Source organism: Haliotis rubra, unplaced genomic scaffold, assembly GCF_003918875.1.
Source record: "Haliotis rubra isolate DU_JTF1 unplaced genomic scaffold, ASM391887v1 Scf192, whole genome shotgun sequence".
Lineage (NCBI taxonomy): Eukaryota > Metazoa > Mollusca > Gastropoda > Lepetellida > Haliotidae > Haliotis > Haliotis rubra.
In genome coordinates this window covers 345,066-457,098 of record NW_025765914.1, presented here as the reverse complement: position 1 = coordinate 457,098, position 112,033 = coordinate 345,066, and the positions used below count along the sequence as shown (strand labels likewise).

The 112,033-nt window shown below is 41.1% G+C and overlaps 4 protein-coding genes and 1 long non-coding RNA gene across 5 annotated transcripts; 3 read left to right on the top strand and 2 right to left on the bottom strand.

The window, feature by feature from the left end:
• Window positions 1–4,762: 4,762 nt before the first annotated feature.
• Window positions 4,763–17,411, top strand: LOC124274549. Its single transcript, XM_046709912.1, has 5 exons — window positions 4,763–4,824; window positions 5,203–5,371; window positions 15,463–15,584; window positions 16,727–16,802; window positions 17,258–17,411. The coding sequence occupies exons 1-5, from the start codon at window positions 4,779–4,781 to the stop codon at window positions 17,361–17,363; spliced, it is 519 nt and encodes a 172-aa protein (XP_046565868.1). The 5' UTR covers window positions 4,763–4,778; the 3' UTR covers window positions 17,364–17,411.
• A 5,945-nt stretch (window positions 17,412–23,356) lies between these two features.
• On the top strand, window positions 23,357–38,564 carry LOC124274548. Its single transcript, XM_046709911.1, has 5 exons — window positions 23,357–23,445; window positions 24,953–25,094; window positions 25,511–25,632; window positions 29,153–29,240; window positions 38,194–38,564. The coding sequence occupies exons 1-5, from the start codon at window positions 23,403–23,405 to the stop codon at window positions 38,315–38,317; spliced, it is 519 nt and encodes a 172-aa protein (XP_046565867.1). The 5' UTR covers window positions 23,357–23,402; the 3' UTR covers window positions 38,318–38,564.
• A 2,593-nt stretch (window positions 38,565–41,157) lies between these two features.
• On the top strand, window positions 41,158–83,972 carry LOC124274566 (ionotropic receptor 25a-like). The gene is made up of 15 exons (XM_046709932.1): window positions 41,158–41,420; window positions 59,368–59,511; window positions 61,494–61,757; window positions 62,132–62,307; window positions 63,769–63,822; window positions 70,037–70,165; window positions 71,738–71,899; window positions 72,796–72,915; window positions 74,688–74,786; window positions 75,565–75,762; window positions 77,804–78,146; window positions 79,040–79,289; window positions 80,223–80,407; window positions 80,943–81,075; window positions 81,669–83,972. The coding sequence occupies exons 1-15, from the start codon at window positions 41,324–41,326 to the stop codon at window positions 82,117–82,119; spliced, it is 2,805 nt and encodes a 934-aa protein (XP_046565888.1). The 5' UTR covers window positions 41,158–41,323; the 3' UTR covers window positions 82,120–83,972.
• A 2,494-nt stretch (window positions 83,973–86,466) lies between these two features.
• On the bottom strand, window positions 86,467–95,542 carry LOC124274613 (the record flags this gene model as incomplete). The annotated part of the gene is given in 8 exon segments (XM_046709978.1): window positions 86,467–86,670; window positions 88,613–88,695; window positions 89,220–89,313; window positions 91,460–91,815; window positions 92,984–93,139; window positions 93,982–94,164; window positions 95,466–95,526; window positions 95,528–95,542. Coding segments are annotated over 8 exon segments (1,017 nt in total), but the record flags the coding sequence as incomplete, so codon positions are not given.
• An 11,970-nt stretch (window positions 95,543–107,512) lies between these two features.
• On the bottom strand, window positions 107,513–110,441 carry LOC124274555. Its single transcript, XR_006897975.1, has 3 exons — window positions 110,347–110,441; window positions 109,844–109,932; window positions 107,513–107,783 (listed from the first exon to the last, which is right to left on the bottom strand). It is a non-coding gene; the product is annotated as an uncharacterized LOC124274555 (long non-coding RNA).
• Window positions 110,442–112,033: the final 1,592 nt, after the last annotated feature.

Below are 112,033 nucleotides of genomic sequence, written 5' to 3'. Positions count from 1 at the left end.
TGTACATGACACGTAGGGGGGTTCACTTACTTTGCACAACTGCATTGCTAATACCACATTGGTCTTATCGATTAAAACTGTCTGACGGTACGGGTGTCGACGCAATTCGCTGTGTGAATGAGTGAGTATGGTTTTACGCCTCTTTTAGAAATATACCGGCAATATCAGGATGGAGGACACCGGAAATGGTCTGCTCAAATTGTACCAATGCGGGGATTCGAACCCGTGTCTTCAGCGTGACGAGCGGACGCTTGAACCACTGGGCTACCCCACCGCCTCGCACTTCACTGTGCATGGCGGCATCCTTTGAGTACACTAGACACCTAGGACTGTTGGAACGACTTCACCTGATCGTGTGTCTGTGTGTGCAGAACCATGCCCGTGCTCGAGGGTGTCAGTGGAGTGTCGTTGAAGACACTTCAGGCTTTCCTCAAGAATCTGACACGCTGTGACATAACTGCAATACTTGCTCATCTATTCAGACCATGTCCAGAGGTCCAGGTTTCTGTACAGGTTGCTGTACTGACCGATCTATCAACTTGGTGGTATGTTCTTGTTCAATCATCAAATCAATTTCACTTTCGTGATTTGGATGTGGTTTCTCTATTTTCATCCTGTCATACCTTGTGTAGCATATCTCCCAAGTGTTGCGATATTTGAAAAGGAAGGAGGTCTGTGTAAATTATAGCCCTTCTTTGAACTATTTTATTGCTTTTGTATGTGAAATAAATTCATTGATATTTTCATACGTTTGGGGATGTATGTACGGTATATGGGTACGGCTGTAACAAAATAATTGACAGTCTGTTTTCATCATGCCTTTGTACAAACATCCAAAGTATAAGAAAGCTCTCGATGTGGGTGAAACTAAAGCTTGTCAGTATGTTCATTCGCACCAGCTCCAAATACTCAAGCCGCCTCTACCGACGGTAAAGTTTAAATGACACACTTAGGTCTATTTCGGTCTTGTGCCAACTGAGAATAGGTTTATTCGCATAACCATGCGATGCGAGTCTACAATACTGATGTAAATACTTACATCAATACGCTTAGGACGGTTTCATTTTCCTCCTCAGAATACTTTCAAGTAAAGTTAAGGTACATTATTCCAATAAAAACGTGTCTTGCATGTGAAAACTCATTATAGTCTTCCCTTTTCTTGTGAAGGGGAAGTAACATACCCCTGCCCTTCATCTGTAAAATAACATTTGTTTCAGGATGTCATAGCATCCTGTTTACATGAATCGAAAAAGACACGATGTACCAGTAGTGCAACAGAGTTGGGGTTTGTTTTGAAAGCCTGAAAGCGTGTATGGTAAATAACACATGAACGTGTAGCTTATGATACATACTAAACTTGAGTGAGGTATATCGTCCAACAATTATTCGTTAAAGTATGTCCACTGACGCATTCATCATTGAAATATGGTATATGAAGCATTCTACATTGAAATAAAGTATGTGAAGCCCACTACATTGAAAAGTGGTCTGTGAAGCATGCTACATTGAAATATGGTCTGTGAAGCATTCTTCATTGAAATATGGTCTGTGAAGCATTCTTCATTGAAATATGGTCTGTGAAGCATTCTTCATTGAAATATGGTCTGTGAAGCATTCTACATTGAAATATAGCCTGTGAAGTATTCTACATGGAAATATGATCTGTGAAGCATTCTACATTGAAATATGGTCTGTCAAACATTCTACATTGAAATATGGTCTGTCAAGCATTCTACATTGAAATAGGGTCTGTCAAGCATTCTACATTGAAATATGGTCTGTCAAACATTCTACATTGAAATATGGTCTGCTACACTAAAATATGGTCTATGAAGCATTCTACATTGAAGTATGGTCTGTGAAGCATTCTACATTGAAATATAGTCTGTTGAGCATTCTACATTGAAGTATGGTCTGTGAAGTTTCTACATTGAAATATGGCCTGTGAAGCACTCTACATTGAAACATCGATAAGTCATTCTATATTACAATGCCATCTTAGTAAATACATACCTACATTATATTAATCTGAGAAAACGTATAATCATTAGTATTTCCCGTATTTGATTGGTATTAATTGTGGTGATTATATCGTACATGTTTTGACTAGGATGTTCCTGTTTAACAGTAGTTAATGTCCCAGTGACAATCTACTTTTAGCTCAATAAAATAATTGTACTAAAGATTAAACCCCAAAACGAAGCAATCGCAATCTTGGTGAATAAATAAATGTGCCCTTTTCAACAGTTTAAAACTGAAATAAAAAAACATTGAATAAAAAATCCCTCCACTGAAAACCCGGAAATGATAAATTGATCTCAATCCTTTGACATTCTGGGGCCTGCTGTCGTCAAATTGGATTTTTTTCGATAAATAATACTTAAAATTGTTGAGTATTTGTGTTCTCCACATTGAGCTTCCAAAAACTGTGGAGTTGCTATATAGTTTTTATATATGCTAAATAGTTGGTTTGAAAATATAAAACAAATTGGGATAATTCTCCTTTCCTGTGAGATAACAGCTGGTGGAAGGCCAACCCAAAATAAAGCATGTAACGGAAATAGTGATTTAGGACAGTCATTTACATTGTCAGTGTTTTTAAAGTTTGCATATGTCAAATGGTGGTTGGTGTTTAATGTAACACGAGAGCTGCGTCGTATGTTAAGGAGATTCAGTTGTGTAAATGTCACATATTTGAGCTTTTGGTGTACACGAACGACAAATAGCATACATGTTTTTATCTTTTAAAACATGTCTTGCAAGTGTTCACATTATTCATATTCATGTCATCATCATCATCATCATCATCATCATCATCATCATCATCATCATCATCATGTATCACGGGGATACGACAAAAGGTGTCCCGAGTAGTTGTTGGAACGGTTTGGAAAGCAACGTACACATCGAGAATATCATCCCTGTTGCTCTCACCTGTCATCATGCCCCGGTGTAGGACTTTTAGGTTCTTTTAGCTCTTGCTTGGCTACGTTAGAATCGCAAATTCATCCCACCTGCACCTGGTAGCCCTTTGAAATGCCCTCACGCCTTGATCTACACCAAATTGACCTAGTCTGAAGCGACGTCTTCGAGGGGCTATCAGCTGTTGCACTACTCAAATATTGTTGCGCTCTCTAAAAATGATATGCTATGAGTCACCCACGACGCACAGCCTATCCCGTACCCCGTAAACACCGTACTTTATTACTGAATGCCATCATATAACTGAGGGTAATCTTTGTCTGGTAAAACTTTCAAGCAAAGAAATGCACTTTTTCTGTTAGATTGATTTATTATGACCTATTCTGGAAATAATTGTGTATCTGAGATATTTTATGTTTGTCTCACTCGACGTCTCAGAAGAGACATACGCACACACTCATCCACTCACTTATAGCCCCCCCTCTCTCTCTCTCTCACACACACACACACACAGAGTGACAGAGTGAAAGTGAGAGAGAGAAATAGAGAGAGGGAGTAACATGAATTTTATTGAGCAAATGTTTACACTGTGTTAGGTAAGTACAACAAGTAAGGTCCGTGTGACCGTTGGAAACTGGTCAATGTTGTTTATACTGGAAGTGCTTTCATCCATCGACACGCACTGTTTCAAGAACCATTCGAGGGGTAGAACATTTCTATTATTACTCAACCCACGTAATTGTTCTAACCTGAACCTGGACAATACATGTATTTTGTTTCACTCTCTGTAGAAGTGCACATACATATTATGATCTGCCTCGTATTGATCACATCCCGTCATATTAATGGGGCCAGTTCGTTATGCCCGCGAGTGACAGCTGCTGTCTTGAGCTTCCGTTCGTCCTCATTACAGCTTCATTGCCTACAGAAAACCTGCACAACGCGAGCGCGTTGTAGGGGAAAAGCTGTAAACATGCACAGTGAGTGAGTGAGTGAGTGAGTGAGTGAGTGAGTGAGTGGTGAGTTTTATACTGTATCGCCTGAGTGAGTGACGCCACGGTCAGCATAATTTTGACAATATATCAAAGGTGGTCTGTAACAATGGAATTTCGACCAGGCAAACCGGTGACTAAACCATGGCACACGATCCACACCATGCACGTGGGTGCACGGCGACAATCAATCAAACAAATCAGCGTGATCTGGTCAAATGCAGTCGCCTTTTACGACAAACAATGATATTTCAAGTTTGCTTCCACATTGAGCACGTAGAGTGAGTGAGTATGGTTTTACGCTTTCAGCAATATTCCAGCAATATCATGGCGGGGGACACCAGAAATCGGCTTCACACATAGTACCCATATAGAGTGAGTGTTATGACCTAACCTTGGTTGGTGGTGATCGTTAGCCTGTGTTTATAATGTGCCGTAGAATGATGGTATATTCTTTAGCCCTCTCAAACTAGTTTTAACAGAAATCTCTGATAGTCTAATTATTATACTGCGCTCAGCTGACAGGACTTGAAACAGCATAAATGTCCTTGCTGTAAATGTAAACATCATTATTTTCCCAATACATTAATGGCGGTCTGTATTAATGGAATCTGGACCAGGCAAACCAGTGACTATGCAGTCGCATCTTACGACCCGCAGTGATTTTGAAGTTCGTTTCAGTGCGGAGATACTGCGAAAAGCTCTAATGTTTTGCAGTTAACTCAGTTAACTGAACGAGGGGCGTGTGGCTCACTGGTAACCCTTCTGACGATTGGTTATGTAATAAATTCATATGATTAGACATCTAGCTCCTTTTATAAGGACAAGGAATATCTTGTGGTATTCACATCGACTGCTGTCAGGATGAAGTTTGTGATAATTCTTGCGGTTTTGGCTCTCCTCTCTGCTGGTATGTAAACAATTTATTGTTGTGTTTTCTGTGTATAATACGTCATTGAAAGCCGAAGTTACCCCTATTTCCATTCTCTCTTATGAACATGTTCCTATCATTCTGAATCTCTGTGTAAGATCTTTATATGAAACAGACTTCTATTTCTATTTTCTGTGGTGAATATGTGAAAGGGGATTGCTATTCGATCATTAATAAACGACATCAGGTCATCGATATATCTGAGACTAAAGTTCCGATAATGCACAATTATTGCTCTTTGGGACGTCCAGTGCCTGTTCTATTTCCACAGATCCTGCTTATCATACATTGTGCTCTGAGTAACTTTCATGGGACATGTGTGATATTTTTGTACCAATTGTCCTGAACGGTTTGAAGACAGAGTATCCGGTTTTGAGTGGCTTAAAAAGAGGGAGAGTGAACCTGTACCAGCACGAGAGTGCCTTACCCCATCGTGCAGGAACGTATTCGAGCCAGTCATGGATGTCCTGGATACACCAGCGTCGGAGCTGCTCATTGAAGATGGCCGTCTAAGTCTTGATTGCAGGTCAGGATGAGAATTGTAAGATTAAAACATATTTAAAATATGTATATAATAAGGTGTTTTGATTTGCGCTGGTTCAAACGCTCTTGTTATATTGCAATAGTACATTGCACATAATGCTTAAAAATTATTTTGGTAAGATGGGACATGTGTTGTTTGGTAATGGAATCGTTGCAAAACGTGAGTGACAAGAAAAGAGTATGCACAAGGCTGTGATAAGATGGATTACTTCTCCTAGCAGCAGTGACATGAGTGATTTTTAGTGACCCATTCCCACATACCTCACAGTTGGAATCTGTTTTGGTAGAAATTCGAGTCGGATTATTCCCTGTCGTTGACGGCTTACATTCAATGTTCACATTGTCAAAGAGTTTCCAAATTTCACAACTTTCAAACATGCTCTTTCAGCGAAGATTTCAAATATCGTCTTATACCTCTGGTATCACAGTAGTACAAGGCCTTATCAAATCTTTCAAATGTTTTGCATGGTGTAATAAATGCTCGCGTTTTCTGCATTTCCCTTCCCTAACCATCATTTCCCTTCCCTTCATCCTCCCTAATCATCATTCATCATTTCCTTCCTAATCATCATTTCCCTTCCCTAATCATCATTTCCCTTCCCTAATCATCATTTCCCTTCATTTCCCTTCCCTAACCATCATTTCCCTTCCCTAATCATCATTTCCCTTCCCTAATCATCATTTCCCTTCCCTAATCATCATTTTCCTGCTTTTGCTTTCATAATCAACTTCGGACAACGTCATGTTTTGACGTACGTACTTTCAACTTCGACACATCCGTGTTTACTCGTGAAGGTCCGGGTTAGAATACTGATCTTCAGTAACCCATGCTTGTCGTAAGAGGCCACTAACGAGATCGGGTGGTCAGGCTCCCTGACTTGGTTGACACATGTCATCGTATCCCAATTCGCAGATCGATGCTCATTCTGTTGATCACTGGATTGTCTGGTCCAGACTCGATTATTTACAGACCGCCGCTATATAGCTGGAATATTGCTGAGTGCGTCGTAAAACTAAATTCACTCACTATTGAATTACTTGGGGTTTTTAAATGAACAAACTTGTTTCCAACTCCTCAGTCATTACATCATGTAAAACTGTTTGCTGTTACATTCCACATGGACCAAGTCGCTTTTGGGGAAGTGGATGGAACGTTTGGAATAGCCATCTTTGAATTGTCATCTCAAAGTGAAAAAGCGCATCTGTAGTTAATTACTCGATACACCCATCCTTAAAACCACATATAGACACTTTTTGCTTGTCGTCAAGTAATTATGACGGTCGTGAAATTACGTTAGAAGATGATACTTGACTGCCGCTCGGATGCTGCAAACACACACACACACACACACACACACACACACACACACACACACACACACACACACACACACACACACACACACTGCCACACACACACACACACACACACACACACACATGGCTATTGAAGGGAACTTAACGATGTGAAATCAATCCAGTTTTGCCACCCACACCTACATGTCCACATCACACTGGTTGATACCGGTATTTCGAAATTGGTTGTGTCGAACTTCAGGTTGTCTCGAAGTTGATATTCGGTTTTCTGCATTTCCCTTCCCTAACCATCATTTCCCTTCCCTAATCATCATTTTCCTTCCCTAATCCCTTTTGCTTTCATAATCAACTTCGGACAACGTCATGTTTTGACGTACGTACCTTCAACTTCGACACATCCGTGTTTACTCGTGAAGGTCCGGGTTAAAATACTGATCTTCAGCAACCCATGCTTGTCGTAAGCGGCGACTAACGGGATCGGGTGGTCAGGTTCGCTGACTTGGCTGACACATGTCATCGTATCCAAATTGCGCAGATCGATGGTCATGCTGTTGATCACTGGATTGTCTGGTCCAGACTCGATTATTTACACACCGCCGCTATATAGCTGGAATATTGCTGTGTGCGGTCGAAAACTAAACTCACTCACTCACTCACATCCGTGTATTATTGTTATCTGCCGTCATGTCTACCGCATGATGTTATAATGTGACTTTCAGTTGTGACATGTGGCCTCCTCTTTTTTTATCCTACAAACCCTTTGCGCTGATTTTACGATTATATCACATTAAGAGAAAACAATTAACGTTATAAGATTTTGCAAGTATATATTTGTTATACCATTTTGTCCTTTCAGCCGACAGACACTGAATGAAGCAGACGAATGCACAAACCCTTCATCGTTCTTGTGTGATTCACCATACCAAATAACTCTGAAAGTTAACGCTGCCCTCAATATCTTCTGTAGAAACAAAGCAGGTACATGCAGTTTGGGCATTTCTACAATGAACATCATGTGAACTGTCATGTCGAGTACGACATTCAGTGTTAATAATGTAACTATGCACTAGATGGCCAACTCATCACAGGGTGTTCACAAGGTCCATCATGTCCGAAGTGATAAAGGATAAGTATGGAAGAGTGGCTTTCATATGGAATACGAGAACGGACATTGTCGCGTTGTCGCATTGTCGCGATGTCGCCCTCTCAAAAACAAGCAGAATGAGGCAAAATTAACCAAAGCGCGACAATGCGACAACGCGACATGCGGATCAATTCAATTCAGCAGAGAAGACCTGTTAAAACATCACATTGACAACACGACCCATGGAAACACTGTTTTCTCTAAATCCACGTTACAGTCCACAACCTTCATGTCGAAGTTGAATGTGTTGTAAGTACTTCGAGCTATCCCAGATTCCACAAAACCGAAAATGATGACCAGAGAAAGCATACTTTTACTTCTTGACAGTTGTAAGTTCGACATATCTAACTCAACGATATTTGATTGTATTATGACGTCGGATATTATGTGTTTCGTTTAATTATATGTTTATCAGATATCGAGAAGGAACCATCCTGCTGGACCAATAGCAATCTGCTGAGAACTACAATGGCATGTTATAATGATGACAGGTAGGACATTCTGTACGATACCATATCAATACAATAAGATTATGCTTGGCAGGAGTTCTGCTGTGTGACGTCAGGCAACGAAAACAAATTTGTAAATGGTGGGTGCTACAGGTGAGGCAGGACATCGAGAACACCGGGTGTCATCACTGCTTTTAAGGGATCTATTCATATACTTTGAAGGCTACTTTGCCCTTCACGCCAAATGAAATCTATCTGATGGCTGGATATGTTCTTGCCTTGACGTTCTATAGTGATACGGGTAGGTGATGCGCGCACTCAATCTCTCAGTTTACTGAGTTGACACACTGAGTGTTTTAACTGACAAAACACATCTGTCCACCCGTAGAGTTGCACAATTGACACGGTTTAACCTACATGTACACCTCGTAACGTGGTTGTTGGCCTTTCTAACACAAACCAAACCGAAACATTAACATAGGTACCTACTTCGTCGACCAGATATGGATAATTGTTGTCCACACATGTATAGTCTGACTACAGGGAGGTCTATGGTGCGTGTGTTGAACGACGTGTGGGCAACCTTACTGAGTGCTCTGGAATCGCAGGGGCCATCATGAGGGAGCTGATGTTGGCACTGCTTGAGTAGATGTCTGGATACAGATCGTTATGAAACAACTGGGACCGGGCTTTTCATGTAAGAAATGGTTTTATTATACAATAAATTGTTCTGCACGTGCTTTGTCGCTTCAGATATTTTTTAAATGATTGACGTTGAAATTCAGTTCTTTCGTTGCTACCATCACGGTGTTGAAAGGGGTACTATATATAATACGAATTATAGCAATACCAATTTATTGCCGATTGAGACTTACGTTGACATGTATTATATGACGCTATTGTCATTTATTCCATTTACCCATAAAAATGTGTGACCCTTTGAAGAGAGCGTCAGAGCCAGGCACGTTTTACCTGACTGTGTAGATTGTTGTGTATGTTGTTTTTGGGGGGTTGTTTTTGCTGATTGGTGACCAAAGTGATGATGTAACTCCTGCTGGGAATTATGCAGAAATAGGCAGCATGATCTCAAGTAAGGTGGTCCAACTTTGGTTGCTACTGGTCCAGTTTAAACTTCTACTAAATGCTTAGAAATGACTTCCTCGGCAATGTAGGAAGTCCCGTTCCGTCGAATGTCAGCCTTGCCACCACTCTTGCCTTGTTCAGACATTTACACATATCCACATTCACATCTTCCTTCATGTCCCCATGTCACGCACTTGTTGTATCCAATGAAGATGCGCAGATCGTCCCTGCACAACACATACTCCGCGTCTCCACTCATCAACCCATTGGGACTGAAAGTGGTGTGTTCTAGAGATCAGTAAATAGATTAAACAAACTCTCTGGTTCAATCACTCGTGAGAGTCTGTAATAGTGACAGGCGAGTTTTGTTTACAGCTTGGATCTTGGTAATTTAATTCCGTGTTTTGCTCGTGACAAATCAGTCCAGTTTGACCGTCTCTCTTCTAAGTCTATCACCTCAAGAATGTAACACAACACTGGACAAGACAATATCAGATGTGTTGTTCATCATAAAAACAACAACATGTATACGGCGCCTTAGACTCGACAACAAAGAGTTATCTTCCGCATTAATGTATACATTTGGGGAAGGTAAAGTATTCCCTGAAGTGTGTTCGGTAACTAATAAAACGAACGCTAGAATTTAATAACTTTCACAGTGAACTACCGTAAACGAAGAACATCTAGATCTCAGTGACAAAAACAATGTTGTTAGAGTGTGATTGTAGCACAACTGCCGGGGACATTTCCATCCCAGAACAATATGTCTGGTAAGTCTGTTGTTGTATAGCACACAAGTCAATGTCGCGATCCAGGCTAACAAAGTCCCATGATGGACCCTTCAGTTCAGTGGTTCAGTAGCGAGTAGACCCTCCACATGATCGGATGCGTTTTCGCCTTCGAGGCAACAGTTCTAGTTGTTGTAGGGCCGGGGCAGCTGTAGATGTCACAATTCATGATCCAAAACATCTTCCAGTTACACTGATCTGCACAGGAAACTCAAATAGAAGACACGAAAGATGACATCGTCACATCTATTAATATCTCTTAGGGTCATCGTAAGATGGCACAGTCACCTCTATTATGGTCATCGTAAGATGACACAGTCACCTCTATTATGGTCATCATAAGATGACACAGTCACCTCTATTATGGTCATCGTAAGATGGCACAGTGACATCTGTTAAGGTCATATACGGTTACAACCCTATCCCAATTGTAGTCGTATCTGTTGTTACCAGAGGTATTGAGACGGAAATCCGCCATCTTTTTTTATGACGTCATCAACACCTGGCCTATTGTTTGAGTCTATTGTTAGAAAAGGCCTCTAGTAACAGTCTATATTTAGACCATGACTATATTTAGAATAGGCCCTGATAACAGTCTATTTTTAGACTTCTCCCTAGTCTATAGTGAGACGATGACCCATGTTGTACATGGGTTTTCCCAACAACATATTTTTAGACTCAGGTCAGTAGTATAGGCCCCCAAACAGTCATCCATGTCATTCCAACTTCAGTCGTCAGAGAGAACGTCTCCTCTCCGTGAATAACTGTTCTATGCTCTTGACTCAACTGGTTCTGGTTCTGTTTACCTTGAAGACAGAAAATGGAAGCAGTTCAGCGTGATATCCTTAGGAAGAACCACTCCGATCTCGTGACAAGTATACAGCATGTAGAAGAGGTGGTCGACAAACTGGTACAGTTTGAGTGCTTACTTGCCTCATGAAAGCTGAGATTATTGACAAACCGCAAACCTCATTTGATCGAGTCAGAGAACTGCTATCCATGTTACCCAGGCGAGGACCTCAAGCTTACTCCCTCTTCTGTAAAGCTTTGGAGGAATGTGGATAGGATACAAGCCATGACATTGTTGGGTCTTGAGACAAAAAGACAGAGCTACAGGATCCTCGTTGTCATTTACATCTGGGGGACGACGTCTATGTGACAGCCAAGACATGGGATGATGTACTGAACATTCATGTGAGGAAGTACCTACCCAACCAAGAGAAGAAGTGTACCCGAGTGACATGACCTACCCAACCAAGCGAGGCATTGTGCTGAGTTTGAAACACTTGGTGGAACTCCCAGGAGCTATTCGATTTATTGAGGAGGCTGTCAAGGAAGGGAAACTTAGCTCCCAATGGCATTTGGGAGCTAATGTGTTTGTTGTCATGGATAGCACAGGCATAGAGATTCGACAGTGTTGTTGGGATAACTCTATGAAATCTATGGTTCCTCGTGCCAATCATGATAACTGATAATGATCTCTACACAGGCCAACACAGTCAACTAACTCATAATGGTCCCAACCCAGAACAACAGAATTACCTATATGGTGATGATCTTCACAAAGACTAAAGCAGTCAACTAACTCATAATGATCATCACGCAGAACAACAGAATTGATCTTCCACAGTCAACTAACTCATAACGATCGTTACACAGAACAACAGAATTGATCTTCACATAGACCAACACAGTCAACTAACTCATAACGATCGTTACACAGAACGGAATTACCTACATGATAATGATCTTTACATAGATGAACACAGTCAATTAACTCATGATGATCCACAGATCAACAGTCTCCAAACTGATAATGAGCCTGACACAGATCAGCACAGTCATCTAATTTACATGGTAATGATCCACGGCATGGATGCGTGTTGCTCACTGATAATGATCCATTATGAAATATGGCTCATTATTACATGTATAGTAATAGGCACGTTTATATCGCTTGAAACATATCTAGCAGGATATAGCGTAATCATTTCTTTAATGCATCACTAATTTATGTATTCCTTTTGGTATGGCCGGAGGTGTAAACGGAAATAATAATGAAGGTGTTTGTATAGTGCTATCTCCACATCACTGAAGGACATGTTCCAAATACATCATTATGGAATCCTGGAAGGGACATTGTCGCGTTGTCGCATTGTCGCGTTGTCGCCCTCTCAAATACAAGCAAAATTAAACAAAACGCGACACGCGACACGCGACATCGCGACATCGCGACAACGCGACATTTCGCCCATTTGTCGCATTGTCGCGATGTCGCGTGTCGCGTTTTGAATATTAAATATTTCATTCCTACAAAGGGCGACACGCGACATAGCGACAATTTTCAAGGTCAAAATATGTCGCGTTGTCGCGCGTCGCCCTATGTAAGATGTGTAAAAACAGCCTAAAATTTACTAAAACGCGACAACGCGACATTTTGATGAAATGTCGCGTTGTCGCATTGTCGCGTGTCGCGCTTTGTTAAAATATTGAGTATATATACATAGTATGTATGATAACATATGACTAGATAACGCGACACGCGACATATAATGTCGCATTGTCGCGTGTCGCGTTTTAGTGAATTTTTAGGCTTCTTTTTACACATCTTAGAAATGTCGCGTTGTCGCGATGTCACGTGTCGCGTTTTGGTTTATTTTGCCTCACTGTACTTGTTTTTGACAATGCGACATAGCGACAATGTCCCTTCTAGGATTCCATACATCATAGCATAGATAGACAGACAGGCAGACAGACAGACAGAGACATAGATAGAGAAGACAGACAATAGTTATGACAATTAGTTGTCGCGTCGGAAACTGATCAATGTTGTTTAGACTGGAAGTCCTTTCATCCAAAGACACACACTGTTTCAAGAACCATTCGAGGGGTAGAACATTTCTATAATTAATCAACCTACGTAATTGTTCTTACCTGAACTTGGACAATACATGTATTTTGTTTCACTCTCTGTAGAAGTGCACATACATAATATGATCTGCCTCGTATTGATCACATCCCTTCATATTAATGGGGCCAGTTTGTTATGCCCGCGAGTGACAGCTGCTGTCTTGGGTTTCCGTTCATTACATTACAGCTTCATTGTCGACAGAAAAACTGCACAACGTGAGAGCGATGGAAGGGAAATATTGTACAGCGACAGAATGAGTGAGTGAGTGAGTGAATAGTGTTTAAAGCAAAACATTCAAGCTGCATACGGTGAAGCAGTTGGAAATTTACTATTCTTACCTTAATACTTGGGCAAGTAATTTCATCAGTTAATTTAATACGGATGTGCTTCGTACACTATATGTTAATTTACAGTGGAATATCCCTTTTAAATGGCACGTGACTGGTGGCTAGAGCTTCCAGTACAAACACCATATTTCCGGTCATTATAGGTATCTATTTCTTTCGTTCATAAGTAAGGGTGATGACTGAACCTTAGTTGGTGGTGATCTCTAGCCTGTTTTATACTATATCGTCTGAGTAAGTGACGCCACGGTCAGCATAATTTTGACAATATATCAATGGTGGTCTGTCACAATGGAATTTCGACCAGGCAAACCGGTGACTAAACCATGGCACACGATCCACACCATGCACGTGGGTGCACGGCGACAATCAATCAAACAAATCAGCGTGATCTGGTCAAATGCAGTCGCCTTATACGACAAACAATGATATTTCAAGTTTGCTTCCACATTGAGCACGTAGACTGAATGAGTATGGTTTTACGCCGCTTTTAGCAATATTCCAACAATATCACGGCGGGGGACACCAAAAATGCTTTTCACACAAAGTACTCATGTGGGGAATCAAACCCGGGTCTTCAGCGCGACGAGCAAACGTATAATCACTAGGCTATCCCACCATGTCTCTGCGCGTAGAAGCTCCTAACAGCGCTAATGTTTTGCAGTTATCTGAACGAGGGGCGTGCGGTGAACTGGTAACCTTGACGGTTGGTTAAGCAATGGTGGACATTTACCCTCTATATGAGGACAAGGAATATCCTGTGACATTAAGTACAACGACTGTTGATGCACATCGACATCAGGATGAAGTTTGTGATAAGTCTTGCGGTTTTGGCTCTCCTCTCTGCTGGTACATTTTATTGTTGTGTTTCTCTGTGTATAACACGTCATTGAAAGCCGAAGTTACCCTTTTTTCCATTCTCTCTTGTGAACAGTTTTCTGTTATTCTGAATCTCTGTGTAAGATCTTTATATGAAAGAGATTTCTATTTCTTTGTCAGTGTGGAGATTATGGAAAAGGGAGATTGTCATTTGATCATTAGTAAAGGACATCAGGTCATCGATATGTCTGAAACTTAAGTTCAGATAAAACACAACTGTTGCTCTTTGAGACGCCTACTGGCTGTCCTAATGTCCTGTCTCTACAGGTCCTGCTTTTTACATATTGTGTTCATATAACTTCATGTTGCACACGTTATATTGTTGTACCAATTGTCCTGAACTGCTTGAAGACAGAGTGTCTGGTCGGTCCCTGCGTAATCGTTCCGTGGTTATCAGTTTGCTATTATGTCCATTTAGGTGATAAACATCATGTGTTGGCCAATTTCCGGGTGTTATTGAATATTTGAAGCACGGGAATTCATTTGAAATGTTCCCGTACTTCAAATACTCAACAACACCCGGAAGTTGGCCAACACATGATGTTTATCGACATTGTAAACACAAAAGTAAACCAAAAGGTCCACACGCGTTTTTGTTTCTGAACTCATTGACATCAAGTACGGGTACAGCAGTGAAATGTCATCAGCCGGCCGTTTCGGCAGCCTCCCATGGTAGCATTTGTAACTGCTTATTTGTAACGTCATTCTGACTTTACGTCACAATATGATTTGAATGACGTCACCACTGCTGAAGACGTCACAATACAATGGTGTGTGCGATGTTTGTACGTATTAATACGCAGCGAATGGTCTTGCAGTTTCCGGGAATCGAATACCATTCGATCATGTTTTTCAACCAATCAGATTAAAGAACACAGTGACTTTTGGTTTACAATCTCGGATAATTCGATGCGTCTGCGTAGGTCCTTCAGCTTCGACACACCGGTGTCCAACTGCTGTGTGCCCTCATGTCTGCCGCATGATGTTGATATTGTGACTTTCAGTTGTAGCATGTGGCGTCCTCTTATTTTATCTTACAAACCTTTTGCGCTGGTTGTGAGAGCAAGATTTAAGATTTTATTATCTCACATTAAGAGAAAAAAGTTAACATTATAACATTTAGTAAAAATATATCTGTTATACCGTTTTGTCCTTTCAGCCAACAGAATCTGGATCAAGCAGAAGAATGCACCAACCTTTCATTGTTCCTGTGTGATTCACCATACCAAGTAGATCTGAAAGTTAACGCTGCGCTCAATATCTTCTGTAGAAACAAAGCAGTTGTACGTGCAGTTTGGAGATTTCTACTGGGGAGAGAAGGCTCCATTTATGATGGAAATTATTTATTTTATTATTTTTTGCTGATATATGTTTTTCCACAAAGAATATTTCTTTTAGAGTTTTTATATAGAAAGTTAGATTTGGAAGCATATTTTTAATACAGCATAAGTGAATATGTCTCTTTGCAGCAATGATGATGTGATTTAGTAATCTATTTTCATGTTGAGTACCAAACCAAATCATGTTTTTGATAATTTCAATGGATGTGGATAATAATTGTTAAGCCAAATTTGTAGGTTTATCCAAAATGTTTGAGTCTCCTGACATTCCCAGTACACATGACACACACTCTCATTTACATCTTTGCAAAAACAACACAAACTGTTGTCAATTTTTTTCATTTTGAACAATTCCTTTTTTGTGTAAATAATACCTTGTAGAAATCTACATTGAAAGTCTATAAGCTTTGTATCTTGCAATCCCTTTCTATATACTGTAATAGATCACCAACCTATCACAGGGTATTCACTATTCAGAAGGTCATGTGAAGGCAATAACAACATTATACACAGGAAGCGCAAAATCCAAAACAACCCTGTAAGGTTATAACAAAAGTAGCTCCTGAGTAAAGTAATCTTAACGAGTTCACACCTAATTAACTGAAAGGGTGGGCTGTCCCTGTCTGGCACATGCCCTCCACACACTTTCCCTGTGTGGCACTTGTAATCAGTGATGTGTGACAGACGCAAGTGCCACAGAGGGAAACCATCCATGTGATGAAGGGTTGAACATAGTCATAAAGTGTGGGACAGTGGCTTTCAAGTCTTCATCACAATACGTGAAATGGATTGAAAATCATGCAGGTCAGTTCAATAGCGAATACATGTTTAAAAATCAGCACATTGACAACACGACCACTGTTTAACAATGTCAAAATTTGTTCTATGTGTCTCCAATATGTCTTTGAATATGTAGTAAATTCTTCGAGTTATCCAGGGTTTGACAATGGAAAATGATGAATAGAAAAAGCAAGGTTTTACTTCTAGACAGCCGCAAATTGACACACGCCTATGCTCGACACAGCATTGTTTTATACAATGACGTCGGATATTATGTGTTTCGTTTAATCATATGTTAAACAGATATCGAGAAGGAGCCATCCTGCTGGACCAGTAGAAACCTGGTTGGGGCTACAATGTCATGTTATAATGATGACAGGTAGGGAACTCTAACTTCTACGATGCGATATCAATACAATAAGATCATGGTAGGATATCTGCTGTGTGGCGTCAGGCAATGAAAACGTATCCTTGTAATATGCAAATTTGTAAATGGTGGACTTGCTTACCGTTTTTGCGAACACCAGGACATCATGATTTTCAGTGATCTATTCATATACACTGAGAGCCACGTTGCCCTTTACGCCAAATTGAATCTATTTGAAGGCTGGATATGTTCTTGCAATGACGTTCTATAGTGTCACGGATAGGTAATGTGTGCATTCAGTATCTGAGTTTACTGAAGTGACACACTGAGTGTTTTAACTGACAGAGCTTATCTGTCCACCAATAATAGAGTTGCTCACCTGAACACCTCTTAACATGGTCGTTGGCATTTCTAACACAAACCATACCTACAAAGTAACAGACCACACATGTATATTCTGACTACAGGGAGGTCTATGGCGCGTGTGCTGAACGACGTGTGGGCAACCTTACCGAGTGCTCTGGAATCACCGGGGCCATCATGAGGGAGCTGATTTTGGAACTGGTTGAGTAGATGTCAGTGGATACAGATCGTTATGGAACAACTGGACCTTTCATGCAACAGATACTTGTGTTATACAATAAACTGTTCTGCACGTGTGTTTTCATTGTTCGGCTATTTTTTTATATGATTGACGTTGAAATGAAGTTCTTTCTTGCTACTCGGTGTTGAAAGGGTCATTTTCTAAAATAGGAACTATCAATGATTTTGATGCAAGTTTTATATTGGCGTGTATCATATGACGCTATTTAGCTAAACTGTCTTTTATTCCATTTACCTATGAAAATGTGTGACCCTTATGAAGAGAGCGTCAAAGCCAGGCACGTGTTACTTGACAGTGCAGATTTTTGTGCAGATTGTTGTGTTTTTGTTTTGCCTTTTCGTTTGTTTTTGTTGATTGGTGACCAAAGTGATGGTGTAAATCCTGCTGGGACTTATGCAGAAATACGTAGCATGATCCCAAGTAAGGTGGTCCATGTTTGCCGATGGCGTCGAGAGAGTTTGGAGAATTGTTTTGCAGGAGCTTGTTATTACAAGAACAGAGGAAAGGGGAAATCCATTCAATACAGGTGATATTTGCTGATTACAATTGTCTCAATCATGATAGTGATCTTTACACAGGCCAACACAGTCAACTAACTCATAATGATCCTTACACAGAACGGAATTACCTGCATGATAATGATCTTCACATTGATGAACATAGTCAATTAACTCATGAAGATCCACATATCAACAGTCTCCAAACTGATAATGAGCCTCACAAGGAACACAGTCATCTACATGATAATGATCTTCACATAGATGAACATAGTCAATTACCTCATGAAGATCCACATATCAACAGTCCCCAAACTGATAATGAGCCTCACAAGGAACACAGTCATCTACATGATAATGATCCACTGCATGTGTTGGATGCGTGTGGCTTACTGATTCAGTATGAAAACTACCCACTTACCGGTCAACACATTTACCTGAGTATATGTAATAATGATCTTCACACTTACCATATCGTTGCCAAACTGATAATGAGCCTCACAAGGAACACAGTCATCTACATGATAATGATCCACTGCATGTGTTGCATGCGTGTGGCTTACTGGTTCAGTGTGAAAACTACCCACTTACCGGTCAACACATATACCTGAGTATATGTAATAATGATCTTCACACTTACCATATCGTTGCCAAACTGATAATGATCTACCACTAACAGTCCAACATACATGTACTTAGAGTCACTTAACTGATATTGATCCACGCGTCTACATGAGGGAGGGAGTTTAGTTTTACGCCGCTTTTAGCAATATTCAAGCAGTATGACGGCAGGGGACACCTGAAATGGGCTTCACACATTGCACCCATGTGGGGAATCGAACCCGGGTCTTCGGCGTGACGAGAGAACACTTTAACCACTAGGCTACCCCACCGTACTCGTCTACATGAAAAAGATCAACTCATAAGTTAAATTTATGAATGAGTGAGTTTAGCGGTCTGTAAATAATCGAGTCTGGACCAGACAATCCAGTGATCAACAGCACGAACGTCGATCTACGCAACAGGGATATGACGACATATGTTAACCAAATCAACAAACCTGACCACCCGATCCCGTTAGTCGGCTCTTACGACAAGCATGGGTTACTGAAGATCAATCCTAACCAGGATCTTAAATTTATGAATACTGAAAGAATGAACTGCGTCAACTCATTTGTCTTATGTGGGCATATTCTCATTTTAAAATATAATGTCACACTGGCACCGTGCAGTCATCCAGCTACATACCGACATGTTTGAGCTTACAAATTATGCCTAATTTTTTATTATATTCTGTTTGTATAATATGGCTTGTTAAACACTTACAGACATGCGACGTGGACCTGCAGATATAAAAGTCAACAGGATGTACTTACGCAACCTCACCAACCCGCATGTAACCTTTTCCAGATCATTCTAAACTGTTCATCGCTGATTACATTTAAATATACTGAACAGCAAAAGAAACGCAACTCTGGCTTTTTGTCAAGTTTTTGAATAGAAGACAACCCAAATTATGTCTAATCATTTATTCTATAGAAAACACTGTCAATGTAACAGCTAAAAGTTGCTGTTGACATTGAATTGCAATAAGTTCAAATTGATCACAGTCCGTCAAATGGAGATACCCCTGAACGCGAAAAGTGACAGTCTCTTTAGTAGCGCGTATAGCCACCTTGAGCTTGAGTTCACTACAGTCTGACAGAATGCCTGATGCAACTGGTTCCGCTCAAACACCAATCTCTAATCCAATTGTGCAAGTGTGAGTGGCTGTCTACCTGCAGCAATCCTCCGTCCAATTTCGTCCCAGAATGTTCAATGGGAGCCATATCCGGGAAAAGAGACGTTAATGTTGTTCTGAGCCAGATAATCCATCGACACCCTTGCTGTGTGAGGGCTGCAAACGTCGCTGGCGTTGTTGACGTGCCAAAATTGGCCCCACATATGGCCTTCGGTAGTCGATTCCAGCAGCCCGAAGACGACGCCTAATCGTATCGCTTGGCATTGCTCCCCTTGGCCCAAGAACTAAGGCTGCTGTTACTGTTGCTGCTTCAGTTCGGTACTTTAGATGAGTGACCCGGATGAACCGATCTTGCGCATGAGTTGTCACTCTTTGCCGTCCTGTACGGCGACGATCAGCAGCAACCCGCTTTGCTGATGACGTTGAGCAAGTCGTGTAATGGTGGTAAGATGACAGCCCAATTGTCTAGCTACAGCGGTTGCAGTGCTACCTCCGTGTAACTTTCCAATGGCCATTCCCCTCTGCTCAGTCGTTAGTCTAGGCATCGTTTGTGTGGCGTGTACACCTCCTAGCGTCAATACTAAACTGTTTTTGGACACAAACCTTTATAAAGGATACCTCAGAGTGAAATGCATGCTTTTCATCCATAACCGTCGATGCACGTGCTAAAATTATGGTTTTGCTGCACTGTTGGTGTGTTTGTGCGAATGTTTCGTATGGACGTCAAATTGCATGACATCATCTCATCTGGGATCATTACGTCACTTTACCATGAACGTTCCATAAACATGAACGCTTACCTTCATGAGATTTCATTTTTTCGAAACTTGCGGGTTTTTTTGCTGTTCAGTATATAATGACATGTCAGAAATATCGATTCTAGTTTGACTTGTACAGTATGTTCCAATGTTTTTTCAGGGGAACAATTGACTTAAGTGGATGCAGGATACGTTTGCTTTTTTTTGAACGCCCTGTATCATCTGCCACCCTGATTCATAAACACGTGTTCATGCTGGTTTCGGAATTGTATAAACGAGATTTCCTGCGGCTACTGAAAGGGTTTTGTCCTTATATTTTCAAATTTTCAGTCAAAAATACTGACATTGTCTCACTTAATCTGTTGTCTCACCTGTGCTACTCTGACAAGCGCTCCGAGCATACATGTGTATGGAATTATGCGCTATATAAGCAGCCTTATTATTATTATTATTATTAATTGTTTTCATATTTATGGCTTGAACAGTTATTAACACATCGTCGGTTTTATTGGGTTTTTTTTCTTATTTAAATTAAAGGTTTTATGAAAAAGAGTGAGTGAGTGAGTATGGTTTTAGCAATATTCCAGCAATACCACGGCGGGGGACACCAGAAATGGGCTTCACACATTGTGCCCATGTGGGGAATCGAACCCGGGTCTTCGGCGTGACGAGCGAACGCTTAAACCACTAGGCTACCCCATCGCCTTATGAAAAAGAACCCATACTGGATGAACAGAGGCAGTTTTGAACAGACTCACTTGCCGATTTGTCACATGTGCTTATTTGTGGGGCAGAACAACAGAAGTGCCAGAAACTCTCATAGTGAAGCTATAAACCCGTCACCCACCCAAGGACTCTCCGTGACCAACGTTGCCGAACTTCAACAAATGTGTGGCCTGGGTTCTATGCACACTACCCTCCACATACGTGGTGTAAAGACAATTAAGACAAAGGTAACTGTGAAACTTGTATCTTTATACATCTAAAGGGATCAATTCATACCCTCATGGTAACTATATTATATTACACTGCATCGATACTATTTGTTTGTCGTTGAGGCGACTGTTGGGATCGGGTTGTCAACTTCGCCGACTTGATGCATGTCAGCCTGTTCCACTTCTACAGATTGATGTTCATGATGTCACTGCTCAAACACTGGATTGTTTAGCCCAGGCTAGATCATATACAGACCGCCGTCATGAGTGAGTGGGTGAGTGTGTAGTCACATCGGCAATATTTCAGCCATGTCGTGACAGGTAACACGTTAACAATATATAATACTAGAATATAAAATCTGTCGACAAAGGACACTGAAACAACTAGAATATCACAATTTGAGATATAAAAAACGAGCATTTAGCTTAAAATTATATGACTATTTTGGGACAATACAGTATAAAACCGGGCTTTAGATCGCCAACAATTGAAGGTAAATCACCATACTAGGGCCATGGCCGCCGTCTCGAAGCTGGAAGGTAGCTGAGTGTGACGTTAATGAGTTGATTACTCGGTCAAACAACAAGGTAACTGAAAATCAGTTTGTGAAACTGACTGACTGAGTTTGGTTTTACGCCGCTTTTAGCAATATTCCAGCAACATCACGGCGGGGGACACCAGAAATGGGCTTCACACATTGTGCCCATGTGGGGATTCGAACCCGGGTCTTCGGCGTGACGAGCCAACGCTTTAACCATTAGGCTACCCCACCGCCCCCAATTTGTGAAAGAGGTCGGCGTGGCGGGGACGAGCTGAAACGGCGACACAGTAGAACGGCGACAGAGAAATTGGCGGTAACGGCTACAAATTTGGCTGTAACGGCGACAGTAATTACTGTAGAGTAGTATTTCTGGACATACATAGGTTTTCTATTTTCAAAATCAATGGTATACCCGACTCTAAAAACACCATCACAAGTCGACATTTAAATATCAAAAAGCCTTTGTAATCCTAATCATATTAGGAATGTCGTTATTTTCATTTAGATATTTATCGCAAATGTATCTTTATTAAATTCATATCTAAAATATACTGTCGCCGTTCCGACCAAATCTGTCGCCGTTTGCGCCACATTTCTGTCGCCGTTTGCGCCAATTTTTTTGTCGCCGTTCTGCTTTGTCGACGTTATAGCTGGCATCCGGCGTGGCAGTACAGATAAATTGACAATATAATATGAAAGCAGTGTTTGCAGCAATATAGAAACTGATGATACTATTCACCTCCCTGCAACAGTGGACTACTTGTTAAGCCCTCAAAAAGAGGCCTCGACTGAGAATACAGGGCGAATAGTGATCTTCACACAACAGATGGTCATCTTGAGGCAAGGCGTCCCCTTACATACAAAACAAAGTTCAAGAACTTTTTAAACTCTCTGGGTCAGTCTACATTGGAATATTCAGAAATATGCCTACACATTTCTCAACTAGTCTTGTCTCTTCTGTCTGAAAATAGGAACCAGCTCATCACACTGACCACACCACACCGCTAGCTTAGTGGTTAAAGTGTTCGGTCGTCACGTTAAAGACCCGGCCGAGTTCCATTCCCCACATGGGTACAATGTGTGAAGCCCATTTCTGGTGTCCCCCGCCGTGATGTTGCTGGAATATTGCTAAAAGAGGCGTAAAACTAAACTGACTGACTCACTCTTCCTTATTTTTCTCTTTTCTGTATTTGTTTTGGTTTTACACAGCGAACAACCCGTATTAAAGCATGTACTGCGCTGACTTTTCTCCTGCTCGTTGTCTCACACATTTGGAGTGTTCCCATACACGTATATTCACAATATGATGATACATTTGACCTTAGGCGTTAACTTTCACTTTGCAGTTAACTCCACCTTGCTTGACACTACCTTTAAATTAAACCCACAAATTATATGTAATTATTTATAATTTACGACGTGGGCAAGGGACATTTTGATGACGCCCACGTGTAACCTTTGTTCACGCAAAACTGCTCATATAGATCAGATTGACGCTGATTGTAAACGTGCACACGCAGGATCTGACAGACGGTATGGATAGTTTGAAGATTCTCCTTATTGGGTGTCTGGTATCATGTAAGTAGTAATTCTGATTCAACTTAGTATGTAACACGAGTTCTTATTGGCCAGTGCTATACATTTCCGACCGTATAATCAGCATATACGGTCGCAATTTGAAAACCGAGTCCCCAAAACCTTTGAATGTATCCCTACACTATTGGGGTAATGCTGTTTTGCAGGACATTGTCATTTGCAGAAGTCTAGCTAAAATGGGTGGAATTTGTGTAAAATAAAGATAAAACAGTATCATAAATTAAAATTTAATTTCAAACAACTTACTCGCAACACTCTAAGATCCACACTCCGGCACAGCGATGACTAACATAACATCACTGCCACAGGCTAATTTGCATATCACGTGACCGGACTTTTCTCTTGTTTGTAAACTAACGCGCATATTCATAATAAGAAGAGACTGGACTCACGAAAGCTTTTCGGCGCTCTCTTCATAACGTGTTACATTGTTACATATATATTCTTCCACAACTGCGACAGTAAGGTCTATGACAGTACACATTTAGATATCAAACTGGCTGCATCGTTTGCTCTCCATCAGCTTCGATGACAGCACGTGGAGCCGTAAAACCTATGTAAACAAAGGATCGCTGAGCAAATCGAAATAGTGTTACACGTTTTTGGATATTTTCTCAGTGAAACTAAACCATTCTATTAAAGATGATTAGTTAGATGTGTAGACTCGTCAAAAATAAAAGAGCTAAGAAATCTGTACATTATATTGAATGGACATTGCAAGATATGACGAATCGTCACATTTTTCTGGCCTGTGGCAGAGGTACTATGCTGGCTTGCCGCACGGAACTCTGATAGGAGAGTGTCTAAGATCATGAAACAAGATTTATGACGTCATTATGGAGCGTGACGTCACCTGCTATGACGTCATTTGACAACAGAACTGATAATGGCCTGTAGTTGAGGAATCAGCGGGCCGCTCATTTCTGTAACTAGAGGGCGGTTTCATCATAATTCCGTCCATTTTATTTATAATACTATGATCTATTCATCATTGTCAGGTTTAGTCTGTGTGTGGAAAAATGAAACATTTTTTTCTGCATTATCTACAAAGATTCTTTTATTTCAGAAAACATCTAAACATTTATGCATGGTATACGAGCGCCTCAATGTGATAAAGCATGATCATGATTATCATCACCATCGTCATCAGTTATACATCCGTGAAGGTCCGGGTTAGAATATTGATCTTCAGTAACCCATGGTTGTCGTAAGAGGCGACTAACGGGATCGGGTTGTCAGGCTCGCTGACTTGGTTGACACATGTCATCGGTTCCCAAATTGCGCAGATCCATGCTCATGCAGTTGAGCTCGGGATTGTCTGGTCCAGACTCGATTATTTACAGACAGCAGCCATACAGCTGGAATATTGCTGAGTGCGGCGTAAAACTAAACTCACTCACTCACTCATCAGTTATACAGTTGTTTTTTGACCAAATGATGGCATATTTGCCAGGAACTTTCGTTTAGGAAATTAACATCACCATTTCAGGTTCCACTGAATTTCGCTTACCGGTTGAGTGCGACGGGTGGCTCATCCAGTGCTATCAGGTTTTGTCCCAGGAGGCGTTGTTTAATATCATTCATTCCCCGTCAAGTATTACAACACATGGGTCGCTCTCAGTTGACTGCTCGTAAGTATCACAAACGTTTTTGGGGGCGGTGGGGTAGCCTAGCGGTTCAAGTGTTCGCTCGTAACAATGCTCGAGCCGTTCCTGACGTGACAGACGCCGTATGTCCAAAACGTTTACCTGAGTTAAAAACAATCTCTGAATAACTTTCTGTCTTGTTTTTGTCAATGAGCTGTACGGCAACACACTGGCAACTTTACTGTAAATCATTTTAATTCTACCCCGACCATGTTCATACGCACATCATGAAAAAAGTTCTTCCATGAAATAGGCGTATTTGCACGAAATTCATGGCACATTGTGAATACCCTTTGTCTAAGTCCATATGCAATCGTTCAACTTAGTTCCCAGATAATATTGCCCCAAAATTGAATGTCCCCTACATTTGTAACATTATATATCAATGCCATTTCCTTCAGGGCGGAGACGGCTGCCGCTCGACAGCGATGTAATGCAACAATACCGTCACGGTATTGTTCAATTCCCCTGCCGGTTGACGGTAACGTTCGGATGTTGGCCTACCTGTGTGACAATTCCGATGGTAAGCTGGACATCGTGCACGAACAACTTCGATTAATCTCAAAAGATTAATGTGTCGGTATTCGTAATTTTAAGCCTAACGCTAAGGTATACAGTATTTCTGTCCCCCGGGATATTACAGGTAGTCTGCATACAGAATCAGTACATCGTTTTCAGATAGGTAATGTGCCAACAGTAGGACAACACGTGAAGGATTTTATGGGTGCTTTCTTCTTCCCAGATTATTCTAGTACTGTTCCATGATATAATATGTAGTATGATTGACTATTATCCTTAACACTATCACTTTCGGAACGTTTGATTTTTTAACTTTTTACGCCAATATCCCACATGACAAATTTAATGTAAAAAACTTGACTCTTTGATCTACTGAGCATTTGTTAAAAATGTGGAGACCAGGTGTAGTTACATATCTTTCTTCATAGGTTCAGGACAAAGTGTCGAAAAGTAAAGGGAATGTCGATATATCATAGTGATATACGGTTCAAACTGTGTCATGATCATGATTATGTTTCACTGTTAAAGGTATTTCAACCCCATGAACTCTCCGAAAAAGTATCGTATTAAATTCAATGTCAGATTTTGCAAGACCAGCCGTCAGAACATTCCTTATAATACTCATGGAAACAAATAAGGGAACGCATATTTCTTAGAACAATGTGGCATTTCATTGAACTATGTTCACTGGTGTTTTGCCGTTATCATGAAAAGTATTGCGCTGAAACTCACCAAGTTGGTTTACTTGCACCTGCATTACGTGTTCCTGAAGTCATGGGCATTTTAGATTAATGCTGTTAAACACACAGCTTAAAATCAGCGGTAACATGGCGAGACATTACTTGACTTTGGCACAAAACTGGGAAAAATTGGCATGGTTAAGAGTGGAAGTTCATTACGACAGGTTGCCACGACATTTCAGAAGTCTGTAAGCGTGATGTCCAAGCTCTGGAGCCTGTATAGACAGACTGGAGATGTCAAAATGAGACGTGGTCGAAAACGGATATCCAAAACTACCCCTCGGGATGACTGGACCCTACGCCTTATTGCCTTACGAGACAGGTTTAAATCTTCCTCCAAAATCAATGCAGAATTCAGGACAAACGTTGGAATGTGTTCCCGTACTGTACGGAATCGCCTTAAATCAGCTGGTCGTCGTCCTGTGTTTGGAATCAACATGACTGAGCAGCACAAGCGCTTAAGACTGCAGTGGGCACGCAACTATGGTGGAAGAACCTTACGCCAATGGAGACACACCATGTTTAGCGATGAAAGCAGGTACATATTAGACCATAATGACGGACGAATCCGGGTCTGGAGAAATGTTGGTGAACGTTTCAGTGCCTGCGTCATTACACGGCATGATCGTTTTGGTGGGGGTTCTGTGATGGTATGGGGCTGGATCACCTTTGACAGCAGAACAGATCTTACTCGTGTTGATGGGTGGATGACAGGTGTACGCTATAGTGACGAAATTTTAAATCCCATTTCCGCGTACGGCAGGAAGGATGTTTAATTTCAACAAGACAATGCCCGCCCTCATATCGCCCATGTTTGTAGGGACAGACTGAGGCTGCAAACATCCGAGTGTTGCCATGACCGGCAAAGAGTCTAGACCTTAGTCCCATTGAACATCTATGGGATGTTCTTGGTCGTAATGTTCGTGAAAGACCTGTGCAGCCTAACAACTTGGATGAACTTTTCCGGGCTCTACAGGAAGAATGGCGTAGAATCCCCATTGGTACCGTTCGTAAACTCATACGGAGCATGCCAAGACGATGCCAAGCAGTAGTCCACAAATATGGGGGACACACCCGATATAAAAAATGATCGCTAGAGACAAACATTTTCAACTGTGGGGACTTTTCTCTTACATGTTCAAATATATATCAATGACAATCAATTCATGCGTTCCCTTATTTGTTTCCATGAGTATATAAAATTAGTACATTCATCCATACGACACAGTAGAGGGATTAGTCCAAAGAGTTAAGGGTTTGCATAATGAAGACGTAGGCCATGAGCTACTAAGGTCCACCATTTTAATGGAAACTGTTCCTGCCATATGTGCTGTAAACCCAGACTTTATACTCTACCTGTGTGACCCTCATTCAACCTACAATTTACATTACATTTGTTTGAATACTGGTCACCAGGAGCGGCTAAAGATGCCAAGTGATCTGGCTCACCGACTTTGTTGATGCATGTCATCGTTCTCAAATTGGGCAGATCGATGCTCCGGATTGTCTGATCCAGATCTGATTAATCACAAACTACCTTCATATTGCTGGGCATTTGTTGTGTACAGCGTTGTACACCCAGCAACCATACAAAAAGCATTTGTTTGACCAACAGGTATTCCCAAACAAAACCTAATCGAATTGAACAGAATCGCTGGTATTTCTATGCACTGTACCATGCATACTCTGTATTCATATTATTCCATTCAAACGGTATTTTTTATGTTTGATGCAAGTCAACTGTCATTAGATTGTTGCCTTTAAGTGTGTATGTGAATATCTCCCATAAATCTTTGCATTTTGGAATATTTAGAGTGATCTGAACTGAGTGGAACAAATATTCAAAATTTGAAACATTAACTAAAAGTTGATAATACCGACTAAATACCCAAATGTAAATGGTACTATTGTAAAAACTACCTTCAGCTTTTGTTTGATATAATACATAATGTTCTGCCTTCCATGGATCTTTTGCTTACTTTGGTCAAAACTGACGTTTGACGCGGCTCGCGAAATCACCATTGTGGGACTCCTTCACGAATATGACATACACAGGTAGTGCATTCCTATTTGTTCAGGGTTAACATTCGACTTTGTTTGGACATGCAGGGTTAGCAGGGCCCGATCAAAACAAACTTAAGTTTTTACTCAAATTTCAAACTGTGTTTGACAATTTGAAACAGCTGAATTTTAAACTCAACTGCATTTTTTAAATAAAAGAGCCCAAACATCTTAAGTAATCTATCCACCAAACTCAAATTGTGTACTATGTTTGAGTTTATTATCGATTTTAGTTCATTCTGGGAAATGCATTTTCTCAAATTTGAGTAAAAACTCTAACTTAAGTCAAAACTCAGACTTAAGTTTGTTTCGAGAAATCGGGGCCTGGTATTGTTGGGAAGTGGGAGGGGTGTGCTCAGTGTAAGTGTTGTGGACTAACTGGGTTCAGTTTTACACATGGATACGACATCTACAAGTCGCTGTCAACACTTGTCAGAGAGCAACAGCTTTACAAAATGTGTGTTCTACTTCAATAAATGGTGTCTTTTTCACTCCTAGACATTGCTACTCTTACATTTTTAATGCAGAGGTTGTGACATGGTGTGTGACTTACCCAAACGTACCAAATACTTTCGTCACAGACTTTCAGTGATCCATTCCTATGATTTTCACCACCATCTTGCTTCTAAAGTCCAACGGAATCCTGTTAGTCACCTCTTATGACAAGCATGGGCTACTGAAGACCAATTCTAACCCGGATCTCCACTGGTTATATATTTACAGTAATTACAAGTAATGCCGATTGCTGGAGTGACTCTCGATTCCTTCAAAAGTGGGCTGAGTGTAACAGGATGTTGACGGAGTCATACGAGTAAGTATATGATATCACGTCATGACGTCAGCAAGGGATATAGGTTTATATTATTCACAATGTATTCACAATATACATAGGGTAACGATTATCAATACAGGTGTAGAACCACTGACAGGTAGAAGTTATTAGTATAGAACTGTTCAAGGTGAAGAAGTGAGTGAATGAGTGAGTATGGCTTAACGCCGCTTTTAGCAATATTGTACAATAATAGCGTTGGGCGAACTGGCTAAAGCGCCAGGCTAGTGATCCAGCGGGCTTGAGGTGACGGGATCGAGCCCACCTGTGACCGGGTGTAAAAACCTTGGGGTCAACTTTGTGTGCAGACTCTTTCAGTGTTGTCACAACCCCTAGTGTACAGTACACAAGCCTGTGCACTTAAAAGAACCCACGAATCAGTTGGTATACGACCAGATGTGGCCACAAGAATACGTGCAAACACCCAGTTGCGGGTACAGCAACGTGCAGTAAACTTGGACAAAATATTGTGACTATGTGTCCCAGTCCACCCAGCTGTGAATGGGTACCTCGTAAGGATGGGAATGCCACAATAACTCGGTGCGCCTAGTGGCTGCAAGAGTTGTATGGTCCCCAGGGAGTTGAGATTGACAATACGATGTGCCGTTGAGATTGACATCCAGTGAACGAGGGAAAAACAAAGCGCCTTTGAGCAGCTGAGCTGAGCTTGATATCGGCGCTATACAAATGTATGTATGTATGTATGTATGTATGTATGTATGTATGTATGTATGTATGTATGTATGTATGTATGTATGTATGTATGTATGTATGTATGTATGTATGTATGTATGTATGTATGTATGTATGTATGTATGTATGTATGTATGTATGTATGTATGTATGTATGTATGTATGTATGTATGTATGTATGTACGTACGTACGTATGTATGTATGTAATATCACGGCGGGGGACACCAGAAATGGGCTTCAAACATTGTACTCATATGGGGAATCGAACCCTGGTCTTCGGCCAACGCTTTAACCACTAGGCCACCTCACCACCCCTCAGGATGAAGAAGCTTTTTATAGAAATTCAAGGATACAGAAGTAAATATTATGAATTGTTTAGACTAAGGCCGTCAAAGCCAACTATCTTGACAAAACTACTGACAAAATTTCCGACAACAATCAAGCTAGGCTTAAATAAATACTGTCAGAGAGTGTATAACAGAATTGGAGTTACTCACATATAGATCTTTAAAAACTGCATATTTGATTAATTTTATCTCAGAGGCGTGATATAAGTTAAAAAACTTTCAGTAATTTCTCTTTGAAAACAACTAGCCATTGTTGAAGGGCTGACTGTAAAAGTATACAGACATTCGAATGCGGGGGTTAGCGATATCTTAGATTCTGGTTCATCCTATATCAGTGTGTGGCTATGGGGTATAATAGTATTGTAGCGTGTGGCTATGGGGTATAATACACTGACCGACTTCAGTTGTGCGGCGTGGCGAATAGGAAACAGATCTTGTTGTATTCTATTTATTTGTGATTGTTTATTGTGAAATTTATTGAGCAGTTGTTGAAACAGACCTCGGGGCAGAAAACCGCCGGATGAACCCGCAAACTGCGAGACATTAAACTCCTGTGAAAAAGGAACAATGTTCCAGCAATCCGTTTTGGTAGTGACATTGCCAAACTTGGGGTGACTTGAAACAGGTTCGTTCCTTGAAATTGGTATCACCAATTATTAGGGGGTCCTTGAAACCGAAGCGAAAAACGTTCACACACGTATGAACGGTGTTTACACAAAGTATGAACGATTAGAGGGGTTCAAGAGTAATGAACCTTGAAATTTAGATCCACATGACCGCTCTCTCAACCAACCAACGTTCGGGAATCTGTGTAAACTTGAAAGCACGAAATTAGTAGTATTGTAGCGTGCGGCTATGGGGTATAGGAGTATTGTAGTGTGCGGCTATGGGGTATAGGAGTATTGTGTAGTGTGCGGCTATGGGGGTATAATAGTATTGTAGTGTGCGGCTATGGGGTATAATAGTATTGTAGTGTGCGGCTGTGGGGTATAATAGTATTGTAGCGTGTGGCTATGGGGTATAATAGTATTGTAGTGTGCGGCTATGGGGTATAGGAGTATTGTAGTGTGCGGCTATGGGGTATAGGAGTATTGTAGTGTGCGGCTATGGGGTATAGGAGTATTGTAGTGTGCGGCTATGGGGTATAATAGTATTGTAGTGTGCGGCTATGGGGTATAATAGTATTGTAGCGTGTGGCTATGGGGTATAATAGTATTGTAGCGTGCGGCTATGGGTATAATAGTATTGTAGCGTGTGGCTATGAGTGTCAATGGTACAGTGGCCTGTGGCTGTGGGGGATGAGAGCGTAGAAGTGTGCGACTACGAGAAATCAATAGTATAATGTATAGCTATTGTGGGTACAAAACAGTTGTTCATTGAACTGGGATTAATAACGATTTTTAAATAGCTTGAGGTTGTTTTGGTTAGTGGTTAATTGGGTCGTAGTGAGAGGTTGTTGGGGTTGATAGGGTAGATGTGTGGGTGAGGGTAGTTGATATAGGAGTAGTGTGACTATGTGGGGTTGATAGGGTAGTAGTAGGTGGCTGTGGGGTTGATAGGGTAGTAGTGGGTGGCTGTGGGGTTTGATAGGGTAGTTCTGTGTGACTATGGGGGTTGATAGGGTAGTAGTGGGTGGCAGTGGGGGTTGATAGGGTAGTTCTGTGTGACTATGGGGGTTGATAGGGTAGTAGTGGGTGGCAGTGGGGGTTCATAGGGTAGTAGTGGGTGGCTGTAGGGGTTGATAGGGTAGTAGTGGGTGGCTGTAGGGGTTGAGAGGGTAGTAGTGGGTGGCTGTAGGGGTTTGATAGGTAGTTCTATCTGTGACTGACTATGGGGGTTGATAGGGTAGTAGTGGGTGGCAGTGGGGTTGATAGGGTAGTTCTGTGTGACTATGGGGGTTGATAGGGTAGTAGTGGGTGGCAGTGGGGGTTCATAGGGTAGTAGTGGGTGGCTGTAGGGGTTGATAGGGTAGTAGTGGGTGGCTGTAGGGGTTGATAGGAGTAGTAGTGGGTGCCAGTAGGAGGCTTCATAGGAGTAGTAGTTGGTAGTTAGTAGGCTGTGGGGTTTGACAGAGGGTAGTAGTAGTGGGTGGCTGTGGGGTTTGATAGGAGTAGTAGTTGGTGGCTGTGTGGTTTGCAGTGAGGGTTGACTATAGGGTTGATAGTAGTGGGTGGCTGTGGGGGTTGATAGGAGGTAGTAGTTGGTGGCTGTAGGGTTTGATAGGGTACTTCTGTGTGACTATAGGGGTTGATAGGGTAGTGGTGGGTGGATGTGGGGGTTGATAGGGTAGTAGTGGGTGGCTGTGGGGTTTGATAGGGTACTTCTGTGTGACTATGGGTGTTGATAGGGTAGTAGTTGGTGACAGTCGGTTTGATAGGAGTAGTAGTAGGTGGCTGTAGGGGTTGATAGGAGTAGTAGTTAGGTGGCTGTAGGGGGTTGATAGGATAGTAGTAGTTGGTGGTTGTGGGGTTGATAGGAGTAGTAGCAGGTGGCTGTAGGGGGTTGATAGGAGTAGTAGTGGGTGGCTGTAGGGGTTTATAGGGAAGGAGTTGGTGGCTGTAGGAGTTGTTAGGGTAGTAGTGGGTGGCTGTAGGGGTTTAAGGGAAAGAGGTTTAGGGTAAAAGTGGGTGGCTGTGTAGGAGTCATTTAGGGTAGTAGTGGGTGGCTGTGGGGGTTGATAGGGTAGTAGTTGGTGGCTGTAGGGTTTGATAAGGTAGTAGTTGGTGGCTGTGGGGGTTTGATAGGGGTAGTGAGTGGGTGGCTGTGGGGTTTGATAGGGTAGTAGTGGGTGGCTGTAGGGTTTGACAGGAGTAGTAGTTGGTGGCAGTGGGGGTTGATAGGAAGTAGTAGTTGGTGGCTGTAGGGGTTGATAGGGTGGTTGTTGGTGGCTGTGGGGTTTGATAGGAGTAGTAGTTGGTGGCTGTGGGGGTTGATAGGGTAGTAGTTGGTGGCTGTGGGGGTTGATAGGGTAGTAGTTGGTGGGTGGCTGTAGGGGTAGGTTGATAGTGGGGTTTATAGGAGTAGTAGTTGGTGGCTGTGGGGTTTGATAGGAGTAGTAGTGGGTGGCTGTGGGGTTTGATAGGGTAGTAGTGTGTGACTATGGGGGTTGATAGGGTAGTTCTGTGTGACTATAGGGGTTGATAGGAGTAGTAGTAGTTGGTAGCAGTAGGGGGTTGATAGGGTACTAGTGGGTGGCAGTGGGGTTTGATAGGGTGGTTGTTGATGGCTGTGGGGTTTGATAGGGGTAGTAGTAGTGGGTGGCTGTGGGGGTTTATAGGGTAGTAGTTGGTGGCTGTGGGGGTTGATAGGGTAGTAGTTGGTGGCTGTGGGGGTTTGATATAGGGTAGTAGTTGATGGCTGTAGGGATTGATAGGGTAGTAGTTGGTGGCTGTGGGGTTGATAGAGGTAGTAGTGGGTGGCAGTGGGGGGTTGATAGGAGGTAGTAGTGGGTGGCTGTGGGGGTTGATAGGAGTAGTAGTGGGTGGCTGTGGGGGTTGATAGGGTAGTAGTAGGTTGAGAGTGACAGTCAGTTTGATAGGAGGTAGTAGTTGATGGCTGTGGGGTTTGATAGGGTAGTAGTGGGTGGCTGTGAGGGGTTGATAGGGAGTAGTAGTAGGTAGCAGTGGGGGTTGATAGGAGGTAGTAGTGGGTGGCTGTGGGGGTTGATAGGGTAGTAGTGGGTGGCTGTGGGGGTTGATAGGGTAGTAGTTGGTGACTGTAGAGGGTTTGATAGGAGTAGTAGTTGGTGGCTGTAGGGTTTGATAGGAGTAGTAGTAGGTGGCTGTGGGGGTTGATAGGGTAGTAGTAGTAGGTGGCTGTAGGGGTTGATAGGGTAGTAGTGGGTGGCTAGTGGGGGTTGATAGGAGTAGTAGTGGGTGGCTGTGGGGGTTGATAGGGGTAGTAGTAGGTAGCTGTAGGGGTTTGATAGGAGTAGTTCTGTGTGACTGACTAGGGGGCTGATAGGGTAGTTCTACTGTGTGACTATAGGGGTTGATGGGGTAGTAGTTGGTGGCTGTGGGGGTTGATAGGGTAGTAGTGGGTGGCAGTGGGGTTGATAGGGAGTAGTTGGTAGTTGTAGGGGGTTGATAGGAAGTATGTAGTGGTAGTAGCTGTAGGGGTTTGTTTGATAGGGTAGTAGGAGGTAGCTGTAGGGGTTTATAATTGAAAGTAGTTGGTGGCTGTAGGGGGTTGATAGGGGTAGTAGTTGGTGGCTGAGTAGGTTAGCTGTAGAGTTAGGAGTAGTAGTTTGATGTGGGTTGATAGGGTAGTAGTGGGTGGCTGTGGGGTTTGATAGGGTAGTAGTTGGTGGCTGTAGGGGTTGATAGGAGTAGTAGTTGGTGGCTGTGGGGTTGATAGGGTAGTAGTTGAGTGGCTGGGGGGTTGATAGGGTAGTAGTTGGTAGCAGTAGGGTTTGATAGGGTAGCTATAGGGGTTGCTGTAGGGGAGTTTATAGGGTAGTAGTGGGTGACTGTTGGGGTTGATAGGAGTAGTAGTTGGTGGCAGTAGGGTTTGATAGGAGGTAGTAGTAGGTGGCTGTAGGGGTTGATATAGGGTAGTAGTGGGTGACAGACGGTTGGGGTTGATTTGGGGGTTGTCGGGTAGTAGTTGGTGGCAGTGGGGGTTTGATAGGAGGTAGTAGTTGGTGGCTGTAGGGGTTTGATAGGGGTAGTAGTGGGTGACAGTTGGGGGTTGATAGGGGTAGTAGTTGGTGGCAGTGGGGGTTTGATAGGGTAGTAGTGGGTGGCTGTAGGGGTTGATAGAGGTAGTAGTGGGTGACAGTTGGGGTTGATAGGGGTAGTAGTTGGTGGCTGTAGTGGGTTTGATAGGGTAGTAGTTGCTGATGGTTTGTAGGGTAGTTTGAGTAGGGTAGTAGTGGTTGGGTGGCAGTGGGGTTTGATAGGGTAGTAGTGGGTGGCTGTGGGGGTTGATAGGGTAGTAGTGGGTGGCTGTGGGGGTTGATAGGGTAGTAGTTGGTGGCTGTAGGGGTTTGATAGGGTAGTAGTGGGTGGCAGTGGGGGTTGATAGGGTAGTAGTGGGTGGCTGTGGGGGTTGATAGGGTAGTTCTGTGTGACTATGGGGTTTGATAGGGTACTAGTTGGTGGCTGTGGGAGTTGATAGGGTAGTAGTTGGTGGCTGTGGGGTTGATAGGGTAGTAGTGGGTGGCTGTAGGGGTTGATAGGGTAGTAGTTGGTGGCTGTGGGGGTTGATAGGGTAGTAGTGGGTGACAGTGGGGTTTGATAGGGTAGTAGTTGGTGGCTGTGGGGTTTGATAAGGTAGTAGTGGGTGACGGTAGGGGTTTGATAGGGTAGTAGTTGGTGGCTGTGGGGTTTGATAGGGTAGTAGTTGGTGGCTGTGGGGATTGATAGGGTAGTAGTTGGTGGCTGTGGGGGTTGATAGGGTAGTTCTGTGTGACTATGGGGGTTTGATAGGGTAGTAGTTGGTGGCTGTAGGGGGTTGATAGGGTAGTAGTCTGGTGTGCTGTGGGGTTTGATAGGGGTAGTAGTGGTGGCTGTGGGGGTTGATAGGAGTAGTTCTGTGTGACTATAGGGTTTGATAGGGTAGTAGTTGGTGGCTGTAGGGGTTGATAGAGGGTAGTAGTTGGTGGCTGTAGGGGGTTGATAGGGTAGTAGTGTGTGACTATAGGGTTTGATAGGAGTAGTAGTTGGTGGCTGTAGGGGTTGATAGGAGTAGTAGTTGGTGGCTGTGGGGGTTTGATAGGGTAGTAGTGGTGACTTTAGGGGTTGATAGGAGTAGTAGTGGGTGGCTGTGGGGGTTGATAGGAGTAGTAGTTGGTGGCTGTAGGGGGTTGATAGGGTAGTAGTTGGTAGCTGTGGGGTTGATAGGAGTAGTTCTGTTGTGACTATAGGGGTTTGATAGGGGTAGTAGTTGGTGGCTGTGTGGGGGTTGATGGGAGTAGTAGTTGGTGGCTGTGGGGGTTGATAGGGTAGTAGTTCTGGTGACTATAGGGTTTGATAGGGTAGTAGTGTGGTGGCTGTGGGGTTGATAGGGTAGTAGTGGGTGACGGTGGGGTTTGATAGGAGTAGTAGTCAGTAGTGGCTGTAGGGGGTTGATAGGGGTAGTAGTTGGGTGGCTGTGGGGGTTGATAGGGTAGTTCTGTGTGACTATGGGGGTTTGATAGGGTAGTAGTTGGTGGCTGTGGGAGTTGATAGGGTAGTAGTTGGTGGCTGTGGGGTTTGATAGGGTAGTAGTAGTGGTGACTTTGGGGGTTGATAGGGTAGTTCTGTGTGACTATAGGGGGTTGATAGGAGTAGTAGTAGTAGGGTGACAAGTGGGGGTTGATAGGAGTAGTAGTTGGTGGCTGTTAGAGGTTGATAGGGAGGTAGTAGTGGGTGACAGTGGGGGTTGATAGAGGTAGTAGTTGGTGACAGTGGGGGTTGATAGGGTAGTAGTAGGTGACGTTGTGGTTGATAGGGTAGTAGTGGGTGGCTGTAGGGGTTTATAGGGTAGTAGTGGGTGACGGTGGGGGTTGATAGGGTAGTAGTGGGTGGCTGTAGGGGGTGGCAGGGCAGTAGTTGGTGACAGTGGGTTTGATAGGGTAGTAGTGGGTGACGATGGGGGTTGATAGGAGTAGTAGTGGGTGGCTGTAGGGGTTTATAGAGTAGTAGTGGGTGCCAGTGGGGGTTGATAGGGTAGTAGTGGGTGGCTGTAGGGGTGATAGGGCAGTAGTTGGTGACAGTGGGTTTGATAGGGGTAGTAGTGGGTGACGGTGGGGGTTGATAGGGTAGTAGTGGGTGACAGTGGGGATTGATAGGGTAGTAGTTGGTGGCTGTGGGGTTCATAGGTAGTAGTAGTGGGTGGCTGTGGGGGTTGATAGGGGGTTGATAGTAGTAGTGGGTGACAGTGGGGGTTGATAGGGTAGTAGTTGGTGGCTGTAGGGGTTGATAGGGTAGTAGTAAGTGGTGACTGTGGGGGTTGATAGGAGGTAGTAGTTGGTGACTGTAGGGGTTGATAATTGTAGTAGTGGGTGGCTGTAGGGGTTGATAGGGTAGTAGTTGGTGGCTGTGGGGATTGATAGGGTAGTAGTGTGTGTGACTGTGGGGTTCATAGGGTAGTAGTTGAGTGGCTGTGGGGGTTGATAGGAGTAGTAGTTGGTGGCTGTGGGGGGTTGATAGGGTAGTTCTGGGTGACTGTGGGAGTTGATAGGAGGTAGTAGTGGGTGACTGTGGGGGTTGATAGGGTAGTAGTTGGTGGCTGTGGGGTTTGATAGGGTAGTAGTGGTGGCTTTGGGGTTGATAGGGTAGTAGTATTGTGACTATGGGTTGATAGAATTAGGGTAGTAGTGGGTGGCAGTGGGGGTTGATAGGGTAGTAGTGGGTGGCTGTTGGGGTTGATAGGGTAGTAGTGGGTGACTGTGGGGTTGATAGGGTAGTAGTTGGTGACAGTGGGGGTTGATAGGGTGTAGTAGTAGTGGGTGACGTTGGGGTTGATAGGAGGTAGTAGTGGGTTGCTGTGGTGGTTGATAGGGTAGTAGTGGGTGTCTGTGGGGTTGATAGGGTAGTAGTGGGTGGCTGTGGGGGTTTATAGGGTAGTAGAGTGTGACTGTTGGGGAAATAGTGTATGGCTATGGAAGGTTGATAGTGTAGTAGTCTGCCGTTCTGGGGGTTAATTATGTAGCGATGTGGAGTGAGGAGCAAATTAAGACGAGGCTAAGTGGTAGAAAGTATTTGTGTGGGTGCAAACTCCAAATGTCCAATGACTATCATCCCATATTCGTCAACATCAGAGCTATGTTTGTGGATTTCACCTTTGGTGTTGAAGATCTTCCACTAACATATTTTTGGTATCATAGCGTATTCCTTTGACCGTGATCCTTAATTGGACATAGGCATACAGGACTCATCTTTACAGAGATATATTACCTATGTTTTCACAGGGCCGTGAAAGACTGTCTTCAGGAAGAGACGAGGACCATTCCAGAAAGTGTGTGCTCGTCTTCAGCTGTGTCAGTATTTAGTGAACTGCCATATATGTTACTGTCAGCTATGGAATCTTTCTAAATAGCCGAAGACCTGGGTTTAATTACCCACATGGGTACAATGTGTGAGGCCCATTTCCAGTGTCCCCCGCCGTGACATTGCTGGAATATTGCTAAAAGCGGTGTAAAACTAAACTCACTCACTCACTCTAAATACTAGATGTAGGACGAATGGTTCCTGAAATGATGATAAACATCATTACTCATTATCGGATCACCATGTCTGCACCTGAAACAGAAATAAATTGAACACTTGCATGAAAAATGTTCTTAAATGTTTTTTCTTCATCCTTCGTGGAAAAACTTGATATCTATTTCATCGTATAGGGACAAAGTATTTTAGTTAACAAATTACAGCTGGTTACTGAGCGTTACTTCGCGTCGTGGAAACAGCCTTTGAAGCAGATGCGGAAATAGACGTGGAATCGGACGTGGAAGCAGGCGTTGAAACAGACAGGAAAGCAGACGGGGACGCAGACGTGGAAATAGACATGGAAACAGACGCAGAAATAGACGTGGAAACAATCGTTGAAACTGACGTGGAAGCAGATGTGGAAACAGACCTGGAAGCAGGCGTAGAAGTAGACAAGGAAATAGACGTGGAAGCTGACGTGGAAGCAGGCGGGGTAACAGACGAAGAGGCAGACGGGGAAGCAGGCGTATAAACAGACATGGAAATAGACGTGGAAGCAGACTTGAAAACAGACGGAAAAATAGACGTAGAAATAGACGTAGATACAGATAGAATGTGTTCTGCCCGATACCGAGTTGTGTCAAACGTTAGTGCACCCAGGTCATTCTGTAAAATAAATGTTTTGTTTCACTATCTCGAAAACATTATGATGACAATGACGGCACAGCATAGAGATATCCTCGTCTGACAGGAATCTGTAGACGACATAAATGGTGGTGACTCCATCAGATTAACGTAATGCCTTATACGAAAGGGTTAATTTTCGGAATTTCAAAGTGGTGTTTTACATTTAAACATATTGAGCACAAAGTACGACCCCTGATATAGATCTCCAAGAGGCTCTGCCAAGATTATTGAATCAATGTGTGAGTTAATGAAACATCATCGCAAATATCAAATGAATCTGAAAAAGGTATTGTATGTCTATTCTTCTTCGTAATTCGCTGGGTGTATAAATGGCAACTGATGATATACTCATAGAAACAAATAAGGGAACACATGAAAGTACAAGTGGTCCTTTATTTATTTCCAGAATTTAATTCAGTTGCAATACATACCTTGTGGACATAACTGTTGATAACCTGAGACAAACTGTAGATGACAACCAGTGGCATAAATATTTCATATATATGCTAATGTTCTGATATAGTTGATAAGCAATGAAACGATTTACTTGAATACCAGTGACACAAAATAATAACCCATAACACACGTACATGATGACAGTGGCATGATTTGGTAATCACATATTACATTGATAATCAATGTGATGCGATAGGGATAAGAATCGATGACACAGGATAAAACCCAGCGGTACTATAAATGAGACAATAGACAATGGTCAATAACATGATACGGACGATGGTGAGTGACATTATGTATGGTCATTAATGACATTATAAAGCCGACAGATAATGGCATCATATAAACGATGGTCAACCATGAAATAGGAAATGGTCGGTGAAACATGATAGACGAGTATCAATGGCATTAACCCTCATCCCACTAACTGGGGTCTCACAGGCCGAGGAGATGCTTTCAAAACATTCAGCTCTTTCCCAGTTACACATTTTTTTGTGAAATTCTAGGTATTCCTCGAACAACATCTCAGCTACCTGTACACTTTTTATTTTCATTTCATCAGCTGTACAAAACAAGTTACTGAACACTGTTGGAAATGTCACCGTTATTACTGAACATGGGCCTCAGAGGCCCAGTCACCCCTCTTTTTTCTAGGTTTTGCCATACATATTATTGAACTGGCCACTGAGTGGTAAGCAATCAGATATTAGCCATGAGTCGTCCGGGTATAAAGGACGTTGTATTTAGCCAGTTTTTGAAAAACTTAAAAGAAGATGATGATGGTGGATGTATGTCAGAGTGTTCTGACAGCGGGTCGGACAGTGACTATGTTGCGGGCTCCAGATCAATGACGTCATAAGGACGACGGTCAGTGACGTTATAGAGAGAAAGGTGTCAGGAATTATAGAGAGGGTCAATAATTTTAAAACAAATGTGATTATTACAACGTAGCAACCACCAAATATTCGGGATATTTACTGGATTTACATAGAAAGTCGCCAAGATGTTTGAAATGTTTCTAGGCCCTACTGTTCGCATACTTCGCTTTGGTTCGATATGACCAACATGTCCGGTTATAATGATCTGTAGATGTAAGTGTTTTTTAGATTTCTTTCATTCTATGAAAACTCAATTTGATTCAACTTTTTACGCGGTTGCATGTAATGGTGATATTGAAAGGTACTGTTGCATGTAATGTTAATGTTGAAATAAATTATGTTCCATGACAAATAAACGGTTACAATAACACACAGGGCTGTCACTGGATTAACAATTAATTACAATATAGATGTATAGACTACAACACATGACAGCAACAACGTTGAAGCCTGTTAAATCAATACTACCGACATATTACCAAACATAAAAATGATTTTCCTCCAATAATCAAACCACCATTGGTAGAATTCCATACGCGAACATCATTGATTTCTCTCGCAACGACAATGAACACTGGCAACTTGCATCTGATTAAACAGCAGTGTTGACTGACAGGTATTTGTTTCCTACCCGTGCAAGGAGCTTATAATGAATGTGCTAATTGGTGCTGAGCGTTCAGCTCCTCACATTGCTTGTTATGCAGCAGAAGGATTCGTGTCCGTCCCGTGGTAAATAATTCAGTTGGTTGATGTGCTGATCTGCGTCACGCGGCTCTTGTATGAATGTATCGATCTCGGTAGTGTTGATATACCACAGTGAAAGGACAGGTAGAGCAGAGCCAGGCCCTTCATACAGGTAGACAGGAATACCGACATGGCGACGTTCACAATGGCAACCTTGGTACTCGTTGTGGTTGTGGTCGTAATTCTACCCCATGGCACCGGTGCCGAAAACGTACCGCCAACAATAGGTACGTATATTCTTTAAACGTTTGTAGCTATATCACGTGTACATATATTATCATCACCAATGATGCACGTATATGTGGTCCAAACCGGGTATCGAGACACTCTATAATGAGTTTATAAGTCTTGCTTAAACAGAGTATCATGGCGGGTAATGTGTCAGCTGTGGACTTTGTGGTATTGGAAACGTGAAGAATTATGTTGAATGTATTGTAGATGTATGCTGTAGCAGTACCATGTCGCAGTACGTAATAGAACTAACACTGTACACTTCTACATAGAACACTGGGTGTACAACATGGACGCAGGACAACACTATAGAGCAGCCCGAGGTGCGCTCTCACAAAACACATTTTAGGACTTACAATGCTGAAAAGCCAAACATGTATACTCAGTGTCGTTCCTAACGAAACTGTCAAGATAACCAGGGTCTGTATAAGCAACATTTGGACACATTGTTTTTGTCACAGTTATGTAAATGCGCTTGGATCCGTTGACAGTAACCATGCCATTTTTAGGGATGCATCAGAGATCGGTTAACGCTTCATTTATCAAGTATATCTATTCCCCCCTATTAACGCTATTGATAGCATCGATTATTATTATTATATTCATTGATTCATTAAAGATGGTGCCTATGTTAAGCGGTTTGTGTTAACATTGCAACTATTATTCTCCAGAAACATGTCATCAAGCGATGTTTCTTTATGAAAGCTTTCAAACACATGCCTAGAAATATCTACTTTAATACTCTCTGGAACTATCTGACAACGATAACCAACGATACAGATCGACATTCAGAGGAATTTATATATAATTAACACTAAGCAATTGCGCAGGTCGATGCCCATGCTGTTGATCACTGGATTGTCTGGTCCAGACTCGATTATTTAGAGACCGCCGCCCTATATCTGGAATATTGCTGAGTGTGGCGTAAAACCCACCTCTCTTACTCACTCACAAAGCAATTGTTTCATCTAACAAAATTGTTTTAATTATTTCAATTCTTTAAACCTTAGTCCTATGGTAACCGACCAGTTGATTTTAGGGGGATGATATGGGGAGAAAGCCTAAACTGTCCCGGAAAATGCTTCAAAACTTGAAAAGTTATCGCACTGCTAACTGCACCGACCTCTCATTTCTGAAGTCCCATGCAGGTAGTCGAGGACACTTGTAACATACAGCCGCCACAAATAGATGCAACATTCGGATGCAGCCTCATGCAATATTCACTCACTTACTGTAAAATTAATAACGGCGAAACGAAATGTGCACATTATCGAGACTTGCTTGATGTGCTGGAATACACGTAATCGAAAAGTGTGCCCTGGAGAATTTTTCAAATTATTGCAACAATTACGTTTATATTTAAATTTATGTATAGGCACACATAAGATTGTAGAGGGTTTTACATACTTATTTTTAGGCAAATTGGATGAATGGCGGTGATGCCGGAAGTACGAGACACGCTTACTCTTTTCGCGAAAACCAGGTGTCATCACTGATTTTCAGTGGACAATTCATATACTTTTGACAGCAACTTTGCTCTGTATACCTTTATGATACTTGTGACGGAAGACGAGACTGTTTACGTCTGTCAAACACCTGTAACCTAATGCAAATATTGTATGTGACCGGTGTGAATAGGCAGACAATTCTACCCCATTTTGCAGGCACTGATTTTACATGGTCCGTTCATAGAATGTTCATACTCTTTTGCCCAAGGTATCTAATCCGTCAGATAAGTGATTTGTGTTGCCATATTTACGACACTGACTGACTGTAAAGATGGGGGCAGTAGGGTACCATTTCTGATGCCCCTGTCGTGATATAGCTGGAATATTGGCTAAAGGCGGCGTAAAACCCGACTATCTTACTATCATTTCCTTTTGAAGCAGCAGGCACGGGTGGCCCAGCCGTCTAAGTTCCCTGTGCAGACATGCGCCCCTTTTGCACACCAGATACCTATGGTCGTAGGTTCAGGTTGGCCATGATTTTTCAATTTGTCAGCACCATACCTTTGCTGGTTTTCATCAAATTGGAAATTGTTTGAGGCCAGCATTACTTCGTGTTTGCCCTCCACACCAAGCTGACTCGGATAAAACTGGAATAGTGTCTTCATTCACTAGCTCACTCCCTCATGATGCAAAGGACACATGCATCGCCTACTCAGCTACTGAAGCCGTCGCCATAATTTATTATGTGATATTCCCAGTGAAAATGAGCTTTTGCTCGGTGGGGCGGTGGGGTAGTCTAGTGGTTAAAGCGTTGGCTCGTCACGCCGAAGACCCGGGTTCGAATCCCCACATGGGTACAATGAGTGAAGCCCATTTCTGGTGTCCCCCGTCGTGATATTGCTGGAATATTGCTAAAGCGGCGTAAAACCAAACTCAGTCAGTCAGTCAGTCAAAGGACAACAAAATCCCTTTATTTTAATCAAAACATTCAAATGATACAAATTGATATTATGTAATAATATGTAATAATAGAATTTAGTGTGCTACCAGTATGGCAGGACATATTTACCCATTTTACGAACACCTGGTGTCATCACTGATTTTCAGTGGTCCATTCATACAATTTTCACAGCTACCATACTCCTTCCTCCAATAAAATCTGTTTCTATTGAAATTTATGGGTATTCTGTTGTTCTGACCATTTGTATTAACGTCGTTCAAACCGCATCTCCATCTCTGGACTGAAGCAAAGTTGATGATGTATAACTTGATACTACTCTAGACCGAGACCCTATCTATGGCCTACTTCAGTCCTCTCCATGTATGTACCGGCACATAAATGTTCAAGCTCCAGCTACAATGAAAAAGAAATAAAAATGTGCACCTAATTCCCTCCATAGGATTCCTACACCGTGTGACGATCGTTAGGTAGCTTTGTTTGTACAGGGAGCGTAATGAAGCCGAAAATATATTTGTCTTTGTCAGGAGATACTTCACATGAGACATCTCTCTGCTAATTAGGTTAATGACATGCACACGGGTTGTAGCGTGTCTCTAATAACATGATGCGAATGTACAGCGGCTATTTGTGTTGCGTTCTTGTTGATATTTGCTTGTTCTATACGAGCTTCTGTAAAGCAGTGTGAAACGCTGTTATAGTGTTGTGGTTCGACACAGCATGTCCATTTTTAATATACCTTTCACCATATGAGTCAGTCACTTCATGTGCTGCTTCACTGTGTGAGGAATATTAAATGCTCCCGGTGATCAGTACTGTCAGATATGTAACAGTGATAACCAGCTGATGCTGGAGCTACGAGAAACGCGCGACATATTACATGGAATGTTATTATAAACAGTCAGCTGAGTTTGTACAAGCACCGATAGCACTGCAGCTGTGCGCTGGTGTGTTAGAGCTAGGTGACAAGACAATCTGGGACTCATGTATTTCGCAATGTGAAACACATGTAGGGTTTTACAGACAGATCAATATGTAAAATTAGGGTTAATCTGGGATTTCAAGCCATGATCAGCTGATCCTGTTACAACCAAGTGACATAATTCTGTGTAACGTAATACGGCGCCTTAGCTAGACAAATTCCCCCGAGCGCTGACTGTCCTCAGTAGTGCCGTAGTGCGGTCGCGCGTCATGCTGTCGTCCCGTCTGTGTCACCGTGCTATCATGTCACCATGCCATCGTGCCGTCCTGCCGATTTCTTGAACAGATTCTGAAACAAGAATCGCCTCATGATTGACTAAAAATAAATAATTATCCTCTGGTACTAGCTATCACCCAAAATGAGTTGGGAAAGAAATCAGACAAAGCAACATCCGCCCCTGAATACAAAATGGTCGGACCCCGTGTGAGGAATAACTAGATCTATAACACACAAGTCCAGATGTATGTGTTATATTTTGCGCCATGTGTTAGTTTGCCGATATTGATTTGTCGGTGTAAGCTACACTTGCCTTTATCATTGTGGCTGTTTATGGCTCTGTTAAGACCTTACTCAACCTCCTTCCTCGTCTCCTTTCTGACCGGATGCCGAGCCGCTCCTCTATTGACCAAGTGGTTGGGAAACCTTTGTATTGTTTGCTTAAATAAGCAGCGGCCATTAGTGATGTTTATAGACTGTGGAGGAACTGCGGATCGCATTGATTTGTTCCGCTTCCACCCAATCAGAGATGAAAATGAAACTCATTTGAATAAAGATTACATTAACCACTGATGTTGCAAATGTCATGAATTGACATACTAGGTTGACAGTTACCTCGGTGCTATGTATAAAGTATGTTGCTAGATATATAATGTTACCAGTGTTACCAGTAAGTGAGCTAACCTCCACTTAGGTGACCCGTAAACTAGGGCTGGGACGGGTAACCCGGATACCCGTAACGGGAGGGTAGTGAGTTGGACCCGGGTACCCGTCTGAGTACCCGGACCCGTTATGATCATGTGATTTATCGATTAAACAATGTATGTTATTCTTTCATGATTATCTTTGAAGATTTAGACATAATTTACAGTCAGCTGTTTTGAATATAATATATGGTTAAGATATTGAAAGACAATTAGCCTCCGAGCTGAACAATATATTGCCATTTCTTACAAATTTGATGTCAGGAATTAAAATAACGGGTATCAGGGCAGGGTAACAGGGCTGGGGTACTCGGGTAGAAAATTTGGACCCGTCCAAACCCTGTTTTGATTGTAATATATGGTTAAGATATTGAAAACAAATTAGCCTCCGAGCTGAAGGATGTATTGCCATTTCCTACAAACTTGAATTAAAATAACGGGTATCAGGGCAGGGTAGGGTTAACAGGGGCTGGGGTACTCGGGTAGAAAATTTGGACCCGTCCAAACCCTGTTTTGATTGTAATATACCGTCAACCTTAGTTATGCATTGATATCAGGGTGTCTGCCTGACGGGTGTGACAACTTACTGCATTGATATCGGCTTTCGTGGACAACTTACTCCCATCGGCTTTCGGGTGTTTGCTTTGTCCCCACATTCATTTCTGCCCCGCAGAGATGACGAGTGTAAATGCCACACGCACGCACGCACGCACGCACGAACGCGCGCACACACACACACATGCCTGCACGCACGCACCATGTCTCGTATGGATGACGGGGTAAAATGGCTCCTCAGTACCTATGCTGGTCATAACGAGGCGTGTCATTAGATCGTTTGATCAGGCACGTTTGATCAGTGGTTTGGTTGATATCTTACCGGTGTGCTCCGAAGGCGAGGATATCGATCACTGGATTGTCCAGTTCAGAATCCATCATTGACAGGTGTCTGTGATATTGCTGCGTGCAGCCTTTGACAGCAAACATGCAAATCAAATAAATCAAATAATCTAATAAGCGTCCCTCTGTTGTCAGTTTCATGTTTGCCCTCACCCTCCACACCAAACTGACATACTGGAATACTGTCCACACTCACTCACTAACTCACTCCCCATGATGCCAATTGGGCGGTGGGATAGTCTAATGGTTAGATCGTTCGCTCGTCACGCCGAAGGCCCGGGTTCGATTCTCCACATAGGTACCATGTGTGAAACCCATTTCTGGTGTCCCCCGCCGTGATGTAGCTGTAATACTGCAAAAGCGGCGTAAAACTAAACTCACTCACTGTTATCAGCAGTTAAAGTCAGTGCGGCAGCTTAATCAAATGCAGAATAGAGGAATAACCTATCATTCGTTGCTATTCAAACCAGGTAACGCCGTCAGCTCAGATTACACGAACATATGTTACAGTTCTACATCAAACAGTGTTTGCTTTTCATTAGTACATGTAATACTTGTCTGACCTACACACATGATTATGGCAAATGTATTTGCAAAATGTTTTTCCTCACAAAAACATATGGATGGTAGTACACACAAAGAAAAAGATATTACCATTTGCAATGTGAAGTTTTTGAAAGGCATTTAGAAGTTGAGCGAACATGAATACATGGCACATTTTATGTATAACAATTTCTTTTTATTCTTCACGTTTTATCCATAAAACGTGTCATGTATTGATTTACAATGTGAATATTTCAATCTCTCATAATAGAACTATTCCACAATATGCCATTGTTCGAAGACATTCCGTTTTAGCTATGATGTCCGATCTGATATCATTCTTGTTTTGTGGTTGACTTCATATTATTCTTGCTTTATGGTTGATATCTGATATTATTCTTGTTTTACGGTTGATATCTGATATCATTCTTCTTTAGTCTTGACATCCGATATCATTCTTGTTCTTGCCATTGCATCTGATAACATTCTTGTTTTGTGGGTGATATCTGATATCATTCTTGTTTAGTTGTTGACATCTGATATCATTCTTCTTTAGTCTTGACATCCGATATCATTCTTGTTTTGCCATTGCATCTGATATCATTCTTGTTTGGTGGTTGCCATCTGACGGCATTGTAGTTTGCATGGGATGTCATTTTGTGTGTTAATTGACATCTGAAATTATTTTGTTTTGAGTTATTTATAGGCATTTTTGTTAAGTGGCTGCGTTGAATTGCTCTTGTTGAGCAGCCATTATGCTGCATCAATCACGTATCAACAGGTGTATATCTGAAAGGTGCAAACTCCATCCTGTTAGCCAGCGAACGTGTCTTCTGCATGACATGCTTTACATTCTTATTTTGTGGACAGGTCATACCATGGTTGTTTGACAATTTGACAGATTGATATTCCCTTAACTGGTTTACAAATTCCCAATGGCCCATTAGAATAGGTTCTGGCTGGTGACCCGACATTCGTTAGTATTCCCGTGGAGTTAAAACAACGACGTATTGTGTTTCCTTTGAAATGAATGACCCAACCAGTTCTTCAACACTGTACAGAAACAAATATTATTTTCTTTGCCGACCACGATAAATAGCAGAGGAAATTCAATTCATTGTCCAAGCATTTATGTGAACATAGCCTCATTTTCCCTAATGAAATGACTTTTCTTGTGGTGATATGGATTATTCTTGCATAAGGAGGCTTCCTATTTACCGACGAACCCTCAAGGCGCTGAAGACTAGATCAAAGTGTCATTATTTGAACATATATTCCAATATTTGTTCACGTACTGATGATGGGCATGGACCGGAAGCGCGGCTCCTTCACCACGGCGAGTCTACTAATGACGCTGATTTTATACGTGCAAATATGGTTGTCAACGTACATTAAAGATGGATCTGATTTCACTGTTTACTCCAAGCAGAACTCAATATTCCACCGTCCACAGGGCCACGTTCCGGTTGTCATTAGCATCGTCAGAAGCATTGTTTCATTGATGTGGCAATCAGTCGAACGGCCAGAATGTCAGAATCCTGGAACATAGATGCTGACCTGGCACTTGACATGTTGTATCGAAGTCCCCGAGTTTCCTAGCAGTAGCGTTCAGTACGTGTTCAATTACAAACGGAAAATGTGGGTAGAACATTAAAACTGTCCTGTTTTGCAAAACGGATATATGTCTTCAACGTCTGTCATTACAGGCAGCAGATGTTCCGAACACTGTTGATTTAATTCCAAATGAGCAAGACGTTTTCATTAGTTTTAACGAAGTCAGTAGATATACTACCACTTCGCTCGCCTTACCCATCTATCACATGGATGTTATGGCTTTGTCATTACAAGCAGCAGGTTCTCCGTACTTGTACACAGCTGATTTAATTCCAAATGAACAAGACATTTTCATTAGTTTTAACGCAGTCAGTAGATGTATCACTTCACTCTCCTTACCCATCTATCATATGGTAGTTTGGTGTCTTTACAGTCAGCCGTCGCATATCAAGATTAAGCAGGATATGCTTACCCTTGACACGCGGTGTCATCACTGATCTTCAGAAGTTCAGTCATATACATTTCACAAATGTTTGGGGCCGTGGGATAGCTCTTCACGGAATCGATTCCCTGATCTTCAGAAGTTCAGTCATATACATTTCACAAATGTTTGGGGCGGTGGGATAGCCTTGTGGTTAAAGCGTTCGCTCGTCACGCCGAAGACCCGGGTCCGATTCCCCACATGAGTACAATGTGTTAAGCCCATTTCTGGTGTAACCTGGCGCGATAAAGCTGATACCCTAGATAGAGTGTTACGTCATCACCTTCTGTCACACCCGCAGTACGTCAACAATGGTGTTTGGATTAAGGTGACAATGACGTATGTACTACGTTAACAATGACAAAGATAATGACATCTTTTTTAGTCCTCGCAGTTTTCATTTATATAACTGTTACAGCATTTCAGCTTCATGTACAAGGAAATCCCGAAGCGTACATTTGAGTATAGTTCCCAAAATTAGCCATATACACGGTTAAATAAAATCTTCACGTTTTAAAACACCCTCGATTCTCTTGATTTCAAGTGATAGCTGAAAGTGGAATATGTATAGGCTGATAGAGCTGACAAGGGGATGAGGGGTGGAATAGGGTGAATGTTAATTCACATTCACGCACTTCGGTGTGTAAGACAGACCACACAAAACGATGCAGGTTTACTACTTCTCGAAAACCTTTGTAGGTCCGGGTTAGATCTTCAATGACCCTTGCTTGTCGTAAGAGGCGACTAACGGGATCGGGTGGTCAGGCTCGCTGACCTGGTTGACACATGTCATCGGTTCCCAATTGCGCAGATCGATGCTCATGCTGTTGATCACTGGATTGTCTGGTCCAGACTCGATTATTTACAGACCGCTGGGATATAGCTGGAATATTGCTGAGTGCCGCGTAAAAACTAAACTAACTCACTCACTCACTTTCTCGAAACCCACGAGCGTTTAGCAATATTCCAGCAATATCACGGCGGGGGACATTGGAAATGGGCTTCACACATGTGCCCATACGGGGAATCAAACTTAGGCCTTCGACTGAACGCCTTAACCATTAGGCTACCACACCGCCCACGTGTATTGTAAATTCAGCGTGTGTTACATAACCTATGTTGAGTTGCAGAGTTGGAAAGACCATTTTGGTGCCTCCCCATTTCGATTTGATATAGGTTTTCTGAAATTAGATTCCCGCGATTGCCATGGCTAACAATGTCTGGCATCCATGTGAACATCCGCACCAACTTGAAACTCAAATATGTCGAAGTTCCATTAGTCCTTTTTTCCAATATACACAAATATAAACTTGTTCAAAAATCATTCCTTTGTAGATATAACCATTGAACCGCCTCCACGGGTTTAAGATCCTCATTTACAGCGTCCAGATCACTATGACAACGTCACGTTTGAGTCAGCCATCGATAAACATCTGAAATGTCTCCTGATCATTGTTTGAGGTATTCGTCTTTTTGTACGGACAAATTAGATGTAAATGTAATACGTGTGTAATAGATCCATCCACCTTGTTCGGGTAAGCTACAGCTGGTCGATAGCTTACCTGTGGGCAAGGACTTTCATTCTGCAAATATTGACTTCAATCCACCCACAATCCTGCCTGATCCACGGGTCCAGATTAGCACAATGCTTCATCGTTTACTCAACACAAAAGGGCCATGCGTGGATAAAGGGGCGCACGTTTTGGATTTTGTTTAGAGTAACTGATTCTATATCCGTTTGTTTCGGGTAGTCTACTGCTCAAAATTATGTACCTCTTCATCACAGTTGGTTGCGATTTTATCGTCATCGATATGGCGAAGTCGTCCCTGTATTACATGTAGGGCAGGACGTGCTTACCATTTTACCTTGGTTCCGATCCACAAAGCGTTTGTAACGCTACGACCTGTCGTAACTCTATACTTAACCATAGGCTTACGCTCTGTGGATCGGGACCCTGGTTTCAAATCCAATAGAATCTGCTGCCGAGACTGTCAGGCGTCTACGTTAAAGTGTATGACTCTGGAGCTATCCTTGCTCACAGCATGGAAACAATCACTTACAAACTCATGGTATCAGGGTTCCGTACTGAAAACACACACAAAAGAAACTCATTTCCGTCTTTAAAACAGTTGCCACTTCGAAACGCTTTGTAACTAAATCCGAATCTGTATCTGTCGATAATGTGGTTGTTCCCAAACTTCAAATCATGCTAACATGGCGGAAATCCCTTGAAATGAGAGGGAGGACTGATTTAAACAAGGGACAGATCAGTTATTGAAACTTGGGAAACCAATTTGGTATTTATATTGAAGATTGTACCTAAATCTTCGAGTCAGACTGTTAGTACTTCTCAGAAAATAATATCAGATATTCATTATAGATAATAATATTGGCTACAATATCCTTTCCACATCCACAAGAAATATCTGCTGAAGGTGTATTGCGCGATCACCACTACACACGAGCACTTGTTTGAGAATAAGTATCAAATTGTAAAAATACCAGGTGCCCTCCACAAGGTGAACGTGACCTGCCCACCATGACCAAATGCAAAGGGTAAACAATTGTTCACCCGAGGAAATACGGGGAGATTTGATATAAGTCAAAATATGGAATAGCATCGGATATCGTTTTTTTTCAGTGGCAATGTAACTTAAAAATAACAGAAGTAATTATCAAAATGTGTTGAAAATACTAACAGGTGGATGAGTTGAAAAGATTGCGAAAGCCCAAATCACCAGATTGTGAATCAGGTGTGTATCGGTGACACCCCTTACAAATTCAAGTAATCAGAAGCAGTTACAGACAGACAGACAGACAAATTTTATTGGTATATATGGCCCGGAGGCCAACAGTACAATGTAAATATATTGTGATGAACACAGTGACAGCGCTACCATGCAATACGACGTAAATAGCATATTACCATAAATGGGCAATGTTATGGGAAATAAACAGTTATTGTTGATGTGATCTATTGCGATTTATATGGTATAGTATTAAGGCTAACTTGTACAGTTTAACTCGTTGTTAAAACAGCAATAAACTTTTCTTTTGATGGTTGTCTACATAGATATAGAGGTAAGTATTTATATCTTATACATGAATATTAAGGACATTCTAAAAGTACATGGTATTTATCCTCTGTGAGGTTACAATGATCACAAGTAGTAATTTCATCATACGGGGGTTTAGAAAACATTGCAGCTTTTATCTTAAAATCATGGCCATTACATCTGAACATAGTTACAGTTCTGCGTAGACGGATAGATGTTAGAGACGATAGATACAATTCAGGTTTGAAAAGGATTTAAACTCAGCATAGTAACTAATACTACTTGAATAACGAACGTCATGGAACCATTCCTGTTGATATATATCTTTACATCGCAGTTACAGAAAGAAACAAATGACTGACATCATGTTGAGGCGAGTGTAACGCTGAGGATGACGCCGTCGTACATATCATAATTTGTTTAAATACAATGAACAACAAGAGTCTATTCCGCAACACATCCAGTACAATGAAGAAACTTAACGGCAAACAAATGAAATTAGACACTACATATAAGTTACCCATATTTACTAGGTTGAGTATAAAAAGAGTTGCCGAAAAGCTTAAGTCCTACAGCTATGAAACCCGAATTAAATGTATCATTATCGAAAAACTCGTTTTTGTTTCTTTAATGTTTACTTAGCATCAGACATGGGTGTATATTTTCTTTTGGCTGTCAGTGTACTTACAACGATACTATACACCGTAAACCAATATGCATTGAAATATACTGAACAGCAATAGAAACGCAAGTTTCGAAAAACTGAAATCTCATGAAGGTAAGCGTTCATGTTTATGGAACGTTCATGGTAAAGTGACGTAATGATCCCAGATAAGATGATATCATGCAATTTGACGTCCATATGAACCATTCACACAAACACACCAACAGTGCAGCCAAACCATAAGTTTAGCACGTGCATCTACGGTTCTGGATGAAAAGCATGCATTTCACTCTGAGGTATCCTGTATAAAGGTTTGTGTCAAAAAACAGTTCAGTATTGACGCCAGGAGGTGTACACGCCACACATACGATGCCTAGACTAACGACTGAGCAGAGGGGGAATGGCCATTGGAAAGTTACACGGAGGTAGCTCTGCAACCGCTGTAGCTAGACAATTGGGTTGTTATCTTACCACCATTACAGGACTTGCTCAACGTCATCAGCAAAGCGGGTTGCTGCTGATCGTCGCCGTACAGGACGGCAACGAGTGACAACTCATGCGCAAGATCGGTTCATCCGGGTCACTCATCTAAAGAACCGAACTCAAGCAGCAACAGTAACGACAGCCTTAGTTCTTGGGTCAAGGGTGACAACTCATGCGCAAGATCGGTTCATCCGGGTCACTCATCTAAAGAACCGAACTCAAGCAGCAACAGTAACAACAGCCTTAGTTCTTGGGTCAAGGGGAGCAGTGCCAAGCGATCCGATTAGGCGTCGTCTTTGGGCTGCTGGAATCCACTGCAGCCCAAGTGGGGCCAATTTTGGCACGTCAACAACGCCAGCGACGTTTGCAGCCCTCACACAGCAAGGGTGTCGATGGATTATCTGGCTCAGAACAACATTAGCGTCTCTTTCCCCGGATATGGCTCCCATTGAACATTCTGGGACGAAATTGGACGGAGGATAGCTGCAGGTAGACGAACACTCACACTTGCACAATTGGAATAGAGATTGGTGTTTGAGCGGAACCAGTTGCCTAAGACATTCTTTCAGACTCTAGTGAACTCAATGAGGCCATGTTGCAATTGCACGGCCTGTGAGCAAGCTCAAGGTGTCTATACGCGCTACTAAACATACTGTCACTTTTCGCGTTCAGGGGTATCTCCATTTGACGGACTGTGATCAATTTGAACTTATTGCAATTCAATGTCGAAAGCAACTTTTAGCTGTTAAATTGACAGTGTTTTCTTTAGAATAAATGATTAGACATAATTTTGGTTGTCTTCTATTCAAAAACTTGACAAAAAGCCAGACTTGCGGTTTTTTTGCTGTTCAGTATATATATATTATGGATAATGTTAAAATATCCGACCCCTTCTTGACGTTGTCCGACACGATCCGAACCTAACGTATTTTCAATAAAGACTGCCACAAACTGCGTGCTCTGAGTAATTTTCTATGTTTGGCTCCACCAACAATGTGTCGAGTTAAAAACACCCGATACTTAACAAAAATAATAACTTTGATAATCAAGGATTGCAACTAAAAGAGTCAGTTGAAAAAACAGCTTGCATGGGGAGGGCGAACGAGTCACTTTTGTACTTTAGTAGTTGCTGAATATTAAATTTATTTGATGAACTCTCCCAACTAAGAATATATTTTATGCATGTACGCATATATACACTATGTGTCTGTGTAAACAGAGCTCGCTATCATTTATTATTATTTCACACCCCGACAAAAGTTGTGTCACTGATTCTGTGTACAAACAAAATGCTTGCTGTGTTGTACCGTCACGTGTTTTGGGAGACGGTTGCTCTGAGTAGTCATTTATAACTTATTTGAGTGGCATTTTAAAAGTTGGGAAGTACAATATTGATCAAACTTTATGGATAACAACTTCTTTCGAGAAACAAGAATGACAACGGTAGAAGAATCTGTGTCGGAACGTAGCACTCACGAAATACAGAAGTTGTTCTCCATAAAGTTTGTACAATATAGTCATTTATAACCAAGCACATCACGAGTATAGTCGGCATTTTTCAAAGGACTCTGCTTATACCAAATGTATCTTTTGATTGTGGAAATCATTTTGTCGCTTTAATTACAATAATGTGTTGTTCTACGTAATGTCACAACACAAGTTGTCAGCACAATGTTTCAGCACAAATAAACTATACTACCCATCGAAAGTTTAAACTCACTTAAAGCACTCACTATATGTTGTGTATATATACGTGGTTACATCGAAGATGGATTTCTCCACTAACTTGGGGGAACCATCTGCAAACCTTATGCAGATGAATTGCACGAGGATCATGCATCAAATTGATGAAAAGCATGTGCAAATATCGTGAACAGCTGTTGGTGTAAAGTTTTGTTAAGAATTCGCCAATTTTCACCGAGTTTCATCATTTATTGAACTCGTGACAATAATCTTTTCAACGTTACGAATTTGTTTTACAATACGTCAGTTCATGTGTAAACAGTACCTTTAAACAGTATGGAATATTTTGCAAAATCTAGTTTAGAACAGTTGACTGAAGTAAGTGGCTGCATTTACACTACTGAGTCTAAACTTTTGATATGAAGTATATTTAACTTAAAGGGGTTTCAGGTTTGTCTTGATCAGCCCAGCTCGGTTCAACTTAGCTGACCGACATGATGCCAAATTAGCATCATTACATAAAGTAGTTCCAGTGGGGCGTGGCCATATTTTTCGATTCATCGAGTTATTGGCATAAAGATGGTTTGCTCATCAAATTGTTGGAAATGACATATCATTTATGTATATTGAAATGACATAATATATATGCACAGTTCATATCTGCCTCAGAAATAATTGCTACCAATTAAACCAGATCATTTTAATCATGGGTTTAGTGACTTGTATGGATATAACGTGTTATGGATACAGGAGTCGTATTGCTATAACGTGTTATGATACAGGGGTTGTATTGATATAACGTCTTATGAACACAGTTGTATTGATATAACGTGTTATGGATACAGGGTTGTATTGATATAACGTGATATGGATACTGGAGCTGTATTGATATAACGTGTTATGGATACTGGAGTTGTATTGATATAACGTGTTATGGATACATTGGTTGTATTGATATAACGTCTTATGAACACAGTTGTATTGATATAACGTGTTATGGATACAGGGGTTGTATTGATATAACGTGTTATGGATACAGGGGTTGTATTGATATAACGTGTTATGGATACTGGAGTTTTATTGATATAACGTGTTATGGATACAGAAATTGTATTGATATAGCGTGTTATGGATACAGGGGTTGTATTGATATAGCGTGTTATGGATACAGGGTTGTATTGATATAACGTGTTATGGATACAGAAGTTGTATTGATATAACGTGTTATGGATACAGAAGTTGTATTGATATAGCGTGTTATGGATACATGAGTTGTATTGATATAACGTGTTATGGATACAGGGGTTGTATTGATATAACGTGTTATGGATACATGAGTTGTATTGATATAACGTGTTATGGATACAGGAGTCGTATTGATATAACGTGTTATGGATACAGGGGTTGTATTGATATAACGTGTTATGGATACAGGAGTTGTATTGATATAACGTGTTATGGAGAAAGGGGTTGTATTGATATAACGTGTTATGGATACAGGAGTTGTATTGATATAACGTGTTGTGGATACAGAAATTGTATTGATATAGCGTGTTATGGATACAGGGGTTGTATTGATATAACGTGTTGTGGATACAGAAATTGTATTGATATAGCGTGTTATGGATACAGGGGTTGTATTGATATAGCGTGTTATGGATACAGGGGTTGTATTGATATAACGTGTTTGGATACAGAAGTTGTATTGGTATAACATGTTATGGATACAGGGTTGTATTGATATAGCGTGTTATGGATACATGAGTTGTATTGATATAACGTGTTATGGATGCAGGGGTTGTATTGATATAACGTGTTATGGATACATGAGTTGTATTGATATAACGTGTTATGGATACAGGAGTCGTATTGATATAACGTGTTATGGATACAGGGTTGTATTGATATAACGTGTTATGGATACAGGAGTTGTATTGATATAACGTGTTATGGATACAGGGGTTGTATTGATATAACGTGTTATGGATACAGGAGTTGTATTGATATAACGTGTTGTGGATACAGAAGTTGTATTGATATAACGTGTTATGGATACAGGGGTTGTATTGATAAAGCGTGTTATGGATACAGGGTTGTATTGATATAGCGTGTTATGGATACAGTGGTGTATTGATATAGCGTGTTATGGATACAGTGGTTGTATTGATATAGAGTGTTATGGATACATGAGTTGTATTGATATAACATGTTATGGATACAGTGTTATTGATATAGGGTGTTATGGATACAAGAGTTCTATTGATATAACTTGTTATGATGCAAGAATTGTATTGATATAACGTGTTATGAATACAGAAGTGGTATTGATATAACGTGTTATGGATACAGGGATTGTATTGATATAACGTGTTATGGATACAGGGATTGTATTGATATAGCGCATTATGGATACATGAGTTGTATTGATATAGCGTGTTGTGGATACAGAAGTTGTATTGATATAGCGTGTTATGGATACAGGGGTTGTATTGATATAGCGTGTTATGGATACAAGGGTTGAATTGATATAACGTGATATGGTTACATGAGTTGCATTGATATAACGTGTTGTGGATACAGAAGTTGTATTGATATAACATGTTATGGATACAGGGGTTGTATTGATATAGCGTGTTATGGATACATGAGTTGTATTGATATAACGTGTTTGGATACAGAAGTTGTATTGGTATAACATGTTATGGATACAGGGTTGTATTGATATAGCGTGTTATGGATACATGAGTTGTATTGATATAGCGTGTTATGGATACAAGGGTTCTATTGATATAACTTGTTGTGGATGCAAGAATCGTATTGATATAACGTGTTATGAATACAGAAGTGGTATTGATATAACGTGTTATGGATACAGGGGTTGTATTGATATAATGTGTTATGGATACAGGGATTGTATTGATATAGCGCATTATGGATACATGAGTTGTATTGATATAGCGTGTTGTGGATACAGAAGTTGTATTGATATAGCGTGTTATGGATACAGGGGTTGTATTGATATAGCGTGTTATGGATACAAGGGTTGTATTGATATAACGTGTTATGGATACAGGGTTGCATTGATATAACGTGTTGTGGATACAGAAGTTGTATTGATATAGCGTGTTATGGATACAGGGGTTGTATTGATATAGCGTGTTATGGATACAAGGGTTGTATTGATATAACGTGTTTGGATACAGAAGTTGTATTGGTATAACATGTTATGGATACAGGGTTGTATTGATATAGCGTGTTATGGATACAGGGGTAGTATTGATATAGCGTGTTATGGATACAGGAGTTCTATTGATATAACGTGTTATGGATACAAGGGTTGTATTGATATAACGTGTTATGGATGCAAAAGTTGTATTGATATAACGTGTTATGGATACAGGGGTTGTATTGATATAGCGTGTTATGGATACAGGGGTTGTATTGATATAGCTTGTTATGGATACAGGGGTGTATTGATATAGCGTGTTATGGATACAGGAGTAGTATTGATATGACGTGTTATGGATACATGGGTTGTATTGATAAAAGGGTTATGGATACAGCCAAGAAAACATTATTACACAAGATGAGGTGAAATCTGGACGGAAAGATCCGATTATCCATATTGATACTTTTTTTCATTCAGAACTCAAAGTTCTTCCAATGGTTATAGAATGTATCATGTTATAATTATGTATAATTTGTTGTCTTCCAGAAAAAACTCTAAACACTGGAGGAAAATGACTGAACATCTGTTCTTTTCATCCCCTAACGGAAATTATAATATGTACACAAATTTACTGAATTACAAGCTTTCGGCCTCCCATTCTTCAACAGGAACACTGTGTGTTCATTACTACATTGCTTGAGATGGTTATTTCCATTTCTACAACTTTCGTTACGATGTCATAATACAATCAATGTTGGATAAGTATACACCCTGTGTTTAACGTTATACGTAACGAGTATCTTAGAATAAGTATCAATAGTAATATAGACCTAAACCAAAGTCCGAAGCCAGAAAGTTTGAGATTACGAATATTCAAATACAGTTTGTTTAATTTCCAAATGTATTTTGCAGTTGATGTAGCTCCTGAAATGTGATAAATGCACATCAACTATGCAGGATTAGAAATTTGAAAATTTCAGGTTAACTTTGTTTTGGAATTGTCTTCATTTTTGGCACTTTGTTTATGATTAACATGCCCCTCAATGTTATGCAATGTTCAACCATACAATACATGTCTTACCGTGTATGCTCTATGTGTTTCAGTTGTCATCCTGGATGAAATCATAGAGAAACAGAACGACAAGATCCCTGATATACTGGACCGATTCAACAGACAAGACAACCCGTCAGTTACATTCCAGCTCGTCAACTCGCAAAACAATGACTCACTTGGCACACTAGATAAAGGTACGTACCACATCGTCTATAATTTTATTCAGCAAGTACTCTCTTGGAACACTTGACACAGGTAGGTACCACCTAATACACAGTCTTAGACAGCAACCGGACTCAGATCACAGTACATATGGCTAGGTACCTACTCGTTTACAAATTACACTCCTATCCAACATGGACTACCCAGCACACTAGACATAGGTAGGTACCTGCTCGTATACAGTCTTATCCAGTGAAAAACATTTTCTCGACATACTGACAAATGTAGATACGGACTGGTCGGATATTGGGCCCAGAGAGTGAGTTTGGCAATATGGCGATATCAGCCTACCTGCTCACGTGTTGAAATGTCACGAAATGTCAAAGCATTACCACGGGACTACTGCATGGTCGCGACCAGATTATAGACCAACCAGTCAATATTCTGATATTCAAGCAGTTCCTGAAACAGATAATTGCATCCCAGTCCCGAGCTCCTGTCAAATAGCCTATAATTAGATTTTTTAATAAAACATACTTATAAATCGTTATGATCTAAAATATATTCTAATGATATAAAAATTTCTAAAATGAATAAACATCATCTCATTTTCAAACCGGAAATCGTTCAACTTATTGGTCGTGTTAACAACCGCGATAAATTCGATGCTACAGAGACAAAGGATAATCGAACTGCGATTCGAACATACGACCCTGACTGACATAAAAACCTTGTTTAACTTATCAACTGAACTAACAATGTGTATTCAGGAACTTTTAAATTCTCTTGTGATAGTCGACTTCAACTCCCTAATGTGTGTATTCGCTTCTATCCCAATACCCACATGGGTACAATGTGTGAAGTCCATTTCTGGTGTCCCCCGCCATGATGTTGCTGGAATACTGCTAAAAGCGGCGTAAAACCAAACTCAGTCAGTCTATCCCAATACATGTCTCTGAAAGCCTTCAGGAGCCATCTGATGACCACATCGTTTATACACGTATACGAATGTTTTAGCTTTTATCATCCAAGATCTGATTGGTCGTTATATTGTCGTGGTGACTGATGTACTCCCTGGGGAACCCACACTGCAATGATGGTACGACTTGTAATTAATAACATAATGATTTTGCTTCCTAGATCAATGGCTTTTGAAAGTAATTTTTGTATTTCATATAAATGGAATATCTCTCGTGTTTCGGATCAGCCACATGTGACTCTAATGAGGCGAATACATATGTATTGTAGGGGCCCCAGCTGCTCCAGTGACTATCCTCCAGTATTAATAGCTGACCACAAAAGGCTTTAGAAAGATGACTATACCTTTATGTTAATGTCCTATTATCCAGTGTATTGTATTTCCATTCTCTGGTAATAAATGTTCTGGACATTCTGCTACCTATTCCATGCCAAGAATTAACATTCCCTTTTGTGTCCTATATAATGTCGTACCATTGTTTCATATGATTTTCAAATCTATTTTGCCCTTTACATCAAATTGGATCTGTTTCTGAACAGTCAAGACCGAGTATTGCTTTGCATTGTCGTTTCATATTTACAAAATAATGATTCCTTGGATCTTACTGGTATTAATGTTACAGTTACCTATTAATCATAAAATATGTTAGTATTTTTCTGTATGACGTACTTCAGCAATAGAAATGTTCCCATTAAACAGCATGTGCACTAAACTATCAATATCATTTGCAAAATGACTATATGATGGGACTGTAGCCTTTCACTGAAAAAACTTGTCTGTCCGTCCTATTCATTTAAGTGATAGAGGTGTCATATACCAGCATACTGCTTTATGTGATAGATGGGCGATATGGTAGAATATTGCTTCATGTTCCAGGGAGGTGATACAGTAGAAACACAAGCACAACATCATACAACGGGTTTTTTTAGAGACAGTTGATGGAATTCAAAATATATATTCTTCAGGACTCTAGCCATTCTGTTATTTTATTAAAGAGCTCATTTCATTAAAGTATAATTGTCATTGTATTGTCAGTATGTGACAGAGTGAGGGACGGTGTGGTGGGCATCATCGACATCACATCCCCAAGTGTCGCGCCCTTGATGAGGTCCTTTGCGAGCACACTCGGCATTGCTTACACCTCCATCGTCGACAGCTCCTACTACCGCTACTCAAGCGGCGACAGCAGCATACACTTCGAGGTGGAACCTACTTCAGTCGAGTTGCTACGTGTCGTCGCAGCCATTGTTCGCAAGGAGAATCTGAACAATGTTGCCATTGTCTATGATGAATCTTTCGGTAGGTTGCTTTTAGTGTGCTTTCCATCGGGAGTGTTTTAGGCAGGTTGTAGGAAGGGAGAGTTAGGCAGTAACCCTACGGTTAACATGAATATTAACTTATGACGGCAATGGTGTATTAACCTGAACACTGGGTTTGGCAACACTGATTAAATTGTTTGACAAAATCAACATTTAAGCCTACTTTGTTCTGAAACAAAGTTTTATTTATTACAAAGATGAAATTTATCAAAATATTAATATAATAATCCCAACAGTTGATTTGATTTTTGTTGTGTTGTATATTTTAAACAGGCTATACTGTTCAGTGTAAGATTATTACTCCAGTACGACTAATGATAGACAAGAAGTGACAGATTGCTTGTTAACCAATAGACATCCAGAACACCCCCCGGCGAGTGCTGACCAATGTTCCGGCCCAGCATCTGTACGTCCGCCAGACGTCCGATCAAGAGGAGACCAAGAGGCAGCTGAAGATGCTGCAGGACATCGAGATCAAGAACATCTTCATCATCTCCAACGTTGACAACGCTGAAAAGTTCCTCGGCTCGGTGAGTTAGATCTATAGGCTCATATCGGTAGGGAGTTGTACAAACAAACCCAACACAAACATATACTTAAGCAGCGTAACTTCAGGTTTCGATTCCGTCATTAGTTCAGTGTGGTAAGTCCATTGTTTGTGTCCACCACTGTTATAATACTGTCATATTCTTTAAGTGTCGACCCGAGAAGATCCGGGTTAGCATTGATCTTCAGTAACCCATGCTTGTCGCAAGAGACTAACGGGATCGGGTGGTCAGGCTCGCTGACTTGGTTGACACATGTCATCGTATCCCAATTGCGTAGATCCATGCTCATGTTGTTGATCACTGGATTGTCTGGTCCAGACTCGATTATTTACAGACCGCCGCCATATAGCTGGAATATCGCTGAGTGTGGCGTAAAACTAAACTCACCCACTCACTCACTCTCAAAGTGTCATTACACTATAACCATAGATTCCTAGTAACAACTTTGCAGGCATATAAGGCAGAGGTAAACCGTGGTTCTGTAAAATATTGATATCATAACTTATAGTTATAATGGTAATAAAAATCTAATGCTTGTATCTGGAGAATAAGTGCCAGAATAAGTGTAAACACAGACCCGGAAGTAGTGTAAATGACAGCTGATGGCTAAAGGATGGTCACCCCACCATTCACATTCATCTGCTGCTTTACATATAGATGATAACCAGACAAGTGACCATTCTTTGTTTCAAGTACACAAAACTACTTTTATGTTGTATAAACAGAGCTTTAACATGCAACTGACCGTGATGTATGCTCAGTGGTGGCCATATTGCGGCACTGAACTCTCGCCGGTGTAACCTTGGGAGTCACCACATTCAGTTGATAGGACACCATCGAAGAACTAAAATACCTGCTCGATGCAAAATCCCAACTCACTCAATGCTATGTACAGATTTTATGATTGGGAATCGACCGCCAACACTGGGCGACATAGAGGTTCACTGTGGAAATCTATAAATACACGGAATTGTATAAAACGTATGTGTAAATGACAGCTGATGGTAAATGACAACTGATGGTCATGGTCACCCCACCATTCACATTCATCTTCTGCTTTACATATAGATGATAACCAGACAAGTGACCATTCTTTGTTTCAAGTACACAAAACTACTTTTATGTTGTATAAACAGAGCTTTAACATGCAACTGATCGTGATGTATGCTCAGTGGTGGCCATATTGCGGCACTGAACTCTCGCCGGTGTAACCTTGGGAGTCACCACATTCAGTTGATAGGACACCATCGAAGAACTAAAATACCTGCTCGATGCAAAATCCCAACTCACTCAATGCTATGTACAGATTTTATGATTGGGAATCGACCGCCAACACTGGGCGACATAGAGGTTCACTGTGGAAATCTATAAATACACGGAATTGTATAAAACGTAATTCTGATGCTATGGACTTCAATTCACAATGTCTATTTTTCATTCCAGGCGGACAAGCTGGCTAACAGTAACTTTGACGTCAACTGGTTTGTGCTGACGAAGGTGAGTTGTCCCATCAGGGCCATCAGCCATGCACACCAAATAGCCTGTATATTTAACATAGATACGTACATTATTGCTTGTAAGAGGCGACTAACGGGATCGGGTGGTCAGGCTCGCTGACTTGCTTGACACATGTTATCGTATCCCAATTGCGCCGATCCATGCTCATGCTGTTGATCACTGGATTGGCTGGCCCAGACTCGATTATTTACAGACCGCTGTCATACAGCTGGACTATTGCTGAGTGCGGCGTAAAACAACAACCAAACCAAAACATTATTGCTAGCTTGTGTCGATTGTAGTATCGGAATGATAAAGTTTCTATTTTTGTTTTGTAAAGCTTTAAGAAAGATATGGTTTTGAATTAGTAGACTGACATTCAGTGCAGAAATTGGAAACACAGTGCGACAGATACCATAACACAAAGCAGATAGAAATCAACACACGGCATCACATAGCACAGGACAATACTGCAGAGCAGAACACGGAACAGAACATAGCACAACACTGCACAATAGATTGTTACAGAGCAGAACACATACCATATCTGTACAATACATTGCTGCAGAGTAGAACACAAAGTATAACATTGCACAACAAGAGCAGAACACAAAGTATAACATTGCACAACATGAGCAGAACACAAAGTATAACATAGCAGAACATGAGGAGAAAACAAAAAATACATTGCACAACATGAGCAGAACACAAAGTATAACATTGCACAACATGAGCAGAACACAAAGTATAACATAGCACAACATGAGCAGAACACAAAGCATAGCACATGAGCAGAACACAAAGTATAACAGCACAACATGAGCAGAACACAAAGTATAACATAGCACAACATGAGCAGAACACAAAGTATAACATAGCACAACATGAGCAGAACACAAAGTATAACATAGCACAACATGAGCAGAACACAAAGTATAACATAGCACAACATGAGCAGAACACAAAGTATAACATAGCACAACATGAGCAGAGAACAAAAGTATAACATTGCACAACATGACAGAACACAAAAGTATAACATTGCACAACATGGAGCAGAACACAAAGTATAACATAGCACAACATGAGCAGAACACAAAAGTATAACATAGCACAACATGAGCAGAACAGAACACAAAGTATAACATAGCACAACATGAGCAGAACACAAAGTATAACATAGCACAACATGAGCAGAACACAAAGTATAACATAGCACAACATGAGCAGAACACAAAGTATAACATAGCACAACATGAGCAGAACACAAAGTATAACATGCACAACATGAGCAGCACAACATGAGCAACAGAAGAACACAAAGTATAACATAGTATAACATGAGCAGAACACAAAGTATAACATAGCACAACATGAGCAGAACACAAAGTATAACATTGCACAACATAACATGAGCAGAACACAAAGTATAACATAGCATAACAACATGAGCAGAACACAAAGTATAACATAGCAGAACACACACAACATGACATGGAGCACAACATGAGCAGAACACAAAGTATAACATAGCACAACATGAGCAGAAACACAAGTATAACGGCACAACAAGAACACAGAACACAAAAGTATAACATAGCACAACATGAGCAGAACACAAAGTATAACATAGCACAACATAACATAGACAGAACACAAAGTATAACATTGCACAACATGAGCAGAACACAAAGTATAACATAGAACACAAAGTATACATGAGCAGAACACAAAGTATAACATAGCACAACATGAGCAGAACACAAAGAACACAAAGCATAACATAGCACAAACATGAGCAGAACACAAAGTATAACATTGCACAACATGAGCAGAACACAAAGTATAACATGCACAACATGAGCAGAAGAACAAAGCAGAACATAAAGTATAACATTGCACAATTGCACAACATGAGCAGAATACAAAGTATAACATTGCACAACATGAGCAGAACACAAAGTATACCATTACACACAATGCACAAAACATTGATGCAGAGCAGAAGACAAAGCATAACATAGCACAACATAATACATTACTACAGGGCAGAACACAAAACATAATATAGGACAACACAGCAAAATACAATGCAGTTCACAACATACTACAACATAGCATAAAACACCACAACATGACACAGCACTGCGAACTGCACTGTGAACAGCACAGCGAACAGCACAGCGACAAATAAGCACTACACAGAACACAGCAAATTTCATTTTCTGCAAATCATTATTTGCATAGCGTTATGCAAAGGTAAATTTAAACTTGCATTTATCTTTAACAGTAGCGAGTAGAGTAGAAATTAAATTCCCATTTAAACAAGTGAAGAAATATTTCAAATTGTAATTAACTTTGCTTCCAAGGTGTGGCAGCAGTATCGACTGGTGTGGCAGGAATTCTATTGTGCCTCATAACAGAAATCAATACATTCAACAAAACAGCCCAGATGTTCTACATTGACGTATTTGTTATCTGTGTTGTTCAAACACATGTTGAATTAAGTGTTTCCTCCATCATCAGTACCACATACAGAGCAGGGTCTCATTCTGTATTTCTACATATAGGTGTTCCGGCATACCACATGCAGTAGTATGTCACACGGGTGCTTCCGGCATACCACATGCAGTAGTATGTCACACGGGTGCTTTCTGCATACCAGGTGCAGTAGCATGTCACACGGGTGCTTCCTGCATACACGTGTAGTAGTATGTCACATGGGTGCTTCCTGCATACCACATGCAGTAGTATGTCAGACGAGTGCTTCCTGCATACCAGGTGCAGTAGTAGGTCACACGGGTGCTTCCTGCATACCACGTGTAGTAGTAGGCCACACGGGTGCTTCCTGCATACCAGGTGCAGTAGTATGTCACACGGGTGCTTCCGGCATACCAAATGCAGTAGTATGTCACATGGGTGCTTCCTGCATACCATATGCAGTAGTATGTCACACGGGTGCTTCCTGCATACCAGGTGCAGTAGTATGTCACACGGGTGCTTCCTGCATACCACATGCAGTAGTATGTCACACGGGTGTTTCCTGCATACCACATGCAGTAGTATGTCACACGGGTGCTTCCTGCATACCACATGCAGTAGTATGTCACACGGGTGCTTCCTGCATACCACGTGCAGTAGTATGTCACACGGGTGCTTCCTGCATACCACATGCAGTAGTATGTCACACGGGTGCTTGCTTCCTGCATACCACATGCATGCAGTAGTATGTCACACGGGTGCTTCCTGCATACCACATGCAGTAGTATGTCACACGGGTGCTTCCTGCATACCACATGCAGTAGTATGTCACACGGGTGCTTCCTGCATACCACATGCAGTAGTATGTCACACGGGTGCTTCCTGCATACCAGGTGCAGTGCAGTAGTCACACGGGTGTCACACATGGGTATGCGGGTTCCTGCATACCACATGCAGTAGTATGTCACACGGGTGCTTCCTGCATACCACATGCTGTAGTTATGTCACACGGGTGCTTCCGGGTGTTTCCTGCATACCACATGCAGTATCACACGGGTGCTTCCTGCATACCACATGCAGTAGTATGTCACACGGGTGCTTCCTGCATACCACATGCAGTAGTATGTCACACGGGTGCTTCCTGCATACCACATGCAGTAGTATGTCACACGGGTGTTTCCTGCATGCCACATGCAATAGTATGTCACACGGGTGCTTCCTGCATACCACATGTAGAAGTATGTCACACGGGTGCTTCCTGCATATCACGTGCAGTAGTATGTCACACGGGTGCTTCCTGCATACCACATGCAATAGTATGTCACACGGGTGCTTCTTGCATGCCACGTGCAGTATTATCTTAAGCTGTGATATTGTCGGAATATTTCTATCACACTCATACAATAATGTACATCAAGGGTCGTAGAAGGCCATATACAATCTCTTAAAGGAAGCAAATTTACCAAACGTCTTTCCATTAGGAAGCACCTTTAGATATGTTTCGTCCCTAATGTGTGTCGAGCTTAGGTGTGATTAATAGTTCTCTCATATGGCGAGGAAAGCAATGCTACGGTTGGGCTTATAAATGTTTGCAGTCGCCAGAAGTCGCATCATAAATTATCTCTATACCCTGCCTCAGATCAACAAAGAAGCCAAATTGACAAATGTCCCAAGACATCTTAAAATTCAATACATGTATAAATCAATTTTTGGCTTGTAAACAAGTGCTTTTACAATGTATGCTGCAAATATTATCCATTACTTATTCACTGGGTAGTCGTAGAAGGAGTTGTCCATGCATTTTCAGCTATATTCTAACAATATCACGGCGCTTGACATCTTCTCACATAGAGCGCGGTCTCTTGGGCTCCTGACATATATAATGCCATACTTTCCGTAACCTTCACCATGCCACACATTCACTGTCTAACCTTCTGTGTTACAGTGTGTAACCTTCTATGTTACACACTTTCACAACCACCTTCACTATGGTATACCTTCATTGTCACCTTCACCATGCCAAATTTTCACTGCACATTTCACCATGCCACAACGTCACCGTTCCCTTCTCCCGGTTGATTTTTCATCGTCATCTTCGCAACATTCTCCGTTACCTGCACCATGACACACATTCACTGTAACAATCTACATGAAACACTTTCACCATTACCTTCTCCATGACACACTTTCACCATATTCTTCACCATGAAACTCTTTCACTGGTACCTTTTCCATGACAAACTTTCACCATTTCCTTCTCCATGACACACTTTCACCGTTACCTTTACTATACTACACTTTCTCCGTTACCTTCACCATGACACGCTTTCACTATTACCTTCACCATGACACACTGTCACTGTTACCTACTCCATGACAAACCTTCACCATTTCCTTCACCATGACACACTTTCACTGTTACATTCACCATAAGACACTTCCACCGTTACCTTTATCATGCCACACTTTCACCGTTACCTTCACCATACCATACTTTCACAGTTACCTTCACCATGCCATAGTTTCACCGTTGCCTTCACCATACCATACTTTCACCGTTACCTTCACCATACCATACTTTCACAGTTACCTTCACCTTGCCATCCTTTCACTGTTCACTTAACCATGAAACACTTTCACCGTTACCTTCACCATGCCACACATTCACTGTCTAACCTTCTGTGTTACAGTGTGTAACCTTCTATGTTACACACTTTCACAACCACCTTCACTATGGTATACCTTCATTGTCACCTTCACCATGCCAAATTTTCACTGCACATTTCACCATGCCACAACGTCACCGTTCCCTTCTCCCGGTTGATTTTTCATCGTCATCTTCGCTCTGCAACATTCTCCGTTACCTGCACCGTGACACACATTCACTGTAACAATCTACATGAAACACTTTCACCATTACCTTCTCCATGACACACTTTCACCATATTCTTCACCATGAAACTCTTTCACTGGTACCTTTTCCATGACAAACTTTCACCATTTCCTTCTCCATGACACACTTTCACCGTTACCTTTACTATACTACACTTTCTCCGTTACCTTCACCATGACACGCTTTCACTATTACCTTCACCATGACACACTGTCACTGTTACCTACTCCATGACAAACCTTCACCATTTCCTTCACCATGACACACTTTCACTGTTACATTCACCATAAGACACTTCCACCGTTACCTTTATCATGCCACACTTTCACCGTTACCTTCACCATACCATACTTTCACAGTTACCTTCACCATACCATGCCATAGTTTCACCGTTGCCTTCACCATACCATACTTTCACCGTTACCTTCACCATACCATATTTTCACAGTTACCTTCACCTTGCCATCCTTTCACTGTTCACTTAACCATGAAACACTTTCACCGTTACCTTCACCATGCCATACTTTCACAGTTACCTTCACCATGCATACTTTCAGTTACCTTCATCATACCATACTTTCACAGTTACCTTCACCTTGCCATACTTTCACTGTTCACTTAACCATGAAACACTTTCACCGTTACCTTCACCATGCCATCCTTTCACCGTTACCTTCTCCATAAGACACTTCCACCGTTACCTTTAATGCCACACTTTCACCGTTACCTTAACCAAGCCATACTTTCACAATTACCTTCTCCATACCATACTTCAGTTTCACCACCACAGTGGAGCCCGTTAACATTCACCTCCACAGCGTTACCCTTGAACTGTTACAGGACTACACGCTGGTGTGTGGGGAGTGTCAGAAAGCAATAGTTGTCAACGAGATCGTTGCCAGTTCGGACTACCCTGCCGACAGCGCATACTATGAGCAGTTTATGGATTCCAACAGAGCATCCATGAAGGTATGACATCATATGTGTGTTCATGAATTGGAATGACTCATTAGTTTCTTTGTAAAGATGTATTATCTTCAGTGTAATACTGCAATGATTAATGAGGTTCTTTGAAATGATATATTAGATTTTCAAGATTCAAGATTTCTTATTCAGTACCCAAGGCCTCCAGCCCAGAGTACATGTGTACATCAAGTCAAGTATAACAAATTCATATACATATATCATCAACATTTCTGTGGATTTTCAATTTCCCATATAAAAAGATATATTAGTTACAGTGTAATATTGCAGTGATTCAGAGGTTACTTTGAAATGACATACTGTGAACAGTATAATATTGCATTGATTCGTGAGTTTTTGTAATTCTCGATTAGACACTTTGGAATATTACAAGTGATAGTTTTTAATGTTGAAATGCCTTTAGTGAGTTACATTCAGATATTGCAGACGGTGCTTGCAACATTGCAGTAGGTCATGAGTGGCTTTTTCATATTTGAATGGCTTTTTGCTGATTGACTTGTAGCCTATGTTAGGAGTGATCTTTTTAATATTGGGGTGATTTATGACGTTCCTGATACGTTACATTGCGATATTACAACTATTCATTCAGCAGATTCATTATTGATTATTCAGTTGTAGTGTAATGAGTACCGGGTAATTTGTTATAGTATAATATTTGTTCAACAGTGGTATTGCAACGGTGCAGTTTGTACTTGCTCTAACACAATACTGATTAGGTAAACTGTATCATTGCAGCGATTCCTGTTTTACTTGTTATAGTACATTATAGCATTAGTTGAAATGAGATATTACAACGGCTCTTGAAATATTTTTTTAATTGATCCAGTTCTTACACAAAATTCTATGCTATGTGGAACACATGCTTGACATTCACATATTCTAAATGTCAACATTTGCCAAAATAGATACATCATGACAGCTGAGTCTGTATTCCAGGGAAGAGGAGGACCCCAATTAAACCTTATGGACCAGATGGTCAGGCTGGTTGACATGGTTGGGTTTGTGTCAGATAGTACATGACTGAGTGGATCATTGCTCGTATTGTATTACTTAGTTTCTCACAGGTGTCCGGTATAGGGCGACAGCTTGCTGGCATGCTAGCCAAATGCTAGCTGATTGTGAATCGGGCCAGTAATATATTTTAAAGCTATCCTGACTGGCTAGCTGAAAATCTCAGATCATTTGTTATTTACTTATTTATTGCACATGAACAATATTAAGTCAGTTATTAGGGTGTTAAAAGTAAGTCCGCAAAGGTTCCATGATGTTTATTATCTCACACGAAGATCGCTATATAAAAATGTTAATAAAAGAGCAAAAGAGGTAAGGAAATATTACAACACAAATGTAACGTTTAACCTGATAGCATTTTGACATTGATATTTCGCAGGGCCAGTGAAGTATGATGTGGGCTAGCAACATTTTACTGAACTAGCCCTCCTGGCTAGTGACTTGTCAAAATGAATACATACACTGTATGGCGGATACTGTTGTATTGTAGGGTTGTAGCGCACAGCAAACTCCCATGGTAACACAGTAATGTGGTTGTTTATTCAGGTAGACGAAGCCCTCGTGTATGACATTGGAATGATCACGAAGAAGGCTGTGTCCATGTTCCGCGATCTCCGGCCCATCACCTACTCCGACTGCTACAACGTTTCCGAGCCGAATGTCACGGACTTAGCACAGAGCCAGAACCTCACTCAAGCTCTTAAAGAGGTATTGACGTCTAAGTATTCAAACCAGACGTTCGTAACTCAATAATTCAGCATTCATTCGCAGACACTGGTATATTCATTGATTGGTCGATTGGTTCAAATGGTAGATCAGTCAGGAATTTTAATTCGGAGTGGAAAATGTAAAGTCCCCAGGGAGCTGACAATAAAAACATTCACTTCACTTTTACAAAACATGCTTGAGCCTCATGCATAATTACCGTAACTAATCTCGAGAGAAAAGAGGCAGCTGACTGACTTGGTTTTTGGGACAATAGTTTATACAAAAAAAGAACACTGTGCATGAAGAATTTGGTCATTGAATGGTTGTAACACATTCCTTTGTGCGCTATAATCGGACACGGCTGCCACAGAGCCACAGTCTTTCCTGAGTTGCGTCTCTACAACCGTGGGTTCGAATCCCGCTTCGGCGTGGTTTCGCCGTTCGTCAGCACCATGCATATTCCTGAAAAAAAAGTAGTTTACCCGCTGGTTTTACCAAAGTAAAAAGCCTCATCACTTGATCTAATGACCCTACTGGAATACGGTACAAAGCGACATCAGCACCAACTCCCTCACTCATCTAGAGATATACAGTACATGCAAGGGGAGGACAGTGATACACCTGCCAAATATATGTTATTTCCTGGAGGCCTTTGCAGGTACAATATGCCCTTGTATTCTTTAAATTGTAGATTTTCCACTTGTTAATTTAGACACATTTGCCGGTAACATATGTTATATTTGGGATTACACTTTCTTGGTAAGGTACAGATTTTGGTATTTTTTGGGTTGAGTCCCATCCGGGATTCGAACCCCCACCCTCAGAGTCAGGCAGCTAATCGCCAGCACACAGCACTTTTACCGGGTTTTATTATATCACAATGTTGTTTCATCTAGATATCATGGAATGGAGTGTATGGGGCACTATCCCTTCAACAAGGCATTCTTCGCTACAACTTCTCTTTGAAAATCAACAGAATTGAATTTGATGGAGGGGACGACAATAACAAGAACATGGTCAGTATAACACAGCAGAACAGGTTCAGCATAACACAGCAGAACATGGTCAGTATAACACAGCAGAACAGGTTCAGCATAACACAGCAGAGCATGATCAGTATAACACAGCAGAACATGGTCAGTATAACACACCAGAACAGGTTCAGTATAACACAGCAGAACATGGTCAGTATAACATAGCAGAACATGGTCAGTATAACACAGCAGAACAGGTTCAGCATAACACAGCAGAACAGGTTCAGTATAGCACAGCAGAACATGGTCAGTATAACACAGCAGAACATGGTCGGTATAACACAGCAAAACATGGTCTGTATAACATAGCAGAACATGGTCAGTATAACACAGCAGAACATGGTCGGTATAACACAGCAGAACATGGTCAGTATAACACAGCAAAACATGGTCAGTATAACATAGCAGAACATGGTCAGTATAGCACAGCAGAACATAGTCAGTATAACACAGCAGAACATGGTCAGCATAACACAGCAGAACATGGTCAGTATAACCCAGCAGAACATGGTCGGTATAACATAGCAGAACATGGTCAGTATAACAGCAGAATATGATGAGTATACCATAGCAGAACACAGTCGGTATAACACAGCAGAACATGGTCAGTATAACACAGCAGAACATGGTCAGTATAACACAGCAGAACATGGTCAGTATAACCCAGCAGAACATCGTCGGTAGAACACTACAGAACATGGTCGGTATAACACAGCAGAACATGATCAGTATAACAGAGCAGAACATGGTAACACAGCAGAACATGGTCAGTATAACACAGCAGAACATGATCAGTATAACACAGCAGAACATGGTCTGTATAACACAGCAGAACATGGTCTGTAGAACACGACAGAACATGGTCTGTATAACACAGCAGAACATGGTCTGTAGAACACAGCAGAACATGGTATGTAGAACACGTCAGAACATGGTCTGTAGAACACGTCAGAACATGGTCTGTAGAACACGTCAGAACATGGTCTGTAGAACACGTCAGAACATGGTCTGTAGAACACGTCAGAACATGGTCTGTAGAACACAGCAGAACATGGTCTGTAGAACACGTCAGAACATGGTCTGTAGAACACGTCAGAACATGGTCTGTAGAACACGTCAGAACATGGTCTGTATAACACAGCAGAACATGGTCTGTAGAACACGTCAGAACATGGTATGTAGAACACGTCAGAACATGGTCTGTATAACACAGCAGAACATGGTCTGTAGAACACGTCAGAACATGGTCTGTAGAACACGTCAGAACATGGCCTGTATAACAAAGCAGAACATGGTCTGTATAACACGACAGAACATCGTCGGTAGAACACAGCAGAACATGGTCGGTAGAACACAACATAACATAACCAGAATAACACATTTTAACATGGTCAGTATAACACTGTACAATCATAGTCATATCAGTTAATACGACAAGATGACGATGAACTTATATCTACATGAGTAAAATTATGGTCAGTAGAACCGGACATTTAGGACATATGTTTGGAGACAAGGAAGTAATGATTGAAATGGACAAAAAACATAAACGTATATACATTTTCATAAAAGAAAACATTCTGTGTTTGGACAGCAAACTGTGCTGTATTTGCATGCCGGTAAACCGTTTGATAGATCCATCTGATTCTCCATGACAGAGGTAGTCGGTAATAACTAACACCATTTGGCGTTTGGTGGGCAACATCAGCTGGTGGTGTCCATACATGGTGACCTGTCCACCTTGTACTCTTCAGGTCGGCAACTGGACGGAGCAGACTGGCCTGTCCCTCAGTGTGGCGTCCCTGACCACGTCAAGCACCAAGAGACACTACAGGGTCGTCACTGTCCCAGGCGTAAGTTACCATGACGATGTGTGAGTGAGTGAGTGAAATTCAACGACACTTTAAACAATATTTCAGCATTATCAAGGCGTGTATGTAGGGTTTGGGGGACGTTTTAGAAGCATTGGCAAGACAGGAAAACCAAATCTTAGCCTCTCATTAGAATGTTCTTTCTTAGTCTTTTATGCACAAGAGCAGGCACATGTATAGTCCTTTGGCTGAACACCAATACTTAGAGCTGAACATGATATTCTAGAGCATACTGATCCACCTGGGTCTAGGTGAGTGAATGGGATATAATTTGGTTGGTTGGTTGACGTCAGCAATATTCCAGCTATATGGCGGCAGTCTGTAAATAATCGAGTCTGGACCAGACAATCCAGTGATCAGCATCGTGAGCATCGTTCTACGCAATTGGGATACAATGACCTGTGTCAACCAAGTCAGCGAGTCTGACCACCCGATCCCGTTAGTCGCCTGTTTCGACAAGCATGGGTTGCTGAAGACCAATTCTATCCCGGATCGTCACGGGTAGAGTTGAATGTTGCATTTTGTCAGCCATACAGCGACAAAACCATATATATGCAAGTGAATTACAAATACAACGTTATGTTTGACCACAAACGGGGATCGAGTTGGGTATAACAAACTGCTTTTCTTCAACAGACTTCAGACAGTAAGCAGTTTAAAATCACAATTCAAATTATAGCAATGGGACTTATTATTATTGAAATGGATCAACAAAGATGTGTTTCTTTTTTACGCACGAAGTTTTTATGGCATGTTACAGATGCATCCGTTTGTGTATAAGGAAGGAGGCGAGAACGGCACAGAGCCTAAATACTCCGGTTACTGCATTGAGCTGTTGGACAAGATTGCTGACCGGATGAGCTTCACCTATGAGATATACGACAGCCCTGACGGCTTGGTCGGCTCCATGGCGTCTGATGGAAGCTGGAGTGGCCTCATCAATGAACTCATTCAGAAGGTGACAAATGGAAACGATGCATTAATGTTTCCGTTTCATAAACACACTTATGAAATTTCATAATTGCTTTAGGAGTTTTAGAGAACTGTATTATATGTTCACATTGTTTCACTTGCTTTTATTCAAAATACCATGTCAATCAAGGTATTATATGGTAGAAATTAAGAGAATTTCACTGAGTACGACACGTTTGTCAACGTTAGGCAACACAGGACCGAACTATGACCATTATTTGGAGTCTTCAGGCCTATGTGGCAATGGTACTGTCCAATAAAAACTGTGTATGCATAATGAATAGCTGGATATGCACATAAGGCGTGCACACTGATTTTCTGTAATGCATTCACAAAAGTTCTATTCTTCATCGGCGGAATCGCTCGTTTTCAATCAATAAGTATTTCCACACAGCTTTAATGATTATTTTCTTATCGCGATATATCGTGATTCTATTTCAAGTGGCGAGGATTCTTGTCTCTGTGACGCAATCGATTGCTCTGTTAACTCAAGTCACGTAGGGGCGGTGATTATCATCCGAGGATGCCTTTCACAAAGCACTAAGGTGATCGTAAGTCACTAAGGTAACCTTAGTGCTATGTTAAAGAATGGGAGTTAAAGGTTAACCTTAGTAAAGATTGCTTCGTGAAAGGAGCCCCAGGTTAAAGCTTTCGCTCGTCTAAGGCTCAGGTTTGATTCCCTACTTGGGTACAATTTGTGAAGCCTATTTCTGATGTCTCCAGCAGTGGGATTGCAGGAATATTGCTAAAAGCGGCGTAAAACCCAACTCACTCACTCCTCAAGTGAGGCAATGCGGCATGGGGTTGAATGTCGCCTTCTTAGTAATTGAAGTTATATAGTAAAGCATAAAAGCTGGTGTCTTCACGTGGTTTTCCCAGACATGTTATGCTGATTTCAAGTAGACAGGTCATGTTCATATCATCGTTAGGAACGGTAACAACATGTTCAGCCTCTTCAATGTCATTTTGTGCGAGGTCTAAGAACCCACCTTTCACTCTCCTGGTAGAGGTTACTTGGCCACGGAGTATGTCGTTAAGGAAGAGAGATTGTACGGGGTTTTAAAAATGTTTGAACCACGAAGGATGCACACAGGTGATATTTTAAACAATCAACGTGTACGAAGGGCGTTTAGTACTTCGTGCGTTGACAGACTGCATTTCAAGCAAATACAATCCATCAAGGCTTGGTATTCCGTTTAATGAAAATATACCCAGCTGTCATCGAGTGTACCCAGCTGAATGGACTAACTCAAAACCCTTTTTTGTCTGGACACGGTGTCAACTTTAGGGAACGGTGCTCCTTCTTGTACCACTGTTGCGATGGAGGCAAGATCGGGAAAGAGAGCATGGATGGCGATCCAAGATCAGAAAATGCCACCTGTCCCCATCAACGTTATTACAATGCACGAAATGATTCTGGATGATCGATGACACACCACACCGTCATATCGCTATACCCAGGACAGTAGGCACGAGTGTGTTTGATATCCTGTTCGTTGAACTGGGCATGGGTTCTGTTCCTACACGCAGGAGTCTGAATCCAGAACCGAAAAAGCCTAAATTTTAGAGCAGGAACAGATATTTGGCTGAACGATTTCTAACCTTGATTGTGTCTTGGTTTCGCCACTGTCAGCCGGAGTCAATAATAGTCAAAGCAGTGGTGACACTGACATCGCCTTTTCCGAAGCAGGCAAAATCTCTTCTGTCAAGTGGCTACGGGTTTTTTTTGGAAACCCTAGTGGCGGGCTATCTTCAAAACCCAAATGTTATTATATATACCTGAGTTTGGAGGAACAAGTTAAGCAGATCATCATCTTCTCTATTGCAATGAAGAAGTTGTCAAACCATAAAACTTGTTCCTCTTCACCATGCCAGCTTCTAAGTGCTACTTGAAGAAGTTTCCTGATTTTATCAACTATATGGGGATATCAGAAAGAATGCTGCTTAATATATGAATATAGTTAACATAATTCTTGTTACTATAGTAACACAGTCTAGTAATCAAGTGGTTGTGTTTATTTCTTCAGAGAGCTGAAATAGCAGTCGGTCCAATCTCAGTGATGGCAGAGCGGGAGAATGTGGTGGATTTCACTGTTCCCTACTATGATCTGGTAGGCTTGACTATCCTGATGAAGAAGCCGAGCTTTGACTATTCCCTGGTCAAGTTCCTCAGCGTCCTGGACGAGGATGTGTGGGGATGCATCATTGGCGCTTTCTTCCTCTTCAGCATCCTCATCTGCGTCTTTGACAAACTCAGCCCCTTCAGCTACCAAAACAGCAAGCAAGAATGGAATGGGGATGGCCCCGAACCTAGAGTGTTCTCGTTGAAGGAAGGCATCTGGTTCTGCATGATGTCACTGACGCCGCAGGGTAAGCGATGCTTTTGTCACATATTCTCTATTCCCAGATAGGTGACGTGTGGTTCCGTTGTGTCACGGAGTCATCCAGTAAGGTATTCAAATCTGATTCATGGAGCCATTATTTTACTAGTGATTTTGAGTTTGGCGCTTTTACAGAAAGACATCTAAAACTTGCCGTTACAAAATAAGAGATTGTGAATGATGGCAAAATTCAAGTTGATTCGTGGGGTCTTCACTTTTACCCCGACTATGAACCTTAACTTAACTAATTGAACTTTAATGTTATCAGTATGATATAGCCATACATTTTACCTTCATAATCTTTGCTGGACACTGGAAGAACGCTGCCTTTTAAAATGTGGTTAATTGTAACCCGTTATACTTGGGACTTCTCAGTACAGTAAAGATTTAGTGACTTCAGTGGAAGCCGCCGCGGCTGTGTGGGTTAAATCGCAGACTTTGTGTGCAGGCGATTAGGTGTCCTACTCTGAAAGTGTGGATTCAAAAGCGACACAAGTCCCCACAGTACTAGAAGCTGTTCTTCACTGAGAAAATGTAATCCCTCACATTTTTACACAGTCTTTCTTATTTGCATTCAGCAGTCCTTTCATAGGGATTATTTTGGATAAGTATTGTGGGTTGTTTCAAACGGTAAGTGTACGTCTGCATGGTTAACATAAAAAAATATGCGAAATTAATTTAGAAACTATTATCATATCAAACTATAAACATATTATCACATTCAAATTTCAATTTCAAAATTCAACGCAACTATAAACCTGAGATATTATACGGTTGTCATATCTTCCTTAAGCGATTTTATGCATTAAGTGGATAGCTCCGCAAACAGTAGCTCTAATATAAATTATTTAAAATAAAGTTTTAAACACGGCTGTTCTTCAGGGGGAGGAGAGACGCCACGTGCGTTGTCAGGGCGACTGATTGCTGCCACCTGGTGGCTGTTTGGTTTCATCATCATCGCCACATACACCGCCAATCTGGCTGCCTTCCTGACAGTGTCCCGTCTGGAGACACCGATTGAGTCCCTCGATGACCTCTCGAAGCAATTCAAGGTCAAGTATGCACCTATGAATGGCAGCAACGCCCAAATCTACTTCCAGCGAATGGCGGATATTGAAAACAAGTTCTACGGGTAAGACAGCATGCTATGATTTTCTACAAATATATTATTTGCATGTAGTTGTTAATGTTAATAATACATATTAAAATCAAACCTTCCTGGTGAATTCACAGTGAATAAACCTTTCGGTAAACAGCGTTAACTGTATGGATTGTCAAAGATGCAAGGGCTTCTGAAGTAATAACACGAGCGTTCTGTTGAAGGTAAAACTCTCTGGTTATGGGACATTGAATTATTCGTGTGCCAAGGAAGTAAGCATCGATAATGTAATTGTGGTAATTTACTGTTGGTGAACTATCGATGTTCGTAGTTGTTGTTGATGGACCTATATGACAACATCAGTTTACATTCTCCTGAGTGAGTGAGTGAGTGAGTATAGTTTTACGCCGCTTTTAGCAATATTCCAGCAATATCACGGCGGGGAACACCAGAAATGGGCTTCACACATTGTGCCCATGTGGGGATTCGAACCCGGGTCTTCGGCGTGACGAGCGAACGCGTTAACTACTAGGCTAATCCACACACACACACACCCAAACCCCCACCCTCCACCCCCACCCCACCACACCCCCACATTCTCCTGAAGGTGTAAGTATTGTTAGTGTACTGACCTAAAGAGTCATAAAGATTCTGGTGTCCCCCGCCGTGACATTGCTGGAACATTGCTAAAAGCAGCGTAAAATTGAACTCACTATCTCACTATAGACTCAGTAAAATATATGCAATGAGCTGCAGATGTATTGCATGTGTAGATTCCTCTTTGGTACATTCCTCTTTTCATTCATCTTTAGTCAGTATCGCTAGTGTATATATTTATGTCATAACGGTACACAATTTGATGAAGATGTAAGTTATACTTGTGGTAGCTCTGTGGTAGTGCCGAAACATTCTGATGCGGGTGTAAGATATAAAAGTTCCAACTAACGGTACACATTCTGCTGTCAGTATATGGAAAGACATGTCTCTCGACGACAACCTGGACGTGGTGTCACGGGCCAAGCTGGCAGTGTGGGACTACCCCGTGAGCGACAAGTACACCAAACTCTGGGAAACCATGAAGACGTCTCTGTTCCCTAGCAACAAGCATGAGGCCGTCAAAAGAGTCCTTACTGGAGAATTTGCTTTCATTGGTAAGTCATCTTGTCTTGCTTCTTTTCATAGGTTGTTTTAAATATATAATATAAAATGCTACTTGCTTTCTTAGGTTTGTCAATTTAGGTGGTTTGTTTCGTTGATTTTGTTTTATATACTTCCCCTGTTATTATACTGCTGAAATATTGCAAACAGTGATTTTAAGAATGGGGTTTATATCAACATTAGCCAGTCCAATAAGGCAATGACTGATTGTGGTGACACTAGTAGTAACGTGTATTACTTACACAAACAAAATGTAAGGATTATCATGATATCTTCTGTGCAAAATAAGCCAATCAATACCACTTGCAGAAAGCAAAAAATACTTTTTTCTAAAACAGATGGCGTGGTGGACTTTTCGTTAAAATCATTGTTTCGTCAAATCGAGGACTCAATTTTTCTATTCCAAAACGTGTTATGTAGTACTACCGTCTCCTGATTCCACGTGAAGTCTAACTCAACACAGTTTTATATACGTCTGGTAGTAGAATTGTCTGTGGCAAGTGACCATGGTTGTTGTGTTGCTTTCAGCGGACGCCACCGTCAACAAGTACTCCACCCTGACGGACTGCGACCTGTGGGAGGTGGGGGAGGAGTTCTCAAGGAAGCCCTATGCCCTGGCGGTGCAGGAGGGGTCGCCTCTGCGGAGTCAGCTGTCTAACATGTACGATTTATTACAATAACCCTTTATTTCCATGAACTGTGGGGTTCAGTACTACATCAACCTCAGCTTGTCCTTGATGACTCTGTTGATGGCATGTTATTGCATCTCAGCTGCTTATAGCGATGCCCATGATGCCAGTCACTGGGGGTGTCTGTTCAGAGACTGTATTATTTAGAGATCGTCAAGAGGCTACAGTATTGCTGATTGTTGAGTTTAAATGAGTTCAGTATCGGAGTACCTCGCTATGATATACCTGAACCCCCGATTAATCTCTCCATGTATATGTTTTACATTTTCGTGTGTAATTTTCTTAATGAAAGACGTACCTCAGTCCCTATCCGTGAAGATTCGGATTAGAAATGATCCTCAGCAACCCATTCTTGTCTTAAGAGGCGACGGTGGTCAGGCTTGCTGACTTGGTTGACACATGTCTTCGTATATCGATGCTCTTGATGTTGATCACTGGATTGTCTGGTCCCGACTGAGTTATTTACAGACCGCCGCCATATAACTGGAATATTGTTGGGTGCGACGTTAAACAACAAACAATGCAAACACAATAAAAGACGAACCTCCGTTCCTTCTCTTCACAGTATCCTGCAGCTGATCAACCAGAGAGAACTGGAAGAAATGAAGACCAAATGGTGGAGGAAAGATCAAAAAGAGTGCCCAAAGATCGAAAACGAGAGCGACGGCATCAGCATCAAAAACATCGGCGGAGTCTTCCTCGTAATCGTCATCGGCTCCGGCCTGGCTCTCATCACTCTGGCCCTGGAGTGCTACTGGTACAAGTACAAGCCGAAACAGAAGAAGAAGCTGTACAACATCAACTCTCAGACCAACCTGACCAAGAACACTGTGTCGTCGGTAACGCTGCCTAATGGCATAGAAAATGGAGGCTTCGAAACTACTTTTGAGAGCATGTTTGATAAGGAGAAGAAGGAAGAAGAAAACAGGGTTAATGGAACTATCGACAAGGGGAAGAACGAGAAGGAGGACGGATACATCAGTGGAGGGTTCCTGGAAATGGTGGAACGTCTTTGAGACTGAAAGTCTCCTGTTTGTTGATGCCAAAAGTCGCCGAGGGAGATTTCCCCAAACAGTTCAATGCTAGCATACAAGTAGCACCAGTGTTTTACTAATCATTACGCACTAGGAAGTCGTTACCAGTAATAACATCCGTGTGGTTTAGTGTAATTAGAGATTTACTATTGATGTTATCATACATGTTTGTAACAAGTGTTTATACCTGGGATCATATTTCTAACATCATATAATTATTGTTTTTATGTGATGATGTGTCACGTTTGCAAAAGCCTTGACCTTCATCTGACCCAACGTCAGTCATTGAAACCGAAACCTTCATTATTTTGTGACTATACTCGACTAATATGTTGGAGATCATAAACGTTTTAACCTGTGTGTACAGCCTATCAACACATCAACAGAAACATATGAGCCTTCAACTTTTGTGTTCAGTGTAGAATCTCATGTCCTCACGGTAATAAGCCATTGTTCTTTGTTAGGCATCTTTATTGATCCAGTTCCGTCCAGTGTGTGACCAGTGTTTTACAGTGTTTTTATATATGTTATGGAGTAATTTGTGGTTGTACAGACCATCACAGTAACGTTAAAAGCAAGCATCACCGAAGTGTCTTTCATGGCGTTTTCTTAGACAAGTTTTGCAAATATGCCTTGCTCATCTTGTTTTACCGTTCATATAACTGTAGATCCTGTTCAATAACACCGTATATATCTTTGCCTATTAATTGTTTTGGTCTTGCTTATATGAAGGCTATGGTATATATTTGACGCATATCATGTATGCTTTTGTACTCTCGTCGATATGGTTTATTCAGGACGTTTGGGTAGTCTAGTGTTTAAACATTCGCCACAAAGACGAAGACCCGGGTTTGATTCTGCACATGGGTGCAGTATGATTCCATTCTGTCAAAGATATGACAATGGAACCCATGACGTTTGTTGAACAAACAGTTACAATTTATCACCAGACATGTCAGTGCCTTAGGTATTTATACTAATAACTATGCCACAAAAACATCCGTCACATGTTCGACCTGACAATCTGTTAATATACTGTACCCCCAACACCACAATCCCCAACCCATTACCCTTCCTTTAGGCGCAGCTGTCGTATAAGGAGGTCAAGGTCAAAGCAATATCAATTGACCCGAGTACGGCGACTTTCTTTAATCATTGTCACAAATCATGGGCAATACCGTTCAGTTCTATGTATTAGGATTGACACCTGGTGTCTGTGACGTTATGACGCTACGTTAATAAGATTACGATAAGTAAATGTTTTATATAACATCCCGAAAAATGTACTGTTCTTATACACATGTGATTACATTTATATTTCATTTTTCGCGCTGATAAATCAAGCAACGAGCTAACATTTGCAAATATTATTTTATAGCTGTTGCTTAACGAGGAAGAGTTTTATCACTACAGAAGCTGATTTCCAAAAAGTTCCAAGGGAGCGTCCCTTTGGACTGAAATAGATCCTTTCCGGGCGGATCTCTTTGGGTTCAACTTGAACCATAAAACCATCTGCATACTATTAGCCCAGGACGGATTCAGATCAGTGCGTCTGTATATAGATTAACAATATCTCGCACCCAGATTTTGTTAATCCAAAGTTTAATTACATGTGCATCTTCACACCAAATAGCACCGTACGGATTAACGAGTGTCATTGTTCCCAACACCTGATACATTTTAAGCTACGTGCTCACTTTGCGTCGTTGATGAAGTATTTCCTCTACATGGTTTCGTGATGTATTCACAGTAAGCGCAGGAAATTCCATGTCTTTGTGTATTTCACATTTATCATGTATTATGTTGTTTCAACAAAATTATTCTATTTTTTAAGTCACAAAAACTCCATCCCATATCTCAAGATAGAACTTATAAGACATATTATAGGTAACAACATATTTATTCCATTATGATGCGACACTAAGCTGCCAATCAAAAAATTCATTATTACTGATGCAGTAAAGTGCAGTCATGTCTATGATGCATCAACGTACAGTCATTTTAATGATGCATCAACGTAAACATTTAAATGATGCATCAACGTACAGTCAATTCAATGATCCATCAGCGTAGTCATTTCAATGGTGCATTAACGTATAGCTATGTCTATGATGCATCAACGTACAGTCATGTCTATGATACATCAACGTACAGTCATGTCTATGACGCATCAACGTACAGTCTTTTCTATGATGCATCAACGTACAGTCATTTCTATGATGCATCAACGTACAGTCATGTCTATGATGCATCAACGTACAATCTTTTCTATTATGAATGAACGTACCTGTAAGTCATTTTAATGATGCATCAACGTTATCATTTCAGTGATGCATCAACATATAGTCATGTCTATGATGCATCAACGTAGTCATGTCTATGATGCATCAACGTAGTCATTTCTATTAGGCATCAACGTAAGTCATTTCAATGATGCATCAACGTAGTCATGTCTATGATGCATCAACGTACAGTCATTTCTATGATGCATCAACGTACAGTCATGTCTATGATGCATCAACGTACAATCTTTTCTATTATGAATGAACGTACCTGTAAGTCATTTTAATGATGCATCAACGTAACGTACAGTCATTTCAATCATGCATCAACGTTATCATTTCAGTGATGCATCAACATATAGTCATGTCTATGATGCATCAACGTAGTCATGTCTATGATGCATCAACGTACAGTGTCTTCTATGATGCATCAACGTACAGTCATTTCTATTAGGCATCAACGTAAGTCATTTCAATGATGCATCAACGTAGTCATGTCTATGATGCATCAACGTACAGTCTTTTCTATGATGCATCAACGTAAGTCATTTAAATGATGCATCAACGTAAGTCATTTTAATGATGCATCAACGTAGTCATGTCTATGATGCATTAACGTACAGTATTTTCTATGATGCATCAACGTAAGTCATTTTAATGATGCATCAACGTACCGTCGTTTCTGTTATGCATCAGACCCAGTCTACGTGTCAGGTGTTTTCAACCATATGCGTTTGCTGTTGTCTCTGGCACACGTGGGTTTTCTCAGTCAGGTACGAGTTATGGCAATTATCGAGCAGGTCCTGGTAGAACCTTCAGTAAATCATTCGCAACCATTAAAGATGAATTATTTAAATCAATATCACAATTTACATCACATCCAACATGTTCATGGCACAAGTGCCGGCGTTTCACGAAGTAAATCAACATCCCCCATGTCTCATGATCAGGAAAGTGTTCAGGTTTACTTATTCTCACCCAGTAAGTTGAAAACTGTCTATTTATTGTCGATGAAACTCCGAAAATTAAGAACGTGATTTTTAGTATGGATAATGATTTTACAGCCATCGGTGTACGTTGTAACCCGTACGTTATTGTGAAAACGATTGTTATGTTATACCTGTAATAATTGCATCAATAAAGTTTTATAGATACTATCATTCCAGTAACTTGTGTTCTGACACAGATCTTGTGATTTTACCCAGATTAGATGTGATCTCACACGGAGCATGGGAGTTGTTGTCTGTTCTGATCAGATCGTAGTGGAATTGTGTTTGAAGCTTTGATAGTTCACTTTGAAACTCCGGTTCAATTTCTCACTGATAACCTGCGCATGCGCCTTGACCATGGCATTACGTGTGAGTATTCTCGCATTCTCGCGATTTCATCCATTTGTGTCCTGATCGCGATTGCTAGATTACCAGATTTTACAGCATGTCCAAGGGTCACATTAATATATTGTCGAGTTTTGACGAGAAGTGCCTTGTACAAAAATCACCAGAATGCGAGAACGCGACATTTAGGCCAAATCCTTAGTTCTCGCGCTCTGGCATCCTCACACATTTGGCATATTTAGCTTGTTCCCAAAGGTTTGAGATCGCGAGAATGCCCTCTTACTGTATCCATTATATGAGTACAATGTCCGGATCTCTTTCTTAACCTGCTCTGTCGCAACTTCTAAACACACACGTCTCACGCCGTGCTGTACCCGAAGAATTGACCCATACCTCTGTAAGTGGGTTTAGTTTTACGCCGCACTCAACAATATTCCAGCTATATGGCGGCGGTCTGTAAATAATCAAGTCTGGACTAGACAATCCAGTGATCAACAGCATGAGCATCGACCTACGCCATTGGGGTACAGACCCGATCCCGTTAGTCTCCTCTTACGACAAGCATGGGTTACTGAAGATCAGTTCTTACCCGTGTATGTACCTATGTAGGGAATTGAACCCGGGTCTTCGGCAAGACGAGTGAACGCTTAACCACTTGGCTACCCCACCGCCCCTCTGTACATGGAAATTCGTCGACCAAATACAAAATGTCATTACCAGACAAATATGTTTATTTATTGAAACCGTAAAGGGGGCATACGTGAAAGATGGTGGAGGAATACTTTTCACGTCACCACAACTTGAGTTTCTATGCTGTGAGAGTCGTGGAACGTCTCCTACGTCACAGGTTAACCCCCATATCTCTTCAAAACATGGGAAGGTCGGGCCACCTCTTCCGGGCACCTGGTCAGTCTGATCTGCAACAGGGAAGTATGACAAGTAGTGAACACGCAACAAACAGGTAATGATGACCGAAATGCACAGAATGACAGTTATCAAACATCAACAATTAATAACAGAACAACGACGATATTTTAAATATGTCTTCATCAACGAAAGAAAACAATCAGTTTGTTTGCTGTTTAACGCCATATTTAACGCCATATTTAACGCCGCTTACGACCAGCATGGGTCATTTCTAACCTGTATCTTCGTGGATCAAACATACACAGCCTCTTCCTTGAGTGAGTGAGTGAGTTTAGTTTTACGCCGCACTCAGCAATATTTCAGCTATATTTCGACGGTATGTAAATAAGCGAGTCTGAACTAGACAATCCAGTGACCAACAGCATGAGCATCGATCTACGCCATTGGGATGCGATGACATGTGTCAACCAAGTCAGCAAGCCTGACCACCCAATGCCGTTAGTCACCTCTTACGACAAGCATGGGTTAGTACCCGTTACTGAAGATCAATTCTAACCCGGATCTTCACGGGTCGTATTTCCCTTGAACAAAACATCAAGATAGTAATGATGACTGCATGGATTAATCACTGTAAAATCAATGATGACAGCACATGTTCGCGAAACATGTCAAGCTCTATGGGGTTTCCTTGAAAGGTACATATTCTATATAAGGTATCAAAGATTGAACTGGGCCTATTTTCAACAAGTGTCTCAAAAATATTTCTGAAGAATGTTTCAGTATCTTGACAGCTTGAAAACCTGACATTCTGTCCCTCGAAAACATTTTAAAAAATAAATATTCTATTGCGGCAATATTGTTGACTTTGTGTTCTCTATATTACAGCATTTTTTAACAACTTACCTTAAGTATATAGTCAAAAAGCAATATACTCAATCATGATTGACAGAGGATTTTACGAGGACGATGTACGCTATGATCTATTATGCAAATTGCTACATGTACTCGAACATAACCTTTACAAAAATAATACAGAATATAAACGGTTGGTGACAAATCCAAGAAGACAGAAAAACTAATCGGATTGTACTCAATAACATCAACGTGCTCGTCATTATCACTCATTAGTCCAAAGTACGTAAAGCTTTGCAAGGAGTGTTAAACCTTTTTGTATTAGCAGTAACTCTTGTGTTAAACGACTGTTTGTTAGGATCAGATATTGGCATCCTTTACGAGTCATTAGTTTACACCTAAAATTCTCAACTGTCGCTTTTTGTCATATTTCGTGTCGATTTTAAATAAACTACACAGAACGCCCAGACAAGTTTCTCCATATATTTCTCTTGTTATCGGGAGATTAAAATGTTTCACAGTGCCAATGCGATTGTTTTATGAATTATTTTGAACGGAGAGTACACTGAAGTTGACAGGTAATGTCTTCATAATGTAACATAATATTCAGAGCTTTATAGAAACACCAATAAAATACTAAAATCTACTACTCTCAGAATACACTGGCGAAAAACTATCGTCTTCGATACGAATACATATTTTGTCCACTAAAGTATGAGCTCTCATTTAGCCAGTAAAGTTTCTGAATTCATATCTGAGCGGTACAATTGATATTATAAGTGGCAGTACAGCCCATTTTCAATGTTCACTCAGTCGTGAACTTCTTTGAGAGGCATTTTAGAAGTTGTGCAGATGATGGAAAAGCTAGTTCTGCGGATAGTCAACTTCTTTATTCCAATCGATACTTGATAACGGTGTTAGTACCTACACCGAAACGTCTCACTCATTGCAATAAAGACGTTGACTGTCCATAGAACTTGGTTTTCCTTCAGCCATGAAGAATACAGTCATGAAATTATGTTGCTAAACACATGAACTGTAACATTTACTCGGTTATACTGTGAATGTATTGGTATTTTAGATAAAATATATATTATTCTTGTGACGTTGATGAAAACATATGTTGCTGGGAGCACTTACGTTGTCCATGAAGCCCACAAAGCCCTTGGTACCATGCGACATGCCGACGACCAACGGTGAATTCTTGATCTTTATGCCAGCACCTGTATATAGGTATTATGTCCATATTATGATATATACGATATGTGATAAATGTATGTACTACTGATGTCATGTGTCTTCTAATACCGCCTCTCTGGTACAGTGGATACAGAGTCTGCATGAGTGAGTGAGTTTAGTTTTACGCGGCTTTTAGCAATATTTCAGCAATATCACTGCGGGGGACACCAGAAATGGGATTCGCACATTTATGGGGAATCGAACCCGGTTCTTCGGAGTGACGAAAACGAACGTTTTAACCACTAGGCTACCAAACCGCCCTGAGTCTGCAAGAAGAGGTGATGGTCAGAGCCAAAGACGTTAAAATTGGTGATTGTTACAGAGCTTGTTAGGGGCATAAAACTCGAAGTCAGTATACTGCGTCAGGGGAGTGTCAGGGAGTATCTTCATACACGCACACGCACACGCACACGCACATATGCATATGTATATATAGATTTCTGTAACATGCCAATTACTGTAACATATGCCCACTACTGTAACATCAACAAGTGCGGTGATTACGTACCGTGTACAACCTTGGTGGGCGGCAGGTTGTCCACCTTCAATAGTATGGCACTCTTGTATTTAGACAGCCACACACGATGCTTCAGATGCGGTGCCTGGATAACAAAACATACACAACGTGTTTATTGTACGGAGGAAGTGGTAGTGTGTCTTTGATACCCTTTATATTACATTATATATTGTCCTCCTGAGAGGGTACGTAAGTCCCAAAACATTCAAAGTAAATGTAAACCTACTACCATTTTAATCCTAGAATATATGTTCGCTTAATTTGTGGCTATATTATCTAACATTGCTAATAGCTGAAGCGATTGTGTAAATCCAGCTAGGGTCCATGCAGGAAGCAAATGTACTGTAAGTCCCCATGGTCCCTACTATGGTGATCTACCTTCAGTTGTTGGCAATATATAGCCTGTTTTTACCTTGTATTGTCATATATAGTTAAACTGTTTTAGATTTAATTACTAGTTTTAAATTCGAATCTGTGATAATCTAGTTATTTCACTGTCCTTCGTTGACAGGTTTTTAACAATTTACCATTAATTACTATGTATAAAATTAATTGTTCTCGTCACGACATGGCTGAAATATTGCCGATGTGGCGATAAATTTTAACTCACTCACACACACATTATATTTCTTTGCTAGACTAAAATGCAATGGTACACCTTTTCTCTATCTGCCTTATTGTACAAAGTTCTCTACAATAGCCTTCTGAAAAGATTTCGGATTGACAAAAACATGATCATTTACTAGCATTTCCTATACGGTCAGTTCGATTTGTGTTACTTATACTTCCTGGTTTAATGAGCAATAAGTAAGTCTTTATAGTCCAATATATGGTGAAATAATTTGCATATAGAGCATTGTCGAAAACCCCGAATCGATGCAGGTCCAAACGTTTACCAGTTTTGGTGACAACCCCCAAAAAATTATAGGAGAGATCTAGGATCCGAAGCCACATGCATTGCATTGTGATGTATTTGAACGTCGTCACCGTTGATATGTTACAGGTGCAGTCGCATTGTGGATTACTGTCGGCGTAGTCACATTGTGATGTATTTGAACGTCATAACCGTTAATATGTTACAGGTGCAGTCGCATTGTGGATTATTGTCGACGTAGTCACATTGTGATGCATTTGAACGTCATAACCGTTAATATGTTACAGGTGCAGTCGCATTGTGGATTATTGTCGACGTAGTCACATTGTGATGTATTTGAACGTCATCGTAGTTGTGATGCATTTGAACGTCGTCACCGTTAATATCTTACAGTTTATTATTGTCGACGTAGTCACACTGGGGTATATTTGGACGTTGTCGACGTTAATCTGTTACAGGTGAAGTCGCATTGTGGATTATTGTCGACGTAGTTGTGATGCATTTGAACGTCGTCACCGTTAATATCTTACAGTTTATTATTGTCGACGTAGTCACACTGGGGTATATTTGGACGTTGTCGACGTTAATATGTTACAGGTGAAGTCACATTGTGGATTATTGTCGACGTAGTCACACTGGGAAATATTTGGACGTTGTCGCCCGCCTATAGTATTACGGAGTCCAGCTAAATGTCGGCGATCTATAAATAATCAGGTCTGGGATAGACAACCCAGTGATTGATACCATAAGCATCGATCTGCTCAATTGGGATGCGATTACAAGCATCAATCACGACAGCGAACCTGACCATCCAGTCGCGTAAGTCGCCTCTCACGACAAGCATATTCATTTCTAACCTATATCTACGCGACAAGGATACGATGACAGCATCATCTGACCCAGCAAGCATGTTCCCACGATACCGCCTCTAACGACAAACAAGACACAAAATGGTATTTTATAGTAAGATGTCTGGATCGAAGTATTCTGAACAACCTGGATGGATGGATGAATGGATGGATGGATGAATGGATGGATGGATTGACGGTTTCAAACGGTCTAAATATAACTATATACATCTCTACTATACATGAAAGTAAAGTAGGTGAGTGAGTATGGTTTTACGCCGCTTTTAGCAATGTTCAAGCAATATCACGGTGGGGACACCAGAAATGGGCTTCACACATTATACCCATGTGGGGAATCGAACCCGGGTGTTCGGCGTGACGAGCGAACGCTTTAACCACTAATGTACCTCACTGCCCCATACATGAAACATTTCAAACATAATACAGGAAGGGTTCCATAAATTTCATGCATGGTAATGTGTTACAGGGGATGTCTTTCGTATACTCACCACGCCCTTCACAACAAGGACCATCTTCCTTCCATCTTTACCCTCCATTCGTGCAATAACCTCTCCTCGGACTGTGTCAAGGGTCATTTTCAAGGTGAAGTACAAATCGTCCTTAAAATCGTTGGCCATGAGAGCTACTTCTCCTTTGTCTTTACCAAGATAGTGAAAGAAGAAGGTCAAGGCAAACATCGAGTCAAGATCAAGACCGTCCATCATCCAGATGACGGCATAGCCTCCTTTATCGAACCGAACCTTGTCATAAGACGGAGCCACGGGACCACAGGTTGTCAATGAGGCCTTGTTGAACTCGTCCAGGGTGTTTCCATTGAACATGAAGTTGAACAATGCTGAACACCCTGCAATAAATTTATTACACCAGGTTATTCGTTATGCTTTTGACGTTCAACATTGTACTAATGTGTCAATAAAAATTTCCAACTGTGTTTGTCTCCCAACAACAATTGACGGGGATTTAGCCTGGTCTGGATGACATGAAATAGAGCAGAATAAATAGAAACGCCAGAAATGTTATTGCGTGTCAATTATGCAAATGTATTGTGAACTTGGTACAGAAATGCCACGTATAAGCTTTCAAAATTCGTTTATGCGTTAAAAAAGTTTATATTTGTATGCATACAACCTCAAAGTAAGAGAATGTCGATTCTAGATTTCTAATATCCAGATTCAAGTGGACGTAAAGGGCAAAGTTGTAGGGGAAAGTATTTGAATAAAAAACTAAAAATCAATCATGACTCCAGGTAAAAGTAAACATATCAACTTTTCAACCGGTAACGCCGACATACACACAATTTACATTAAACAAATTAATTGACTCTTTGTTGCCTGACGCCATACTACATGACATGAGCTCTATGGTGGCATCCAATATCTCTTAATCCGAATCAACTTGAACTTGTCATACCACATGGAACCCATATGACATTGTATCATATCATACGCATTTGTTCTGCTGCCTAATATGTTTATATACAGAACAAATAGCGGTACAAATATTTCTACGTAAGTGTTGTTTAGAACGGAATCTTTGTGAAGATTGGGTCGTGAACAATACCGTCAGTTTTACATTTCATGTGGTCCTTGGTGGATATTTGTCTTCGTAGCAAAAGTATTAAACATGTCAATCGTCAAAAATCACACGTAAACAAAATAAAACTGTATTATGTGATTGCCGCCGTGATGGAGACTGAGATAACGGTGACAGCAGCCTGGTTCCCTGGGTCTGCTGCGCTGACGCTTCGACACTGACTATCTTATACATGGCTTTTCATATAAACAAACATCTATAGGCTAAATATTAGAATGACAAATTCATTCAGAACCACCCTTTCTCGGATTTTTCAAAAGTAAATATATGGCGTCGCCCAGCAGTCATAGCCGCCATTCGGTTGTCATTGCCATGGTCAGTGTCAAGCGTTAGCGCAGCAGACCCCGGGAACCAGGCTGATGGTGACAGAGGCGTTAATCAACACAAACTTTAGCCAGACCAGTTTAAAACCTACTTACTTTGTTTTGGAGGGTGGAAGCCCCAGTCACATGCGCACTTGCGGGGGTTGAACAGCAGGCCATCTGGGCAGGGCATCTTGTATATTACCCCGCCCGCACCAGCCAAGTAGAACTTCGTGGGGTTCCCGGGGTACGGGTTGACGTGGGGTGGACAACCTGGAGGTCAATACAGAAATATCAGGCTGATAATGACGTCGTTGCAATGCATTAGAAAGAGAGGCGTTATCAATGTTGCCCAGTCTATTTTTCTGACTAAAATTCAAGAAAATATTACTAATCTCAAGAAGGGTCCTGTTGTAAATCTGTTACAGAGACCGTCAAGCTCAGCATCTATTATTCACCACATGTATCATTTCATTGCCATGTTATCTTAAGTGTTATTTTTTATTCATTACAGCATCGAGCAAACGCAGCCGTTTTCTACCTTGGCAATGGACAAGCAAGCGCAATGACACGTGAAATACAGAAATATCTGGCAATAACCCTGTCTTTGAGCATTGACGTTACAAATGAATATCGATCTTTGTGATACAACTACACAAAAAGAAACGCTGTGTGTAATTATGTGTAGATTGTTAAGTCCCGAAAATGCAATCAGAAAAAAGGTCTTGTATTTGCACTCATAAACCCCGGACTGTGTATAATTACAAACGTTAATTACTGTTTTCTGATCCAGAACCAATGAACATACCACGAGACCATGAAACAAGAATCGCCTAGTACAACATAATGCAGACTACAACGAACTACAAGAGAAAGGATATTAGTTTGTTGTATACGGAGTTCTATGTATATGTTTTCGGAAACGTCCGCCATTTTGTAAATATTAGAACATTGTAGGCGTACTTGCAGCATTAGCTTGTATAATCAAGGTTCACTTTAAATCAGGACTTGAAAGAAAATCTGTTTTTTTGTAATTCTATTGGTTATTTCGACCGCTATCAGTATCATCCGTAAACCAATTAGAACAGTATATAGACGTAAAAGATAATACTCACCCAAGCCCTTGTGTTTCCACGAATATTGTTTACAGCTGGGAGACCGTATGCATCGTTTACCGCGGAAGGCGAAGCCTTGACGACAACGACGGTAGACGGAACGTCGCCTCTCACAGATGTAGTAGCCGTAGCAGTAGGCGCCGTCGGAGTAGGCGTAGCCAGGGGGGTGCCTCTTACAAGGATCTAGCATTCAACACAAAATGGGTATTGGCGATTTTTTAGGATTCAACATGGAGAAGAAAATGGTCTTACACAGACCTAACATCAAACACATCTAAATTAGGTAAGTTGAAAGTCTCACAACATCAAACGGTGAATGAAGTGTCCTAAAAGGCTCTAGCATTAAACACTAGGAAATCTCCTGCCGCCTTCCACGTGTGTCCATGTGCACAAACAGATCTACAATTGTACATTCATGAGATCGCAATGTCAGGTGTCGGCTACAGTTGCCATTTACTTTATGCTCAGTGACGTACTTAATGCACGTTGAATTTCATGATGTTAATCACTGGATTTTCTTGTTCACACTTGGTTATTTGCTGCCCACCGTCACAGATGGAACATTGCTGGGTGCGTTAAACAACATACAAAAAGCTGATAACTCAGATGAGACTTTCCAGTTGTGGGGTAACTTGCTATTGTGAGTACAAGATTAACGTTAAGTATTAATTGATTGTTTCATATACTCTTAAAATCAAATAGAACATTGTTGTAAAATTTTGAAATTTTCAAATGTATCCAATGTAAAATTAATACGTTATTAACTCAACACAGAGAGTATTCTCGGTGTATGTGGTCAGTGGAATGGGGTGTTGTGTTTGACTGGCAGTTGGTTTAGAAGTGAGGTGGTGAGTAATACATATGACGACGTGCAGTAAAGAGCTTGTATTAACAAGCTGGTTTTATAGTGCTAGCCCACTGAGAATGAAGCATGAATACCCACTCAGACACATTATACGACTCCGAGCCGACCAGTCCTTGTTGTATATGCCGATAAACAAGTTCATATTTTTACCATAAAGTCGGGGATCGAACCCGCGACCTTACTTTCTTACACACGGAGGCGGTCGGTGAGTAATAAGAGAAGTAAAGGGTACCTGTCACGTTTCGTATATGATAAAACGTTCATTCATGCGAGTCATTTCATGAAAGTGCGAGAGTTAAATTAATGCCAAAAATGAGAGTGGTCTGTTTCTCATAAACTAAACATTTCATTTATTTCATAACTGATTGTTGAGAAGAGGATTTCCCTTATCTTCCTTTCAGATGAACGAACAAGTGATAACAAAATATATGAAAATATTCCAGCAATATTTCATACCAATAATGGACCATGCGTGACGAGCCAAGAATTGCGAGGGTGAAATCTACCACTTGCCTACCGCTAAGAACAAGTGAGACAGGACACTCATTCTGAGGAAAAGAGTTAAAGCGCATTAACACTACATATGACACTGCGTGGTGTCCGTTCCATCAGACCCTACCGTCTTTACAGTCCACCTCCTCGGCATGGCGACACTTCTTGCCATCAAAGAAAGTCCCCCGGTGCGCATGTCTGCAACTCATGACTTTTGGCTGCGCAATGGGCGAAGACGTTGCAATATCCGGGCACTCTATAGTAGCCCAGTCCCGTCTCCAGCAGGCACTTATCACAGAATCCTACAACCGATACACACTGGCATCTAACACACGAACACTTTAACTGTTAAGGAAAACATGAAGGAAACATTGAAACGCAAAGGAAAATAGAGTTATTTCCTCCTGAAACTACACAGCACTACTACAAAAACTACTGCGACAACACAGAAGACAATGCAGTAACACTAGAAGCATGGACAGTTACTACAAATACAGGTGGACATAACAGTCTACTGACATTCGAACCATTTCAAACTCACTTAACAAAGCCTTTTTTCTTACAAACCCACAGTACTACATAAACACATAGAAACAAGTAGAACGTTTCTTCATTGTGGCAAGAGTACGCCCTCATGAATTTGTATGTTTGAGGGGATAAATGTTTACATCGCTTCGAGCGTGTTGCAGCATATTCCTCACTGACCAGATGAAATAAAAGGTGAACTTTACGAATATTTGGGCAATATTACAGAAATCAGAAATGGGATTCGTGCAATGCATCCATGTTGAATCGAACCCGGCTTTAGGCGCGTACAGCGAACGCTATAACCTCTCTGCTACCCCAATCCCCGATGATGTATAATACCAAGTGTGAAATATCTCTTTACCAATTTTTCTTAAAACCACTTAAAACCTGAAATTATTAACGCACGTTAATACGTTTCTATCAGCATGTTTTAATGAATAGTTAACTGGAAAAAAACGAGTGGCATCATCTAACGATATTTTAAACGCTTAGGATCTCAGCAAACATTACACATGGTAGATATGAAACATCTGTATCAACTTCAGTCGTAAGGGTTAAACAAAAATATAAATTGTACCTTGGTCTTAAATATACATCAAGCTATACTTACTTTTTCGGATGCGTATTGCTCCTTAAAAATCACGCTCACATATAGATGGTACAGTATCACATGAATAAAAAAGTTAAACACTATATGATTCACCTGTTCGCCTAATGAGAAAAGAATGCGCTATACCGATTATTCAGTCAATCAAAGTGGAATGTATAAAACTTACATCAATCAATCTTTATTCATCATACTAAAACAAAGCGACTGAAAACCTTTTTTTCGTATTACTCGTATTCTCAAATTAAAGTTTGAAATCTAACACCACCGAGATGTTCTTGATGGTACTCTTTATCCGTTTATTGTTTCGATATCAGTAACATATTACCAACATATTAAACAGCATTTAATGCTGATACTGAGTAAACCAGGCAGGGCTCTTAATGACCCAAGTAGCCCAGTGGTTAAAGCGTTCGCTCGTCCCGATGACCCGGGTTCGATTCCCCAAAATGTGTAAAGATCATTTCTGGTGTCCCCCGGCTTGATATTGCAGGAATATTGCTAAGAGCTTCCTTATTCACACTTACTGACCCATGTTTCTGTTACATGATAAATTGTAAAATGTTTAAGGAGTATAAGCTTCAGTAAAGTCACAGAGTAATTGTGTGAGTAATTGTGTGGATCAAGGAAACGCATTAATGTCATTTCAGTTATGATGCCAGTAGTTAATCAGCCGTGTTTAAGAACTTACTTTTCACATATGAAGCTTTCGGCCCCTGTGAGTGGACAAGTCCCAGTAGGACTGATGTCGCTACAAGAACCGTGAGGCTGACTTGAGCCATGTTGGAGGGATCGCCGTACGTCTCCGGGAGATGTGTTCACCTGCCGCTCCAACTCTGTACTGCACTATACCTTGAATCAATCACGTGACACAGTTAAAGGCACACTTAGCATCAAAGTTAATTCTGTGTGCTATAAATCATATCTCAGAACCGCAATTCTGAACAACTTGACAATACTCGTCAGATTCGTGATTGATCCCAGTCACTGGTGAGATTATCGTCCAGGAGGTATTGCAACGACATGTACTGCACAACTGAACTGCCGCTAATGGATCACCTTGCAACCCATGACGGTTGACAGTTGTCTATATATATATGATATGTCTATATACTACAGACAATAATGTTTGTCAGGGGAGATTATAATTGGATCAGGCAGCGACCACATGGTGACGTCACGTCATGTGATCTGGAGGCGGGATAGGATTGTCGAATGACATTGAACGTTATTTAAAAATGTGCTTACGAATTATGAATAAATACTCACTGGAAGAGAAGCTCATTATCATGCCCTTTCATCAGGCCACTGTCGAATGACAGCAGTTCTGCGGGGTGACGCAAGGAAACAAATTAAACCTTTTACCCAAATTGTGCTGTCCGCGTTTCTCTTTATGCCCCCATTACTATTTTTCGGTAGATAAGGGACTGATCATTCTCTGGCAATGACGTTTTGACGTGGTTGTCACCATATTTGATGTCCCTCCGCAATCGTCAAATTTGAAAAATGGATTTTAATGAAAAGTGTTATAAGAAACAGAAGTGAGTAGAATTCTTGTTTTGTGATATATGTGATATTTTGCGATATATATGTTTCATCTGAATTTTATTGAGGTATAACAGCAAAACGTGTGGTAATCTAACGTTTAAAAATGTTGACATGATGGTTATATCACGTAACTCACGGATATGGTTATATCACGAAACTCACGGATATGATTATATCACGTAACTCACAGATATGGTTATACCACGTAACTCATGGATATGGTTATATCATGTAAGTCATGGATATGGTTATACCACGTAACTCAGGGATATGGTTATACCACGTAACTCACGGATATGGTAACACCACGTAACTCACGGATATGGTTATACCACGTAAAGTCACGGATATGGTTATATCATGTAACTCATGGATATGGTTATATCACGTAACTCACGGATATGGTTATATCACGTAACTCACGGATATGGTTATACCACGTTAACTCACGGATATGGTTATATCATGTAACTCTTGGATATGGTTATACCACGTAACCACGGATATGGCCAGGCCACGTAACTCAAGGATATGGTTATACCACGTAACTCACAGATATGGTTATATCATGTAACTCAAGGATATGGCTATACCACGTAACTCACGGATATGGTTATATCACGTTAAGTCACGGATATGGTTATATCACGTTAAGTCACGGATATGGTTATATCATGTAACTCTTGGATATGGTTATACCACGTTAAGTCACGGATATGGTTATATCATGTAACTCTTGGATATGGTTATACCACGTAACTCACGGATATGGTTATATCAGGCCACGTAACTCATGGATATGGTTATACCACGTAACTCACGGATATGGTTATATCATGTAACTCACGGATATGGCTATACCACGTAACTCACGGATATGGTTATATCACGTAACTCACGGATATGGTTATACCACGTAACTCACGGATATGGTTATATCATGTAACTCATGGATATGGTTATATCACGTAACTCACGGATATGGTTATATCACGTAACTCACGGATATGGTTATACCACGTAACTCACGGATATGGTTATATCACGTAACTCATGGATATGGTTATACCACGTAACTCACGGCTATGGCTATACCACGTAACTCATGGATATGGTTATATCATGTAACTCTTGGATATGGTTATACCACGTTAAGTCACGGATATGGTTATATCATGTAACTCTTGGATATGGTTATACCACGTAACCACGGATATGGCCAGGCCACGTAACTCAAGGATATGGTTATACCACGTAACTCACGGATATGGTTATATCATGTAACTCAGGGATATGGCTATACCATGTAACTCACGGATATGATTATATCACGTAACTCACGGATATGCTTATATCACGTAACTCACGGATATAGTTATCTTACGTAACTCACGCATATGGATATATCACGTAACTCACGGATATGGTTATACCACGTAACTCACGGCTATGGCTATACCACGTAACTCATGGATATGGTTATATCACATAACTCATGGATATGGTTATACCACGTAACTCACGGCAATGGCTATACCACGTAACTCATGGATATGCTTATATCATGTAGCTCGTGGCTATGGTTATATCAAGTTTAGTCACGGATATGGTTATATCATGTAACTCTTGGATATGGTTATACCACGTAACCACGGATATGGCTATGCCATGTAACTCCAGGATATGGTTATACCACCTAGCTCACGGATATGGCTATACCACGTAACTCATGGATATGGTTATACCACGTAACTCATGGATATGGTTATACCACGTTAAGTCACGGATATGGTTATACCATGTAACTCACGGATATGCTTATATCACGTAACTCACAGATATGGTTATACCACGTAACTCATGGATATGGTTATATCATGTAAGTCATGGGTATGGTTATACCACGTAACTCAGGGATATGGTTATACCACGTAACTCACGGATATGGTAACACCACGTAACTCACGGCTATGGTTATACCACGTAACTCATGGATATGGTTATACCACGTAACTCATAGATATGGTTATATAACGTAATACCTTGCGCTGGCTCTTCACTGTTTGAAGGCGGATGGGTAGCCTAGCAGTTAAAGCGTTCGCTCGTCATGCCGAAGACCCGGGTTCGATTGCCTACATGGGTACAATGTGAGAAGCCCATTTCTGGCGTTCCCAGCCGTAATATTGTTGGAATATTGCTAAAAGCGGCGTAAAACCACACTCACACACTCACTCACTCACTCATTCTTCACTGTGTGAATACACACTCCACCTTAAGATACATTTCACCATGACAGGGAAGTACGTGATTTATGAGAGCCATGTTTGTTTTAAAAATACCTGTCAGAAAGATTAACTTGGTCATCGCTCACGTGTTTTTCAATTTTTCTAAACACTGAATTTGAACTAAAATCACGGTTCTGTTTTTCTAGGCATCTGCATCTATCGAGAATCAAAAACTATATCTGAGATTTATTAATGTGAATGATTGTTTTGATCTCGTGTTGCCAGGTGAGAGATTGCATGCATGTGAGACAGCAACCCATGTTGAGGTCAGGTCCTGGTATAGACAGGCAATGGGTCGTTGACAGCTGTACACCTCGGGCCACACAAAGGCGTGACAGTGTTAACATATATGAAGAAATCTCACTTGACTGAATCAATCAACTCTCATGTGAATCAGCAAAGCTTTACATCAACTGCAATATGCAACATGTCACTCTAAAAAGTCGAAAGTGAAATATTATACATTATACGTGTCATTGACTTCAAAAGATGACAAATAATTTAGATATCATATCCAATGTGTGAGTGAGTGAGATCTAAATATAACTATATACATCTCTACTATACATGAAAGTAAAGTAGGTGAGTGAGTATGGTTTTACGCCGCTTTTAGCAATGTTCAAGCAATATCACTGCGGGGGACAACAGGAATGGGCTTCACACATTGTACCCATATGGGGAATCGAACCAGGGTGTTCGACGTGATGAGCGCTTTGACAACCAGGCTACCCCGCCGCACCTTCAAATCCAATGAAATACCTAATGGTATATACATTTCGCTAACCGTTTATGTTTTATAAAACAGTTGTTTTAGGCTCAGTGTTATCTCGTGCCACCATTGTGATGAGGAGACACCTATTTTCCTTTCTATACGCATTACGATGGTCTTTTACCGAGATGGTAGTGCCGCTGATGTCACCGTCCAATACCGACTCAGATATGTTCGTTCTTTCTAGAAATTGAACAATTTCCAAAACTTCAATACTTTTATTCATAGCAAATAGTAAAATTATTAAGATACATTCATATAATGTGTTTGAATATTTCCTAATGTTATAAACGATTTCCTAATGTTATAAACGATTTCCTAATGTTATAAACGAATTTATGACGCATACTCTTCAATGATATTTGATTAAGAGATATTTTGCATTTCAGTCAGAAAAGATCGCATATACATGATATTGCTTGTCTCTTAGACCATTGTATAAAAAATATGTAACATTTGGCTGAGGACAAGTGTCGTTAAAATGAGCAAGCGACGTTTAAAGTATGCAGTCGATGACAATATTCCTCTTCAATCAACTGATGTATGTGCTTTCCAAGTTTTTAAAAATTATACACCTTTAGGCAGGTTGGTTTTTTTTCTAAAACTATGTTCTGCCAGGTGAATCTTATGTGCCTTAGTTCACTTAGTTTAGAATTATCATCTTTGAACATAAAGTAATATTCGTTAGATGCTAAAATATTTATGAACTAAACGACAATCATGATAAACAAATGTGTGTAATATGAATTGTACTTCCTGATACGTCGTAAATGACCAGGGCCCTGTTCCTCAAAGCGATCGTAGCGCTAAGATGATCGTAACTCCCATACTTTAACATAGACTTACGACAGTCGTAGCGCTACGATCGCTTTGAGGAACGGGGCCCTGGGCCCAATCTTAAATCCATGCCGTCTTACAATCGCGCTAAGATCGGCTTTGTGCAGATGGATTAGGGCAATTATATGGTGATTGTAAAGTTGATTGTAAGGCCCTAAGATTGATTGTAACTAAGATTGCTCTCTGCAAGTGGGCCCTGGGCCTAGATTTTCGAACCTCTCTTAGCGCTAAGATGATCGTAAGTGCCATACATTAACATTAACTTATGACTATCTTAGCTCTGAGACAGATTCGAAACTCTCGGCCCAGGGCTTCAGACCCCATTGGTGGTCAATAACTGAAGTAAATGTAACTTGCTTGAAGACCTGAAGAGGTCTTGAGAAACAGCCATCAATAGCAGTACACAGTATTGTTGCTACCCCAAACTATGCAATGTGTTGGAGGCCAATTTTCAGTTGTGTGCCAAAAGGGTTGAAAATCATTTCGAACTATTATATTTAAATTGCTAGCCTATTAACAATGGTGAGATGTGTTTGGGTGCATTACACGTCCACCCCGAACTGACCACGTGGAGCAATCCAAGTGTCGCTAATACATTCTCTTGGGCGCTTGTAGATCTTTGCATGACCATCGGAGCTGTTCAGATGGACCCTGGATTCATCTGTGTACAGTATACTGTCCTAGTCGTATCTTATGAAGAACATGCTGTATTCACCAAGCGAGGCGTGCCTAACGGTGATGTGGAAGCAGAATTAGGCATCAGGTCGGGGCCGGATTTTGTTCTCCTTCAACAGGTTTCGTACGGTTCTACAACTATTTAGTCTCAACCCAGGAATTGTCAGAGCTTTTAATGTGGCAGTTTAGAATCGATTCCGTAGAAGCACTAACCGAATATGGTTGTCTTGGTTGACAAGTGAAGAGTGTGGCCCTCCTGTATTTAACGTTTGTAAGGGGTAATTTTGTTTTTTCGATTAACATTAAAATGCCTGTCAACGTTTTTAAGCAACATTCCTACTCTTAGCATAATTACGACCAAGTCATGGCATTACCAACGCGTTATTTTTGGTTAAATACGCCTTTTTTTATGAGCATCTGATTGCCAAATAGTGTTTCTGTGCTATTCACATTTTAATAAACACGCCAATGAGTATTATGCTCAATAAGTTGTTCATGCAAACCGTGAATCCCGACCTTAATCTCGAGTAGAAGTCTTGATGCAGATGTATTGAAAGGTAATCTTATAATTGCAGAATAATTATAGTTTAATTGAACATAAACTTGCCCACACATGAGGTGAAATATCAGTGGGGGGCTGAAAAGTCATGAGGAGAAGTGGTCACCTGCTAAACATCCTCATACAAGTATTTCAGAAGAGATGTTGTTTCATTCAACTGTAATCAAACGAAATAGAGAACACGACGGAGGAATAAATTTGATGTATTCTACAGATCAAAGTCAGGAATCTAATTGATATGAATACAGCGGTAAATATTCAAGGCATCTATGTCTGTATCCATTGGGTGTAGGTCACAGTCTAATATCTGTAGCGTATAACAGTTATCTGCTATGGTACTTGGTACATAGGATGTGTTGTACATAAAAGTTATTACTTAGTCGTGAGCTCTAAAACATAGTGCAAGGATACTTGGTACACAGTGCAGGATCTGTTGTATATGACCGTTATTACATAGTCGTGAACTGTAAACCACAGTGCATGGGCATTGGTACAGAGAGTCTCTTACGGTAAATACCTCGTTTGATCATGTATAGCACTTTGCAGGATCTGTAGTATATACTAGTTACTATCAGTCCGTATCTCGCCAGATACAGTGCAGGATATGTAGTATATACTAGTTACTATCAGTCCGTATCTCGCCAGATACAGTGAAGGATCTATAGTATATACTAGTTACTATCAGTCTGTATATCGCCAGATACAGTGCAGGACCTGTAGTATATACTAGTTACTATCAGTCTGTATCTCGCCAGATACAGTGACGGATCTGTAGTATATATGAGTTACTATCAGTCTGTATCTCGCCAGATACAGTGCAGAATCTGTAGTATATACTAGTTACTATCAGTCTGTATCTCGCCAGATACAGTGACGGATCTGTAGTATATACTAGTTACTATCAGTCCGTATCTCGCCAGATACAGTGCAGGACCTGTAGTATATACTAGTTACTATCAGTCTGTATCTCGCCAGATACAGTGCAGGATCTGTAGTATATACTAGTTACTATCAGTCTGTATCTCGCCAGATACAGTGCAGGATCTGTAGTATATACTAGTTACTATCAGTCCGTATCTCGCCAGATACAGTGCAGAATCTGTAGTATATACTAGTTACTATCAGTCTGTATCTCGCCAGATACAGTGACGGATCTGTAGTATATACTAGTTACTATCAGTCCGTATCTCGCCAGATACAGTGACGGATCTGTAGTATATACTAGTTACTATCAGTCTGTATCTCGCCAGATACAGTGCAGGATCTGTAGTATATACTAGTTACTATCAGTCCGTATCTCGCCAGATACAGTGCAGGATCTGTAGTATATACTAGTTACTATCAGTCTGTATCTCGCCAGATACAGTGACGGATCTGTAGTATATACTAGTTACTATCAGTCTGTATCTCGCCAGATACAGTGCAGGATCTGTAGTATATACTAGTTACTATCAGTCCGTATCTCGCCAGATACAGTGCAGGATCTGTAGTATATACTAGTTACTATCAGTCTGTATCTCGCCAGATACAGTGACGGATCTGTAGTATATACTAGTTACTATCAGTCTGTATCTCGCCAGATACAGTGACGGATCTGTAGTATATACTAGTTACTATCAGTCCGTATCTCGCCAGATACAGTGACGGATCTGTAGTATATACTAGTTACTATCAGTCTGTATCTCGCCAGATACAGTGCAGGATCTGTAGTATATACTAGTTACTATCAGTCTGTATCTCGCCAGATACAGTGCTGGACCTGTAGTATATACTAGTTACTATCAGTCTGTATCTCGCCAGATACAGTGCTGGACCTGTAGTATGTACTAGTTACTATCAGTCCGTATCTCGCCAGATACAGTGCAGGACCTGTAGTATGTACTAGTTACTATCAGTCTGTATCTCGCCAGATACAGTGACGGATCTGTAGTATGTACTAGTTACTATCAGTCCGTATCTCGCCAGATACAGTGCAGGATCTGTAGTATATACTAGTTACTATCAGTCTGTATCTCGCCAGATACAGTGCAGAATCTGTAGTATATACTAGTTACTATCAGTCTGTATCTCGCCAGATACAGTGACGGATCTGTAGTATGTACTAGTTACTATCAGTCCGTATCTCGCCAGATACAGTGCAGGATCTGTAGTATATACTAGTTACTATCAGTCTGTATCTCGCCAGATACAGTGCAGGATCTGTAGTATATACTAGTTACTATCAGTCCGTATCTCGCCAGATACAGTGCAGGATCTGTAGTATATACTAGTTACTATCAGTCTGTATCTCGCCAGATACAGTGACGGATCTGTAGTATATACTAGTTACTATCAGTCTGTATCTCGCCAGATACAGTGACGGATCTGTAGTATATATGAGTTACTATCAGTCTGTATCTCGCCAGATACAGTGCAGGATCTGTAGTATATACTAGTTACTATCAGTCCGTATCTCGCCAGATACAGTGACGGATCTGTAGTATATACTAGTTACTATCAGTCTGTATCTCGCCAGATACAGTGCAGGATCTGTAGTATATACTAGTTACTATCAGTCTGTATCTCGCCAGATACAGTGCTGGACCTGTAGTATATACTAGTTACTATCAGTCTGTATCTCGCCAGATACAGTGCAGGATCTGTAGTATATACTTGTTACTATCAGTCTGTATCTCGCCAGATACAGTGAAGGATGTGTAGTATATACTAGTTACTATCAGTCTGTATCTCGCCAGATACAGTGCAGAATCTGTAGTATATACTAGTTACTATCAGTCTGTATCTCGCCAGATACAGTGACGGATCTGTAGTATGTACTAGTTACTATCAGTCCGTATCTCGCCAGATACAGTGCAGGATCTGTAGTATATACTAGTTACTATCAGTCTGTATCTCGCCAGATACAGTGCAGAATCTGTAGTATATACTAGTTACTATCAGTCCGTATCTCGCCAGATACAGTGCAGGATCTGTAGTATATACTAGTTACTATCAGTCCGTATCTCGCCAGATACAGTGCAGGATCTGTAGTATATACTAGTTACTATCAGTCTGTATCTCGCCAGATACAGTGACGGATCTGTAGTATATACTAGTTACTATCAGTCTGTATCTCGCCAGATACAGTGACGGATCTGTAGTATATATGAGTTACTATCAGTCTGTATCTCGCCAGATACAGTGCAGGATCTGTAGTATATACTAGTTACTATCAGTCCGTATCTCGCCAGATACAGTGCAGGATCTGTAGTATATACTAGTTACTATCAGTCTGTATCTCGCCAGATACAGTGACGGATCTGTAGTATATATGAGTTACTATCAGTCTGTATCTCGCCAGATACAGTGACGGATCCGTAGTATATATGAGTTACTATCAGTCTGTATCTCGCCAGATACAGTGACGGATCTGTAGTATATATGAGTTACTATCAGTCTGTATCTCGCCAGATACAGTGACGGATCTGTAGTATATACTAGTTACTATCAGTCCGTATCTCGCCAGATACAGTGACGGATCTGTAGTATATACTAGTTACTATCAGTCTGTATCTCGCCAGATACAGTGACGGATCTGTAGTATATACTAGTTACTATCAGTCCGTATCTCGCCAGATACAGTGCAGGACCTGTAGTATATACTAGTTACTATCAGTCTGTATATCGCCAGATACAGTGACGGATCTGTAGTATATACTAGTTACTATCAGTCTGTATCTCGCCAGATACAGTGCAGGATCTGTAGTATATACTAGTTACTATCAGTCTGTATCTCGCCAGATACAGTGCAGGATCAGGACCGGTAGTATATACTAGTTACTATCAGTCCGTATCTCGCCAGATACAGTGCAGGATCTGTAGTATATACTAGTTACTATCAGTCCGTATCTCGCCAGATACAGTGCAGGATCTGTAGTATATATGAGTTACTATCAGTCCGTATCTCGCCAGATACAGTGCAGGACCTGTAGTATATACTAGTTACTATCAGTCCGTATCTCGCCAGATACAGTGCAGGATCTGTAGTATATACTAGTTACTATCAGTCCGTATCTCGCCAGATACAGTGCAGGACCTGTAGTGACCATGAGCAGTTAGTGATTGTCCATATCATACCATTACCCTACATAAATACGACTTGTAGTGTGTGAGAGGTACATACTACAGAATACAGCAGATGTTCTGTAGTGTATGACGAAAGCTTAGCACACAGTAATAACATTTATTCCATTTCACCCCAACCCCAACTGCACACCAAACCATCCAAACCATCATCATAATGTAACTTGTTAACACACGATCGGCAGAGAGAAACCATTCAATATAAAACATTAGAAAATGACATTTTATTGAGCAATATGTTGACAATGATGCTAACATCAGTTCTCCTTTTTGAGTTATGAAAAGTAAAAACAATAATTTGATGGTGGAAAAGGACTCTTCGTTGCGAATCGTACACTGGGATATTTTGTATTATCATGGCAAGACATATATCAACAGTTCAATACGAAGGGCACGACCGGCGTGCAGTACACGCCCCTGTATGCTTAGGTCGTGTTTGGGTTATGTGGCACCTGACATCAGAACAGGCTGGAGATGCTGAAGAACCCGGGATTGACACACGGGAAATATACAAACTGAAACATATATCAAACATACAATTGTCAAACACATATCAAACATATATCAAACATATATCATGACGTGATATACCTAAAAAACTGTTCAACAGTGTTTACCACGCACTCTACCTGACAGTTAACATACACAAATTCCACGAAATACTTTCTTGAAAATCTTTTAAATGAAACCTGGGATACTGTTCAAAACAGTGTGCAACCAAACTCACTCCATCTGGCAGTTAACATACACAAATCCCACGAAATACTTTCTTGAAAATCTTTTAAATGAAACCTGGGATACTGTTCAAAACAGTGTGCAACCAAACTCACTCCAAGTTAACAGTCCCACGAAATACTTTCTTGAAAATCTTTTAAATGAAACCTGGGATACTGTTCACAGTGTGCAACCAAACTCACTCCATCTGGCAGTTAACACAAATACTTGAAAATCTTTTAAATGAAACCTGGGATACTGTTCAAAACAGTGTGAAATAACATTTCTTGAAAATCTTTTTAAATGAAACCTGGGATACTGTTCAAAACAGTGTGCAACCAAACTCACTCCATACTGTTCAAAACAGTGTAACCAAACTCACTCCATCTGGCAGTTAACATACACAAATCCCACGAAATACTTTCTTGAAAATCTGACAGTTAACATACACAAATCCCACGAAATACTTTCTTGAAAACTTTTCAAATGAAACCTCGCTAACTCTTGATAATCTAGGAATCGTTGAAGAAGTATCAGATTATGGGAATAAAGTGACACGTCATCACAATTATTTGCAATGGCAGCTGTGAAATCAGTATGATATGCCATCCATGTTTGAACACTCAGATATCCATCAAATCTCACACACGCACACGTACACATACGTGTATGGTGCATGGACGTTGCATACACGGATACATCATATGGTCTTTTTTATCAAGGAAATGCATTTTCTAGTCATGTACACTTGATGACTAAGGTGTGACGGTATTCTATAACATCAGTCTCAATCAGGAGTGTTCGTCCTCTTCCAGGATGTGTGTACAAAGGGGTACAAGCATTATAGCAGGAACGAGATAGATTAGGCAGACATTATGCAGGAAACAAAGCATCATCTATCATGGGATGCACCTATATTGACACATCATGAGTAATCATGTCCTTTTTAACATGCTGAATAAAGTACCTACGTACCTTCATGCCTACTTTGACGCGTTCTTATCGTCATTCATTTTTACATCATTAGAAATGTGCATTGCAATGTGTCACATTTATCAAAGAGTTTTCACTTATATAATGACATATGTGTGAAGGTATTTTCATGTTCGTACCATGGTCAGTATTATCACATTGTAAAAATGTTAGTTTGTATACTCGAGGCAATGGGTGACGGGCGAATTTTAGTTTTAGACTTTAAACAGCACTGAGAAAAACATAAAAATATTTATGGTACAATGTCCCATGATCTATTTCATTTCACTAAAAGGACATATCCGTCGTTTTTAAATGAACGTGTGTGTGTGTGCGTGCGTGCGTGCGTGCGTGCGCGCGCGAGTGTGTGTGCACGTGTACGTCTGTGTGTAAGAGAGTGGGAATGTATTTTACTGGTTTGAGGAGTTAACGTTCAATGTTTGTTTCCATTACACCACTACAGCTTGTTCAGCTTGACCTGAGCTACTCTACATATGCATGGCCCGGGAGGTCAAATGGCACAAACGACAGGTCAAGTTAACTTCATTAAATAGGGGAGCAGAGAATGTTATTAATGTTGCGTTCGTGCGAAACATGCATGCATGGATTCGTTACATCTCGAATCGGAAACATTAAACCATCTGTAGCTCCTTCTTTTTAAAGAAAGTTAGGACATTGCTGGCGATTTCTCGACACTGAGATGTCAAACGGCGACCTTGTCTCGGCTTTTCGGACATGTGGACAATCAACTGACAAAGGTGCACCCCTTGACAATAATAGACCCAACCAGTTGTGACATGGTCACGCAATGCATTAGTAGCCACATAAAAAGGTCAAGCTGAACAAGCTGTACATCTCAGATTTTCTGTAAGAATACAGGTATAGATACCTCGTCGAACTCGCCAACATAGTTCTCAAGGCCCTTGCCGGCCCCAATCTGTAGTGGGCAGTCACTGAGCCCGATGTAGTCGTTGATATCTGCAGAACAAACAATGTGTAGACCAGCGATACAAACAATACATGGCTCAAGGGCATGTAAGGGAAGTAACTCTTCACTGCGATGTGACACATCCGGTTTCCCAACATTGATTCGATTTGTAAAGTCAATTATTAGATATAGAAACTACATGACTGGTCGGTGGTCAGGTTGACCTTTTGACATAGCTATACGCAAAGAATGATGAAGAACGAGGACGATAAAACATTGTTTTTATCATGACGTAATTTCTGGAGATTTCGAACATACGCTCGCATTTTCCGTACACTCTGCTTGTTGCACAAGGAAATCGAGGAATATGCTCGTAATACCTGTACGAGATCAGGGGGACATTTTGAAAGCTTTGTTCCATTCAATAATGTTGTTAGTATAAGGTCCATGAGGTATCAGTTCACCTTTAGCGAATGTCTGCTTGGGCTGGCCTGCCACCTGGACTTCCACAGCCGTCTCGTTCTGGGCGATCTGCACCAACACCTCCTCCCGGACGTTCTACAAGAGAGGGAGAAAATGTGTAATTAACTTCAATTGACAGGTGAGATATAACTGAATTTAACGCCGTGTTCAGGTATGTTCTAGTCATATAGGCTATTTATGAGCGTACACTTTCATATGTTTGCATGCGTGGATGGGGATCGAAGTACCAACCTTCCATTGTCTGGACAGACGCTGTGCCGCCCTATCCACTAGACGGTCCCTCATTCACATCTGTACGATTCTTTTTGTGGTTTCATCACCCATGTGGGTTAAAAGGGTATGAGTGACTGCCACTCTTAAAATGAAAATGGGTAAATATCGAACATACTGATCGAACATACAGATTTTCTTGTTATCTGTCACATGTGGTTGAACACTTTAAATGATGCCCACCACCACCCCCATCCCCATACCCCATCCTCTCCTACTTTATTTACTTTATTGAAGTTTGGGGTGAACCGGGTATGGTTTGAGCGTTCGCTTGTCATACTCACTAACTTAACAGAGTTTTTGTTTCTTGACTGGTATTATCCATAAGTGAGTGAGTATGGTTTCACGCTGCTTTTAGCAATATTCCAGCAATATCAGGTCGGGGGACACCAGAAATGGGCTTCACACTTTGTACCCATGTGGGGAATCGAACCCAGGTCTTGGGTGTGACGAGCGAATGCTTTAACCAGTAGGCTACCCCATCGCCCCTCCATAAGTGAGTGCGTGGTGGGACACAAGTAATGGCCTCACACATTTTACCCATATGGGGATTCGAACCTATGCCAGTCGGCGTGACGAGAGGACACCTGACCATACCGGCGTGCCCCGCCGCTATTACGAACATGAACCTTACCACGTTGATATTTCTCACGCTGATGTTCATATCTCTTTCGTCGTTTGTCATCCTAAGACTGAAAGTCGTCGTAGCGAACTGATTATGATGCCGTCCCGGTCGCAGCTTGAACTCCATGGTGGGTGGAGCATCTACGCAGCCGTTGCTGAGTATGGCGACGTCACGGAAGGTGCGCTGCCCCGTATACTTGAAGATGAATGCCATGGCGAACGCGGGCCGAAGAGGGTTTTGCTGGAACATTGGGAGGGATAGGAACGACGAGCCGTCGAAGTGGGCGCGGTCGGTGACGACGATGTTGCCAGAGGCGCTTTGGTCACATCTGTTGCTGTACTCATTAAAGCTCTGGTCATAGGAGAAGCGGCATGATTCTTCACAGCCTGTAGAACAGAAATAAAGACTCTTGTTTTATCAATATGTAGGTCCCTTACACCCATTCAAAAGATACATACCTTTATGGCCTACGGATCAAGGCCTATTGAAATTACACTCCTTCTGACGTAGTAGGCCTGTAATGGCTGCAATAGTGCGGCGTTAAACAACAAACTACTAAGATGACAGGCTCAACTCCCCTGGGAATATTTATAAGATTAAACTTCAAACTATGTTTTATCGAGTTTTATTCAGAGTGAAATAAGTGTCAATTTTGCCGAGTTTTCGCGAGGTAATTAAAATTACCACAGATGTTTTTTTAAGAGTTAACCATGAAGCTCCTAAACTAACGACGTTTGGTAACGGAAACCTCGCTAAAACGTCATACTTAAATA

Coding starts and splice junctions, on each gene's coding strand:
- LOC124274549 (XM_046709912.1), top strand. CDS start 4,779: ATGAAGTTTGTGATAATTCTTGCGGTTTTGGCTCTCCTCTCTGCTG. Junction 4,825..5,202: donor TTTGGCTCTCCTCTCTGCTG/GTATGTAAACAA, acceptor AACGGTTTGAAG/ACAGAGTATCCGGTTTTGAG. Junction 5,372..15,462: donor CGTCTAAGTCTTGATTGCAG/GTCAGGATGAGA, acceptor TTGTCCTTTCAG/CCAACAGAATCTGGATCAAG.
- LOC124274548 (XM_046709911.1), top strand. CDS start 23,403: ATGGATAGTTTGAAGATTCTCCTTATTGGGTGTCTGGTATCAT. Junction 25,633..29,152: donor CCTGTGTGACAATTCCGATG/GTAAGCTGGACA, acceptor ATATATTTACAG/TAATTACAAGTAATGCCGAT. Junction 29,241..38,193: donor ATGTTGACGGAGTCATACGA/GTAAGTATATGA, acceptor ATGTTTTCACAG/GGCCGTGAAAGACTGTCTTC.
- LOC124274566 (XM_046709932.1), top strand. CDS start 41,324: ATGGCGACGTTCACAATGGCAACCTTGGTACTCGTTGTGGTTGTGGTC. Junction 72,916..74,687: donor ACGACAATAACAAGAACATG/GTCAGTATAACA, acceptor TGTACTCTTCAG/GTCGGCAACTGGACGGAGCA. Junction 81,076..81,668: donor CGGAGTCAGCTGTCTAACAT/GTACGATTTATT, acceptor TTCTCTTCACAG/TATCCTGCAGCTGATCAACC.